At 32.1% G+C, this 120,212-nt stretch overlaps 17 protein-coding genes and 3 long non-coding RNA genes across 51 annotated transcripts; 11 read left to right on the forward strand and 9 right to left on the reverse strand.

Moving 5' to 3' along the window:
- Positions 1 to 2,080: 2,080 nt before the first annotated feature.
- LOC126920209 (mesoderm induction early response protein 1-like) lies at positions 2,081 to 4,746 on the reverse strand. Its single transcript, XM_050730256.1, has 3 exons — positions 3,840 to 4,746; positions 3,378 to 3,458; positions 2,081 to 3,202 (listed from the first exon to the last, which is right to left on the reverse strand). The coding sequence occupies exons 1-3, from the start codon at positions 4,095 to 4,097 to the stop codon at positions 2,570 to 2,572; spliced, it is 972 nt and encodes a 323-aa protein (XP_050586213.1). The 5' UTR covers positions 4,098 to 4,746; the 3' UTR covers positions 2,081 to 2,569.
- An 890-nt stretch (positions 4,747 to 5,636) lies between these two features.
- LOC126920196 (zinc finger CCCH domain-containing protein 14) lies at positions 5,637 to 10,548 on the reverse strand. 2 transcript variants are annotated; one of them, XM_050730208.1, is made up of 7 exons: positions 10,360 to 10,548; positions 8,214 to 9,917; positions 7,962 to 8,115; positions 7,697 to 7,857; positions 7,322 to 7,616; positions 7,112 to 7,241; positions 5,637 to 7,022 (listed from the first exon to the last, which is right to left on the reverse strand). In XM_050730208.1, the coding sequence occupies exons 1-7, from the start codon at positions 10,396 to 10,398 to the stop codon at positions 6,797 to 6,799; spliced, it is 2,709 nt and encodes a 902-aa protein (XP_050586165.1). In that variant the 5' UTR covers positions 10,399 to 10,548; the 3' UTR covers positions 5,637 to 6,796. The 2 variants fall into 2 exon arrangements, with proteins under 2 accessions (XP_050586165.1, XP_050586164.1); XM_050730207.1 differs by having other exon boundaries at positions 7,962 to 8,127.
- On the forward strand, positions 10,182 to 22,614 carry LOC126920208 (retinol dehydrogenase 10-A-like). 8 transcript variants are annotated; one of them, XM_050730248.1, is made up of 8 exons: positions 15,177 to 15,312; positions 16,915 to 17,121; positions 18,693 to 18,885; positions 19,114 to 19,473; positions 19,970 to 20,084; positions 20,183 to 20,267; positions 20,544 to 20,654; positions 20,855 to 22,614. In XM_050730248.1, exons 2-8 carry the CDS (start codon positions 17,108 to 17,110, stop codon positions 20,925 to 20,927), a joined length of 951 nt encoding a protein of 316 aa, XP_050586205.1. In that variant the 5' UTR covers positions 15,177 to 15,312; positions 16,915 to 17,107; the 3' UTR covers positions 20,928 to 22,614. The 8 variants fall into 8 exon arrangements, with proteins under 8 accessions (XP_050586204.1, XP_050586209.1, XP_050586205.1 ...); XM_050730247.1 differs by lacking the exons at positions 15,177 to 15,312; positions 16,915 to 17,121 and adding an exon at positions 10,182 to 10,320; XM_050730252.1 differs by lacking the exon at positions 16,915 to 17,121 and having other exon boundaries at positions 15,157 to 15,312.
- LOC126920216 (estradiol 17-beta-dehydrogenase 11-like) lies at positions 11,134 to 13,795 on the forward strand. The gene is made up of 7 exons (XM_050730265.1): positions 11,134 to 11,307; positions 11,376 to 11,513; positions 11,934 to 12,128; positions 12,251 to 12,380; positions 12,571 to 12,688; positions 12,751 to 12,876; positions 13,454 to 13,795. The coding sequence occupies exons 1-7, from the start codon at positions 11,158 to 11,160 to the stop codon at positions 13,554 to 13,556; spliced, it is 960 nt and encodes a 319-aa protein (XP_050586222.1). The 5' UTR covers positions 11,134 to 11,157; the 3' UTR covers positions 13,557 to 13,795.
- LOC126920215 (uncharacterized) lies at positions 21,303 to 22,214 on the reverse strand. Its single transcript, XM_050730264.1, has 2 exons — positions 22,090 to 22,214; positions 21,303 to 21,614 (listed from the first exon to the last, which is right to left on the reverse strand). The coding sequence occupies exons 1-2, from the start codon at positions 22,153 to 22,155 to the stop codon at positions 21,309 to 21,311; spliced, it is 372 nt and encodes a 123-aa protein (XP_050586221.1). The 5' UTR covers positions 22,156 to 22,214; the 3' UTR covers positions 21,303 to 21,308.
- Positions 22,615 to 25,119: 2,505 nt separating the features above from the next.
- Positions 25,120 to 25,896, reverse strand: LOC126920217 (uncharacterized). The gene is made up of 3 exons (XR_007711907.1): positions 25,767 to 25,896; positions 25,557 to 25,676; positions 25,120 to 25,422 (listed from the first exon to the last, which is right to left on the reverse strand). It is a non-coding gene; the product is annotated as an uncharacterized LOC126920217 (long non-coding RNA).
- An 18-nt stretch (positions 25,897 to 25,914) lies between these two features.
- LOC126920207 (sodium/potassium-transporting ATPase subunit beta-1-interacting protein) lies at positions 25,915 to 35,620 on the forward strand. 3 transcript variants are annotated; one of them, XR_007711906.1, is made up of 7 exons: positions 25,915 to 26,140; positions 26,998 to 27,135; positions 27,229 to 27,309; positions 27,386 to 27,577; positions 27,655 to 27,715; positions 28,448 to 30,640; positions 30,762 to 31,648. XR_007711906.1 is itself a non-coding variant. In XM_050730246.1 (6 exons), the coding sequence occupies exons 1-6, from the start codon at positions 26,087 to 26,089 to the stop codon at positions 29,098 to 29,100; spliced, it is 1,179 nt and encodes a 392-aa protein (XP_050586203.1). In that variant the 5' UTR covers positions 25,915 to 26,086; the 3' UTR covers positions 29,101 to 31,648. The 3 variants fall into 3 exon arrangements, 2 of the variants coding, with proteins under 2 accessions (XP_050586203.1, XP_050586202.1); XM_050730246.1 differs by having other exon boundaries at positions 28,448 to 31,648; XM_050730245.1 differs by lacking the exons at positions 28,448 to 30,640; positions 30,762 to 31,648 and adding an exon at positions 32,530 to 35,620 and having other exon boundaries at positions 25,917 to 26,140.
- A 925-nt stretch (positions 35,621 to 36,545) lies between these two features.
- On the forward strand, positions 36,546 to 49,847 carry LOC126920198 (glutaminase kidney isoform, mitochondrial). 7 transcript variants are annotated; one of them, XM_050730213.1, is made up of 13 exons: positions 36,546 to 36,822; positions 38,983 to 39,080; positions 42,270 to 42,305; positions 43,536 to 43,635; positions 43,705 to 43,847; positions 44,113 to 44,486; positions 44,757 to 45,037; positions 45,135 to 45,311; positions 45,543 to 45,703; positions 46,145 to 46,288; positions 46,604 to 46,744; positions 46,928 to 47,153; positions 47,443 to 49,847. In XM_050730213.1, the coding sequence occupies exons 1-12, from the start codon at positions 36,730 to 36,732 to the stop codon at positions 47,106 to 47,108; spliced, it is 1,929 nt and encodes a 642-aa protein (XP_050586170.1). In that variant the 5' UTR covers positions 36,546 to 36,729; the 3' UTR covers positions 47,109 to 47,153; positions 47,443 to 49,847. The 7 variants fall into 7 exon arrangements, with proteins under 7 accessions (XP_050586170.1, XP_050586169.1, XP_050586171.1 ...); XM_050730212.1 differs by having other exon boundaries at positions 46,928 to 49,847; XM_050730214.1 differs by having other exon boundaries at positions 36,547 to 36,822; positions 46,163 to 46,288; positions 46,928 to 49,847.
- On the reverse strand, positions 49,805 to 50,488 carry LOC126920220 (uncharacterized). The gene is made up of 3 exons (XR_007711910.1): positions 50,378 to 50,488; positions 50,118 to 50,320; positions 49,805 to 49,913 (listed from the first exon to the last, which is right to left on the reverse strand). It is a non-coding gene; the product is annotated as an uncharacterized LOC126920220 (long non-coding RNA).
- A 69-nt stretch (positions 50,489 to 50,557) lies between these two features.
- Positions 50,558 to 52,572, forward strand: LOC126920210 (neuralized-like protein 2). Its single transcript, XM_050730257.1, has 3 exons — positions 50,558 to 51,354; positions 51,428 to 51,751; positions 51,828 to 52,572. Exons 1-3 carry the CDS (start codon positions 51,006 to 51,008, stop codon positions 51,944 to 51,946), a joined length of 792 nt encoding a protein of 263 aa, XP_050586214.1. The 5' UTR covers positions 50,558 to 51,005; the 3' UTR covers positions 51,947 to 52,572.
- Positions 52,573 to 52,640: 68 nt separating this feature from the next.
- Positions 52,641 to 59,512, reverse strand: LOC126920122 (uncharacterized). The gene is made up of 14 exons (XM_050730082.1): positions 59,030 to 59,512; positions 58,292 to 58,473; positions 58,130 to 58,174; positions 57,941 to 58,050; positions 57,383 to 57,596; positions 56,611 to 56,941; positions 56,044 to 56,393; positions 55,005 to 55,448; positions 54,693 to 54,737; positions 54,494 to 54,603; positions 53,874 to 54,087; positions 53,485 to 53,662; positions 53,253 to 53,405; positions 52,641 to 53,088 (listed from the first exon to the last, which is right to left on the reverse strand). Exons 1-14 carry the CDS (start codon positions 59,079 to 59,081, stop codon positions 52,727 to 52,729), a joined length of 2,790 nt encoding a protein of 929 aa, XP_050586039.1. The 5' UTR covers positions 59,082 to 59,512; the 3' UTR covers positions 52,641 to 52,726.
- On the forward strand, positions 58,080 to 66,136 carry LOC126920203 (putative glycerol kinase 5). 2 transcript variants are annotated; one of them, XM_050730236.1, is made up of 12 exons: positions 58,080 to 58,098; positions 62,160 to 62,253; positions 62,329 to 62,432; positions 62,507 to 62,666; positions 63,478 to 63,592; positions 63,882 to 64,075; positions 64,182 to 64,308; positions 64,484 to 64,588; positions 64,714 to 64,808; positions 64,890 to 65,053; positions 65,203 to 65,336; positions 65,820 to 66,136. In XM_050730236.1, the coding sequence occupies exons 3-12, from the start codon at positions 62,410 to 62,412 to the stop codon at positions 65,972 to 65,974; spliced, it is 1,272 nt and encodes a 423-aa protein (XP_050586193.1). In that variant the 5' UTR covers positions 58,080 to 58,098; positions 62,160 to 62,253; positions 62,329 to 62,409; the 3' UTR covers positions 65,975 to 66,136. The 2 variants fall into 2 exon arrangements, with proteins under 2 accessions (XP_050586193.1, XP_050586192.1); XM_050730235.1 differs by lacking the exon at positions 58,080 to 58,098 and adding an exon at positions 59,974 to 60,217 and having other exon boundaries at positions 62,329 to 62,428.
- A 1,626-nt stretch (positions 66,137 to 67,762) lies between these two features.
- On the forward strand, positions 67,763 to 82,942 carry LOC126920200 (aldehyde dehydrogenase, dimeric NADP-preferring). Of its 11 annotated transcripts, XM_050730222.1 has the most exons (14): positions 67,764 to 67,930; positions 70,936 to 71,065; positions 77,352 to 77,387; positions 77,723 to 77,757; positions 77,879 to 78,022; positions 78,092 to 78,187; positions 78,277 to 78,498; positions 78,625 to 78,788; positions 78,929 to 79,159; positions 79,288 to 79,485; positions 80,573 to 80,688; positions 81,582 to 81,717; positions 81,807 to 81,960; positions 82,454 to 82,942. In XM_050730222.1, the coding sequence occupies exons 1-14, from the start codon at positions 67,904 to 67,906 to the stop codon at positions 82,472 to 82,474; spliced, it is 1,710 nt and encodes a 569-aa protein (XP_050586179.1). In that variant the 5' UTR covers positions 67,764 to 67,903; the 3' UTR covers positions 82,475 to 82,942. The 11 variants fall into 11 exon arrangements, with proteins under 11 accessions (XP_050586189.1, XP_050586179.1, XP_050586178.1 ...); XM_050730232.1 differs by lacking the exons at positions 81,807 to 81,960; positions 82,454 to 82,942 and adding an exon at positions 79,694 to 79,809 and having other exon boundaries at positions 67,763 to 67,930; XM_050730221.1 differs by lacking the exons at positions 80,573 to 80,688; positions 82,454 to 82,942 and adding an exon at positions 79,694 to 79,809 and having other exon boundaries at positions 81,807 to 82,396.
- On the reverse strand, positions 74,489 to 76,016 carry LOC126920218 (uncharacterized). The gene is made up of 3 exons (XR_007711908.1): positions 75,711 to 76,016; positions 75,480 to 75,604; positions 74,489 to 74,644 (listed from the first exon to the last, which is right to left on the reverse strand). It is a non-coding gene; the product is annotated as an uncharacterized LOC126920218 (long non-coding RNA).
- Positions 82,943 to 83,229: 287 nt separating the features above from the next.
- LOC126920204 (COP9 signalosome complex subunit 1) lies at positions 83,230 to 86,760 on the reverse strand. Of its 3 annotated transcripts, none has more exons than XM_050730237.1 (7): positions 86,699 to 86,760; positions 85,503 to 85,567; positions 85,155 to 85,247; positions 83,910 to 85,031; positions 83,702 to 83,836; positions 83,558 to 83,621; positions 83,230 to 83,499 (listed from the first exon to the last, which is right to left on the reverse strand). In XM_050730237.1, the coding sequence occupies exons 2-6, from the start codon at positions 85,527 to 85,529 to the stop codon at positions 83,565 to 83,567; spliced, it is 1,434 nt and encodes a 477-aa protein (XP_050586194.1). In that variant the 5' UTR covers positions 85,530 to 85,567; positions 86,699 to 86,760; the 3' UTR covers positions 83,230 to 83,499; positions 83,558 to 83,564. The 3 variants fall into 3 exon arrangements, with proteins under 3 accessions (XP_050586194.1, XP_050586196.1, XP_050586195.1); XM_050730239.1 differs by lacking the exon at positions 86,699 to 86,760 and adding an exon at positions 86,598 to 86,616; XM_050730238.1 differs by lacking the exon at positions 86,699 to 86,760 and adding an exon at positions 85,632 to 85,731.
- Positions 86,631 to 101,286, forward strand: LOC126920193 (uncharacterized). Its single transcript, XM_050730202.1, has 4 exons — positions 86,631 to 86,779; positions 87,645 to 97,717; positions 97,791 to 98,030; positions 98,105 to 101,286. Exons 2-4 carry the CDS (start codon positions 87,731 to 87,733, stop codon positions 98,156 to 98,158), a joined length of 10,281 nt encoding a protein of 3,426 aa, XP_050586159.1. The 5' UTR covers positions 86,631 to 86,779; positions 87,645 to 87,730; the 3' UTR covers positions 98,159 to 101,286.
- A 648-nt stretch (positions 101,287 to 101,934) lies between these two features.
- On the forward strand, positions 101,935 to 105,766 carry LOC126920202 (uncharacterized). The gene is made up of 8 exons (XM_050730234.1): positions 101,935 to 102,260; positions 102,375 to 102,550; positions 102,628 to 102,740; positions 102,809 to 103,225; positions 103,299 to 103,359; positions 103,465 to 103,633; positions 103,700 to 103,859; positions 103,925 to 105,766. Exons 1-8 carry the CDS (start codon positions 101,973 to 101,975, stop codon positions 104,185 to 104,187), a joined length of 1,647 nt encoding a protein of 548 aa, XP_050586191.1. The 5' UTR covers positions 101,935 to 101,972; the 3' UTR covers positions 104,188 to 105,766.
- Positions 105,757 to 108,010, reverse strand: LOC126920212 (multiple coagulation factor deficiency protein 2 homolog). 2 transcript variants are annotated; one of them, XM_050730261.1, is made up of 6 exons: positions 107,865 to 108,010; positions 106,818 to 106,936; positions 106,590 to 106,637; positions 106,260 to 106,417; positions 106,041 to 106,189; positions 105,757 to 105,967 (listed from the first exon to the last, which is right to left on the reverse strand). In XM_050730261.1, the coding sequence occupies exons 2-6, from the start codon at positions 106,923 to 106,925 to the stop codon at positions 105,789 to 105,791; spliced, it is 642 nt and encodes a 213-aa protein (XP_050586218.1). In that variant the 5' UTR covers positions 106,926 to 106,936; positions 107,865 to 108,010; the 3' UTR covers positions 105,757 to 105,788. The 2 variants fall into 2 exon arrangements, with proteins under 2 accessions (XP_050586218.1, XP_050586217.1); XM_050730260.1 differs by lacking the exon at positions 107,865 to 108,010 and adding an exon at positions 107,076 to 107,252.
- LOC126920197 (general transcriptional corepressor trfA-like) lies at positions 107,979 to 111,939 on the forward strand. 2 transcript variants are annotated; one of them, XM_050730211.1, is made up of 11 exons: positions 107,979 to 108,128; positions 108,543 to 108,673; positions 108,760 to 108,902; positions 108,978 to 109,128; positions 109,207 to 109,439; positions 109,518 to 109,587; positions 109,655 to 109,737; positions 109,774 to 109,995; positions 110,071 to 111,227; positions 111,298 to 111,429; positions 111,512 to 111,939. In XM_050730211.1, exons 2-11 carry the CDS (start codon positions 108,565 to 108,567, stop codon positions 111,531 to 111,533), a joined length of 2,322 nt encoding a protein of 773 aa, XP_050586168.1. In that variant the 5' UTR covers positions 107,979 to 108,128; positions 108,543 to 108,564; the 3' UTR covers positions 111,534 to 111,939. The 2 variants fall into 2 exon arrangements, with proteins under 2 accessions (XP_050586168.1, XP_050586166.1); XM_050730209.1 differs by having other exon boundaries at positions 109,655 to 109,995.
- Positions 111,940 to 114,054: 2,115 nt separating this feature from the next.
- LOC126920213 (transcription factor Jun) lies at positions 114,055 to 119,958 on the forward strand. The gene has a single exon (XM_050730262.1). It carries the CDS (start codon positions 114,144 to 114,146, stop codon positions 114,735 to 114,737), a length of 594 nt encoding a protein of 197 aa, XP_050586219.1. The 5' UTR covers positions 114,055 to 114,143; the 3' UTR covers positions 114,738 to 119,958.
- Positions 119,959 to 120,212: the final 254 nt, after the last annotated feature.

Here is a 120,212-nt window from a genome sequence, read left to right on the forward strand (position 1 = left end):
GGAAGAATGCCGGCTTGGTATCTTTGCAATTTTTGTTACACATTTCTTTCGTGAAGATCCTAAATTGCGAATGAATAAAATGGAAATGATACGAATTGTGGCAGAAGAATCCATTGTAAAACGAGAAGGATTTCAAAGTGCCCAAGTTCGATGGAAAGCAAGATTTATATATAAGTAGAAATATAAGTAGAAATCAGTGAAATTCGCAACGATTGCGAATACGTTGTGCATGCAATTCCGACAATTAGAATATAAAACTTGTATTTGAAACCCTTTCTACTCGATTCTTTATATCTTCAGTTTACGGATTTGTTATTTGATTTTTTTAGAAAATTACAACTTCAACATACAATTTTCTACTTTCCACATCTTTGCCTACCAAGAATTATATCATTAATATTGGTAAATAAATAATCATTTATTTTTGACAAAGAGATACTGTGCAAACATGCAATTCTTTACGCGTAAATTTGAATTTTGATTATTCTTATTCGTGCGCAAAAATGTAAGATTGAGGGAGTCGATTACAGATATTTCGAGAACAAAGGTTGAACAGAATCATTAATTCGTACGAACAAAACGTTTTTTGCTTATATTAACGTATTATACACATAAATCTACAAATGCCAACAACAAGCAATCGACGATTATAATAATCTTCAAAAGATCAGCGACCAAATTAATATTCTAAAGTCCAATGAAGTCAAAAAATTAGAAAGATTAAAGTGATGAATTTCCTTATTGAAACAATCGTATATTCTATACAGAAACAACGATACTGCCTGCTACATATTGTGATAGGCATTCTCGAACGATCTAGATCGTCGAAACTGTCCACATCGTAGACATAAATCGAATTATCGTGAATTTTCTATCACGTGCAGATTCGTAATCCATGTCTCGTTCAATTTCTCCTGAAATTCAATCTTTAATTTTTTTTTTTTTTTTTAAGTACAAAGCTTTCAAAAATAAATTGATTATCGTCGTGATAGTTAGCAGCAGGATTTGAAAAATGCAAAAAAAAGAAGGGTCAGGAAAAAGAGCAACACGTTAGAGTAATAGAGTACTCGTAACTAAGCGAATAGAGATGTTCCTCCATTTCCGTAGGACGAAGAACGGCGTTGCGTTGCCGTCGCGTCGAGCTTTCGTTGGCAGCTTGTACGTTGTCTTAACCCCTTGGTCTACACGCTATCTGCCGATCGCGCGAGCTATAGTAAGCAAGATATTCGGTCGCGCACCGTGCCATTCATCTCTTCAGCCGTGTGCCCGAACTGGCGGAAAATGTATACTTCTTATGACACGTATATATAGGAGTTACAAAAGGAATTGTGAAATAATAAACAACGTTTGAGGACAAATAATGTTTTTAAGACGTCCAGGGCGTAATTATGATCAATTGATCAGTTAACAAAAATAATTTATTACTTCAGAGTGGATAATAAACCACTAGCAATTTGAGAAATTACCATGACTCATACTCCTGGGTTCCTTTTATGCCACTAATTCTTTACGACGATCCTGACCAGTGGTTCTCGTTTATGGCATAAATACCTTAGCACTAGTCTCGCACGTGATTATAGGCCAAGAGATTAAATGGTAGCTAACATCTTTGTCTCAAGCCTTTTCTACTGAATGGCACGGTACTGGACCGTTTTATTAAGTTTTAATTTTACCGCATATTCGTGTTTAGTATCTCTTTTTTTTCTTTCATTTTCTAAATATATTTCACTGATTAAAATATATAACTTATCCCACAATTGTAAAATTTTCTGTAAAAGAATTTTTATTTTACATGTATAAGGATAAGGGTGGTAAAAAAGAAATACGAAAATGTTTTATTAATACGTTTTACTGATAGTAAGGATAAAATTGTGGAAATACCCAAGAGGGCGAGTTTCAAAAACGAAGAAGATAATGGATGTGTAATAGAGCGAATGTGCCTAGTACACGACTATTTCGGAAAAGTGAGACTCATGAGTAATGTTTTCGCCACGTCATTGCTGTTTACTCTCTCATACAGAAACACATACACTCATACACCATGTTCACACCATGCAGCGTCTCGTCTCAAGAAAATCTCGCCGTTACATTCTTACAGTGTGCTAGCACCTAATTACGAAGAATTTTATTTAATGACACCGATCGTATGGAATAAAAGTGGAATATTTAAAAATGCAGTAAATTACTTTCGTTCTTTCATCAATTTATTCGCTATCATATACTATATACATGAACAAAAATTCTGACAATATCACATTCCGATGTTGCTTGCAGGTAGCTGTGTATTACACGTCAAGAGAAATATCTAAATGAAAAAGTTTACATACTAAGTTATGAGATCCAAAACATATACAAAATATTGCTTAATTGTGGCAATAATGCGCAGCCATATAAATCGACTACTTGGGAACTACCTTCAACTGACCGCTTCTTCTTCAATTCCCAAAATGTTTGAGTATTTCTCAAAATTCGTGAAAAACATACAATGATATTATGTTCTAATTATTTTGCTCGTTAATTGTGTCTTATAAAATGACACAAAAGTTCATCAAGATCTAATTGGGACTATTTACATTAGGAGTCGCATATCACGCTGATAAATCGCTCGAGTATTATTAAGCAACGTGTTTTTGAATCTTCGTTGCCTTTTCCATTGCGGTATAATGGGTGCTGGGACGCACTTGATTTCCCCGATTTCATCCAGAAACTTTTCTTCGAAGTTAACGGTCTTGCGTGGAATTGACCATTTCCTTTTACATCTTTGTCTTGGACATTTCATAGTGTTATCCGCAATTTGCTCCTTTTTCATCGAAGAATTTTCCGAGGTAGCAGTTTCGGGTAATACATTTTCTCTTTTTTGGACGTATTCTGTCGAAGAATCTGTGGACTCTGCTGTACTCGATGTTTCACCGTTCTTCTCCGATGGACTTGTCGATGTAGACGACTTACTGTCGTCATCACCCTCGCTATTCTGGAGAGCGAGTTTCGCAGCAGCAGTCGCGCTACGCGTCATAATTCTGGTACTTGAAAGATTTGACGAAAGTTCGTTCTTCGACAGATTACTAACAAGTTCGTTATTCCAACGTTTCTCCTGTTCTTCCTTCGTCTTAAATTTTTCGGCTTTAATTTCCATACGTGACTCTCTCCAATCTGCTGCCATACTACTTCGTTTCCATACGTAGTAAAAGTTCGCGAAATCTTCCTGCGAACACAAAGTTGGAGATGTTTTCGTTTATTTTTTGAAATTAATTCTCGGTGACGAAATGAAATGGATTTTACAGAAATGGTATGTTCTTAGTAAGATTCCTCGATGGGTACAGTACGAAAATACGAAAAATACAATACGGAATGCTATCGTAGCAGGAAAATAAACTTACCACTCGTTTATGCGGAAGCATCTTCCTTCTAATGATTGAAAATCTTTTTCCGTATTTCATGATTCCGCTCGTGAAGAGTTTCTGTAACATCAAAACGCAACAACAAAAAGATTAGTATGTTTAATTCTTCCTCAAAAGAAACTACGATGGCGTAAAAGAGTTTTTTATCTTCCAAGAGCGAATTTAATTAATTTTATCTTCCAAGAGCGAATTTATTCTAAAAGAATTTGCACTATTAAATATAAGCACAAGTATAGTATCAAATAAAAGAAGGCAACGCTACGAGTTATATGATACCAATTGAAATTCTTTAAAGAATCTACTTTAAAATATAAAATGTTGTATGCTAATGTAAAAATTGGAAATTTTTATTGTATTGTCATAATCAATTCAATTTGATCACGAAATTATTAATATTCAATTATTCGATATTCGATATAAAATCAACTGTTTGATACTTACCATCTCCTCTGGCTTCCATTTGTCAATAATTTTCTGTGGTATATCTTTCATAAATATCATTCGCAGCGCATCGTGCGGTTCGTAGTTGGACTCGTGAAGAACATCCGAGATGTATTGTTCCGCAACACCAGAACACGAGTTTTCTATTGCTTTTATGTTTGGAATGCCTTCATATTGCTGCTTGAGTGTTAAAACAGCTCGGGCTGCCAGAGAATAGCCGAAGATCCATCCCTCCACATCCACTTTCGGATCCCACATCTTCTCCTCCCGAGTAGTTGTATATTCTTTGTTCGCGTATGATCGATCCTGACATTCGTGGATGACAGCATATTCCTGCAATTTTAACAATTACATTTTTAATTCATGTCAATGAATTCCAAAATAATTATTTTGTGAAGGAATAGTAACGGAGGATTAATGTTAATCGTCGAATGAATTTCACATTGATCAAAATCTTTGAGAGAAAAAGGGGTACGTACCATCCTCCGATCTGTCGTCTTCTTCTTCTGCTTGGAGCACACTTTCCTTTTCCTACGTGCAACAGATTTTCTCGACATCTTTCTATTTAATTTACGCGTTACGATTTTAGGTTCGTCCGCTGACAGCAACGTTATTGCTACAACAGTAAGTGCAAGACTAATTAGTCAGAATTTTTAGTCTGGTACATGTATCCGGGACTGTTACCCTTGCGAAGTGTGGTAGCTATAAGTCTCCCCATCCTTCCTGCTCGAACAAAGGTCCTTTCGGCTGCAGGGTACTAAGCAATAATGTTTTCCTGCCAAATTTCTTCCATTGCTAGCGTTGTTTTACTGTTTGGCGAAATAAAGACATGAAATATCGAGACGCACCGCGTCTTTACCAATGATGAATCTTTGAATATGCTCGTTATTCGTGCTACGAAACTTACCAATTCGTACAAGTAATTGAGCATACCAAAGAGAAATCTATTACGATGAATTTGAAGATATATCAATGTTAATATTAATATGATAATATTGATATTATTTGAAAATATAGTATAATTATAAAATAAAGAAGGATTGATGAATAAATGGAAATTATTTATAATAATATTACTTATGATTTATTGAGAAACAGGCATAACATTGAGAGCTTCAGTCGGACGAACAAACAGTCACGTACTCTTCTTAACGAAAAGTTATCGCGATGATGGAATTCGCGACTATATATTTGGAAATGAAGGCACAAATCGAAACACTGTTTGTGATAGTAATGAATTATTCGAAATTGTAATTTGAAAGCATGTGCACGATTTGACGCGATGCGTTAGGCTGGGCACAAGCCTCGAAAGAAAACTGGACGGAACGGCAGAAAGCTCCGACTAGACACCGTGTCAATTCGTGAGATAAGATAAGGTCTGAGGAAATATTCACAACGACGGGGTATTTTCTGAAATTTTCTCGTGCAACATATTATCGTTCTATTATAATTATTATCTTTATTTTATACGGGACTGGATTAAACAAGTTATATTCATGTATCGAGCAACTATTCGGTGGTAATTTTGAAGACTTCGTAATTGCATTCGTGAATATTTAATACATTAATATTTGATTTCAGATTTTCTTTTTGCACTTACCAAAAATACGTGTGTATTGTAACAAAATTGATCTGAACTTTTACTGAAATAGAAACATTATATTATATTATTTTAATTTTGATTATATCTATACTACATATATATATAGTATATCAAAGCACATTACAGTTCGGTAATTTTAGTATTGATTGGATGATGAAGGTAAAATGTAGGGGTATTTAAGAAAATAGAATTGCTTAAAATTTAGAGATATAACCGTGTATTTATAGTCCTTTATACAAGATTTATATTCTCGTAGTACCTAAACAGGTTGATTAATGAATTTAATTTCATTGATTTAATAAACAGATAATAAAGTGCACAAAGCTGGCTTTCGCTTTCTTTTACGCTACACTCACGTATGATAAAAATTATAAATTACACAAAAAAGTTTATATCATTCGTAATTCTCGAACAAATATTTTCTATTGTTCGAGTGAAATTATGTTATGACAATTACATTGCACAGCCATTGATTAATAAATATAGTTCGTATGAATTTCGAAGATAGGATACTGTCTGATATAACATAAAAAAAGAATTAATTGCCTATGATTAAAATAGACAAGAAGACTGAACAAAAGACTCATTGTTTACTACAATTATATATATTATTTGTTAAAGTCGCATTAATATTGAATTAATATAATGTTTCACTGATGTTTTCTTAAAACTAGGAGAAAAACGAATAGATACTCCACACAATCTGTTTAAACAGATCGGCGAAATGGTAAAAGACAATGCCTATAATTCGTAGACCGGGGAACGAATAAAACTAGAACACTATCAAATGTATTACTGAACAAATGCAAACTGCTGTTCCGTGAATCGATATGATGTATAATACAGATTAAATGGGAGTCGAACGTCGAAATTCCATCCAAAGTTTGCGACCGAAACGTACACTCGTTCATTTGTACAAAGTAGAATGTTACTTTTTTTTCATTGCATCAGCAAGAATACTATCGCTAGTAATATGTGAAAGAACAAGGTACATTGTAATAAAAGATTTTTGACCGTGATCGATAAAAGTTATACTACTGTAACACTATATTCGTAAAGTGCAATACATGTACATTAACTGAAAATATCTACGGATGTACAAGATCTCCGAGTAAAAAGCAAAGATCCTTAATACTTTTCAATCATTAATTAGTCTCTTAGTTATCAATAACGCACCTAACATAATATAATTGGACAACATTGATCTATTGCTACTATTATTGCTACTCTCGTTACATGTATCGAGTTTTGTTACTGAAAATCAAGTAGTCGTGATAGTATCCTTGCTAATATACATGTCAATCTACCACTAGAGGAAAGGAAAATTTGTACATCGTTTGTACAATGGTATGACTCAATCTTGTCTGCGCCACGTGAATTTCGCCCTTTGACTAGACGCCTCCACAGCGACCGGCATCGGGTGAGAATATGGACACGCTGGTTTGGTGCAGAATGGATGATACTTGCACTGCTGGGCGGGATGAGAGAACACGCATCCTAGTTTTGTGCAGGACAAGCCGAATTTACATTTAGGATGTCTGTAAGCACACTTGTCTCCAAACTTACACGCAGGAAATGCACTATAATGTAGGAAAAGATAAGAAGCAGTTAAAAAACACTTGACTAACGTGAATGATAATGAATGGAAAGAATTAAATAAAATAGTAACCTGCACATAATGAGGGGATGAAGATACGCGCACTTATTTCCTAATGTACAATTCGGCCAGTATCTACATTTTTCTTTTGATTTATCTATCACCGTTACCGTGTTTTCTGTTAGTGGTTTTTTATCTAGACCTGGATGCAAAAGACAACGTTATAAAATTTGTATTATAGCATTTATGTAAGAAGTAAATTAGTGAAATTGCATTATTTACGTTTAGCTAATAACGGATTCGTTAATAATGTGCTGGATTTTAAATCTGTAGGACTTGGTAAACGAGACCTATTATAAATAATTGGGCTTAATTTTCTCCTTTTTTTTGGTATCTCTTCGATTTTCTCTACATTCTCCGTATTACAATTTTCATTGTTCTCCTCTGTTCTTTCTTTTACACTTACATCACCTTCAGTTTCAATTTCCGTTACTTGAAAGACGGAAGTTTCTGATTCATTCTGAGTATACATGTCATTTTGAATCGTTGATAGTGCAAGTTCGTCATCCTCATTCACCTATAAGTTAATGTCAATTGATAAAATGAATAAACAGAATCAAAGAAAATCTACAGTTCCGACAATTACAAAGTACATACCTCCATTTCCAGTCGTTCATCATCGTCAGACGTCACTTTATCTTTCATTAAATTAGTGTTATATCCATTGAGTGTAACTAAAAATTTTTGGTTGTCGTCACTCCTTTGGAATAAAGACATTACGACACCCATATGTTCCTCGGTAACTGGTTGCGGTACATCTACAGACCGTATAATACTAAATATATTAGAGAAACAATTTTAAGTATTATATATATCTCCAAAAAAAAAAAAAAATGAAAAAGTAGAGTAAAAATACACTTACAAGGCTTTGATTTCGATTCTGAAACATCTGTATTTAATTCTACTTGTATCTTTTCCATAACCAATCTTTTATTGGAATTCAAATGTACTGATAAATTTTGACCCACGTCTCGTACAGCAGCTGGTTTAAGATGTTTCAATGTTTGCTTCTTCTCCTGTGAAAGTTTCTTAATGAAAAAATATTCATCGATTAAAATATGTATCAAATTGTTTTTAATCAGTAATATTAATATCTACTACATTTTATACGTACCAATAAGGATGGCTCCGGATTTTTTTGCGTAACAACAGATTGATTTGCCTCTGCAACAGCTCTTAATAAAAGTGATTGCGTGGCACGTTTTTGCGTTGGTTGCAGTGGTTTTAGAGGTCTTGGTGTTACAATTACTTTACTAGGTATCTTAGTTTCCTCAACTTCTTCCTCTGCATCGCTGCATTCTTTGTTACTCTTTGCTAACGATTTCAGTCGTTTTCTATCAGTCTTAACTGGTACAGGTTTATTTACAGCTATTATATGGGATTTAATAGGTCCACTTGTACCCACAGATTGTGGGTCATCATCTAATTCCTCTTCTGCACCTAGATTGAGGTAGTCCTCATCCTCGCTACTTTGAGAACGTCTGATTGACGAATTAAAGCCAGACTTAACGCTAACTGGCTTAAAATTATTCTTCAATGGTCCCAATCTATTCTTTATATTTTTATTGTTAGACAAGGTATCGCGATCTTGTTCCAAAGGTTTGCTTTTAAATTCTATAGGTTCTTTATTCCCTAATTGTTTAGGTGATTTATTAACAGACGCGATCCCTAAGCGATCTTTGATCGTACCCGTTGTTTTTTCTGCCGATTTTGACTTTGGATTAGAATTTACTTTCTCCCTTAACTCTAAATTTTTAGATGCTTTTTCGACCTTGGAATTACCCAGTCGAGTTTTTATACTACTAACTTTATCAGATTCATGTTTCGATTCGACATCGCGGTTCCTCTTCGTACGATCCTCCGTATCAAAAGATCTTCCCCTTGGAAAATTATTATTACGATTATCCACCCGACGCTTTTCTGTCTGTCTATATCGACTTTCGATATCCGTTTTCTCTCTGTGAACTTCAAACTTTTTCCTAGGTGATACCATACCTAGACGATTTTTTACAGATACAACAGATGTAACTTTTGGTTTATTAACACAAGACTTCAATTTCTTTGTGTTATCATCTGTTCTACTCTCTCCATCCTCCTCGATTTTTGACCTTTTTACTTCACTTTGCTTTTTCTCCAAACTATCCTTATAACTATTTGTTGTGTCTAGTGGTCTTTTTAAATTTCTAGATGGTGTATCGTCCATTTTTGTCTCAACATGGGAGTCTCTAGATTTATTATTAGATTCAAAAGTTGAAACTTCTTTATTTGTATTCATACTTTGACTATCATTTGTCTGTATTCTTTTTGGTACTGATTGCTGGGGTACAATGTGATTTGTTATTCCATCTGATTTAGTCTCGTTATTGGCAACTTTTACAAGTTTATCTATACTTTTATTTTGTGTTGTCTCCAATTTTTGACTAGATAAGAATGTTTTTGTATTTTGCTTATGGAATGATTTATCATCTTTCACACTTTTATTGGAAGACTTATCAATAGTCTGATTAGCAGCTTGATCTTCCAGAAAAGAAGTTGTTGTTGTCTTCCTCTTTTTCCTTTCTTCTTCTTGTTTTACAACGACTGTAGGCACAAATTCCCTCAATGATTTTTTCTTAGCCACGGTAACCTTCTGCAATTTTTTCAATACTTGGTCATGTAACCAATCGACAAATGGAGTTGTGCAATTTTCCAGAAATAAATATAGATCCTCGTGCATCTGTTGACGAGACTTTTTATTTACAACCATTACTAAAATATAATCTGGTAGCTCCTCATCGTATCTTATTCCTAATTCCAATAATTTAGCACGAATAGCACTCTGAAAAGAAAGAATAATAAGTCATTTTTATTATGAAGTTTCTGATATAGAGATTGATGTGTTTTCCTTTATAATTTATATAATTCCTTATTATTTTTAGCCATTTACAAAATTTTAACAAACTTTATCGTTTTCAAATATTTTACTTTCAATGCTTTTCCAATTTTTCATGACTCTTAGATATATATATATGAAATTTCTATGCAAATTAATCACTAAATTAATCGAGCGTCATATCAAAAGTGTAACTCCCATATAAAACTGCAATAATTGTAATGTGTAAATTGTCAAAACCTAACAACAAAGCTATCATACAACAAGAGACATTAAACGGAGACTTATCGATAATCCTCCAAAGTTCTACATCGGAAATTATTGAACACAACAAGGCGAATAGAACAATGTAAGTATAATCAGGTAAAAGCGTAAATCTTTCACTTACCCGCAATTGATTCGTAACTTCTATCCCGCGTATATCCATGATGTTGATCACATTTAATAAATTGAACGCGCGGAGAAAGAAAACTGTTGTCGAGTCACAAAATCGACGATATTAACACATATATTGAAGAATAAAAACATTCTCCGCCACGAAGGATCAGAATCAGAATGCTTCCTTGTAATAAGTAAGCAACCTAGACAGGAAACTCTGTACGTATTCCAAGTATGTAGACCTATATTGTATAAATAACAATTATTTCTTCTTAATACTTTTATAAATAGGGCGTTTATAAGCCTCTTATTACCAAACCAAAAATAATATTCATACCGAAATTACATCGTTTATAATTTAAAATTATACAAGTGCAATGTGGATACAATAAATGCGCAATTCGCTTTTCACCAATTTTACATATACAGTTTCTCCTCTATTAGAATGAGCATACCGTGGACCGAAATAGTTCTGCCGTCGATACGAGCAGATAAGTCGGTCTATACTTTATTATCTTCATGACGCAGCAAAGGCGGCAATATATGAATTGAACATATATCTAAATGAAAAGAAAAGATGTGATCATGAATTTGACTAACTTCAAAAATATGCCTTTTCTGAATTGTTTTCTTGACAAGTCCAAACAAGGAAAAATATATAGATATTTTAACGTAATTCTCGAGATAAATAGTCCCCAAAGGTTTTGCGTAACAGAAAACAGAAGCATTTCTACAACTGTCATTAACCATCGAATATTAATCAAAGCATTCAACGATTAATCGAGCAACTTTAAAAAGGAAAATCAAGATGTCCCGTATGAAAAGTATCTTCACATTTTCTCATTTACTGTATGATCTTTTTGTCTTTTCTATGAGGATTACTTTCGCCATGACTGTAGCTGCTTTTAAAATGATTGTACCCCCTCGATCAAAGAATTTGCTAGGCGAAACGGTGTTGGTAAATAAATATTATATTTATAGTTTCCACATTCCATTTCTCATCTCCTAAATATATATATTCACTAGATAACCGGTGCTGGTCACGGAATTGGCCGCGAATTGGCTATGCAGTTAGCTTCCTTGGGTTGCATAATCGTTTGTTGGGACGTAGATACCGAAGCAATTCGGTCGACGATGAGTCTGGTATCAAAGAATGGTGGAGAAGTAAGGAAAAAGAAATAAAAGGCAGATTGAAATAAAAGATCGCGTTAAAAGTTTTAAGTATAAGTATTCCACAAATATTACTATACGAATATACTATACGACAATCATAAAGCGATTGTACAGAAACAGTGCAGGTGGTATAATAGCAAGTCGTAAGCTCCATTAAGTACAATTTTATTTCTATAATATATTGTTATTGTACCAGCAAGCCCTATACTTTAACATATCTAGAAGTTTGAAATTGAAAGAAAATATCATTATAAATAGATCTATCTATTAATAAACTTATCATATAGGATAGAAATCATTGAAAACCCTATTTTCTAATATTTCTGAATAAATAAAAATCCTATAATATATTTATTTGATCTTCGATAGGCATTTCCATTGAAAAAGATATATACATATATGTATATTTAGGCTTACGGTTTCGTAGTCGATGTATCGAAAAGATTAGAAGTCCGAGAGGCAGCAAGGTTAATGAGAAAAGTCGGCGTGCCAGAAGTGTCTATCCTGATTAATAACGCCGCTGTATTATATCATTGCCCTTTTTTTAATCAAGACACGGATATCATAGAAAAGACGTTCAACGTTAATGTCTTATCAAACTTTTGGGTTCGTTCGTCAAATGTTCACTAATAATTTATAAAATGAAAAAGTTACTTAAAATTACAAGCAACGTTAAAGATTGTAAATACCAAGGAAACTTTCACTCGAACCTCGAACTTTTTCAACAGACGATAGAAACTTTTTTGCCCACCATGATGCAAAATGGAAAAGGACATGTAGTTTGTGTATGTAGCATGTGTGGTATATATGGTGTGTCCCAAAAAGTAGCCTACTGTTCTTCCAAATTTGCTGTGAGAGGTAGAGGAATTTTTAATCGAAATATAATAATTTTTTAAATAGTTTGCCCATCGTTAAGAATGTGTTCAGCATAACATTAACGCTGTAAATGCATCATAAATGGTATTGACGTATTTTCTTCCTTCTTTCAAATGAAAATGACGCATTTCATGAAAAAAGTATGAAATTACTAATAGTTAAACTTTAATAGGCTTGATGGAGGCTCTTTACGAGGAGCTGCGATTGGACCACAAGTATACTAACATACGATTTACAACCATTTATCCATTTTATGTGGATACTGGGCTAGCCAGAGATCCAAAATATAGGTAACGTGTGGATAAAAAGCGTCTTGATTCAATCTTTCGTTCCAAGTGTATGATTTTTGTAGGTTTCCTTATATATTCGGTGTAGTATCACCTGGATATGCAGCGGGAGAAATAATCAAAGCAGTCAGAAGAAATTATACCGAATACTCTATTCCTAGATGTCTTCTTACCCTAAATTCCATTAACAGGTATTTTATATAGAATGATTCGGCTTTCCCCAGCCAAACGTTGTCAGTATATTCTATAGATCATGATAAGGAAAACACTTCGTATGAATATATGTCATTGGAAGAATTGTTCCTGAAAAGGAGTTTTAAGAACTATATGTGAAATGAACGGTGACGAACGTGCGTTATTATGATACAAAGTATAAGTAGGTGCGGAGTATTTACATAAGGTATCGTAATACTCCTACAATTCTAGCTGCATTTAACAACAATGTTTACGACGTTCGTTACCGCTCATTTGATATACCGTTTTCTTGCTATAACTCTTTTTCTTCCGCTAATATATATTTATCTAACATATTTTTGTATCTTTTCCTGTAAAATATACCGATAACGTTTGGCCGGAAGGAAACTGGGATACAATCGATCTGCATAAATTTGATTACTCTAATTCAGACTCAAATTCAATCAAGATCTGGTTCTACAAATTCTACAAATTCCAACACTTGAACATCAAATACTTACATTCAAACATATTCATTTTCTAATTTATAATCTCGTAAACATAAAATTCTTTTTGGACGTTTATGGCCCACAGATTGGTTCCCGAAAGTGCGATGAGGTTGATCCTTGATTTTTTGGCGAATGTAGATCTCAAACGGCGAGAAAAACTTGCAGTCCGTGAAACTGTCGCTTCGTGAAACATAATAATATTCATACATACATAAATTTATGTTCGTAGAATGCGTCAGAAGATAATGTCGCGTAACGTGTAATTTAATAATTACATTGCATTATATTCAAGTTCGATAACAAAACAATTTTCTGTTAGCAAATATGTCATTAGGTGTCTTACAGAATAATTACAATAATTATTTTAATTTTGTTTGTCTCGTAGTAAAATATTTTAATAAAGGATCAAATATAATAGATAAATCAATTCTATGCAATTAAGCTTGGATGTAGATTACATATTTATCGATGTTAGAAATAATTTGCAATTTAAATCAGTTTCATTATCCAGAAAAAAAGTTTCCCTATAAATATTTAAAACGTAGAAAACAAGCAAAGCAAGTAAGTTCTTTAATTTGTCGTACATACAGAGTAGATATAATTCTACTTTTTTCTTTCTTCTTCTACAAGATTTTTTCAGAATATTTATGACCTTAAATTTTGAATCGGTTGATGAACCATTTGACTTTGTACGTTACAGCCTTTCACTTCTGTAAAAAACTTATAGCACTAGATAAAGATAGTATAATGATCGTACACTTAAGTAAGTACATGTCATTTTGGTTGACAATTTATCGCGACGACGAAAATCGACGACGAACTGTTACCGCATCATTGGCGAAAGAAATAGGAAAGAATCTTGATCAGCTTAAATGACAATTGATATGATCATGATATCAGGCCGAGATAAGACGATGAAAACACAATCATCTTCCTCGACGTATCTGACCCTACTATAATGTGAAGTATCGCAGACTTCGTTAAGAATCGGAAGATTTTTTTTTTTATTTACCTATTGAAAGGAACAATTACTTCATTTTCGCTGTATTAAATCAATGAACAATTTGCTTTATAAAATCCAAGCATCGTATCTGCATCATACATTTCGTGAAATTTAAGAAAACAATTTCAATCGCATTCAATAGGAATCGATGGGTTTTCCCCTTGATCTGCCTGAACCAACGTTATCGCAGGTTAAAAAGATATTTTCCAAATAGAAGGTGAAGGTGAGTCTGCCATCGGTAATATACAGCGAATTCCTACAAGGAGTCCCTTTTCAAGAGACTGGATAAACTATCTTAATTGATCGTACGTACAGTTGTTTTGGCGAAATCTTAGATTTCATTGTGGCAACATAAATTCACCGACTATGATGTGGTTTTCTCATGATGACTGCAAAGTCATTTAAACAGAAATTGAAAATATATATATATAGGAAAAAAATATAAAAATATATATATATATAAAATTGCCATCTATTTTCATAAAACGACAATTTTAGAGCGTAGATGTCTTGAAAAAGTGCATTGTTTATTTAAATCGTTACCGAAAGGAATGACAGCATTCGTAAAATATAAAGAAAACTATACGAACATGACAATATCTTTCGTAAATGTGAGTAGCTTTTCATTTTTCTGCAGACTGCTCTAACATTTTATATTTCTAATCTTGCAAGAAAAAATATTTATTTTCGCTTTATGAGTATACAGCGATGCATTAAAAACTAATTATTAATGAAATATGTTTTTGTATCTTCATTTGTTATTCAATAAAATTCTTCGAATTTATGGTACACGGTATTTTCCTGTACGGGAGTGCAGTACTGCTTAGCCAAGTTAAACCAGTTGCAGGTCTGTCACGTGAAGCCGCATCTTCTGCTAGTGCTTCCATAAAATTCTTCGAAGATCATTCAGTCTTTAAGAAATAACGGCTCAGTGACTTCTGGTAAGTGTCCTATTCCAACTTTCGATATAGTTCCGCTATAATCGTTTTATAAAAATCCTGCTATAAAGTTTGTGAGTTTCAAGCTGAGCGTTCCACTCTATAGTGTCTGTGTTCAATTAAATAAATCTCTTTACAGTGACTTTAGTATGATTGATAAGTGCAATTAAAACGAAATGAAAGAGATCGTGTGATATACGTACGTTTTAATTTAATAACGAAACGTAAAAAGTGATTCATAAGTATCTTTTACTTGGATTCTTTCTCGGTATGCGTCTCGCTGAACAAGTTTACCTTGAAACAAACTGAAAAATCGAAAGGCAAGTTCATGAAAAACCTTTCCAGCAAGGACGTATCGTTAAAAGTCAATACCATTGCCATAGGGTGTCGCGCAGGATCATTCTTTTTTTTTTTTTTTTTTGGAACTCTACCAAATTTAGATTTGTAGGTACAAAAATGGAATTCCCGTTATATTTACTTTTAGAGTCACTCATAAGACAACAATACTCATAAGACAATAAGACCTCGAAAAGTAAAATTTCGATAAATCTAAAAACGTTTATATGTAGAATTGTGGAATTTGAAAGGCTCAGGAATCAAATTTTCTTACATGTTCTCCTTCATACATGTATACAGTATACAGTAACTCGCACAGGCATAGACACCAATGTGTTCGAGAAATTATTGCTCTATACGTATATTTATCTATAATGATTTTATTGCATTGGCAAGAAGATTGGCAGAGATATACATTTTGCTTGTTTAATACACATAGCTTTTTGTATAATATGTATATATTAACGCATCATTGTCAGAAGTCACAAAAAAAATGGTTTTTGTTGATTGCTTGTAAAATGCCGCAGACACATAAATAGGGCGTTCAAATACTGCAGTTATACTCAATCTGTAATCATACTTAACATATAATTTTATTCATAAAAGAACATACGGTTGAAAAAATTAAGGTAATAGGAAAATATGTTCTGCGGTAAACACGATAAACGAGTTACATTTGCTTACATTGTAACCTACGCGGTTGTTCGGAGAGATCTAAAAATATCAAAGAGTAAAAATTTATTAGTATCGAAATGGAATATACGTATTTTGTTTAAAATAAAAAATTCGATCGTTCGATCATTTATTTGTGTAATTGAATTTAAATAAAATCTCGAATAGAGCAAGTATCTCATAAATTAATTGTAAAATAATTACTATGTAAAAAGTCTCGATTTCAAATTTCATAAAAATATGTTCGATGTTTCAAAAGTTACGAACGCAACAGTTTCCTCGCGGATTTATACGCAGAAGATAATACGAGTCACTGTATCTCATATTCTTTTGGTGTCTTGCTCAAGAATACTTTTTAAAGGCTACCAAAATGTTACGACTTCCAAAGTTCAAACATAAAATGTCAAATTAAAGGATTCAACTTCCAATTTAATGGGTTGAGAAGTTTAAACGTTTAAATCTGAAACTGCACGTTCGCGATATAATTGAACGCGTTCTTATTATTTTTTACACGAATATTTCTGATTTCTTTCGCATCCTAACGCGTCCCATTTTTCTTCAAAACGCCGAATTATCTTCTCCGGTCTCTCACTTTAGTTTATCGAACGCAACCAACAAGGATCAAGGATCTGGTTTCTGTTCACCTTAACTACCGCTTCCTTCTTTCTCGTGCGCTCACTTTTAACACAAAAAGAAAAAGGGAAGTAACAATAATTCGTAACGGACTAGCTGTTTCATGAATAAGGAGAGAAAATCAGTCGCGGGACACCCGGAAGAAATTTAACTAGACATGCAATTATTCTGGTACGTGGGCTATGGCCAGTTAAATTCTGTATCTATATGCGATCATTCAGACTCGGTACACTCTTTCACGTAATAGCTGTTACATAATGTGTGCAGACTTTTCCTGTTTTTGATTTATAATTCTATATGTATATCATGATAGGTGTCTACTACGTAGTTTAGCGGTTATCGATGCAGGCTCTTACTATTACTATCAAAAGAGAGGGAGAGGGAACTGTTGTTCTATGCAATACTTTGCACGCCTTATGCGCTTTTATATTTCATAAAAGGCCATTGTTTTCCCTTGTTTAATAAACATGACGATATACGTATATAAATTGTTGGAGAAAATAAAATAAAGAGACGTGGAATTTACTTTAGTAATTTAATTTGTATTTATAAAAATTGATTTACTAATATACAGTATCTAAATTATATTAGTATACAAATCTATTAATAACACTATTTGTTTAAAAATAATAGTACAATTTGTTACGATATTATTAACAATACTACATTATAAAACTATATTGTAAGCAAGTACATGTATGCAAATGTAAAAATGTACGTAAATGATATCTATTTTAATAAAATTGGTAATTTCCTCGATGACGAAACATTGAAGTATTGATAAGCTGGAATAAAATGCATATGGATTTATTACGTAAATCTGCTTGTAAGACGTGATAATATTTGTATTCACTTTTCCTATCTCAATTAACAAGCCAAGATTAATTCCAGAATTAGATGGTAGAATTCTAAAGAAGACGATAAAAGGCAGATTATTGCGACTGGATTCGAGGCTTTCTTTTCCTTCTCAAAGGATTATGCCCATAGGCAAATAAGTACCAGCATTGTAATATCAAACGAAACTACACTATTACGATTTAACACTTCGGCTCGCATGTTCGATTATGCGGATAAAATGATTTGAAAAAGAAAAGTATAGAAGCCGGCACGATAGTGGTCAAGCGATCTACAAGCTCAACAAGGGGGGATAAGAGGTTCATAAGGAGCTCGAGTTGCTAGGCTGGCCAGTGATATTAAGCTGCACATCAAACTTCAACCATAAAATCGGCCATACGGCGATGGGGTTTCGTAGTCATTTCACCAGTTACTAATTGCCCCATTACGCAATGTTGATATACTTTCGCTATATTACTAGATACCGATATTTCCGCATATAATTAGTATACTACGGTACACGAGGCTCCCATACGATAGCGCGTCATTTGTAGAATGTTCTGGAATTGACACGGAGCTCTCTGGCGTTTCCTCTTTCGCCATGAAATTTTCTCGTATACCTATCTTTCTAATTCTTCGATACTGAATCCTCCGACTTTGACATTCTTTTTTTATCCTATCGTATCTTTCGTAATTTATTTCGTTAATTAAATTATCACGCATAAATGTTAAATACTTGTTTGTATCACTAGTTAATGATAGAAGGAGAACAGTTAATCGTTGGAATAAAAAGAAAGTGTTTCTTATGAAATAATTTAGTACACAACCTGCATTAAACGAAATGTATTGGCATTTCCTATTGATTTTCTTGTTGATCGCTACTAATTTTAATTTCTTTTTCCTTTCAGTGTAATGCATCCCATAAAAGACGAGATGGCGATCGCGGGCTCAAGAATACCATACTCTTCGTTCACCATTTGGCTTTTTCTCAGCATTGAATTCGTAATTAGTACGTTGTTATCCATTTTTCTGAGAATCCTTAAGATATTCAAATGTATGCTGCCGGAGCCACCGAGAGATTTAACTGGAGACGTAGTTTTGGTAAGAATGCAAAGCATATATCATGATCCTTCAGAATATACACTTGAAATCAAAAATTTCGAAAGTTAAAGTTTTCAATGAAAAATTCCAAACCTCAAATTATCTTAACGCGAACGCGCTTAACGCGAATCTTAACGCGAAATTCGAAAGTTGAGATTTATCGAACGACCGTTCTGTGATTGAAAATAAACTTTTTAACAATCTTATGTATAACTTTATGCTGTTCAGGTGGCCGGTGCTACTTCCTCTTTAGGAAGATCTCTCGCGGCTGAATTCGTGAAAAGCGGCTGTTCCGTTATTTGCGTGGACAACGATCGCGAGTTAATCGAGGAAACAGCATCGGGATTGAAACAACAGTATCTCACCATCGACGAAGCCAAGCCGAGACACAGAGAGAACGATTCTTCGCGATGCAGCTCGACTATATCTGCTTACGAGTGTGATTTCTCAAATAAAGATGCCATTAAGAGAACGGCCCAAAAAGTGAAAGATGATATCGGAAAGATCAACACTTTAGTGACCTGCATTGGCAATTCGAGCGAGGACGTCTTCGACATGACCAGCAAGACTTTAATGACTCATTTTTGGGTACATAAACTTGTCTTTCTGGTTGTTCCCTTTTGTTTCTCTTTGTTGGAACCTTTTAAAGAATACGATCAATGAACACATTAATCTTCGTTCGCAATTTTCATTTACACCTGACAATTAATTTTTTTCAGGAAATTAAGAATCGTTAAAAGGAAGGATTGAAATCAATTTATAATTTTATCTATTATTGCTGGGTAGAGATATTTATTAATTATTGTTTAATTTGTTAGCGATTATTATAAGAAACGTTAATGGCCTCGTGGATGATGAGTACAATTTTATTTGTAGGATAGAAAGACAGAATTATGTAAGATATCGAAGAAGATGAAGGAATTAGCAGGGTATTATAAATTTATAAATTTTTTTAAATACCTTCTTAGTTTGATTTCGTTAAAAAAATAACATGATCGTTCAAATTGTTAGTAAAAACGTTTATATTCGATTCTAATGCGGATGTAAGGAATATGTTAAGGTATTTCTTCCATTTCATTTACAGACAGTCCTCGCGTTTCTTCCAATGATATTGGATCAAAGACGAGCCTATATAATTGGAGTGACCCCAATCGCATCGAATAACGACGCTTATCATGGTTCCAAAGCAGCTGTAATGAGTAAGCATCCTCGAATATTATTGACATTATTAATTTATTAATAATTAATAATTTAATAATTAATAATTCATTAATAATTAATCTAATGATTGATGCAGGTTTCATGGAATGCATGTGTCAAGAATTGAGCCACCATAATAACGATTTAACATTTTTGGCATTCTCTCCAATTAGAGAATGCAGGTAATGGTACTTCAAACATTTAGATAAAAATAATAATCGGAATATTCAGCGTCTTTCATAGAAAGACTGCTTCTTCGAGTTACTTGGACAAATATTTCTTCAGTTGAAAAAATGTAGATCGTCTACAAGACTTCTCCACGTACAGTGATTCTTATTAATATTCGAACAGCGTTTAGAATGTGCGAATATTAATAAGAGTCACAGTATATAAATTCCCCTTTTTGGGTTTCTTAATTTAATTACGTCAAATTAATTGAATTTCTGTGACTGTCACAGTACATTGAAAGAGAGTGAAGAACGAGTGGCCAAGAACATTGTGAAAGCAGTACAGACCAATCAATATAATATGAGCGTCAGCTGGATATCCAAATCGTTGTACCACATAAGGTATTAAAAGATAAATACAGAGTAAAAAGTAATTTTTATCGTTCTAGAAAAAAGATGAACAATTTTTAAATAATTTCAATCTATTAATTTTCTCAAATCTTTTTTCTGCGGTCTATTTGATAAACAAATATCGACATCGAATTTGAAGATCTCCTACATAAAACAAACTCGGTTCCTTATTTGCCTATTTTATTTTCCAGTTGTATGATCTACAACGGAATAACGTTGCTCACAGGGTGGACCCACATTCATGGATGCGATTATCACGCGTAAATATGAGCCCTCTCTCGCTTTACGCTCAACAGAATCATTAAAAGAAGGATGTCAAGAAATCTAATCTAAAATACCACGATCTACGATATTTCAAAGGACAGCCACAGAAGTTCTCCTAATAATTAAAAGAAAAGCAAAGTGCATCCGTACAAAATGAAATTTTATTTTAATCGCTCACGTATCGTTCGACAATTCAAAAGTCTACACAATTGAAGGCAGAGAACATCCAAATAGTGACGCAAAGTTTAAAGAATAATCAACAATAATTACAAAGTTTCCATATACGAGAGATATAGTACAAATTATATATGCATTAGAAAAGAAAAAATAACGTGTATGTTATTATTAAGTATTCGGCTGTTTTTGCTTGAAAAACGTTCGTCAATCAGGAACTAGCACGTCGTAATGACCGCTGTCCGAATTACCGGTGAATAACAGTCTAGCTGTAGCGTATTGCGAGCTCACATGATTGTGAAATACTCGTTTAAGTTCGGGTCTGTCTTTAATCTCGCGATAGATCGACAGATTCATGTTATACATCTTGGTGGCGACCGTGCATTCGAGTTCACTGGCGAACGTGCCCACCATGTCCATATAATTTTCATAAGTTTGTCGATCCGATATGTTCCATTCGGCCATCACGAAAGGCCCATACTCGTGCCAATTTTCCTTGATGTGTTGCACAACCTGTCGAACAAGATTTCTATCGTTCGTAGAAATAAAAGGCGCGAAGATCATGCGATGAAAAGACTTAATTCTTCCTTGAAATCGAACGAAAAATTCTTTTACTTAATTGCAATTTTTCTTTTAAGATGAAAAGGAAGCATTAAAACGACTTAAAGATTCATAAGATTCCATGGGATAGTTTCTAAATTAGAAATTTTGTTAAGATAAGAAGTATATAGACACTGATAGATATTAGATATTGATCGCTTGAAATAAATGGAGGATCTTTTGTTCATCAAATCAAATCGGATCGAATTTAGTCTTCCTTCGATGTGTTAAATATTCAATGTTAGTTCCTCTATAGAACATTTTTATACATTTTGTAATATTCTTTCTATAGAGTCTTCTCGATTATTTCAAGCAATTTATTTTGCTGTACTATAGATCTTTCTGGTAGTTTGCCTGAAAGGATCACATAAACGAAAACGAAGCACACCATTGATCGCAGATACCGATGTTCGTCCTCGTTTTGCCATAAAATGTAGCTAATCGCCCGAAACATGCAATTACCATCGCCGTAAATGTTTTGCACGCGAAACGTGCCTTCAGCGCACCTTAAACGAGCCGTATCTGTAACATAAAGATCATCATTTATATTTTATTATCAATAAGTAAAACATTAAATCTTACACGCACATCGATTTACGTTTTAAATCCTCATAAAATAATAATAAATTCTATTACGAGTATAAATCGGACGAAGGTGTACCTCTTTTAAAAAAGATAGAACACCTGTTTTTATCTCTTTTAACACGTGTATGTGAACAAAATTGTTCACAGGGGATCCAATTAGTTTGTCGATTCCAAACAGAGCTCGTTTGTCGAATATCGGAAGCGTGGATGTAGAAGTCTCCGCGGTCCAGGTGCTGTTCGTGTCCGAATCGATTATGTCTTTTCGCATTCTTAAGCAGCGACGAGCGATGTACGCACTTGTCTATTAATAAAACGTGCAAACAGATAATCGATGGCTGTTTTTATAAATAGAGTATTAAGAGTATCAAACAAAAATATAGGCTTTTTATAGCTTTTGAATATAGCTTATATAAAGTTGATTGTTTCCATAATTATTTTTAAATATTAAAAATGTCGCATAAATTATCTATTATTATTTGGGAAAGGTTACTCTGCGCGTTTTCTCTTCTTCTTCGAGTTTCATCGATACTATAAAATTGCGATCGTGTAAGGATCGAATTTTTCCACTTTTTTTTTTTTTACGAGATAAAAAGAATTCTTCGTTTGGAAAAAATTGTAAAGATCGGAGCGTGCTGTTAAAGGCAGAATTATTATCAGTATTTTACCCTTCTTCTACTTTTACCTTCTTCAAAGATGTGGCTACAGAAAAGGAAACACCAGAGGCAAGGTAAGAGGAACGCCTTTAAAAATTTTAATAGGTGGACTTTAGCGATGTCCAGTTTAAATATCCTGCGACAACGACAGTATTCGTAAGTGGCATTTTTAAATAATGTATTAGTTTAAGTCAGAAACAGGTCTGATATTTCTCCTTTTTTCCCTTCTTTTCTGTCCTTTCTTTTTCTTTTTTTTTTTTTTTTCTTTACTTAATATCGAATTTATTTATACGCAGATTAATTTATACAGACATAATTTCGTTCATCGACATTAGCATTCTGAAAGATTTGACGGGAAGTTCGATCTTCTGATGTCTTTTTTATTTTGTAATGGAATTACGTTCACTCGTTGTGTTTTATACATTGGAAAATCAATTTCTAATATATATAAATCAAGAGTGCAATAATATCAAGTGCTGTAAAGGTATCTTCATTTTAATTATTTCTATAAATTAATGATTTAGAATTTTTATTTTCCTGTTTTCTTTATTACTACAGTTCTTTTTCTATTATTTCGCGATCAACAAGATTACTTAATTAAAATTGATATCGTAAATGTGAAAGAATTATATAAAATATTATATGATATTTAAGATTGTAAATTAAAGATTATGTCTTTTGAAATAATTTGTGATGATCGTTGAACAGATTATTTCAATAGTTTATTAAATATTACAAATTTTTAAAATTCCCTCGTTTCATGGGTCACAAAAAACTACCGCCACATAGCGGCGGAAAGGTGGAATTAATTATCAGGTGGCAAAATTAAAAAATTTAAATTTCTCGGCTACTCGGTTGAATGCTTTAATTTTTGAGAGAATAAATGTAGATTTAGAGCCTAACGATGTAATTGAAATCAGTTTCTTCTAAATATTCCCCCTGGTTTCATTTAGGCAATTTAAAAAAATCGTCTATTTTATGGACCATGGAACACTATAATCATTTAGCCTCGAAATCGAGAAGTTTGAATTTCTTAATTTTACCTCCTGTCGATTAGTTTCATCTATTCGCCATCTAGATGGCGATAGTGTTACATTGTCTATCGACTAAATGATTTTCTAAAATTGCTTATAATTGGGAAACTAGGCATACTTAAAAAAACTAATTTTAGTTAATTATTTAGGTTCTAAATATTCGTTTGAAACGTTAAAAGTTAAAAATTTCTGTCTCGGAACTGAGAAGTTGGATTTCTTAATTTTACCTCCTGTCGGTTAGTTTCACCTATTCACCGCTAGATGGATGTAATGTTTCGGTGTTCATGAAACGAGCAAATTTCAAAAATTTTTAACGTTTTTACGTTTTTATGCTTTTTCTCTAATAGCTTCACGATTTATGTATGTATGTTCTTAATAAAAAAAATCTTTTAATATCGGATACGTATGATAAAATTGATATTAAATTTTTCTTGTATATTATATTTCCTTTCATTCCTCCCAGTGGCCATTCAATTATGATTCTGTGCTCCTGTTATCTTGGAAGCTTTCTAATAAAAATTTATAATCTAAGCTAAGTAAACAAGAAACTATTCAGAAATAATATATAAATATGTGAAGTTATTTAATATTTGTTAAAAAACTTTATTTATTCATTTGGTACAAAATAAATTGTGTTACAATTTATAATAATACATTTTAATATTATTTATGAACATAGTGAATATTATTTACGTTTATAAAAATAATTATGAGAATTTTACAAGACTTTTACATATCTAAAACTTTCCATTGCCCTTATTCAGCTATGTGTTTAAAGAAGATATACATATAAGATAGGAAATGCATGTAAAAAGGGGATCAAAAACTGACCCAGAACGCAATGTATGTAAAGGAGCGGTAGGCAGAGAGGAATACAAAGAGCGGAAAACAGGGGAAATAAAGGAGAATGACCTGACAAGACGAAAAAGGATCGAACCCGTTGCAGGCAACAAAAATGTGGCACTAAACTTTTAAATAAGCAAGTAAATGCAACACTACTTCGCTGCTTAACCGTTTCAAATAGAATTTCATCCTCTAAAAATTATTAATTGTAAAACTATATAAATTATAACTATATAAATATCTACTTATAGGGATAAAAATCCCGCTTGCTGGAAATATTTTATTAAAATTAAAAATGCGTCATTTTTATTTCACCTATCGGTATAATGTATACTATATAAACACGTAATACATATTGCGCGTGTCACCATTCACAAACACCGAAATTCACAATGCATTCCGTACATGGTAGAACAAAAGCACGATACGCTCTTCTATACGCTATAGTCTACTCAATTAAATCGTTCCATTCTAAGGAAAACTTTTAAATACATATATACATAGCTTCCTCCGCCTTTAATGCGTAACACTTCCGCAATTAGAATTCTTGATTAACCCGTGAACTATGTAAAAAGAAAACTCATGTTCGCTAACTTCGAATAACATCTAAAAATAAGTGAATTAATTCTTTATTAATTCCTCTATTAATTTCTATCAAGCAGGTTTCCGGTTAAACTCTTTCATAGAGCGTAGGAGTCCCGCTAATTATAATCGGCGCGTATTTGCAATGTAATACATACATATTTACAATTTGTTGCTTTAGAAGAACCGTTCGACAGAGATTTTGCGTGCCATCTCCTTACACATCATATTCTCCTAATACAAATCCCCAATTTGGGGCCAAAAATTCCTGTCGATTCCTAAAGAACGATTCATAATTTGTAAAGAATTGCTTAGTTCTACATAACAGCTTAAAGTTAAACAACAAAACTGTATGTATTTGTACTTACGTACTGCCACTACCAATTGTACTGACAGAGAGTAACAAAGTAGGAAAGGCGTAGCGATATCATCGTTCCAATAGAACGGAACTAGCTCGAGTAGACCGTAGTCAAGTTGCTTGGCTACAAAATCGTGTTCGTATATACGTCGGTGCATGTCACTTGCACCAGTCGGTCGCAAGAAAGGGACGGAACAAGTGCCAAGGAAACATGGCGACGCATTGGAACGTGCCACAGTGATGCAGCTAACGTGCAACGAGATCGTTTCTATCGAGTGATCAAAGATACCCGTGGCCTCGCACGCGAAAACATCTATCTGGCCAAATGACATGGGAATTTGTAATCGAAGGCACTTTCTGCTGACAATATGCACCTTGCAACTCGTGAGTTTCTTCGATGGAAAAATGTTTTTGTCCTCTCATAGAGAAAATTATCGTCATCCTGTGACACACGTAATTCGTATTTCTCTAGCACTGAGTCACTGCGTGGTATTCTTATGAGAAGACTGATTATTGAATAGATATTAATCATCGAGTATTTTTTAAATAAAAATAAACAGTTTAAAGAGTTTGGTCTATGGATTGTTGCATTGATATAAACTGTAAACGATTCGAAATGTTTTATCGACGATATCATGGCTCGATGAAACGTACGCACTTGCTTGATTATCGCATCGCTTTATCGATCTATAGATCGCATGGTTTATCTCCGCGGAATAAAGATCTCCGTGTAGAAACTGACCGATCCATTTAACACCGCTTTTACTACTTTCTAAGCGCTTTCTTGTCGACTCGCATCGATACCGATACAGAGTTCTACATTGCACTACAGAGATGTTTTTGCTAATTGAAAAATGCAGTAAGTGCATATGAAATAGGATAACTTTAAAAAATCGGTTAATTCAATATCGTGTTAATTGATGCAATATCAATTAATTGAGCTTTAAAGAATTTAAAATGGAATATGATAAAAGTAGAAATACAATGGGATGTTATTTAAAGCAAGTATCTTAGCTGAAAGCAAAAAATATGTTAAATGGTTCATGAACACTGGCTCACATTTGATCCATCAGATTAATTGGGTATTTAGAACACAGAGCAATTGGTGCAAATTAAGATTGTAGACAAAAAGAAGTTGGTAGGAATGAAAGAAATTAATCTTTTAAGATTCAGACATATTCTATTCAGACTCTTTGTTGATTTATTGAATTTAATTGGAATTATTTCATTTTTGCTTGTAGATCACTACGGTAGAGCGCCAGGTCTTCGACTTTCTGGGCTTTATGTGGGCCCCGATACTGGTCAATTTTTTCAACATTATATTTGTAATCTTAGGGTTTTTCGGAGCTTTTCAATATAGACCTAAATATATCATATCAGTAAGTACAATCCCTTCATTTTATTTTAATATATTTTTATATACATACTTGTTATAAACAGAAATAATTGTTTGTATACTAAATTTATTTTAGTATTGTATATGGAATACACTATGGTTAGGGTGGAATATATTCATGATATGTTTCTACCTCGATGTTGGTATACTTGACAAAGTAAGTATTCATTTTTTTAAGTAATTTTTTTTTTTCATAATTTTAATTGATTTTTAATTACGATTAATTTTTTTAGAATAGTGATATTTTAAATCTTGGTACTGGTAGCTTCTCCTGGTGGCATGTCAATGGACCAGGTTGTAAAGCTATTTATGATGTTACTGAACCAGAATTATTCAGACCTGCCCGACCTACAAACGTGACAGATTGTGTGCTAGATTATGAAGTAGTTGAAATTTTACATGCATCTACTCAATGCATCTTAGGTGTAAGTACCATTAAGTTTCACTATTTAGTAAAAGTGTACTAATTACAATATTTAAAATAATATTTCTTTTGTTTTAGTTTATTGCAATAGTAGGTGGTATTTGCCTAAGTAAAGTTTTTCTGGAGGAAGATGATAGCTGTAAGTATAAAACTCAAGAATTTATGTTTTGATTAATGCCAGTGTCAGATTAGCATAAGAATTAGTTTGCAGAGTGAAATTATTTTCTATTTTATCCTGGGATATTATTTGGTGGTAAATTTAGGTAATATTTTTGCCTGTTATCGGCAAACGAGATCTAGGAAAAATTTTCAAAATTTAATTTTTTATTTTTATACAGTTAAAAAACTAAAACGTGCAATGATAAATCTTTTTATAATACAGAATAACATGTTTCGCTACAGAAAAAGATTGTGCCAGCCATTCTGGATATTTCTTTTTTAATTACATAAATTTAAGATTTATTATTGCTTGAAAAGAGGGTTGTCGGTTACAGTTGATTTCATTGGTGGATTTGATCCTCCACTTTGGTAAGTGCTTTGCCTGATTCATGGTTTGCACGCATTTGCTCCTTTTGTAAAGCACGAAGTAAAATGGTTTCTCTCATGCACATCATTACTCATCGATTCTCTTGCGAATGTTCAATGTACTGTGAAATAACATCTTTGAAGCTTGAATATTACGCGAATTTATTTTTCGATCTTTAATACAACATGTATTGTTTGCAAACGTATAAACTGTTGTGAAATTGGCTATATTCGAATGAGACTCATATACCATCTAATTTAATTTTAAACAAAAAGAATCACTACTTTCACGTCACAAACACAATAAAATTCGATCTAATGCAATCGATTCTACGTCATATTTCAGTTGACTTTGTGGGCGGTGATGACTTTGGGTTGGCAGGCCACACGCCGTTACATCCTATGTACGTTAGCTACTCGGCTCTTCCATCACCTGCCCACCCTCACAAAAATTCCGCTCAAAATTACCCCGCAGGCACAGCTAGCTCTCATCAATCAGTTTGTCACGATACCAGCTTCCCAAAACATAACGATAAAACATTTAACAGCTCCGGACGAAGTAAATGTAGCTTCAGAAATGACACGATCAGAACTGAACGAAGCAATCTATCCAGTCGCGAATTAAAGTATGTTGATTATTCTAACGACTATTCAAATCCGTTGGATCATTTACAGAGGCCTGTATCCCCATACGACGAATACGATTCATTGGACAGTGCAGCTAAATTGAAGTATCAAAAGAACAAATTGTACCATCCGCACTCGTCCAAATATAGTCCCGTTGCATCTCCGCGTGTCAAATGTCGACCTGTTGTAGCAAAGCAAAATAAAGTCCCCAACAAGCCTAGAGTCTTTACCGATCACGTTCGCGAACAGTCAATGCGGTCGTTTTACTCAGATCCAAGATTGGCAATTGAGAATCAACAGAATGTGACTGACCAAGAGAAACAGAATAGGTCTAAAAGAGATAGTAGACCTCTGTCGTTGTATTGCCAGTAATTTTTAAATTGTTAGAAATTAGAAAAATATATATAGAGTTTATTTCTAACTTAATCCATTCGAGGTCGGGGTCTCATTTGAAGACGATCCTGAGAAACCTGATACTATTTTTAATATTTCAGCAGAACCGTGAACCACCTTTTTATTTCAACCGATAATAATGTAAATGTTTCACCCATTTCTTTTTATACTATTCGACTTTTGTATAGTGTTTCCTGAAGATTTCTAAATTATTGATTTGCTTAAAATTCTTTTCAAGAGAGATTGCGTTGGATTAATAGTATAGGGTGCATACAGTGCATCGTCGACCTCGAATTGATTAAAACAGTATATGGACTGAAGTGAAATGTATTTTAATGCTATTTTGTAGAGAATTCGAAGGTGTTACATAGAATTCCTATCCTTGCCAAATAGATAGAACGATTAGAGAGTAGCTAGCTTAGGGTGCCTTCTTCGATTGATTTCTTCTTGTTAGTCTAGAAAGAATATCTTTTTCTTTCCTAAATTAGTTTTTTAACATCACAGTAACAGGTTAATAATTTCTACTACGTCTTTAAAGTATTTCGACTGACAACGCGGAATAAACAATGTGTGTTCAGTAGCATCGTTTGCTTTTTCGTGTTTATATTAATTCTTTTTTTATGAAGATTTTTATTTACATTTGCTCATAGATATTTTCATATATACGATTCATGTTGGATTAGACAACATGCATTTTTATATTAATACATACACTGTGATACGTATAGAACTATGAATCATGTTGGTTGAAAATGTTTATTCGATCTTTTTATTATCGAACTTGTAACTTTAAGAAGCTATGCTTGATAGATGAGCTTTCATAATATAGGAGACAAAATAACGTTGCATCTGAAAGGGAACAAAGAGTACAGCATGAATGGAAGAAACGCTATATGTAAACGTTCACTAATGTATAGGATTATTTATATTTTTTTTTCCTTTTTGTTATATGAATAGTACTTATTAAGAATTCCCTTAATGACACGCGTGGCCTGGCTTACGACATAGCATTATGATAGAGACCTTTAGACTGCATTGAAATTAGCTTATTGTATCATGATGGTGAAGAACTTGTGTTTATAAGGTGCTGCGAAACACTTTGAAACGTGTATGAGTATTTGGTAGTGCATGCTAATACTTGTTTACGGTTCTTAAGTTCGATAGAATATTTTATTTTATATTCTTCTTTTTTAAACAACGATGAAGCTACATTTTGCATATCTATGTAGATGAAAGTATACAAATAATCGAAATTTGTAAGATACCATATACACAGACTCCCTCATAAATTTTTATTAAATTAGTACTTTTGACATTCCATGGATCAATTAATCAAAAAATGTCTAATAATATGTCGAAACTAAAAAGAAAAATCTGAAGTGACGAAGAAGCTGTTCTTATTATAGACTTCTGTGTGTCTTAATTACACAAAATGTTCTGTGAGTTGCAGATCAAGGCTCGTTGAAATATTAGTCCAATCATAAGTGTGATGAGTAAACAACATTCAAAGAATCATCAGGTATTTAACAACTAAGCTTATATTCTAAAGTCGAAGATTGATTTAATTAAGATATAAAATTTCATTAAAAAAAAAAGAAAGATATACAAATTGCTTACTCACCAAGAATTGGTTTCTTCAGGTGGTACGAATATAAATCATGAATAAGCACGAAGATATCACTGTTTCCACTGTTCTGATAGACAGTTGGTTAATTTGCCAACAATCAAAATCGCACAATAATCGTTCAATGAACATTTAATGCAATCCGATAATAGACAATACTTATAACGCAATGCTTATTGAGCTGTGCATATACAGATGCACTGAAGAAACGATAGAGTTACGTTTTGCAGTGATTAATTGATGCTGATAGTTACATAATTTTCAATGTTAAGTATCTACATTCAGGTATACATCTATTCTAAACATCTATCACAATCACAATGAAATAGCTCTATACAATAATGAGTTGTTTTTCTCATCACATCTCATTGGACCTAAAGCTGACCTTGTTCGCGACTCACGATACTGCCTGTGCGTTACTTAAGATATATTACTTTAAGTTTAATTCTTATTGAATAACTTTGCAAACATTGCATACAATATTATTCGCACAATTATATGATTAATCATTTATTATATTTTAAGTCAGATATACTTGACTTAATGGATTTTGCAAGTAAATTGCTCACTAAATGTATACTGTACATATATATAATTACGTTTACGTATTTTACATAATTTATTTATAAGAGTAATAAAACGTTTCACATTATGTACTAGAGGATTTAGCCGAATATTTAATATTAACGAGTCACTTCAGATTCAACGTTGAAACGTTTGTTCGTAGTACAATCGAAGATTCTTTTATCTTTTCCCTCTTTTGTCGAAAGCTTGTACAGTAGTGTCGTTGTGTACTTCGTTAAGGCCGTAGATTTTAATTTTATAGTATAATTTATTTTACTGTATCATATAATTTACTTTTGGTGCAGTTTACTGGCGACAATAAACGTGCAATGCCTACTACTTGCTTGCTTTTTTATTTATTAACCCCCATTCTTTTCTTTCACTCCTTCTCTAACATTCTCCTATTCTTCTGTGGGTTTTCGGGGAACTATTTTATTTTATTGTATTTTTTTTTCATTCTCGATGTTTTCGTCTCTCAGTCAGTACTTTCCTACTGGATTACTGCAATCTAAAATCTTTACACGATAATTTACCATTTGGTTAAACGAATAAATGACGACTTTAGACTAGGTCTGACTGATCCTTTAAAAAAGAGTCTAACTAATTCAATTACTCAAGATCACGTGAAAGTCGCATCGTCGTTTGAAAATTTAGAAAAGAAACGAACATTGATCAGCCATCGAATCGCGTTGGGAGCGTGTTTCTCGCTGTGCATGTAATAATTCAACCACTTCGATTGTTTTTCTCATTCATACAGTTGAAGATTTGTATTGATACTTCGATAACACGCAACTACATTTGTCACTTGACTCAAAAGTGTGTGTTTAACTTTGCAGTTTGTGCTTGGTATACAAATCCAAATATAAAAATCTTCGAAAATATTACTATAATAATATTACTACTCTCTAATCTTCGTTCCAAAAGTGAAGATCCGACGTGATCTGTAAGAAACTTCGTTAAAACGTGGAGTAAGAATCGTTAAAAATGCAATACCTAAACTTTATAATAATTTTTAATCGCTTATTACTTCGAGATTCACCTATCTATTTAATATTCCATTTTTAGATTTCAAATTTCATCCAAAGTCACCGCAACTATCTGCATTCAGAATTATTGCAGAACCAATCTGCGATATTAACTCGTCAGTATCCAAGCGCAAACTGAATGATTACCTTAACACAACACCTACTGACAAGATTCTTTGTTTGTTTCCAACGCAGCCCAAGCTAAACGGAAGAAAAAGCAACCGCGGCCTCTGTACAGCATCGAGTACTCTCAGCCAGAGCCCACGGTTCACGACGACAGCGTGTCTCCAAAGCCAATGACTCCACGCAGAGTGAAAAGAAGATCGGTGATCTCTCGTGACGGGACAAGAAGATCCAGCAGAAGGAGTTCTGTAAGGCAGTCACGCAGAAAGAACCCCGTGAACAGAATCATGGACCATCAGGAAAGTCTATACGCTAATACAACACCCAGCAATCTTACCAATCAAAATGTGAATTCATTGTCCCAAGGCACGCTCAACTATGATAGAATCTCAATGAGTTGGGACAGAGATAGGAACTCCAACTGGCAGCCGGAAGCTGTGAATATGGCTGTGTCTTCTCCTACCTTATGGAACCAAGATTCTTCTAACAATTACTCTAACACTAGCAATTATACGAATCAGAGTTACCCTAATTGGGATGCTAGCAACTCTACCAGAAATCTTACTGATAATTGGCAACCAAACGAATTGAGTCCAATGCAGTGGCAAGGTCAGAGTAATCCAACTTTTCAACAAACTAGTACGCAAAGCTTAAACGGGGAAGATTTGGATGAGATCTATAATAATCGACCAGCTAGTGCTAGATCGAGTTATAGCAATTATCATGGAGTGAGAGCTACACCTCAGGTTCCCAACAGAACGGATATTGTTAGGCAGAGTCAGAGGCAATTTGTTCTCAGTGGACCCCCTGCTTATCAGGATACGGTAATCTGAGAAGTCTGGGGGGAGGTGGTTGGAAACCTGCGTTTGGTGGATGTTTAGTTGTTTAAGGGAATAGTTTGATGGTAATATCGTTTAATGTGTAATCTTTCGAATTGTGATAGTTTTAATGTAATTATGGAATTCTGTAATTCTCTATTGAGAAACTAAAGTATTTTGAATCGTATAGATCTGTTTAGGGGATCTTGTAGAGGATCGAGATCTAGAATCGTTGTACTTAATTTTATTAATTTTTATTTTAATTTCAATTTTAAAGGGAATTCATACTAAACGTCCAATACGAACATAGGTTTACTTTTTGATAAGTTATAGTTACTATATTCTTACATTGTAATTGTTACTATTAAGGAACAGGAAGTATTTGTTACTTCTCTGATCGATCAAGCTTTACTCGATAACAATGGATGCAATTGTCTGCATCTTGTTATACTTTGCGATAGATATCTTTAAAGTTTATTAACTTTCAGAAAGATTTCGCGATACTTCGATCTCGTAGCGATCTTCTATGATTTCTAAGCTCCGCCTTTTTATCTCAGGACAGTAACTCGCGTTTTTAACAAATATTTAAAAGTCACGTTTCATACAATTCGCGATATATACGTATACTCGTACATATCAGCCCTTGATAAGACTTTATCACAGTTGCAATGTGAGACGATAAAAAATTATATCCTTTATACGAGAAATAGAATTCACGCGTTAGATGAAAGTATACGAATTCGCTGTTGTACAATTTTTAGAAATCTCTTTGCTCCACGACATTTTCAATTATCTATCCATTATTAACACGATTATTTATAACATCGAATTGTTTTTCATCGGAGAAGTCATCTGTAAATATCGATCTATGATCACACAATCATCCTTATTTATACCCTTTTTCACCTCGAGCCTTCGAAATGAAACGTTTACGCGATATTTTAGAGAAACATTAATTTTTCTACGCTCTATTTTCTGAAAACGAGATTTTACAATGTATATTGGACGCCATTCGTGTCATAGTCTTCCAGGTATCGAGAAAAGATTGCTATAAAATCGTGAATTTCACGGTGACCAATCTAATGAAAAATTTGGAAAACGAAAAAAAAAAATGATTACCTGTTGTAATTATATATATGATAAAATATAATAAAAAAATAAAAAATGGTCACTGGTTGAATTCATAAACGTGTTTAAACGCTCTATGCATGATAAGTGCAATAAGAGATATTTTTTCATGCGAAAAATCAAAATAGACTACGTCGATGATGATGATAGGACGTGTGAAATGAAAACCAAAGTATTAAACATCGATGTAAGTTAATGATAATACTTGTAATATTCTGTATGAATGTAAAACTGCCTCAACTCTTTCGCTGACTATCGTACAACATAGGTTTAATTAATTAGGCGGTCAACTTACACGATCCAAGTACTTAATTTTTATTATTCTTCGAGAATCTCTAGACGCTTGGTTCATCGATCACGTAGTTATATGTTACTTAAAAATATTATTATACTCTTATTCAACGAATATGTTGTCTTATTCTTTTTTTTTATTACACGTTCAAATACTGCGTCGATGAACAGGGTGTTGATTTTTAGAAATTTTAACGTTAAGTTTTTAATAGGTTTCTATTGCCACACGATTGTCTTTTAATTGAATTTTTTAATCGAGGCAATATTAAATAGAAATATTCGTTATTTTTGTAAATCTTTTCGGTAGGTCGATCTACTGTGATACTGTGCAGTGGGAAATATAAAACAATAAGAGATTTTTATCATAGAAGGAATGAATGGACCAAGTGTAATAGGTCAAAATAAATTTTGAAAAATCGAAGTTTAGACCTCGATTTTATTTTAATGCTTAATTCGTATATACAAATTTTACTTTTTATATATAGAATTTTTTATGAATACGATTTGAATAATAATTTCGTTTTAAGGTCGAAAAAAGTAATGTATTAGTGCCGTGTTCCATAAGTATTAAATATTAGAGATGTAAGATTAATTCTCAAAATTATTTGTAATTTCTGCATATGCGAATCACTTTTTCGTTTTTCCTTCGCACGGTATTGCAATTGTATAATTGTACTCTCTGTATTTTATAGAATGTATCGTATAGGTATGTTAAGTTTATTTAAAGGGCAGCTACCTTTAATTAATTAGGAAATCACGTAAAACTCAACCGTCACCAGCTTGTACTTATTATATTGTTTCTGATTCTTCACGCTCAGGATTGTACACGATTTGTCATCGTTTACTATTACCATTCACCAATGTACAATTATAACACGAAGCAATAATAGCAAGACAATAATAAACGAAGAATGATTTTGATTCAATGAATAGGAGTTTTATTTTCAAACATAAATTTAATAGCCGAATTCTTTCAAAGATCTTGTTTTATTTTTATCGAGTCTGCGTGGTATGATTTTTGAGGTGATAAATGAAAGAGCGATATACAAGTGCTATACATACACATAAATGATTTTTAAATGGATTTAAAGCTTTATCTAGATAAAATATTAACAAAGTTGTCGATAACAAATAAAGGATTAAATTTAATAAACATTAAAATAGGTGTTAATACAAAAGCAAACATTTTGTCGTGTATAACGTAATCGAAGAATAAAAATTGGCGAATTAAATGAAAATTCTAGCTTACAATAAGGAAAAGGTTGCGTTGTCTGGTACTTCGTGCAACTGTTAATTGTACAGACAACTTTCGAATTAGAGAAAAACGTTCGTTAAGATGTAGAATCAAGATTGTAGATGCTCGCATAAGTACCATTCTTTGAACTCTTCATTTTAACGGAATAATTAATAATATTTAATTTAATACATAACGTAAAAACACAAAAACATACTTAGTAGTACCTAAAAAAACACCCTCGTTACGTAAACGTAAACGTTAATATATAAATCTACAAAATGTACTAAAAATTTCAAACCTTCACTATGCTTATCTGACCAACACATTTTATATCACAGACGAATCAATGACCATCCAACATTTACCAAGCACCATTCTCATATTCCACGAACCTTCCTATGCAAATCAGCTTTCACAGAGGGAAGGGATTCGAACCCTCCACGTCGAACCCACGAAAAGATCCAATTCGCATCAACCCGTTCAGCAATCACTTCCATTCACTCACCAGCCAGCAGATGAACGTTTTTACTCCGGTGAATTTCACAATGCCGCGTCGAAGTCGCGCATGTGCCCTATTCGCCGGCTTCTTTCCCTCCTGGCAAAAGACCCTTTCTTGCCTCAGTACCACGTTATTGTCGGGACGTCGAGGGTCTCTCGTGTCATCGTTTCTGAGAACCTACGTGTGTCTAGAAGAGGAAGATCGAAGGAGGAAGTGTCAGCCAACGTAAATCTTCGTGCCAGTTAATCCACGTCGAGTTACTTCTTCGCAGTCGCGCTTTGCTTTGGCGAACAGCTCGAATGAACTGCGAGGCGATCGTCAGGGGCGTGAGAATGCTGAAGATCGTCAAGGTCGGCTCGAACGGACTCAGAAGGCTGCACACAAGCAATAAGGTGCGAAGAATTGCAAGGTCAAGTAGATTCCGAGAGATTCTACTTCGTGGATTTATTGATTGGAGGATTGCCAAGTGCTCGGGCTTTTTGGCACGGCGTGAGAATGTCTCATCGATTGCTTCGTCGGCTTGGTATTCGACAGAGAGTTAGACTAGAGAACATTTAATAATTTATTCCGAATGATTCCGCTGACTTTAGAATTAAGAGGTGTTGTAGAATTTTATATTTATTAAATAGAGAACGAAAGAATGTTCAGTCGCTGATAATTGAATTTGGAGAACAAGAGCAGTATTAAAGGCTGATTATTTTCTATTTAAAGATTTATGGACAGCTGGACTGAGAAATATTTAAAGGATTATAAACTTTGCAGATGATTATGAAATATGTGTTGGATAGAGGATGAAAGAACGTTCAATTGCTGATAATTGATTTTGGAGAACAACAGCAGCATTCAACATTGATTATTTTCTGATTATTTTGTGGCGAGTTAGACTAGATAAACTTTATAACTAATTGTCTTCGAAGATACTAAAGGATGTTGGAATATTTGGTTACGCTAATTGAATTTGGAAAGTACAAGTATTCAGAAGACACGAGCAGAATCTTCTAGAGGATTAGAGGATTCGTTGATTAGACAGTGTTGAGGTGCTTCTGACCTCGAGGGAGAATCATCGTTGATTGATCAATCACTAAGAGAACTCAGACGTTGTTAAATAAGACGAAAGTCTAAATGAAAGAGCGTAATAAATTGAATATTCTTTTATCGAAATATTCGACATATACCCAAGAAAATATATTTACTTTTATTTTAATCTTAACATTCTGTGAATATTTGCATGAAAAATAATACTATTGTATAAATGTGTACAGAAATCATACAATGTATACAGTTCGAGGGGGAAAAGGTGTCGAACATAACGGAGGACATGTGTTAAAATTGTTCGTTCGCGGTGTGTCCACGTGGGCGACAGCAATAGCCCATTTCAGCGACAGAAATACGCGGCTACTTGGAGTACACGCGTTTAAATTAGACCGTGTTAACATTTCTGCGCGATAAATTGATGTCAATGTTCGTCAACGAGCTATCATACGCCTCACGTTATTTATCATTTATAGTATTTGATCTAGTATGACTAAAAGTCACGTGGAATTTATAGAGTTGGTTTTCCAATATCATGGAAAAAATGAGGGGTCTCAGAGGGGTTGAAAACAGAAGAATAATTATTCTTCCACAATTCAAATTCGAAATTTGTTCTTGTATTTGTATTTAAACTTTTCCTTAGAAATGAACATCCTGCAAGATTAAAAAACTTAACTTTCGATTCGACTTAGAGAAGATTTAAGATTTAATAATATATTTAATAAAATCCACTGTGACTTGTAAACTCTATGAAACTGTGTATGAAATTTTGGAGACGAGGTACATTTCAGTGCAAGAGGAACCACTTCCCAATTATTTGAATCGTCTTTCGGTCATTCAACTAAAAGTTGGATTAAAAGTTACAGAGAATAGATCAAAATTCAGATGAAAATATGGGTGAAGCATCTGTAGAAACAATTGTACGTTTCCTTTATTGTTTTCGTTCTCGCTCACGCAGATCCTGCTGATCTGAATTAAGGATACACGTGGCAGGTTTCGGCTTAGGGCTGTGGTAGTTGATTCATCGAAGAATCAATACAGAATTGCTTGGCAACCAGTACTTTTCACCCCTCGTACGTTTTACCGACCCGAAATTTGTTTATCGATCGCTGGACCGGTTTCTAGAAAGCGGAATTGTGCATCTTTCTCTTTTTATTTCCACCGCTTTTATAATGAAAAATCGGATTTGACTTTGAAATGGAAAAATGGACACAGAATAGAATGAATAGCAAACGCACAGAATAGAATTTTATATATTTAATTTTACTATTCTGAAATAATGAATGGATGGAATATATTACGTTAAATGAATTGAAATGCAGTTTACAATATATTTTTCTAAAGACACTTAAATATCGATAGATGATAATTTGAACTATATAATGAAAACATTCAACAAAAAGAACAAGTTTCAAATAAAATCGAAGCGTTCTCCAACAAATCGTAACAAATTAGAAAATAAAATAAAGCGAAATATTCTTCGAACATGCTTGTTCTAACTAGTTTCTACATTATTTCAGAGACGAGCGGCGGTACCAGCGTCGAAGAAACTAGGAAGTGCAAAGTACTTGGATGCCGCTTTTGGAAGTGCCTTAGAATTGGAACGAGCACAGACACGGTAATTAATTCATTATCTTACTTCTACCTCTGTTTTATTCTAAATTTTTGCAACAAGTCACTTGAATATCTTTAAATTTGTAATTATAGCGTAATCTAAAAAATATCTAATTATAAAGTCAATTTTAAACAACTCGATTATGCTTTTTCGTTATACTTTCGTTTCAAAGAACGCGCGTTCTCGTTATTTATTCTCTGCCACGAAGCTACTAATATTAACAATAAGCGATACGACTCGAACGGTGTTACATTTAATCGCGCAAAATGATCCGTAATTACGCGACATTCTCGAATTTCGCATAGCTCCGACCGTGAGAGGAAAACTACGACGTTAGATTAAATTCTCCAGAGAATATGAGATTTCGCAAGGTATAACGATGAAAATCTATGCAAAATCTATACGAGATATGTACATTATGGAACATCGCTTCATACAGGCTAAATGTTAAATCTCAAAAGTTGATTCCTCTTTTTAATTCGCAATTTTATCACTTTTGCGATTGGACAATTTCACGAAGAGAGTATCTAAATTTAGGTAAAGAAGAAATGCAGAGAGTCTTGACGAAAAGGAAGCAACTATTCTTAATATGTATTGTTCATTCCGAGTTCTTTGATTTTTTTTTTCACTGTCAAAGGGTTAATCACTGGTTTCTTTTTATCAATCATTAGTTTCGAAATCATCGCTTGTGATACGTAAGAGAGAATATCTCTGCAAATAGTGTAATGAAACTGTTTCGATTGCATAATTCAAACAACGAACGAAGTCAGAGCAGTTGAACCACGCCAACGAGTACAATAGTCTTCGCAGATGTTTAATCATTTCGTTCATTTAGATGAAAAAAGGAGAATCGTTTCTCGTAACAATGAAGAAATAGATCCGTACTACTAAGTGGAACACAATGGAGTATCAATAAATCCGAAGTAATCGATACTGGTGGTTCTCAATCGCTTCTATTTGTAGAGTTGTTAATTATCATGATACAAAAAGGAAAAAAATGCAATTATTCCTCCATTGATTCTGTCGTTTCTATTTAAATCTCCCTGTAACACTAATAATTTGTGTATTCTTATCTTTCAAGCAATTGCAACATCTTTTTTAAATTAATTTTTTTAATGTCACCTTTCAGTTATCTGTCCGTTCTTCCTTTTGTAATTAATTCGATTATAGATCTTCCTTCAAAATTCCTTCTCCTTCAATTCGTAAGTTGATGACATCGAAAAGATGATATCGATTATTAATTGAGAACCATTGAACCACAGAGAACTCGACCCCATAGGTTGTAATTTATTGTCTGAACGTCATTGCAGGCCATTTAAATACTCCAAAGGATGTCCCTTCGTTGTGTCTCAGAACTTTGCTCGACTTTCGAGAAACTCGATCCTTCGCAAAAGAGTGTCTTGTGTTTGAAATAGACGTATTTAGATAATAGAGCTTCTCATTCAGCAATGGACGATTAGTATTCGATCGATTGCTTTTCGCGTTAAAGGAAGAAGATAATGGACAGTTCCGACTTCTGTGAACCATTTCTAGACGATTTCCCTCATTTTCGTAAAACGTACTTACGGTAAGAATTGTTACAAAAATCAATACCATACGCATAATATTTCCATATCGTATCATTTTCATTAGTTACAAAAATTGTCCCGATGTGATTTATTTTTAAATGATTTCTGCGATTTGTGGTTGATTTATACTATAATATACACTGTATAAATACGAAGATATGGTTTTTCCTTCGAAGGAAATTAGGATATAATGTATCCAATAACGTAAAAAGGGATCTGAGATTTATGAAAATCTCAGCGAATTTGTTGAAGTTGGAAGCATATTTTATTTACCTTCAATTTTGCATAGGATTTTTCGCATTGTCGGTTTTAAATTGAACTAAACGTTCTTTGTCACTATTGACCACACGATCGTCACTGTCGATGACGATCCAGTGGTTCTAATTAAGCCTAATCAACTGTTCACCGCAGGTGTGATTCGTTGTGTAGCATTCAACGTTTGCTTGCGTAAATCACATGTTCATATCGTGCTATAATGCAACCAATGCGTCGAACATAAAATTCGAACAAGCTCTTCGATATAAAATATTCCCTTAAGAAATACCCTTGCACAATTTCTTCGGATATTTATCTCAAATTCTGTTTTTCTTCATTTAAATTCCATTTATTATTATATATATTATAATTACTCTATACGTTATAAATCCATGTTTAATTACTTAATTTATTATCATTTCATTCAATATATTATTCTGTTGGAGAAAATAAATAAATAGAATATGTAGGAATTGAAATTAAAATGGAAGGATCTTATCAAATTTGGTTAATAGATGTGGAAATGGTGTGGAAAATATTGAGATACTGCGCAAATATGAAAACATGAAGTACAGTAGCAGATGAGTAAAGAGACGAAGCAGAACAACTAAATAGTAGGCAATCTTTGTTTGCAGTTATGCAATTCTTCGGAATCTCAATGTACCGAACCTATTTACTCCAGAATATACATACTCGAACCACTCTCATGGAGATTGCTACCTGTTAGCACCTTCCGCTATTTTCGGATCGTGTTTTCCTTTGTTCGAGTGGGGTCGCTTTTCCCAGCTGATATAAGACCGCGTTTCCGGTTATCTCGTACAAACCAACCTGATAAGAATTGTGGAGGAATTGTTCGTGACTCTTCTGAAAGATCTTCCGTTTGGAGAACGTCCATCAAGATCGTAGAATTGGACATTATCGATCAAAACTGTGACTTTCGTGCGGAACGATGTGCCAATTAATTCGAAATATCTATTTTTTAAATTAATACTTGAATCGTTTATTGATCAGTGCTTAAACAAAAATTGCTGGATAATTCTCCAATTAAGTATTTTGGATTGCAAGAAATAGTAAATTAATTTCAAGTTACATACAGTCTTTTTAATTTTGATATTAAAACATGAAGAATACGGATCAGAGCATCGTTATGCCTTGCATAGAATTGAACGATAAATGTTCAATGGAAAATTCGGAGTTAGTGCCGATAAGTAGCTTCGTCGACCCTGAATACTATTCAATGAGAACGAAAATTACGTGTTCAATGTGGTTAGAAAAGAAGAGTGAAAATTCGAGGAGGATGCTGGCGCGTTTTCTTAGGTAAAATACACGATTCTCTTTTTAATCTCTTGTCCTTATTCTGTTTTTGCAGCGAATACAGCTTCATTCATGACAGTCATTACATGTAGTGAGTACTGTGCAACTATGTTGCTGTCAACTATTGCATGGTGCAACATGTGGAATGTTTCAAATCATTTTTTGTAAATTGTAGCTGTTGGATTCTCCTTTGGTGAAGTGATAATAGGTCTTCCCGTTTCTTGAATACTATGACTATGTATACAAACCGTTGTCAAGCTTCTTCGAATTGCTAAAATTTGTCATAAACTTCGGGATTTGTAGTTTTAATATGATTGAAATTGCAGGGTGAATTTAAGTTTTCTGAGAAACTTTATAACAAATCTCTCGAATTTTTGTATTATATAACAATATTCTCCCTAAAAGCAATTAACTTACTTACAATGAACATTTACCATAGAGAACATTTATATACAGGTATGTATACGTTGTGTGTTATTTAAAACATTTTAAGATTTCACCATCACTGTCACTCATTACAGTATTGATGCAATTTTAAAATGTTTTGTGTAATATATTCGTAGAAGATTTCTATAAGTGTTCAAATATTTTTGTGGGTCACTATATAAGTTCTATCATCTATCATAAATATCGTCTAGTAAATGTACTATGTAAATGTCTAGTAAATCTTATTTTTCTAACTTTGTTTTTTTTTATAAATAGTGTCATTGATCTAATCAATTTCTAATAAAAACTAGTGTTAACAAATTACGTCATTCAATAAACGTCAACAACGTTAGTCAAGATATCGACGATGATGCAGCCACAACTAAATTTAGCTTCCCTCGCTAAAAACTTTTCAGACAGAGATTCAAGTTTCAAATGTCTCTGTGGTGTATGTTTTGTTACGTTTACGAACAACCAATATTGGCATAGATCCTAGCTTATGCGTACAATCCCCACTATACTGTATCAACTATATGATTAGTAATAGTTATGCATGACAGTGGTGAAGTATGTCTTCGCAAAACTTTATATTAATGTATATCGATAAAAGCAAAGATATATGTTATAAAGTCAAGTAAATTCGTCACTTTGCCAAGATAATAAGTTGCATGCCACGTGGCAAGAATATAAGTAGAATGATGCACAATAGTAGGTGTGTTATATCCTCCCTCTGGTAAATTGCACCAACGTAGATTGAGAAGATGGTAGTTTGAATTTTTATTGCTATTTTCCGCATTTTTACTCCTATTTTACAAATTCCATCCATACACAGCGATCTAATTAAAATTACACAAATATGAAATGAATAATCGTGCAATTTCTCTACTTATTTCAGCACTAGAGACCAAGATCAAGCGACGAACGCGGAAGATGTCCTCTTCGACATGTTTAAAAACGAGGATACCGGCCTCCTAGCGGTGGGAAAATTTTTGGCTGTAAGTATATCGATCAATTTCATCTTCGTGTAATTGGTCGTTTATTATTTCATTCTCATATAATTGTAGGCTCTGAGGACCACCGGTTTGCGAAACGAAGACCCTAGACTTCAAGAATTCACGGATAATTTACGAAAGGAACACTTGAAGTGCGGAGGTCACGAGGGTGTATCTCACGAGACTCAAAAATTGAATAGAGAACAATTTAGACGGTAATTTCCTCGCGGCGAATTAACGTAACTCTCGTTTAATGTTATTTAAAAAATAAAAATTCGCGATACATAAATTGCTAAAAAGAATTCTACCAATTTCTTTTGTTTCTGCTAACAACTGTACATGATTTAAAAAAGATCTACCGAAACGGAAGATTTAGATTTCTTAGATTCGTTCGTAAATTCATAGATTTAGATCGGTTCAAGATCAAATAATTCGAAATGAGTAGCTTTAATTAATATCAACATTTCAACTGTATTTCAGAATTATAAATCCGAACATAGTGCTGATCTCACGGGCGTTTAGGCATCAATTCATTATCCCCGACTGGTCGGGCTTCACCAAGCACATAGAGGACTTCTACTGGAAATGCAAATCGAACTCGGAGGGCAAGGTCGCCTCGTACATACCGCAATTAGCGAGGATGAATCCAGATTACTGGGGCGTTTCCGTTTGCACGATCGATGGGCAGAGATTCAGCATCGGCGACACCTCGATTCCGTTTACTTTGCAAAGTTGCAGCAAGCCCTTGACTTATGCGATCGCTTTAGATAGGCTGGGACAGGAAGTGGTCCATCAATACGTCGGCCAGGAACCATCCGGACGAAACTTCAACGAGTTGGTGTTAGATTACAACAGTAAGTTTTAGATTATTATTCGTAGATTGCAGATTTTATATTTTTATGAACGCAATTAAAGAACAAAGTCTAAATAAAAAATTAGTTTTACCTATTAAAAATAATAACGAGTACTATAGTTTGAATATCTTCTTCTTAGCTTTATAAATACTCTTTATTGCTTTTATTAAGATTTCTTTGCTATCGTTTTACGTATTTGATATTTTTATATTTTATTATTTTTATGTTATAAGATGTCACACATGTGTATAAATATTGAATTCCTTACAGAGAAACCTCATAATCCTATGATCAACGCTGGGGCAATCCTAGTCTGTTCTCTCCTAAAGTCTCTAATCAAGCCTGAAATGACTTTAGCTGAAAAATTCGATTTTACAATGAACTACTTCAAGAGGCTAGCTGGTGAAGAGAATCTAGGCTTCAACAACGCTGTGTTTTTATCAGAACGGGAAGCTGCTGACAGAAATTACGCACTCGGATTCTACATGAGGGAGCACAATTGTTATCCCGATAAATCGAATCTAAAAGAAATCTTGGATTTCTATTTCCAGGTAAATTCTCTTGGTTTGTCTTTCGTCATAACTTGCTACAGAAAATACGAGGAAAATAAAGTTGAGAAAATATTTAAATAATATTTTTGTTGCAAAGTGTTGCTCCATGGAGGCGAATTGTGACACAATGTCAGTGATGGCAGCTACTTTGGCCAACGGTGGTATTTGTCCCATCACCGAAGAAAAGGTTTTAAAGCCTGACAGTGTTCGAGATGTTCTGAGTTTAATGCACAGCTGTGGAATGTACGACTACAGTGGCCAATTTGCGTTCAAGGTAATTTTTTACCTTTTTAAGGACGGATATTAAGCTAGAAAGAAATATTCTCGTCATCAAAAGTAACTTAATAAAGATAAGTCGCGAGAAGAAATCAAGTCAAAATGAAAATCTTGCGAAAATGCAATTTTTTATTGAAATGCTTATCTTTCCTCTGAATTTTTCTATCAATTTATCCTTCGCAACTTATTATCGATAGACATTGAAAATAAATTATGTAACTGAGTATAGGTTGGCATACCAGCCAAGTCCGGGGTGTCAGGATGTCTCTTGGTAGTGATACCAAACGTGATGGGTATTTGCACGTGGTCTCCACCATTGGATCCTCTTGGGAACTCCTGCAGAGGGGTCCAATTCTGTCAGGAACTCGTCTCTGAGTTCAACTTTCATAGGTACGCATGTTACTGACTTTCGTTTAGCGTGCTTGCATAGATTTCAACTTATGTTTAGTTACATTTTGCACACTAACGATCACAATAGAAACAACGTATTAGCCTTTGTAAAAATAAAAAAGAAGTGAAAGAAAAAGAGAAACAATAGTAGCTGCAAACACACGAAACATAGGAAAGATCTAAACGATTAGATGTCCACTTTTAGATGTAAAAAATTTCTTGATTGTATATGCTATAAAAAGACCACCGAGATCAGTGATAACACACATTAATCAAATTGTTTGTTCTCCTTCCTTTGCTTTTCTCACAACCCTTGCTACACGCAAACCCTGCACGAACATACCAAACCCGAACAAACACGTTCTGCCTATTACTCTCTTCTTTACATCGTCTGTGTTCATTGATGTCCCGTCGTTTTCCATCCCGTCCCGATTAGTGTAGCACCTACTATGATCACAGGTACGACAATCTGAAGCACGCGACTAATAAGAAAGACCCGAGGAGGCACAAATACGAAACCAAAGGGCTGTCGATCGTTAATCTTCTGTTCAGCGCAGCCAGTGGCGATGTTACGGCGATGAGAAGGTTATTATCATTAATTATTTGATTATTAATATGCTTCAGCTTTGCTATTATTGAGACGTATTTTATTTAACTCTGCCGCGCTCATTGAGACATTTTCGGTGCAATCATATTTTTCTATCATTAAAATTATTGATCATTTATAACGGTTATTTGCGATCAGAACACTTACAAATTAAGAATTTTTAAATATTCAATTGCCTAAAAAATTTCTTTGAAATTTAGCGATTGCAGATTTAGTGTTCCATAAACAGTTGTAGTCTTAGAGCCATAGAGATACGGATATAAATTATAATCTATATTTATATTTAATTTCAGGCATCGATTGAGCGGAATGGACATGACCCTGTCGGATTATGATGGTCGAACAGCTCTGCATTTAGCTGCTAGCGAAGGGCATCTGGATTGTGTCGAATTTTTAATCGAACAATGTGGAGTTCCTCACAATCCTAAGGACAGGTAAGTGCCATCTTAGTCTTTCTATCTTTTAGCTTTGTATCCTCTAATTTCCATAAAGAAGATAAATTTTACAATGAATTCCCAGTCAACTAATTCATCTCTCGATTAAAGTCCTTCGATTAATTTGCAAATCTATACCAAAATAGAAAATAACAATTTCTCATGAAAATATCGTGTTTTAAGATGGGGAAAAAGGCCGATCGATGAGGCAGAAACATTCGGACACATGCAGGTGGTGGAATACTTAAACAACTACGCTATGGCCTTAAAGACGGAACAGGAAAACGAAGAAAAGGAGAATAATACGGAGGAAGGGGATCAAAGAAAAGTAGCTGAATCAACGGCGCAAACACCGATACCATAAGATCATAGCAGCTTTAGATAGGATATTTTTCATGGAAAGTGCGCGGTATGATTGACTTACAATAAGAAAATGACGGAAGGATCTCGAGATCACAGTGAATCAATTATTTTCCTACAAAAACACACCTTACGGCTGATTTAGTTTATTTTTACGATTAATTGAATTTTTAGCCTAGAGTTATTATAATCCTGTTCTTATCACCGAATAGTTTCTTTTTTTCTATCTTAACTATTTGATCTTTTTTTGTATGAATGTGTGCGTATGTGTATAGATTTTAAGAAATGTATGAGTGCTTTTTTTAACTATGTTAATTATTTTTGTTTCTTTTTAACAGGATACGATTCGTACGGCATTTTTAGTATTAAAGATTTATCGTTTCATGAAATAGCAGCAGTTTGGATGATAGAAGGCTAGCACGTTCATGGTAATTTTACAGTATTATTCACGTGATTTAGTTCTTACTTATGATAAGGAATAATTCGTCTCTTTTTTTTTGTAATATACTTATACGTAAATGTCGTCTGTTTAAGTATTAATTTAAATTTCGAATGATTGTGCAAGAGAAGTGACGTATACCGATGATAATTTCTATATTAGTATAAAGAGCATTTCGTTCATTTACTACGATACTCGTTCCTACGTGTTCATCGGTATATGTTTTAAATATCGAGAAGGAAAAGTTCCAAATTTAGGTACAACTAAGAATCATTTTCTATCAATTTGCAATTGACATTTTACTAATTTTAATATTTCCTGTTCCATTTCGTTTAACCTTCCATTTTATTGTTATGTTATATTATATTTCATCAGCGTAGTATTATATTGGAATAAAAGGATTTATTTATGATAATTGTTAATAATGATATTTTAAATTGAAAAAACCAGAACTGTGATTGTCTGTGTCCTATATATAAAATTATTAGTCAAAGCGATAAGGATCGTGGATCTCTATATTAGTAGAGGAAGAGAACAACAAAAAGTAGCTACCGGAAGCGTCTTCTGCTTCCTGTACGGGTGATACATTTTACCACTGTCTGTTTATTCAATCAGATGTTCAACCCTTTATTTGGCAAAATGGAAGTCCAGAAAATTGATATTGTTTAACTTTCAAAGAAACTTACTTTTCTGTGAATTATTTGCTTTATAAAATTATCGAAATCCGGATTGCCGAATAAGGGGTTCGTGTTAGTGTCACGTTTCGTCAATTACCTCGAAATCTGCCTTAAAGTCGACGAAAGAATGGTAATTATACAAAGGGGAGTAAAAAACTTATCAAATTTCGCTTTGTACGATTCTTCATTGTCTCGTGAGCAAGAATATGTAAAAATCGAAGACGCGAAGTGGAATGAACTGCATGGATAACAGGGATATTGTCTGTTTGGAATCTTTTACCTGAAAAGAGAATTTTCATGTCATGAAAGATTCCCCAGATGAGAAACATATCGTTCTGAATACATGTTTAAATTGGAAATTTCTTTGTGATTCTTGTAAAATGCATTTAAATCTAATTTTTTATTTAAACAAAAATTTCAGTTTATGTAGCATTCTATTGTTTCGCATCTAACTTGAAATAAAAGTAATTAAAGGCACGAATGTTAACACTTCTCGTACTTGTTTTGTATAATGCTACCTAAACTTGGAAATTTCTAAACGATTGTATCTAAAAACTGCTGAAAGAGAAAGATCTATACATATACGAAAACGAAGAAGTTTGCTTCTTAAATTCATTCAGGAGATTTGTTAGAAATTCGAACAGTTATCGTTGCTTAAGAAGTGAAAAGAAAAATCACGTTCAACGGGTAGATTAGCAAAGACACGTACAATGAGCGTCAATTATCTCCTCTTAAGTTAACCAGGACTGTCGAAAAAACGAAATAAGCTTGATTAATGTAAAAAGCAAAACAAAAAAAATGAATACTTAAAAACATTGTGTCAAATAAATCTTGCAAAAATTTTACCTTCGCAAATATGTAACTTTTCAAGGTCTGAATTCTCCGTCATTTGAATGTTTCGAAATGTCTAATTAATGCTATTTCGAATATATACATAATGTATAACAAAATATTCTTCCAATGGACGAAAGACAATACCGATATCTAACGTTGGGAAAGGTATCTATGCAAAAGCAACTTTTACTTTCAATTGAACGATATTATAATTTTACTACGCTAAAGCAAAAATATTTTATATAAATTATAACTGATTTTTCCAAAAATCAATTCTTTTTTTATCTATGATGAAATACATAATGTTATCGAATATTTTATTTTAATTTCATTCGCGTGAATATCATGAATCAGATTTACGAATACTATTATTTTATTCCAAAAGTTGAAAATTGAATTAGAAGATATTTTGAATCTTTAATGTAACATTAACGATATATACGGATAATAATATTGTCGGTTGAAAGTAAAAACAGCAAAAATAAAATACCTTTTTCTGCCTACATATTATACGATCCTCCAACTGATTTAAATTCAGATTTTCACTTACAAGTGGACAATAACTTTCATCGATACGATCATTATTCCGTTCATTAACACTCGATCCGATCATGTTTTATTCTCTTCTCTTATTGCTACAATAATAGAATGGGTTATTTGTATTAATATTTTGTAAGAATGTTTTAAATTGCGTTTAAAGAAGAAGAGTTGGAGAAATTATTTTAGAAATATGTAACTCGTACATCTCCATGATTGTACTTAAATTGCTTGTGAAATAAATATTTCAAGTACACATCTTTTGTTTCCATTCTTTGACCATTCGGACGAATCTAAATAAGTTTGTAGCTCTATAGCGAATCTAAATTATAAAATATATATAAATTAAAAATTATAAAAGAAACTAAACCTAATTATATAAATTTACTAAAATATTTCCACAATTTTATTTATATGCATCAAATTAATTACAAGAGAAAAATTCTTGACGAAATCTTAATAAAAATAAAAATATGACAAATATAATTAATACAAATATAAAATATAACATAAATAAGAAACTCACTCGGTAAATTTCATAAATTAATGTTTCATTCATCACGATCACGATACCAATCGTAAAACGATATGAAAATTCGAAACATCGAATCTTTCATCTTTATAGATCGATATCGCAAATCGATTTTTGATTTGCTACGATCACTCGCAATTAAATCTTGAGCGATATTAAAATGTGTTTAAAACATGTATTCGAAATACACAAAACACCTATTTTCAAAACAAAGAATTATATGTAGTCGATTTTTTTATGTAACAAGAGCATACCTTATGCAAAAACTTGTTTCACTTTCTGAAATAATAAAACTTCTTTTCCTAGATAGCACGTGGTAAACTATTCGATATATGTCATTCGTATAAAGTTTAATAAACTCCGTTCCATAACATCGAGGCATTTAAGATTGACAGTACAGTACTGTCATGCACATATCCAATCAGCTGTTTCTGTTTCGTTTCTCGTAGTTATCCGTCAGATCGTTGTTGATCTTGTGCCTGCTTTCGTTCTCGTTCAAAAATTAATTTCGACATAAAAATTGATTCGAACAACGAATTTTAATCAACATACATATGACGATAGTGCTGAAACATAGTTAATAAAAAAATCGTTTCAATGGAAGGATCGCCGAGATGAACAACTAACCTCACTTTTCAACCGCTAGGTTCCTCGAGCAACCATGTAAATCATTGAAAACATTCCAATGTATCATTTACGTCGATCGTACGGCGCGGAAAGTTCATCCACGTTCTTTTCTGCGAAATATCGGAACGGTTTGAATTGTTCTCCTCAAAGTATTATCCTCAATGAGATTTCTCGTGGAATCAAGTTGCTGCAGTGCTCTCGAAAACTTGTAGTACGGGTGCTCGGTGTCGACGTTTGCACTAATTATAATATACTATGATGACAGAGAAATCCAGGAAAATAGTGACTAGATTTCACCCGACTCACGGGGAAAATATTATGTTGAGAGAGGACAACACTGTGGCATATCGTACTGCTAGTTTTGCAAACTCTTTGGCCTTCAGCGAAAAGCCACTACAACCAGGTGAAATATTCTTGGTGGAAATTGAAAAGACTGAAAGAGGATGGAGTGGTCACATGAGACTGGGGCTGACTCTTATAGATCCTGCTTCTATAAACAATAGTCTACCACAGTTTGCTATGCCTAATCTTGCTAAGCTTGGTAATACATGGATATTTGCCATTACTAAAAGTCATACTATATGGGATAGTATTGAAGGATATGGTAGGGATTTGTAACTTGGTTTTATGTAGTTTAAATCTTTATTAACTAAGTTTTATGTTTATACATATTTAAGGTGAAGGAATACCATCTGGAGAGAAGAAATTAATCACAGATGGAGTAAATGTGCAAACTTCTCGAGGAGTTATCCCATTTAATTCTCTTAGACCAAATACAATTGATTCTTCTCAATATATTCTACCTACAGATGCTGGTAGTCGTATTGGAATTATGTATGTGCCACAAGCTGGTTCAGATAAAGCAGAAATGCATTTTATAATTAATGGTGAAGACCAAGGTGTATGTGGAAAAGACATACCATATAAGGCAGGTCCTTTGCGTGCTGTAGTAGATGTATATGGTACCACAAAACAAGTCAGAATAGTTCAGCTATATGGTGGTATGTTCTTTTTGTTTCTTAGGTATATTATCTTTAGAGGAATTTCGTTTTCCTTAATAATTATATGTTTCAGCAGTATCTACTCTACAAAGTGCCTGCCGTGATGCTATACTACAGTATACTAAAAGGAATGCAGTTGATTTGCTTCCACTTCCACGAGTTCTAAAAGACTATCTGTTGTACCAATCACAATGAAATTTCATCTTATCTCTTGACTGTATTTTCTCAACTTGTTTGTATAGCCATTTCAATACCCGTATAATTTCTTTGACAATTCATTTTTACTACAACTTGCAATGCATTTATCGCATAAATCATACTTTCATTTATTCTAATGACTTTATCCTAGGATGGATGAATGAAACTTTGTAAAACAAATCTAGAATTGCTTTTATTCTTCCAATTAGCTATTCTTTCACTTTTTTAACGTGTATAATTTAACATCTATGTAATACGTGTACTTTACGTAAATGCTAGGATGTAATATGTACATAATGTAAGAAGTTGTTGACAGAACACTAAATAAGTTCTGATAAGCGACGGAGTATCGCCTTTTCTAATTCTTGCATTTAGCACTTATTAGCGATTACACTTTTACAAGTTTATGGCTCTGCCTCTCTGAATTTACACATTTCATGCCGCATGTAAATCTATATAAAATATCATCTAAAGCAAATTTCACTCAGATCCATCGAGGTATATCATTCTTTTTCTATTGTAAAATGAATTTGGTCGCACTGTTAAGATTCGCAAAAATGGATCCGATGTTTTTCAAAATAAATGTATTTATTAAAAAAAAAAAAAAAAAAAGAAAAGAAAAATCAGAGATTTTTTGAAACATCCAACCTTCTTCAATCTAGGGACTTGTGATCAAATAATTCAACGAACATTGTAATTGTATCAAGAATGTTTTACATTTTTTAAATTGCTTTTAATGTACGTTATAATAAAAACGACTGTTCACAAATTAAATTTTTAAAAGGAACTTGCGAATCTGCTTGTTGGCAAGAAAATAATTAGCAATACCACATAAGTGAATAAAACGGTCAAGAAAGCGAGCCATCCAATCACAACCGAAGTGTACCTCCATGTCGACTTTTTTTTATTGGGAGATACTAAATTCGTATTGTCATCCACATTCATTTCGATTGTAGCCGATACTTTCGGATCCAAAATGCTTAATAAAAATATCTGGCCTATTCTGCTTTTTAAAACCTTAACGGTGGTGACGGATATCCACGCAGGTGCTTCAGCGTTTATTTCATGCATATATCGCAGAATGCTGGTCAATATGAGTGAAAACGTGGCAAGAGCAAGAGATTTCTCATAGAATAGAACTAAAAAAAGAAAAAAAAATGCAATGATAATCTCCATCGATCAGAAGGATTCGTAAAATAAACAAATTTAAACTTTCTCTCATTTAAGACTTTTTCATCCTCCATCATCCCATCTATATTTCATTCATTAGTTTACAAACAAGACAAAATAATTAAAAACTTACTTAATCGTGGAGGATGGGTTCCATTGAAAGGAAGCTTCCACTGAAGATCCAACAAGCAGAATAAATGCAAAATGAAATTCAAATTTGCTATTATCATACGTTCCGTGGACCTTGGCTCTAGCCACAGTACCATTAGTGTCATCGTCATCAAGACTACACGTGAATGTAAAATAATTCTTTTTATCATATTGCATAACCATTTATCATAAAACGTTTATTACATTTTACAAACCTATAGCCGACGTCATATACGCTGTAGTATTCATAGAGGAATGTCTTCTTAAAAGAATATGGTAAGATAATTGATCGGTGGTAAAACCTAAACCGTACTTGGATACTATTACTCGTTCACTTTTAAAAAGATCCACCACTTCCCATTCCAAATTATCCTCGGTCGAATTCTCTGAAAACTGAGAATAATATAGAGCGCAAGAATTCTTCAATTTTCTTTAAAAAATTTCAATAATTGATCCATTAAATTACCAATGACATTAATATTTCATATTATCAATAAATTAAACAATCTAAAATTGGTCATCTATAGTTTATAAGGAATTAGATAGTTAACGAGAATTAACGATAATTAACGGGATCTTCAAGACATTGAAGTTTCATACATACATCGTTTAATGTGAAGGAACGTAAACTAATCTCGTTGCTTCCATGAGACCACGAAGCAATATGAATAGTACAATTCATCATATCATAAGGCCACCAAGTGTGATCAGATTCGCAAAATGTTGCGTATGTTGTCATTGGTACACAAAGTATCACACCATCGTGTTGTACTATGCACTCAGCTTGTGGCATCTCAACATCAACGCCCGTATCTGTTCTAAATGACAAGATTAATAATAATAATTAAATACTTAAATCTTATAAGCAAAAGTTTGAAAAAATGCGATCGAAATGGATTTAACAGATCTAAAAATGATCGTTACAAAGATTGTTAATAAACGTTGAATCATACGACACGTATTTTTATTAATAATTAGACTGTAGATATTTGCATTTACATCTTTATCAATAACTAGACTGCGGGATGTTTTAACAACAATTAGACTGCGGATATGAATGTAATTAAAAAGATGACACTTAAGTAGAACATTGCATTAGTTATTAATTGTAACAAGGGGTGCATACCTTGGATATTTTGCCACATTACCTACATTCTGTGCATCTCTGCATCTTGAAATTTCGTATAATTATGTATAAAAATTCGCGGTCTATTGATAACTTACGTGCTGTGCGTTACGATATCCGGAACCCAGATCTCGTAGCTTTTCACGTGAAGAGCAGTGATAGAATCAAATTGCGATTTGTCCCAAGTGAAATGAGGGTCTTTCCAAACCTATTATTTATTAGAAATATGAAACATTTAAATTCCTTATATCTGTTATCTAATAAAAATAAAAAATACATCAGAATAATGTTACTCACCAATTTTAGCCAAACATCGAATATAACGCTGTTGCTTATATCATTCTAACAAATAAAAATAAAGAAGGTAATATATCTAAATCTATAAATGTATTATAAGTTGTTATTATAGTTATAAAAACTAAAATCCTTTCAGTTTTATTTATCCATAATTATGTAATTAATGTACATCGTATAAAAAATAAGTGTATAAGAAGAGTTGCTGTAACAATTAGAAGAAATATTCAAGGAAATATGTACAAAGAACCTTATTATGAAATTTTCCAGAGAAATAGGAAATCTCTTTATCTTCACATCATAAAAATTACTTACAACTTGAAATTGTTGTATGTTCAATCCCAAGTTAATAATAGTGGCGTTGTTATAATGTTTTGTGGGCCTGATTTCCCTATCATAATCGCAAAATAAATAATCTTTCAGCCGCGTTAACGCAGAAGTGGTGGTGATGTCTTTGCACTGCATCGCGCAAGTTCCCCGTTTATATAACAGAATGTTGAAGATCACAAATAAAACAGAAAACAAATTCTTCATGTTTAAACCGTGAGGGCACGAAACGAAATGACAGATCCACAACTGTACATCGATAGATCGAGAAGAGCAGTCGCACGCCCAGTGAAACGTTAAACCGAGAAGGTTGAAAACCGCCCCCTTTTCTTCGTTATCGTTTAAACCTTTATCAATTTTAGAATTTTCAGTTGTACTATCAAATAAAATAGAAGTAGACGATTTTTTATTCGAGAGATCGTTTCGATGAAACAATCGAGACCGAATATAAAATTGTTAGAAAAATCGTGACGTCTTACTGGCAGTCTGAAAAATATTGATCTTGAATCATACTTTTTGAAGTCTAAGGTGAAATTAGATTCGTCTACAGTATGATCATAAACAGTTTGTCTTTTATAGTTATACTTAATTATAAAATCTCGTTCGTATTCTATAATTATGCTTATGCTACTTATCACGGTGATAAATTTAAAGATCTATATTTATACATTTCTATCAAAAGGCAATAAAAAGTATCAGTATCATTTATTATAAGAGCATCTATTAATAGAATCAGTCTATCATGGTATCGATAAACAAAAATAAATTTATTAGAGGCTACACAGATTAAAATTCAAACATCTATGTACATAATTTATTTGATAGCTCTACAAATCATCAATCGATTGTTGGAAAACACCATCCGTCTATAATTTAACATACCGAATAGAATGTGCACAAGGAGTAACTGAAACTCCCACAAATATAATAAGAAAAGAAAGGCATATCCATAAATGATCGTTTATTGACAATGAGAATCTACAATTGACTTTTGATGAAATGTAGAACAAGAAACGATTTTTCATGTGGATGGTACAAGAGTGATCAGAATGATAATGTAGGTGAAAATGATCACGAAGAAAGACAGCCATTCAATGATGGCAGCGAAATGTCTCCACGACGATTCCTTCGGTTCGCTTCCAGATTTTGGTAAGTCTGAATTATCCTCGCCTTCTCCGCCCAATATTCCCGTGGTAGACAATTTGGAATCGTCGTCAGTAAGAATAAGAAAACGCCCAGCTCTGTTACTCAAGATGAACGATGTGGTCGTAGAGATCCAATAGGGCACCTCGATGCTCATTTCTTGCATTTTACGGAGTGCAGCGGTTAAAACTAAGGCGAACACGGCTAAAGCTAATGAATCTCGGTAGTACAGTACTGAAAGAACAAGTATTTGAACTGTAGAGAATATATCTGTTACGATTATTGCGTTGATTACAAGATGAGTTGCCGGCAAGTAAAGAGCAGGATATCTACTTTGATAGTCTAATAGAATATTTCAATGTGACAGATGTGGTAGAATGGTTGGATAAGATATTTGCGTGAGTTATGCGAATGTATTATATTTAGCTAGCATTATGTAATAAATACTTACATATATTTGGAGGATTGATACCATTGTGAGGTAGCTGCCAGTGCAAATCGAACATACAAAGTATATGGCAGATTAAATTCACACCAGCAACAGCCATTCTTTCCGTTGATCTCGAATCCAACCAAAGTACAGTTAACGTAAGTAACATCATCGCTATAGCAGGTGTGATATACGTAGTATGCATTACACCATAATGCCGACTTATAGCGAACTCATAAACGATCATCGGATAAGTATCGTTTGGACAGCATTTATATTTCCTTAATACTTTGTACGCGTTTAGTACTTTGAAATCCCACTCGGTATTATTCGCGAACCCATCCATTTGGAACTATCAAATCACGTAAGATTAAATATTATATTACGATATTAACTCTTCATGGGCAAGTACATATATTTCTGCATCTCTATTTTCGTGGACAAACTGGGACGTTTGTGTCCCACGTTCAATTCTTTTATTATTCTAAGCTTTTAAAAATTCTGGAATATTTATTGAAGCTCGTACTGTGTCACGCAATCGGCTTTCGAATAAAATAATTAAAATGTTTCCCGGGACAATTAAAGATTCGCTTGAAGGAATTCACAAATGAAATTTTACTCGGTGTACAAGCGACTTAGGTTGCCTAAGAAGAATTAATATCAATTATTTAAGATATCATAAATTTTCTCGAATTTCACTCAAGGAGTCTATCAAAATTCTATTGTCTTATTTCGCTAGCTTTGGAATTTCGAAAATATTTATGAAAATTGGAACCATTTCAATACCAATTACCGCTTTCTTGTCTAGATTAAAATTCACTTCCTCCCCCGAATGAGACCACGAACCAAAATTAATTCGACACCGATGCGTGTCGTAGGGCCATGAAGCAAAGTCTGTAGCGCATTTAGCAACGTGCATCACCGATGGTACACAGCTAACCGATCCTGTGTTGAAGACCAAACATGTCGTCGGTGGTATACCGGTCTGGTCGAACATCATATCACCACTAGACAAAAGAAATGAGATATTTAATGATTAACAGACGATACTTACAAACGAACGATAAACTTACATATATTTATATCTTTTATTTCGGTCAAAAGGAAATTAAATTCAAGAAAAATTAATATCCTAGCGCTTCTAATGCTTATAATTGAAATATCGATGATTTTTCAAAATCGCAGAGCACAAGATGAATGCAAGATTCTATTTTAATAAAAGGACCAATCTTGATTTTGTGTTCCAATTAAAATTCATATTTTCGATTTCAATTCCTATTATTCTAAGATTTTTGAGAATGCTTGAGAATATTTTTTTGAGGAATGTAATGACGATCATTCTGCTGCTTACGAATTATAGACGGAAATATCAGGAATCCAAATGCTATCGCTTCGTACGTGAATAAAATTGATTCCATCAAAGTCGCTGGGCTTCCAAGACAGATGGGCGTCGTTCCAAACCTACAAATAAAAGTGCTTGAACTCTTCCATGAGAAATACAATAAATAAGTAAGTAAATTAAAGAATAAACGTCACTTACGAGCGTCATCCAACTGTGCAGTGTCATTCTGCCATTCCAATCATCCTAGAGGCCGATTCCAGCAAATAATAACACAGACGTACAATAAGATCGAGATCTTTAGATCGTGGACAATTTAAATAATTTCGAAAAAATATATTTTGTTTTTTAATTGACGCTTACGAAATCCAGGATTTTTGGTAGTAGTTGCATGGTGACGTTGTTGGCAACTTGATGAGACAGAGTCGGTCGAATGCTGCTATCATATTCACAGAATAGGAATCTCTTCAACCTCAACATTGGCGGGACGGTGTCATGACTTTTGCAATTGTATGCAAGTTCGACATCCTCGAGAAAAGCAATTGCTGAGACAGTATTTGGAATCGAAATGAAACTTTTTGAATGGCAGAACTTCGAAGTAATAGAATTGCAATAATAAGATCCTCATAAAGCTCACGAACAATAAAAAAAGTAACAAGAAGTAACTATAATATTAAAATAATAATTTAACGAATTTTGTTAAGATTAACAGGAAGCGAAAATTAAATTTACAAATTACATAATAGTGAATCTTTCAACAATTTAGTTACCACTAAAAACATCGATACATTATGTGAAACTGAATTTTTAAAATGATCGTGGCTGTTATTATCAAAGCACGAAGCTTATTATCATCTTAAGCGATGGGCTTTTGCATCTTTTTGAAAGGTTCAGAACTCGAACTAAATATAATACGTTCGTTCATACCACCAAAATTATTAATATTTATTTTTAAACAGAATGATAGTAAAGCACCGGATAGAAAAATTCTGACGATACAATATCAAGAAAAATCACAGACAGAACACAATTTTTATAATTTTTTATTTCCTGTCTTAAGTTAAAAGAGAGAGATGACAGCGATGATCGATGACACTTTACCCGAATTATAGCCAAGAAGAAGGAAACATCCAAGCACCGTTTGTATTCTCATTTTGATTGAAATGAGCCAACAGCCATCAGTCGACTGAACGATTTCTCGTTCGTGGCAGAACGATTATCAGACGCCCCGTGAAATTCGAAGCTACAGATACGCGAGACGCCCCCAGGGTGGTTCAATACTTTTCAAATATTTTCAGATAGAGTAATAATAACGAGAGGATTCGCTATACATAAGCAATCTGACTAGCCGACGGAATTTTCGATGAGTTTATTCAACCGTGTTCCAGAAGAGTTATCGTTTTCATTGTACAATGATTTGAAGCATAATTTCTAAAATACTTTCGCGATCAATCACATCATACTCGGATTGTATAGGATTAAATTCACTTCTCCTGATCATATTATCCATTAAACAAATAATAATCCCTCTTATCAAATCAAAATAAATACGTCGAAAGTCTTCATATTTCAGAAAGAGAAAATTCCATTTAACAAACGTATAAAGTAACACATTCTATTAAAACAAAAGATTCAAACACTCGGTCCGTCAATGTACGTGTAGTCTGTTAACTATGCATCATATCCATTCAATGTATAAAATTGTTCCGCAACAACATATAATATAACTTTACTTGAAAGATAAAGAGAAAAACACGAGCAACTTCGTGTATTTCGATATATTTTAAAGAGTAAAGATGTACTATATAGAGAACATTTTAACCATGGAAAACAGTATAACAAACATATTAATACTACGGTAGAAATCTTTAGAATTATAGCTTTCGTAACAAAAGGGTTAATATCTTAGTCGCGATATCCGGCGGAACAAGTTCTCTCATTGTTGAAATGAGTTCATCGCTACAGTTTCTCCCGTACGTGCTTACAATACCGATAAAGTAGCTATTTGGACATGCGTAGTACTACGTTTTCCTTCATATACAATCTACACGCGCTGAATACCAGTCTGCCGCGCGTCTTCGTGCGACCGGATAGCAGTTGGGTAAATTTGTTCTTCCTCTGGGCGCCGAAATTAATTGGAATAATACGTGAACGAATCGAGTGAAGGATCAGAATCGAATTGCTAGGAAAAATATGAAATACATCGGGGCACTCGATGTGGGCACTACTACCGTGCGTTTTTATATAATCGACGAAGAAGCGAACACGATTGCTTCCTCGGCGGAGAAGGTTCGTTATGTTTATTACCAGCTTTCGCAAATATCGCTTAAAATCAACGAAGAGATATAAGTCTGCTGACAACGTTCATAGTTTTTGATTTCTATCAAGTGAAATTTATGACAGTTTGTTAGAAGATTTATTTTAGAGTGTGATAAATTATCAAGCGAGTATGATAAATTTTAAAGATTGGAAGAATTATTCGGAGGATCTTAGACTTTTTTGAACCTTTTCGTTTGATAGCGATCACGTAATTAAGTGTCGTTGCTTATCTTGTATTCCATTTCTTATTTTCTAACTGGGAGAGGTATTGTAGAGCGAGCCTTAAGTCTTAAATTACAAATTCAAGTTGGAAATATTGAACTAACTTTCAGGTCAATGTGCAACTATGGATGAATCGATAGCGGTAGATTATACAGGAGTTTCTTATCTTCACACATATAAGAAACTGTTTAAAATATTAATAATTCTATGATTTATCTCAGCAATAAATTTTTATTTCCGAATAATGATTGTATATATTTTCTCATGCACGTGTACACGTATATATGCTTGTAATAAGCATTCATACATTGATAGTATGTGCACGGATAAAGTATACATTTTTTACTGTTGGTGTTACCAAGTGTTATCACGTAACAGTTTCTTTTAAATGAGATAAAGTATTTTATATCTAAAGACTATTTCTCGACTTTCTTAGCTAATAGAAAAAGTATTACCTTATCAATCTCCCGACTGACAAAAAAATAAAGCTGTTGAATGATATAACCGAATCGATTAATTAAAATTTTAAAATATTTCCAGAATACACAATATATTAGTTACACGCAACAGCGAATCGGAAAAACAATATCTCAATCATAGCAACAACTGTATAATTACATCCTCTGTTGGAAAGAAACACTTGTTATAATAATAGGAATAATTCTATTTATATCATAGTATGTTATAATTACTTGTCTATCATTTTTAAGTCGCTATCATCAATACGAAAGAAAATATTCAACTAAAAGTAGTCTGTCGCATTTAAATAGCAGATAGAATATTATAACCGATAGCTTTTTTTAAATAAATAAATAAAGAAAAAAACTGTAAAAAAATATATAAAAGTAATATGTCACGAATAGAGAAACTCTCCTAGCTTAGAAAATTACAAATCGGAAAATGTTACGTAAATAATACAAAGAATTATTACTGACCTTCTCACTTTGATCTCTGATTACGTAGTAATGTAAATCAAAAAAAATTTGCCGTGTTATTTTTCTATTCAGAATTTATCATGACGGTAATTCTCTTTTATTTCTAACGAAATTGTAGTTCATACGTTTAAACGTATGAAGCTGTTTTGACAATATTACATTCTGTCGCAGAATTGGTTTAAAATTTGTTTCCTTGTCGCAGATCGGTCGTGATAATATGATATCAACAATGGAAGATCCTGATGATTTAATGATATCACACGTCTTTAGACGCATTGTTAATTACATTAAGTCAATATTGTATTTGTCGATGGCAACTGCTTTTTGAAAAGATAACGTGCCAGTAAATGTGTGTTGGCATTACTTTGTCGTTATTTACTAGCTTTTACCTGCGACAAAATATATTGAATTGTAGAAAGGTTCGATTTCAGAACAAACACGACATAGACAATAACCATCGTCGCTTGATATCTACAAATATAATATTTTTATTCAAAATATTCAAATTTCTATTATCCGAGATAGTATAGAGTACAATTTCAGTTATACAAACACATATTCTTATAAGGGACATATTGATATACGAAAACCACAGGTGAAAAATATACTAATTCACTCGTGAACAAAATTTACAAGATACTGAATTCATTATAATGGCATAGAATTCATAATAAGTAACATAAAAAGGCGAACGAACTTATTGCGCAGTTTAATGTACCTAAAACGTCTAATTCCTTCATTCTTTTAAATGCCAGGTTCAACTTTTATATCCAAAGGCAGGCTTCGTAGAAATAGATCCGGACAAGCTATGGACGATCATCGTAGACGTAATAAAGAACACCTTAAAAGGTAAGCTCTAGTAATCGAATAGAACATCGTAGTATCGAAGAATCGAAATTATTTTGTTTTCTTTTATTACTCTAGAAGCCAAAGTGGACCCGGAATCGATCGTTGGTATCGGTATTTCCACACAACGAGGTAGCTTTACGACATGGAACTCGAAAGATGGAAAATATTATCACAAGCCAGTATAACCAATCATTCATTATACATTTCTGTAGTGTTTTTTATAAATGTTCGAACGTTTTATTTTATGTTTCAGCTTTATCACGTGGAAAGATCTACGTGCTGACGGCATAGTGAAGCAATGGAACTCGTCGTTGATGTTAAAAGCATTCCGAGTAGGATCGTACATTTTGCACAAGATTCTCGGCGAAGAACGATTCTTGTTGATGAGTGCTTTTAAATTCCTGAATACACAGGTTCTTGTCTCCTTTAAATTTTCACAAAATTACGTGCCTTCTTTGCATCTTGACATTATTCTTTTCATAATAGTTTAGAAAATTTTGTTTGCTTTCGAATTCTGAATGAAAGATGGAAAATGAAAATTGTAATCACTTCGTTTTCAACGATTGATTTACTATTTTCATTTTCGGTAATTATGCTCAAAAGAGAGCCTCATCTCCGATGATCTTGACCTTCAGGTATATTGTAAAGGGAAAGATTCTGAGCAACGTGCACTTCGTCTTTTGGAGCCCCCCACCTCCCATGAAATTAATTCAACTTACCACTATTATCACAATACTACACAAATGCAATTTCATCTTTAACCATATAATTTGGAGTAAATTTAATCTAACAATATAATTTTCTTTTTATCATAATTTTTAAAACAAGATCATCCTACACCTAGGACAAAGTGCACGTTGCTCAAGACCCTCCCCTTTACAATATATTCAAAATTCAACAGAATGCATAATTTTTATGCATAATTGTCTCATTTTCAATCGATTTTGAATCCTGCTGATTTCTTAAATCTGAGTTAGTCTTCTGTAATCGAAATTTTGTTTGCTTATTAAAAAGAAATATTATAACTGTGTATGTAGATTGCTATTTTTCACTCTGTTATGAACGAAAGATGTTCTTAATATAATGATAGAATACAGTAGTATAGAGTGATAGTATAGAGTAGTATAGAGTGAAATAAAATAATATTCAGAACACGTAGACGGTTATAAAATTTTGATTTACATATCGTTTATTTTTTGCTACTTGTTTTGCGATGCAACTTAGATAACTCTAAGGTTATTGTGGGCTCTGCAAAACGTGCCAGGTTTGCAGGAGGCGGCGAACAACGGAAACGCCTTATTTGGAAGCATTGATTGTTGGCTTTTGTATAAACTTACGGGTATTCATTTCAACATTATATTTTAAAAGCATATATTTATTTTAAACGAGTAAAGACAGTTCATATACCCAATCTTTTTCATTTTATTATTTATTTAGAACGTTCAAGACAATTCAGTTTACCAAGACTTTGTTTCAATTTAATTATTAACTATACTTGTTTTAATTGTAATATCGTCACACCAAGACGTATTATCTTAAAATGATGAAATAAGAAGAGAATCGATGAGAATAAGTAATTTTCTTATTTACATATAGTAGGATCTTTGAAATAAATCTTTTTTCTATAGGAAAACACGTGACAGACGTTTCGAGCGCAGCAGCAACAGGACTTTTCGACCCATTTCTTATGACTTGGTCTGATCTAATGATGAATCTTCTGGGAATTCCACGTAATATGTTTCCGGAAGTAGTTGATACCAGTAGGAATTTTGGCGTTATCCCAAAGGACATATTTGGTGTTGAAATTCCAATATTTTGCTCAGTAAGTTGTACAACTTTATTTTAGAACTTGAAACGACCGAACAATTCTCAATATCAGATATTTTGTTTATAATAATGTAATTCTTTAACAATGTAATTTGAAATAGATGGCAGATCAATCGGCCTCGCTGTTTGGTTCCGGATGCATGCAGCCTGGAGATTTGAAAATTACTCTGGGAACTGGGACCTTTATGAATGTGAACTCAGGAAGAAAATTACATGCTTCGGTCGCAGGTGATTTTTCTATTAGAATAAATAATTGTTTTATTTATTTCTAGCAGAATAATATTTTTAAAAGTCGCAGAACACATACAGAGATTATTCTGCAGTGATGTTTCTAGAAAAAGAATAGACAATCTAAGTATTAGTAAATTTCAAAGATAAATATAATTAATCTTTTTCTCAATAGGTTTGTATCCTGTAATCGGATGGCAGATAGGCGATGAATTAGTATACATGATAGAAGGTGCATGGAACGACACTGGAACTATCGTCGAATGGGCCAAAAATATAGGTAATTGCTCTTAACGAAATTTTCGAGCACATCTACACTGTCATTCACAAGTAATATAATTTGAAGTAATACGATCTACGTTGGTTAACAAATCGTTGGAATTTTAAAGACTTAGTTCGTTTTAGGTATAATCGATAATCTTGCTAAAACAGCGAACATTGCAAACTCAGTAAACGACTCTGATGGAGTATATTTTATTCCCGCATTTAGCGGATTACACGTGAGTTTTCATAAAAAATTAAGTAGTTTTAATTCGATGAAATCGATTGGATTAAGAAGATTCCTTACAATTTATTTACAGATTCCAATAAATGATTACACAGCAGCAGCAGGTTTTATAGGCATAAAACCTACTACAAATAAAAGTCACATTATTCGATCGTTGTTAGAAAGCATCGTTTTCGGAATAATGCAACTTTTCTACGTACTAGGCGAAGAAACTAACTTCACTCACCAAAAGATACGGTTAGCAAAGAATTCCTTTGAATTCCTATGAAAAGAATTCCTATGAAAATCACGTTAGACATAAAAAGAATATCCAAACAATTTGAAATACTGACAGTCATTCCTATTGTTGTGTTAATTTTAATCGTGCTTTGTAATTCCTGTTATAGGATCGATGGTGGAGTGTCAGCAAACGATTTTGTGTTGCAATTATTAGCCGACTTAACAGGTCTTGACGTAGAACGTGCGACAACCACAGAGATGTCTATTTTAGGAGTGGCATTTCTCGCTGGTTTACAATGCGGTATGTAAATTGCTAGACCGCATTGAACTCTCTACAACTAGAATCCTTGTATCATAAATAGCCACAACAATAACTTGAAATGGTCTACCACGTTCGACTTATATTTTTCATTATTCTGTTCCTCATTCTTACACAAATTTAGTCCAAACTATTGCGATCACCTATGTTAGTATCGTGGTCACATCGGTTAGAAGCAGAGCCATAAATTAAATTAAAATTATTATCTGTTTGAAAGGAACATTATAAATGTGGTATTATATGATGCAAAATCTAGAATAACATGCCTTTTATTCTACTTTCGTACCGTACAATAATGGAGAAAGTTCGAAACAGTGCGCTTATTTAATCGCACTTTCTAGCGTAATACAAAATGTGGAGAGGCTAATAACGTGAAACTATATTATTTATTTTCTCTGATAACCCTTCTGCTTTCCATTTTAATTATATTAACTTTAATTATATTTTAATTATTTGCTTATTTAGGTGTATGGAAGAACAGAGAGGACGTAGAAAAACTTCGAAAAACAGCAAGGATATTCCATCCAAATAAGGAGAACATGATTCATTATCAACCGATAATTGCTCAATGGAAACAAGCTCTCGAAAGATTCGGTCGATGGTATTCTCAAGATTCGTAATTGATATGAAATACAGAACAAACGAAAAAGAAAAAGAAAAAAATACATTAAGAAATGCGATATCCTGTGATAGCAAAAATTGATTAATAATATACTTGCATATTGATATTTATGTATTGTTATAATAACACTTGTATCTTTATTAAAAAAAGCAATAGAATATTCTTTTAAATCCACAAGAAAATAGTCACGGTTCTAAAAAATAAATATATCCCTGTTCAATTATACATTCTATTTACAACTAATATTTTAGTGAAATTTATTATTATTCAATTTTTATTAAAATTATTATTCAAAAAAATTAAAGATTTCTTATATGTCTATACCTAATTGGAAATAGTATTGAATTGTCATATCTACATATATACTTAACAAACATTGCAGTTACACGCTTGATGACAATGGTACGAAAATTCTCGGCATACTTCTATATTTTACTTCTGTGCGCCTTTATTTTAAAATTAGTAGATACACGTCCGACAAAAGTTGCTCGTATCGTATTAACAAAAAAGAGAGGGGAAACGTTTAAATCGTTAATTTGGTTCGAGAAAAGTCGAGGCGATCGAACGAAGGTTAAAGGTAATATGCCTGACATTGAGGATGGGTGGTCCTGAACGCATAAGAAAATTATACATTAGTCTACGAAGTGAAGACATTTTGTACTGATATTTGTGCGATTTTTCATGGAAACTTCACCTGTGATATTAAAGATTTCCATTGCGTTAAATGGACTTTCACATTCTGGTTAAATTTTTATTTTTCCGACGTGACCCACTTGTCCATATGTTTCATGAAAATACGAAATTACCAAATTGAAGATTCGTAAGAGTTTCAAACAAGAAATAACTTCATCTGGAAATTAATGCTGATTCAAAATCTAATTCGAGTAGTCGAGGAATAAGAATTTATCTTACAGAGATATGCCCGAATCATTTTTAAAGATATACGTTTTCCTCTACATGTTGATCGATTCAATAGTTTTTAACGTAAAGCAGCTTGAAATAAATCAACATTGATTTTTTTAGAAAGTTGCGTAAACCAGTTTTCTGATATTGTTATACAATTATGGCGGAGATTGCGTGATAGACTTTCTCGATTACGTTTGCTTCATGCAGGTTTACCCGCACAGGATACATCTGTATCCGTAGAGAAAGCGCCAAAGAAAGTGAATTGAGAAGCCACATTTCACAAACGATCTAGGAAAGTAGGAAACAAAAGCGTGCAACTCACTGGAAGAAAGACAATCTCTAATTTAAAAATCGAATTAGGAAAATTACGTCGTATTGATTTATTTACATTCCTTCTTTTTTTTTCTTTTTTTTGTGCGAGTGTTATAATCCAACGCAAATTTTATGTAATTTTGCAGCTAAAGTATCGAGAATAGCATATTAAAGTATTTTCTTATTCGAGTGATGACAAATAACTCACACCTGAATAGTATTAATGAAAATTCATTTGCATATTATTTAGTTTAAATATTATTCTACTCGAAGAATTTACAAATTTTACTTCATTGTTATTATAAACATTGCTATGGATTAAAAAATTCTTGCTTTCAAAAACTCTATTCAATTCTACGTTTCGAAATTTCTTCGCGTAACTTAATTGAACTGAATGGAGCTCGTTTAACGTTGAAAATATCGATTCAGATACTCGGACGATAATCCCCGGTACGGCGTTTGTATGCAAATAGGCACGACCTCAGCTTTTTAAATTCAGCGTAATGTTTCTAATGAAGTTTCAACTCCCGCCAGTCGTCCTATCATTATAGCGATCGACATTCAGTCCTTGATTTTCATCGATTACGTATGAACGACCGATCGCGCGACGATTTTCCCTACAGTATCTCAGCAATAATCGCCGCGTGTTAGAAAAGTGTACTGGAAAATTACTTAGAACGCGCAAGTTTCCCATAATAAAACGTGAAATATGACTGATCAACAAAAATCAACTATGGTGAGTACAATATTCGTATGGTATGGATTCAAATCTTATGATATGTTCTTCTCTCGTTCAGGAATTCGCTAATAATCCAGCTTATTAGTTATTTTTCAATAAATATGATAAGGTCGATTGATCACGCTACCCTTTCCTTCATAAAACAAATCTGAATAATTGAAAACGACGATTTATCATTGTCGTCGCGTTACATAAACAATTAAAAAAAAATGTGGTGATATTAGTAAACAAGGAAAAAAATCAAAGAATGCAAAAACTCGTTTATTGATCAAAAGTAAAATATTGTGAGTGCAAATATAATCTATGTTTACAATTAAGAAAGAGAAGCTTCTTGAATTTTTATGAAGAACCTGGTAATAAAATTTGTTCAGGATCAAATCGAAGAGACAATTAATAACAAGATGTTATGATTTAATGAAACCGGCAAGTCATTGCTTTCGAAAAAATAAGCTTAGAATAGAATGAGTTGCTCTGATCATTAAATTCTTCAAAACTCGTTTAGATCACATGAGGTCACCATGTCCTCGAAGAAAATGATCTTTGTTCATCGATACTTACTTAGATAGTTTGCATATGTTAATTCGTTTCTCTACCAATGAATCTCATATACCTAATAAAATTAGCAACACACATTGTCTATTGCATTTTCTCTTCGCATAATGTCGTATAACTTCGATTTAGACGAGAGAGGCAATTATAAATAACAAAATTGAAAATAGTTGATAATCGGAGAATACAAGGAAATAATAAAATGTTTAAATTGAACTGGAGTGACAACGAAAGAAAATTTTTCAAGAAAGCAGAAATAACTTGGAGTGCGATAAACATATCGAAGGAAATAATTTAAAGAGGAAGCAGTGATGAACTGCGGAAGATAAAAGAGTGTGAAAATACATATTAAGAGAAATTCTTATGAAGATGAGAGAAAAATCTGAAATGAAACGGAAACGTTTCAGATTCTTTCAAATTTAAGAATAAAACATCTTCGTGAGTTCAATTATTTTCACTACAAAATTACAAACAATGTTTAAATACGAGCGTTTAAGTCAGAGGAATATAAATTATAAATGATCGTGGAAATAATTATGGAAGCCTAATAATCATAAAGTGCAGATACAGTTCTAACCCTGATGAATATTAAATTTTGACTGTATTAATAAATTATGTTATTTCAGAAATAATGTGATTAGCGAAATAATATGATTGTTGTAAATTGACATCGGGAAGTCACTAAGCTTGAGTGAAATATTACAGATAGAATATTATTAAAATAAAATATTAAAATAACATGTACTTCAATTCCCGTCTACTATTTATTATAATTAAATACATGTATATACAATATATTGAAATGTATGGAATTTGTATTTTAACAGCACTGTTTCATTTGTGCTTGAATTTCTACGATACGGCAAATCAATGTATCTGCTTTTGAGCAAAGCATTCTTTTCGGAGAAAGGAAAAGTAAAAGTAGGCTAGTTACGTGGACATTTCTTAGCACTTTTGTACAAATTATTTATATTGATGATCTCAGGACATTTCGTATCTGGAACTATTTACATTTTTTCGTTTCCTTTCTCGTTGTCCATATATCTTCAGCTTTTTAATACAAAATTAAAAAAAAAAATAAATTACTCTTAAAACTATCTTTAATCGCATGCTTAACAAATATTCTAATATCTTAAAAATATTCCGAAACTTTGAGAAGAAGAAGAAACACTCAAAGCGATACAAGACGATCAGAAATTATCATAAATTCATATCATATCAGCGATTATCATAAATTTCTCAGCTTATACCTCTAATGTTCCGAACGTCGTCCGAATTTCGTTGCAAAATTTCACAGTTAAAGCCACTAATACTTCTAGGTTATTTTGCATCGCGGTAACTATTTGAAAAGAATATTTCTGCGTTCAGTCGTGACGTAGCTGTGTGAAAGGCAGCGTCGTCTTTCCAACATTAGTAACATGACTTGTTAAATATTGATAATATCTTAGAAGCGCGATTATTTCGTAAATGATTTTACAATTAATTACGTCTGTGTTACGCCTTAAAAAATATTTCCTGCTACTGATAACCGCTTGATTCCATCGTTGGAAAGATTTTGCATTAATGGTGAACTATGTATGATGTAATTTAACTGACTAGAAAGATTAATTACATAAACTTGAATTTAGTTTAAAGCAATTAATGTTTCGTATAATTATTGAGTCGTTCGTGTGTCGTTGTTTCGAGTGTGTTCATGTACATATGAACAAAAATCATATATGTATACATAGTGATTTATGAAAGTATTTGAACGTTTACGGAAACCTTTTATGTGAATATATCATGCGTGTTAATACGAAACATTTTTCGATTTCATTAACGCTGTAATAACTATTACCATCAGATTGATACGATCGAAAATAAAACTGAAAATTTACAACTTCAAAAAATTCGTTCGCGAAATAAAAGAAAACGACTGTTAAAATGATCAAAATTACCGTGCGTATTAATTACATTAAAATTACATGAAAATTACATCAAAATTACCGATGGATTAACTACATTTACTATTACTACACCAGACTACGAAATTCTAATACTTCGTTCCGTTCTTAATGCTTCAGATCAAAATATTTTACTTCTACGAAATATCAATCACTTGGAGTTATCTCGAATGACTACATAACTTGAATACTCTAATTCAGCAAATTTAATGTTCTTACGATTAGAACAAAGATCAAATAAAAAATACGCAATTAATTAGAATCAATAACTTGATGTGATTGAATTTCGTCGTAAGGAACATTCAGACGATCAATTTTATCATCAATATTCACAGCTCTCAACCATTATTAACAACAATATTTGTCGATCGTTTAGTCTTGAGGGACTCTTATCTACGATAATGTTATGAACCATGAATATCGCAAAAATATGAAAACTTATCAATATAAATAATAGGATCTGTGATATGCAAACTTCGCTGATATGCTAATTGCTACGGTTATTTCCAGAGAGAAGTGGTGCTCGAAATGAGCGATACGAACGGAGAACCAATTCCTGCCAAGCCACAGAATATAACGCCAGTCGTAGAAGAGCACCGGATCGATATAGAGTCAGAATTACCAGACGACAACAAGTCCAGTGAGTGATCTCGACATTATTATTATTAATCTTTCATTCCTCGTTCTTCGTGTCTTCATTCATCTAATATATAATAATATATAGTAATAAATATATATAATAATCGAGATGATTAATGATATAAAAAAGAGAAAGGTTTTACGATGACTTTAAGAAGATCCAACGATGATAAATCGATAAACTTGAAAGTGATTATTTTTGAAGCCACAAAGTGACATTTAAAAAATGTGAATTTAGTGCCTTTGGTTCCTCGTTGCATTAAATTAAACAATTAATTTCTTACGCAGAGCAATTTAATCGTAGTTATAATTTATCATATACTAGAGACCAGTATAAAATTACTTCTTATATTTACTGTACGAAACAACGTAGAATTTAAGCAATCACGGAATGAGAATTCCCATTGTTTTATCTCTTTTATTTAATGGGGCCCTAGGGAAAAATGGTGTAAGTAACAAAATCTTTAATTTTGCATTAGACAAAACTGTGAATAAAGCTAAATTTCAATATGTCTACAAGGAAGAACAATCGGTATGCTTCCAACATTGAAACATTTACTTTTCTATAATTATTATTTCTTTTAGTATAAGAAAGAGAGATCTCAAAGAAATATTAATTCCAATTTTTATTCTATTATAATTTCGATTCATACCTTTAAAAGTTAAAAATAAATTCGCAACAGAATTGTCAAAATAATATAAATAAACTTAGAATAAATAGGAATCTTCATGCATCGCTTTTCTTTCTACTTTCTTCGATGATTTTTGCTTTCATTTCTTTCTTAAGTTTAATTTGATAAAATCGAATTATCTGTATTACGTCAATCCAATACGTTTGCACAGCAGAGGACAGGAGTGATCTCATTTCTATAAAACACGGTGCTGAGTTTCAACAGTTTTCACTTCAAGGACGTATAAATTATTCTATAAATCACTGATCCACGCTAAATACATATCTACCTTTAAACTTTCTTGGCTGTCCATCTGTATGATTTTCGAACAAACTGAGACTCTCTTATTAAGCAACGCATCATTACGTAGTAACGTAAAACCGTAATACGCGAAGCTATGCAATGCAGAGTTTGTTTCGATTTTTATAATATACTGTACTAAATTATGCTAGTGGTGTTAGACATCGGTAATGGAATAAATTTTGCAGAAAAGAGCTTCACAGAACTAAAAAAAAACGAAACCTAAATAAAAGTTTATTTCGTCTACTAAATATTATAACAAATACTCTGCTATGGATGTCTTATAAATTTTTTAATATTCTACGCATTCTATGCATCTTTTTAACTTTCTCATAAGTGCATAAAAATTCGTAATCTCTTATCGAATTCCCAAAATTATGCCAAGAGTCCTATACCATTCATTAAGATCCTAACATATTAAATGCAGTAGATAAGGAGGGAAATTTAAGTAAGGATAACGTAATTAAAAAATATAACATCGATCTCAGAAATTTGTTTACTTCATCTCTAAGCAGCCAAGCTTTGTTATTATTAACTACAAACTCTAGATCTTTGATCGAATTTTTATCATAAATCCTTTCTATTATATATCTTTTAACAATTTCCACGCTAAAAAAATTCCACTTTAAAAATTCGATGAAAAATCCAGTCTTATCGAAAGTTGAGAATTACCATTTCCACGAATTTCCTTATATTAGAATAACCTTCTATTAGATATTTTGCTGAAAATCTTTATGTTTTAAAATTTCTATAGGCATTCTGAATTTTCAGAATCGACGAGTATATATTTAGAATATTTTATCTCCGAATACTTTCGGGCTTCTTCGCAGGCGCGAATATCAACGCGCTATAAGAAGGTATAAAAGCGCTTGAAAACTTGTTGTAGTAGATTTGTTGTACAATTGCGCTCACAGATCTGTCAGCGATCGAATCTAATCATTTGTACGCGGTCATTTCAGTGATTATCTAGACATTGCAGAAAATATATAAGATAAAAGTAATATATGTAAGTTTAGTTCTATTGAAGTGCGTATACCTAGCGATAGTACACAAGTAACAGTGTTTTATAAATATATTTACAATTGAAAGGTGAGTGACAGAGAGCCATTTTTTAAATTTTAGAACAGTAGGAATTCTATCATAGATGTAAAATGATTAAGCAATGAATAAATATTGCAAATCTGTTTGTTCGAATTCCTTGTTCAAATGATTGAACGTTGAAAATAATCACCTTCTTCAATCACAATAATTTTTATGCTATTTAAAAGATTGTCTGCCTTACCTGTATTCATACTAAATGTGTATTATACGTTTTTAAAGACTAGTTAACTTGCATGAGTTGGAAATACGTTGACGTTTTATTTATTTTCTTCCTGTACGTAGTGTATTACGCAAGAACTTTTAACAAATTAAACACTTGTAGCATTGCTTTATTATCTTAATATATGAACATGCTACTAAGCCAGACATATCTGCTTATTTATGTATACAGTACCGAACATAAGTATTGACACACCCACAGATGGAATAATTTTTTTTAAATTCTACCAGACGACATTGAAAAGTTAGGCGTAAAAGCATTAATTTATTAAATGATATGTAACGAAAAATGAGTAGAAAAAATTACAATTTGTTGAAACCATGATGGAAATAATAAAGATCCTCTTCTATAATTTTTTTATCTGAACTTGTAACGAACATTTGTAAAATACTATATTTATATAATTGCTATAAATTACAAATGGTTTTCATCAATGGAAAATCTCAGTTTCCCACGATTTTCTGCCTATAACTATAATAAGTCTAAAGATTTGTACATCTTTTGATGCCTGTAGCTCGTTACTGCATCAACCGAATTCAATAATATTTTCATTATAGGTTCAGATAAAAAAATTGTAAAAAGCAACCTTTAGGTATTATTTTTACAATTAATTGTAATTAATTAATTGTAATTTAATTACAATTGTCTTAAAATTTAAGAATAAAACTTTTTCTTCTCTCTCTTTTTTCTCAACTCTTTAATAAACTAATTTTTCTAATTTCTCAAAAAGATTCAAATCGTTCAGTCCAATCTTTAAAAAGTTTTAAAAGTTGTACCAACACTTATGCTTGGTATTATATATGCAAAAGTCGTATTAAATGATAATTGTATTAAAATTTCATATTCCTGCGTAATTATCGGACTTTTTGTATCTTCAAGGAAAAAAGCGGTACAGGTCGTTAGAAATCGAAGAATAGGATAGCGATAAAATATGAGCTGTGTAAAAATTACGGTGGAACCATCAGTAAAGTTTTACAATAATGTTAATGGTATGAATTTTATGAAAAAATATGATGCACTGTAGTATGTTCTGCCGCACATCTTTCATTTTGTTATGTTTTATGTTTCTTTACTGATCTATTACACAATTTGAATTTCGAGCGCGAGCGATCGCAAGAAAACGCACTTATAATTCTGTTCAGCTATATATTTCGATAATTCTGTCGTAACTGCTTAAATTTATTGTACAATAGCATAAAATAATATATTTGCTATATTCATCACTCACGTATATTGAAAACAAATTGGCGATGACTAAAATTAAGATCTGCCTTCGATTAACAGAAATCTGAAAGCAAAGTTAGGAAATTCTTATTTATTCATTCATTCAAAGAGTGAGAATTACATTTTTAGTCAGCTTAATAATAAAGTCAAATTCTTAAGTTTTCAATAAAACAAATATCAATTTGAACACACACTTTATAAAACTGATACATATAGAAATTGGTATAATACATTTATGAGATATTACCTGTTTGATTTATCATTGTAAACATTTGACAATTTCGTACAACGTAAACTAATAATGCTGATTATCATTAGTAGTATTATACATATCTATAACAAGATTAAAATACCTAACTATTCCTTCATTAATTACTTGAAACATCTCGCATATAACATATCTGAACATAAAATCATAAAAATAAAAAGCGCGCTGCGAAAACACTAATATTTACCATCATGAACTAATAATAGACTAATCTTATGTGGGAATTTATCATTTCTTTTTAAACGACTATAGTACTGACATCTATAAAGAAATATCAAACCTTTTCTTTATCGATTCAGTACCACATACAGAATAAGTTACTATGATAAATTATTCTTCTATGGAATTACTCTTTTTGAGGTTGGGTTAATAAACATACTGCAAAATTAACCTTTACTCAGAATTTCAAGATTAAATTTGTTTACATCATATTATATTTATCACAATGTCCAAGCTTATGAAAGTAATCATAAATCTCAATTAAACCGTTCTTTTAAGACATGATGCTGATATTTCATTGACTCTTAGATTGACTTTATTTATAACGTAAAAAATAGAAAATTATTTTTTACATGAAATACAAGACAAAGCATCTAGCTTCATAATCTCAAATTACTCGAAAATTACTTACTGTGGACACGGAAAATTATTCTTCGAAATATAATTTCATTTAAAAGACAACCTCGCTTTGACACCATTTAACTTTTGAAAGATTTCCTCATACAGTAAGTAATGTTTTAGTTACTTTTTATCTGACTGCAAAGTGTAGATTAATTTTTATTTGTATTCTATTGTAAATTAAATCACTACAAAAGATAATAATTAGTTTTTAAAAGAACTGTTCAATAGTAATCATTATTACCTTGACAAGTTTAGTCTTCATGACTTAATAAACAGATGTCTTTCCTTAATAAACAGAACATTTCTCCAAGCAAAATTTATCTTTTCTGAATCGGTAAAACAGTAACAATAATGTGATAAAAGTGCGACAAATATGATTGCATTCCTAGAATGCATTCTGACAACTATGTACCTTTCTCGGAAAATCTCAAATCTACTTCCGTTAACTTCTTTTGCGTTTATCATTCCACGCAATAACAAAGACGATCACATTACACATTCATTAATGCTTTATAATTTATACTAAAGAAACGTTAAAAGACTTTACTCTTAATTATTACTCTTTAAAATGTAAAAATAAAAATAATTTTAATAATATCGTATTTAAACAAACTTTTATCAAAAAGAACATAAATTGATAATATGTCCATTATATTATACTAATAGATAGGAGTATAATTTTACTTAATAAAATCTCATATTATAAAATGTTCTAAAACGTAATGTAGTATGTAAATGGATATTTATATGGGAATGTAATAAAAGAGGTAGATATTTTTATTTCTGATGACTACCAATTTCGGTGATTGGATCGAATTTCTGCATTCACTGCTATAAACTGTAGAGGGCATATCAAAGCAATCCCAGAACCTCTGTTTCACACGATCGGTATTTCAGAATATATAACATAAAGTGAGATAAGCACCCATACGGTATTAAATCTATCCTGTATTTTGTCTGTGATTATTCTTCCCTCATTGTTTCGCACCAAAACAAACGTGCTTGTTCAAAATTAAGATTATTTTTATTTTTCAGAGGACAAGTATATATGTACGTATATCTACATATATGATAAAAATAATTTTAAATTCTTTCAATTTTAATTTTTTACTATTTTTATTGTTTTTTAGACATACTACTGTATTTTAATTTTATTGCTTATAATTAGATAGTAAAAATATCTTCAGTTCTACTTATATTAGTAATTTTTTATTGTATTAATTTTTAATGAATAATAAGTATTTGTACGGAGATTCGGCACAATCAAATAACATTAATTATATTAGAAATATTTGTTCTGTACTTTATTATTGAAGATTTTTATCTATGCAATATGACGTTTTATTATAAATTCACGTGTCTAAAATGTGTACAGGAAGATAGATATCATTACTCCCAAGAATTGATTCATGGTTTCATTTGCATAATTTCACGTTTTATGATTCAATAAACTACGAATATTGAAGCATAAACATACTTTCATCCTCACCTTCTATGTAGTAATATACAATAAATATTTTTGATAATATTGAAATTTGTTATAATTGTTTGTCATAGATATTAAATAGCATAAGAACTAAAAATATTATACACAAGTTAAGAATATTAAGTAAATCTATTAACGTACATGACGAATATTTTTTATTTCCGTACAAGTGTGTAATGCGCTATACGTATCTAAGCTTTATTTGTCGACGCTGATATCTTAATATGTATTTATTCAAAGATTGAATTGCTTCTATCCTGTATTATTATAATACAGACATATCTGATTTATAGTCGAACTATAATCTCGAACCACTTATTATTCGAACGTTCTGTTTCACGCATTTTAAACTTTTTTAATCATATATATGTACATATGTAATTGGTTTTTTTTCAGTTGCTTCACGTGATCCTATTTTTAAGCTGGTTTTGTGTACATCAAATTTTGAATGTTATAAATATTAATAATAATATGGAATTATGTTGCAGTATATATGAGAAATATTCAAATAATAATTCTTTTAATATATTACTGTACTATAATGTACTTACAGAAATAAAGTAATTTAAATGTATCCTTCATTATTTACATTTATAAAAATATAAAAGTTTACTTCATATTTATTCATCATAGTTTCTGTTATATTATAAATAATACTATGTCATATGTATTATAATATTTATTATTATATTATAATAAGAGATGTTCGTAGTAACTATTATATGGTCATTTATTTCTCCTTTTATAGTCAGTTATTTATTTTCTAGCACAAACTGAGGGGAAAATGACAGATTATGCAAATGTAAGTACACTGATTTGTTATTCTATTTTACAGAATAAAAAATTGATGTATCAAATTTTCCAGAAAAATATAAAAACAAACAATTTCTTATTATGTACTTAAATCTACAATTTTTCTCTAGCTTGTTGAGCGCACACGAAATGTATTTCTTAGTGGTAAAACAAGACCACTAGAATGGAGATTGAAACAACTAAAGCAAGCACAACTTATGATAAAAGAATGCGAACAAGAAATTATATCTGCTCTTGCTAGTGATCTGCACAAAGTTTGTATAATAACTATCCATTATATTTCATATTATAGGTTCATAAATAATGGATTTCTTTCTTTGTAGTCTAAATTTGAATCTCTTACAACAGAAGTAGTATTTACAGAAGGAGAAATCAAAGATTTGCTTATATATCTCAAGGAATGGTCAGCTGATGAAAAAGTATCTTTGATATTTTGTAACTTTTTATGCGTATTTAACTATCTTATTTAAATAGATAAATATATAATTCAATTATTTGTATCTTTTAGCCTCCAAAGTCAATAATCAACATATTGGACAAGGTTGAAATTAAAAAAGATCCATTTGGTGTGGTTCTTGTCATAGGACCATGGAATTATCCTTTCCAGCTATGTGTAGTTCCTCTAATGGGTGCAATAGCTGCTGGTAACTGTGTTATTCTTAAACCATCAGAAATATCTTCTGCCACATCAAAAGTTCTTGCAAAAATTATTCCAAAATATTTAGATCAAGTATGTACTCCAAATTCTACTAGGAAACTCTAAACTCCGAATTCTAATAGGAAAATGATTCTGAAATAATCAAAAAAAGATATAAGCATTTCTCACTATGTCGTAAAATAATATTGCACGTTCTAGGAATGTATACATGTAATACTAGGAGGTGTTCCTGAAACAACAGAACTACTTAAACAGAGATTCGATTACATCTTTTATACAGGTTCAACTACAGTTGGAAAAATTATTCGCGATGCGGCGAATAAATTCTTAACGCCAGTGACATTAGAACTAGGTGGTAAAAGGTAAAAAAAATGTATATTCATTAATATACTCTCAGTATACTATATTATAGTACAGTATATAATTAATTAATGTATATTTATTACTTTTATTTTCTACACTTCATAATATAAAAACGATAAATAAATGCATTAATTTACAGCCCTGTATATATAGATAATACGGCGAATTTAGAAGTAAGCGTGAAAAGAATACTTTGGGGCAAATGCGTTAATGCTGGACAAACATGTATTGCACCTGATTACGTACTTTGTACTGAGGAAATTCAAAATAAATTCATAAAAAGGGCAAAGGAGGTTCTCAAAGAATGGTATGGTGATAATCCCAAAGAAAGTCCAGATTTAACACGTATAATTAACGAACAACATTATAAGTAAGATTTTTATTATTATTATTATTATTATTATTATTATTATTATTATTATTATTATTATTATATATATATACGTATCCTATAATTTTACATTATATTGCATTCTATGAAATCTTATATTTTTACAGACGCCTTGTAAAATACTTAAATAATGGCAAAGTAGCACTAGGAGGTGATTGTGATTCTAACGAAAAATATATCTCGCCAACTATACTCGTTGATGTCAAGCCTACGGATCCCGTTATGCAAGATGAAATATTCGGTCCAATATTACCATTTGTAAACATAAATAACGCTTATGAAGCAATTAACTTCATAAATAGTCGGTGAGTTCTTTATATATAAATTTTTTCAATAATAAACATGTACAAAAATGTTCTACTAATAAAAATGCACAGAAATATTTTTTAATGATTATAATCTTCCAAAATTATATGCACACTGAAGATTTATCCAATATCATAAATTTCGTTAAAATATTTTATATAGCAAATAACAAGAAATAATATATGGCAATTAATTCTTTACGTTTAGAGAAACCCCACTCGTACTATATATTTTTTCCAAGGACAGGAGTGTTCAAAATTTATTAATAAATCAAACTCGTAGTGGAAATGTAGGAGTAAATGACACGATGATGCAATATTGTGGTGAGTTAGGATATTAAGCGAAGAATGGTAGACTTTTTGGTAGATTTTAAATGGTGGACTGTTAATGTATGGAATGAAGCAGTAAAATTTGCTTTAGTTCTTATAAGCTGTATAAATCTTTATTTTATCTAATATGTATTTATATTGAGGTGTTGGTTTTCTGTTGTGATAGTCGTATAATGCGCACATTGGTAGTAGTCAAATATTAGGGATGGTATAGCTATATTTTTACACATATTGGGGCCTTTTTAGATATTAATAGAATAACTATATATTTTTTGATACATGCATATTGTATATATTGCCCATCATACATGTTCCATCATACTGGTTTTCAAAATGGTAAACTCTCAAGATCCATAATCACACATCAATATTTCATATTACCTAGTAAACCAAGGTGAAAGTTTCTTTGTCTTAGTTTTATAAATATTAATTGCATTAAAAACGAGTATCCACTCATATATTTCTCCTATGCTACAATTTGTCAGATTCTAATTAAATTACACTTAGATTCTCTGTATATTTGAAATTTTTTGCAAATAACATCTTTGAAATTGCATTCCATGATAGTACACATATAAATATTGGTAATAGTAATTGTAAACTCTTTACTATACTTTAATCTTTATAATTCTTTGTAATTCGCTACAACCACTTGTAGTGAACTTGCACTTGCAAATGTAATACAAGGATTCAAATAGTTTGAATTCCCTACAGGTCTTCAATTGCTAATTCATAAATTGTGACATATTCTATACAGGGAGAAGCCATTATCATTATACATATTTAGTACTGAAGAGAAGACTATATCGATATTTCTTGAAAATACAAGCAGTGGTAGTGTTTGTGTTAATGATGTAATAATGCATGTCGCAGGTATCTTGATACAAATATACATCTAGATATCTTTGTATAATGTTTAAACTTATGCATGTTTGCATGTATTGTTGTATGTTTGCGTATATTCGATAATTCCAAAAAAATCGGGACTCAGGTATTGCAATTATGCATTGGTAGAAACGACTCCAATTGAAAGCTTAAATATGTCCGATATAAAAAAGGACAATACGAGTGAAAGAGAAAGAGGGACTGAGGGTCAAAACGTTCGGCAATATATAAAACATAAAAGGTCCGTGACAAGCTAAGACCTTTTTTAACCAAAAAAAATCAAACTTTCTTATTTTTGATTTGTGATAAATGTAACCAACATGTTTGTTACATATTACCGATTGAAGTGACATCAAGTACGGTATAATTCGGAGCATATTTGCTTATTTGATAAATGATACCTAGATACATATCAATAAGTAAATATAATTCAAATTATATCGTTTTGGCTTTATTTTAAACAGAAAGATCTGGAAAATATGATAATAAATGTTTAATTTAAAAAAGATTAAAAATAAAAAAGTTTTATTTCTGGATTGGTATCTAAATATGTTGTCTCAGTGATATTTGACATTCATTCATTACACTACTCGACCGCCACGGGCCGTCGACTTCTCAGTGCGTCAGGAAACCTCGCTCCCGTAATAGGAATGACGACTGTGCAATTATATAAAAGATCTTTTTATGCAATTATCGAATATTTCCTGTATATATATATATATATATATATATATATATATATATACACACAAATATACATACACACACAATAATTTTATATTGTACATATGTTTGTACTTTGTGTATATAATATCATAATATATCATGATATATTTTATATTTAATATTTAATGTATGAACATTAAATATCTGTCTTTCAGTTGACACTTTACCGTTTGGTGGTGTTGGTAATTCTGGTATGGGAGCCTACCATGGAAGATATACATATGATACTTTCGTGCATAAAAAAGGCTGCCTTATTAAAGATTTTAATAAGTTAGGAGAAACATTAGCATCGTAAGAAGCCTTCTATAAAATTATATTGTACACATCTAGCATAGGAATAAATTTATAGAGAAATAACTATCGTTTGTAATTTGCTGCAGATGCCGTTATCCGCCATATTCCGACAAGAAGTTGTCTTACATAGAATTTTTATTGGCAAAACGGCCTGATATACCAGGAATTAAATACATTCCACATCTTTTAGCATTCGGTTTGGGAATTCTTGTCACATATGGTATTTCAACTGTTTTAAAGGTATATAAACCGAAGCGTATTTAGTGCACATATTAATCTATATTCGTAACAATTTGAACTATTATACATCATTGCACAAAATATTCGCCGCACAATGTATGCAAACTTTATAGTCATAGAATTAATTTGTGAAAACTTAAATGTTGTAAATAACTGAATGTTCCATTTTCATTCTAATTCAAATGATTTACTATTGAAAACTTATGACCTTAAAGAATACTTCATGCTTGAAATGGTTTATAATAGTTAAATTTCAAAATCACATTTCATTAAATTTTTATACATGTTTTTTTAATATGCTTCCATATAAAAATGTTTATTATGATCTATAGTTAAAACGCCGCGAAACAACACGCACATTTAACGAATATTATCATTTATTATGTTAACACAACTACTAACGGCTCAATAAAGGCAATAAGTGTTGCTATATAAATCACCATTATTTTGTTCTTCCCTAATACTTAACTAACATACGAAAATACTTTTTCAGGTTCAAGAAGAAAATTGTTAATGGACTCCTCACAATACTGTTACAAAAGCTTGTTATCAATTACAAATTTCAGAACGTTATTTATGTATAATTTTTACCTATTTGTATTCTAGATTCGTACGTGTTTGCAACGAGTAAGAGAACTTTTAAATATTAAAATAAAAATCAAATACATTTCTGCAAAAATTTAGCTTTAGAGCTTATATACTTACACATATAAAATTTTAATAATCGCTATTTTAATATTATTAATACCGTACAAGTTACTAGAAGATAAATTAGCACAAAAATTGTTCCTAAAAAAATCGTGTTTTTATGACATAATTCTTTTTTAGATATTTTATAGCTAACTTCAGCTTCCACAATATTGTATTTTTTAAAGATTACAGTAAGATTTATCAGTATATAAATTTGCCATAGTGTATATAGAATGTATAATGTGCAAAATTGTTGCCATAATGTTAAATAAATATATAAAAAACCCTGCCATTTCACTATTTTTATTAGAATTATATATAGTCCGATGAATAATAAATGTACTGTTTATAACATAACAGTACATATGAATATATATTGCAAATAAAGTACATATAAAATAGTTAGCATGTAATAAGTACTTAATACGTATTGAGATAATATAAAAAATTTAATCTTTTTTTTAAGAAAAAGTACTTTTTACTAATTTCTTTGAATTACTTTTTTATGTGACAGTTAATATAAAAAAATAAATATGTATACTATATAAGACAAACGCGGATAATACAGAAAATAAAACGTTTGTGCATGAAAAAAGGTATTCATATATTTATTGATAATAAAGTCTTTAGTGTACATTATATATTATCAAAGATTTGTTCATACGTGTAATTAACACATTTTTGAAAATACTAGCTTTGTTTTTACTTATAGTGTAATGCATTATATACATATTCCATAACATCTATCGAAGATTCAAATTCAGTATCAGCATCTCAAATATTTATTAATAATATGTCCAATACGGTATCGAAGTACTTTTTCAAATCTTACTGACCATGGCAGTTCATCTGCATAAATATATTTATCAACCAAAAGGTTAACATAAATCACAGTTCAAATTCTTACCACTGAACTATTGCTTCCAAGTAACTGACATTTCTCCCCCTTGAGTATTATCACGCTGTGGACTCTGTAACAGTATTAAAAAAAATATTAACACTTTTTAACTTTTATCCTATCATAAAATTTAATCACAATGAATACAATTACTTTAACTTGAATCTGTTGCTTCAACATTGCGGCCCTTAAGATTAACATGCGCGTACGTCTCTGATATTCTTTTCCAACGCTCATAGATTTCTCGAAAGTTGTACTACGTTGATCGACATCCTTTGCATATAGAATCTAAGTATACATAACAAATCAAATGAAAAAATTATTTTTCATAAAAATATTAACTAGTGATAGCAATAATTACCTTATTATGAGAATCTATACGAGCTTGTATCTGACCATCGAGAATTAATTGCATAAGCTCATCTTCCAATTCTGAAACTGTTCTGTTAAAAGCAGTTGCCATACGTCTCATATCTGCACTTAAATATGGACTAAAATATTGTATCAATGCCCTATTCCGAATTTGTGTATATAAAACATTCACGTGTGGTGCTATGTACATATCCAGAAGTATATTATCCTTAATTTCATCTAGCAATTTTAAGCAGGATGCATATTTTGACTCGTAAAATTTGAAAATGATATCTCTTAACTGTGGTTCCAATTCTAGAAACAACTTAAAGGAGCTGCTAAAAATGACTTGTTTTTGTAATTCATGCCTGTCAAATGTTGCCAAAGCACAGAGTCCTCCATACAAAGCAACATTTCCAGGAGACAACAATTCAAGGCAATCACAATGATCCAATGAAGCTTGTAAAAAGTGTCTTGCAGCCATTTTGTATTTTCTGGTTGCTAGTTCTGCTAGACCAGCTGCAACTTTTAATTTTGTAACTATAGACTGATTGTTATCTTTGCCATGAACATCGGAAAAGTCTGGTGTACTTTCCGCCTTTGTTACATAGCTCAGTACATGAGCCCAATTTTGCAAATAAACGGAAACTTTAATAACATTTAGACACATATTAACAATGTGTTTCCCACTAGTGCAATAATCCCTTGCTCTAGAATAACATTTTAAGGCATGGACGAGGTCTCCACAATCTAGATAATGATCCCCTAAATCATCGTGACCTCTTCTGATACTTTCTTTAATTGAATTACTTCTATAATTTTTAAGGTCTGTATCAAATTTCTCTAATTTTAAAGCAGCCTTTTTTGAACGTGTTTCAACCCAAGCCTGGTCTAAAGTTAACATATCTTGAGATGTTGACTGTGCTGCAACATCTGGCAGTCCAGGTGTGCCTACAGCTTGCACTAATTTTTTGTGTAATATGATATACAAAGAAACATTATATGTTGTCATCACATACGATATAGCCATCTTAAGTGCTTCTATTCTTAACATTGGACAATGGTCAGCTATGTATATAAGCCTGTATAGTTTAGCAAGTCCATTGTAGCTATTGGCATAAACTTCCAAGTCCTGAAAAGAAGTAAAACCAAAAATTCTCATATTTACTTTGTAATATCAAAACTATATGTACAAATTTCTAAAGGACATTGACAACTATCAAAGACAAGAGATTCAAAAGAGAATTATATTTACCAATGTTGGATTTTCCACAATATATGGTTCTTCTTCTGCATTATCATTATCTTCTGCAGGAGCATCAACTTGCATAGGCTCCACAACATTTTGCTACATATAAAAAAACATCAACATATATTTTGTACAGAAATAAGTTCCTAGTTCGCAGTACCCCAAACAATAGAAATATAAAATACAAAGATAATAAAATTAAAAATAGATTTTACCGAACTGACATAATAATTATAATATAGAAAAAAACATAATACGAAAACGAACAACATTTGAATTTGTCACGATTTTGCTACTCCTGAAATATTCTATTTACATGAACATTTACACTGTACATTGTTCTGAAATAATTACCTGAACATCGTGAACTTGTAACGGCATGACAAACGTTTTCTTTTATGTAAAATAGCCGAGAAACTCTGAAGCAAAACAAAACTTTATAACAGTAATGTAATGTGCAATAGAGAACCAAGTTATACACACATGTATCATGTATAGTTGGAGCAGTGCAGGCAACTTAGAGCGATTAAACATTTTCCACTGTCATAATTTTATTTCGACAGATTTTGATTTGCATAAAATTCTGAAATTCGCTAAGGTATGTTACTTTAAATAAATCAGTAACAGCTAATTATTCTCTTATTTAAAATTGATATATTTTAATAAATTTTAATTAACTTAAATACTTTGCTCTGATTTTGAAACAGTGAAATAGTTATTTAAAATAGTTACTATTATTTTACATCGCATTAATAATTCTTTACAACTGCCATAACTCATTTTTTGACATGACTGTGCAACGAACGAGCAACAAAAAATTATGTTCATTAGAACAAATTTTTTTAGAGTATAGATGAAATGTTTTCGTATAACGAAATACCTATTCGCGGTCTAAACTTTTAAATACTTATTACGAATTGATTAATAGTAACACGAAACTCTATCTTTTACTGGATCAGATCGAATACTGTATAGATAGAAAATATAAAATAACGAAAGAAGATTCTTGATAACTCGTCGGGAGCACATACATAATTAGTTTTATGAAGTATTTCCAGTGATAATAATAACGTTTTAATGTTTCATTAAAATATATAATATAATATTTTTGTATACTAAATACATTAATTGATGCTATACATTATAAAATTTATGTATATTTGCTTATATATTTAGTATTGTAATTTATATATTTTACATTAAATTAAATAATATACATTATTTTTTGTATGATTGTTCATTTCCTCCTATTGCATGGAACGTATCTTTCATCGACAAAAACAAAGCTTGTATTGCGTTTACGCAACGCTAATCGCGCGTATTATTTTCCGTGTCGATTATATATGAGCCCGTGAAAAATAACCGTTGCTGATAAATACATTATTTCCATTCAGTATGGAAAATGCACGTTCACGTGTGTCCAATATTTTGGTAATGGTGAAAATATACCTTTGAACGTTTCAAATATTTTACAGGGAATGCAAAAAGTATGGTGTGTGTGGTCGATACGATCGAACGGTAACGATTAAAATGAAACGTAGCTAAGCTACCTGGTTTCAGAAGACGCGTGATGTCTGTCTAGTAGTCGTGTCCAATATGGCGTATATACTGTGAATTGCATTAACGTGCAGGTAAGATTTAATTGAATTTTTCTTGATTTACATCAGACAAATAAATTAAAAAGTGAAAATTCGCACATTTTACAATGTTAATTTTTCAAGTTTCTGCATATTTTCATTAATACACAATCAAACAGAGTATTAACGAAACATTTTTCTTAAAATATGTGAACCTTGTCAACCTTTGCACGTTCAAGGTCCGTTCGCTGAAGTATATTTATGATGACAGGTGTTTTATATGGAAAATGTGTCCTTTCTATTAAATCGCTTTGCGAGAAAGTACGATTTTAAAACAGAAAATTGATTTACTGCGCGATAACGTCCGCCGTTGGCAACTGCCAGTCGGATCTGAATAGATCACTTCTATAATTGAGAAAATTGGAGCAAAAGTTACCAAAACGAATTTATAAATCGTATCGCCCGATTTTTCTTACCGATTATTTTCGTTAGTTATAAAACTTGAGATTTTAAATAACATTCAAACTGTTTTTGTAATAGCGCATGACAAATATTTTGACATATTGGTGTACATATCACGAAAATGGAGCAAGTCCGATAAAACTTTTATTTTCAACAGAAATAGAAATATGATTTTACTTATCTTTTAATAAGGATAAAATAGATTTAGAAAGTTATATAGATGTATATAAATATAACAAATAAACACAGCACTGTATCAAAACATGTGAGTGTCCTTAATTGATTGATAATTTAATCATTTTTGAAAGTGCATCTTTGTTATTATTACCTTATATAAATATCTTTTTAATTTTTTTAACAAACAATGTTTAAAGTAACTTACATTAAATTGATATAATTCTATAAATAAATAGATATAACTACAAAAAATTAAAGAAGTATAATTTTGTTTCTATAGGTTCTGCTCCTGCCTCTAGTGCAATTATTTTTTGTGGATAAAGGGAATGAGATAAATACTATAAATTTGTAGTAAAACAATGTACAATGAACTACGGTGGGAATATGCCAGATTGGCACCAATATAATGTCTCGCAGACAAATGAAGTCACACCTTCTACACAAAATGTGAATTCTGGCCACCTTTCATACATTCCTGGTGCCAGTCCACCAACACTAAATGCAATTAGCCTTAGTTCAGAAGGTCTGAACAAGCATCAGAACGATGCAAGTTACAATCCAAGAAACTATCAATCTTTTAACAATGTTTCAAATGGCTCAACCATTCCAAATAACAGCCCTCTTGTATCTATGGTGCAAATGCAGAATTGCATTGGTCATTATGGTTCTCCAAATACAAGGAATCCTATGTTAGATAACATAAATGCTTCTGTGGATCCTAGAAACACTAATATCGGAAATATAAATGATGACATAGGATATAGAAGCAACCAAGGACCTTTTAATGGACCTATTGGTCATCTAAATGGAGCAAGCTGCAATTTAAATACATCATCTGGACCTAGAACAGGGCCTGGACCTATCCCTGGACCTAGGACAGGACCTGGACCTGTCCATGGACCTCGAACCAATTCTGGACCAGGAATTGGAACCAATCCTAATACTGGAACTAGTCCTATGTTTGGACCTGGTTCTAGGCATGGACCTGCATCAGTATCTGGTTCAAGCTCTGGAGCTGGAAATATGGGACCAAGAAACACTAATGTTGGTCCACTACCACCTTCTGGAAAATCTGTACCACCTTCTTCATTTATCCCTTGCAAAGGAATGTGTTGCAATTCAGATCCAAACATTAATTACCAGCAGTGGGAAAAATATGGATCATATCAAAATAATGGTTCATACAGAGATAATGTACATCCATCGAATTATCAGATTGAAAATAGGCAGTTTGGAAATAATTGTAATTTTAGAAAAGATAATCTAGAAAGTAAAGAAGTAATGAGCCCTGTGTTGCCCAATGCGCCCACTGTAGATCATAGAAGAAACTTTGCAGATTATAAGTATCACAAGGATCACATAATGCATAGAAATTATTCATCTTCGGGAATATTTCACAATTACTCCATGCAAGGTTACAATTATTCTACAGAGCAACAGAAATACCCTTATCCTGTGAAAGAACATATGAAAACAAATAGCATGAATATACCAAATTCAGGAATGCTTAAGCAGCAAGAACAAAATTTCATAGCCCAACAAAAATTCAACAATAAACAATGCCAATATCAAAATGGCAATATGATACCCAAAGGAATGCCTACTGTAAATGTAAACGCGAATATGGTATCCTCTTCTCAAAACTCATACTTCAATTCGCAATATCCAAGAAACATTCCCGCAGAAATCTCTCACGAATGCCAAGAAACCACCAATAATACTGCAATGATGAATAAAATGCAGAATACCTTTATGCATAACTCTCCTCCACAGCATCAAGTGTATCAACATAAAATAGCAATGCAAAAATTTTCAATAGAAAATCATCTTAGGGAACTGAGTAGGATACCTGGCTATCAGTCTCATCCCAAATACAAAGAATGTATTCTTAGATATAGAGAAGTATTAAAATTGCAACAATCGTCTGGCTATCAAAATCCAGTTCAACAAACTCCACGCGTAACAACACCAGTAAATACTGCAGTGCCGCCTATTAATTTGCAGTTCGATCAAAATGGTATGTTAATAAATTCCAGTTATTTACCGGATAATTTCTCTAAAGTGCAGCATGCACCACCAACTGTAGAGCAAGCACCAGAAAATATGGATAAACAAAATAAAGACCAAGATATTGCCATGGCTAACGAGAAGTGCCAGCAATCGCAGCAACCAGAGCAGTTAATAATTCCCCAACAAAATGAACATGTTCCTTCCTCTTGTGCAGAAACGTTTCAGAAACAGAATCAATTCTCTATACACAAGGACTTTAATCAAAATCAACTAAAAGTACAAACAAGCGAGAGTCACACCTTTAATACTTTAAGTACTAATACTAGCAACGAAACGATGATACAGCAAAAAGCCTCGAAAGAATTCGCTAATAAACCGGATCTGGATGTAAGACAATTTTTGGCTAATTGGGACGAAACTGATGACGAAGAGGGACCGACCAACATACCGGACACAATTTTAAGTGAAACAACCCCTGTTGTTGTAGTAAGCTATGAAAATATAGATCTTTCATCGAAAACACCACAGGGCTCGGAAGTTCCAAGAAAAAATGGTTTTTGCTCGAACGAAACCTTAGAAAGTAATAAACAAAGTGAAACGAATGTAATAGCAGCCCAAGACTGTTTGACAATATCGTATTCCGCAGCTGACAATTCTGAGATCGCTAAAACTTCCAAAAGAACAATTGGAGAAGGTGTGGTGAAACCTGGGAGTATCATACATTGTATTAGCAATGGTCCTGACGAAATACCCACAATTCACATAGTAGACAATTTAGAAATAGCAAACATTCTGGGAGCACCTAATAGTCAAGTTATACAAGCTTTGGAGAAGCAAAAGGCAATACCTTTTTTTAGGGGGCCGAGTAATAATGAAATTGAGGCCATGGCTGTCGAAAATACTGAGCAGCAGAATAAGAGTAATACCCATATACTGTCTGTTGATTATCCCACATCTTTGGGTGACATGGATAAGAATACAAATATGGAAAATTCTAGTATTTCTGAAACGACTACAATTCCAATAAATAACCAAGGATTAAGAGTTTTATCGACATCAGAAAAAGATAATCTGGATGTTAGTGATAACATTGAACTAAAGAAACAGCATAGTTTTGAAGAATCCCACAATCCTGATGATATTAGTTTACCAGATTTACCAACCTCAGAGTGCACACCAATATCTACTACTCTGAACACTCCTATTCATTCTGACACTGAAGAATCTTCGCAGAACATGGAAGACTTATCAATATCCACAAATATGATAGAAGTAATGCAGAACAGCCCAGTAATTAGTTTTACACAGCTAAATAGCGAGGATAAAGTAAAGAATAGATCCCTTGGTACTTTGGAGTTGGAATTTCAAAAAGAGAACCGTTACAAAAATAATGAAACCAAGACTGGACATGCGCAAGAGGAAACTTTGAATAATTTTGAGTTGTCTAACAACTCTAAAGTGAAATCAAATGAAATAATTAAAAATAAACAGATGAAAAATCTCGGGACCACTACTGTGAAAAAGAAAGTATGCTTAGTAGATAGCAAGGAAAATGATGCTAGAGTTTCTGATACATGTGGTGTTTTAACATCCATGGAGTATGAACTGGAGGAAGTTGTTGAAGGGGAGAAGAGATTAGATCTCGACTCTCCCGATTATTCGTACGAAAGGAGACACAAAAACATTAGAAGATCGACGGAAACGGTAAAACCGGGAATAGAGAAAAGTAAGTTGAACGATAACATTGATCCTAATGCAAATTTAAGTCCAACAATATCTGATGATGAGTCGCAAGCATTGAAAAATGATAAAGAGCTTAGGAGGAAGAAGATAAAGACTTCGATTGTATCTACAAATGCTAGCTGCTCAACGCTTTCTGAACTTGATCTAGATGTCAGAAAAAGAGCAAGAGAAGCAATAACCTGGGAAGAAAAATGCATAGATAAATACTTAGATAGAAATCTAGGTCAAAAGAGGGATGCTGATCATTTGAAACAATCAAAGGTTTCTGATACGAGGAAGTTAGAAGATTCAAGCTCGTCCCAAGGCGGAGAGCATTCTGTGTGCCATACGATTTCTCAATACAAACACTATTCCGCTGCTGTGATAAAGGATAATGTTACTTTAAATAATAAGAGGACGCACGGCACCACAGACAAGATCATGAGTGAGAAATCATCCGAGTTCCCAACCAAGATAAACAATACAAATACCAAAGAACTTTCTGAAGAGGCAGAAATGAGGAAACGTGTATCAAGTAAAATAGTTTCAACATTGCAGGAAAACATTCAATCTCAAACTTCTAAGTTACTGCAAAAAGATTTGAAAAGTGTTGATGGAGACGTTACATACACTGCGGAGGAGATGCGTTTGCTAAAAGAGTATAGAAAGAAGAAAGAAAAGTCGTATCAGGCTCACGATACATATAATGATAATAATAAAGATGAAAAATCAAAATCTAAAAGTTATAAACTGGGACACAAGGTATGTTTGGAACAAAATTCTGTATCTCCAATTAGTTTAAATTCAGAGAATCTGATGACACAGGAAGAATCAAAAAGCCACTCATGTTCGAAAAATTTAATAAAAAATGCTGACTTTGATATTCAAGTTGCTAATGTAAACTTGAAAATTAAAGACAGTGATATTGGTAAAGAGTTACTTCTTGGAGACAAAAGCCAAGAACACACAAAAGACCCTCTGGAGGGAATTAAAATTGAAATCAACGTGTCATGTACAGATAGAAACTCGAAGGGACAGGAGCAGAACAAGCGAATATTTTACGACGATCGCAGCCTGTATGAAATTGACGATTCACTTTCCTTTTCGAATACGTTGGACTGTCAACGCAGATTACACGCTACGGATCAAGAAGGCAACTCAAAATTACCCGAAAGAGCTCACAGAGTGTTTGAGAAATCCGATACGGTTGTAGATATTACAGAAACGAATCAGGGTAAAAGCGAAACGGAGAAAAATTTAAGAATAACGCTTAAAAAAGATAGGAGAGCTTCGCTAGAGACAAGCGAGGAAATTAATTCTAAGGAAACATGCAATTTAATTTCAGATAATCAGTCTTTTAGCAAATCTTCGCGCAACAATGTATTCTGTAAAGATATATCGAAGGCCGAGATAATCGGGAATACTAGTTACGCTATTGATCACGTGGATATAATTAAGTCAAAAAGTGCAATATCAAATACTGCCACAATCGATGCAAATAATAAAGTTAAGGGAAAGAATAAGTTCGAAGACGATAAGGAAGATAATTTTATATGTGAAGATGATGATCAATTGGCAAGGATACAAAAGCAAGGTTCCACGAATTTCGTGAATATTTCAAATATAATAGAAAACGAGATAGCGAGTGTATCTCACTCAAAAACTTCTATAAAACTGCCAGAAAGCAACTTTATCGAACTCAAAGCTAAGTCATTAAATAATTTGAGTAATTTGGATTTCAAATTTGGCAAATATTCTGGGATAGAGTTAGATCGCGGTAAACGCATGGATGAGGAATTGGATGAAGAAGAAGATTATACGGGCAAATGGAAGAAGCCAAAGATAGATGATATTTTTGAAGACTGCGACATGTTCCAAAGTAGCAGCGGGTATGTAAATCCGATATTCTCGAGCATAGATAAACTAGAGGACCTCCATACTGTTCCTGTATACACTACCAAAGACGGAAAGATATCCTATAGTCCTAATCGAAGATTCACTTATCACGAATTAATGATGGAGGCTCGTAAACGAGAATCTTACTCCTCTGTGAAAAAGTCCCACTACACGGATACCTGGAACAACTATTACAACTCAAAATTTCGTAAAATGTACAAGAAAAAGCGGCATTATAGTCTTAATGACAAGAAAAAGTATGAATATAAGAATACCAAGTATCTTTATGATAGAAAAAGAAATTATTCAGATGAATTCTATGGTAAAAATCATGTTAAATATAAAGATTATGTTCACAGCATTAGAAACAATAATGCTATTTGGACTGATCATTATAAAATGGATAAAATGTATAGCAGCAGCGATTCTGATGAACAGATCATGGATCGCAGTAAAAATCGCGTTGCTGAGGGGAATAATTGTAAGAAAGATCAGATTACAGAGAATAAAAGCATAGCTATCCCTAAACCACAAAAAGAGGAGGTGTCTATTGATGAATTAGATCTGGAATGTAAAAGTAAAGAGAACGTAACTGATGATCTTTCACATAAAGATAATGGTATGGATTTAGAGGAGGCGCAAATGGTTCAATTTCGAATCCTTGATATTTATAGAAAGAGTGAAAATTGTGTAAGCGCTAATAATAATTGTATAGATAATTGCATATCTCATATAGATTCGGATATTCTGTTAACTTCTTTACAGTCGAAACAGAAAAAACAAAATGTTGAAAATAATGTAAATGAATCTTTAATGCTAGATAATTCGGAAATCACATCAGAAAACTTTCAGACAAATAAAGATAAAAATTCGAGCAATGAATGTATGGATCAAATTATTGATAAAGTTGAAATTATAACTACTCTTGAAAATGAAGAGAAGAATGTAGTTCCAAAAAATGAATCACCGATTTCAAAATTGCTTATCAAAGAATCTTTATTGGATAAAGATAAGCAAGTTAGTTTACACGATCTTGAAAAGAAAAGGAATGATGAAAAAATTACTTTAGATGGAACAGATGCTAAAGAGCAGAAAGAAGAAATTGACGTAAACTTGCCTGATAGTCAAATTTCCCTAGAATCAAAAAATAATCTTGAAAATATAGAAAATACAGAAAGTAATAATAAATCAGAAACTAATCACGTTGGAGTACCAATGTTTGAAACAGACATAATAAAAGAAGTTTCTGAGCTTCAAATAGATTCTAATAATGCATCTAATCAGGTTTCACAAGAATTTTCGTTTTCAAAATGTCCAAAAGTCGCGTTTAATGAAATAATTGAAGAATCTGAGCAGAACATTAGTCAAGAAAATATCTCAAAATGTGAAGAAGAAACTGTGCAATTTAATAAAGAAGTTGAAATTTCAAGTGAAGATCAAGAGCACGAAAAAGATATAAACAAAGTAAAAAAAGGAAATAATAAGGATTTAGAAGATCCAAACAATGATACTCTGTTGAAAGACACTTCTGCAATTAATCAAAAGGAATCTGAATCTCAGGCAGTACTGACAAACAAAACAATTGATCAAGAAGATAATACAAAACACATTTCTATTGAATGTATTGAACATGAAGACAATGTTGATGTGAATTCTGACCAAATAAATAACGTAATTACTGAAAAAACAAGTTCTATTGGTTCCTCAAAAGATGAAATTCATACTGAAGATGAAAATATTACAGAAATTGGATTAAACAGAAGTGGAATAGAAATTATTTTATCAAATGACCATATAGAAGAAACTTCAGTGAAGCAAGATGTAATAACTGATGATTTAAAGGATGAAGGTGGATCAGATGATCTGCCAGTTGTCTCTAAACATGAAACAGATTCCGATCAAGATACTTTGGAAGATAAAGGAATAACTGTTCTTAATACATGTTGCTTTATTAAAAACTCTCCAACTGATGCTGAAAACAGCAAAGATAAAGCTGAAATAGATGGACAGAAAGAAGAGCAAATTCTTGTCAAACAAGCCTTTTCCAAAAGCTCGACTCATTCTTCAGATATAGACATGATAGCAATACCCAAGCTGGTTATAAAGAAAACTGATGCTTCAAATTCGAAACCAGTATGCTCACTAGATTACATAGATTCCTCTGAAACCTGCAGTAGATACGATGCAAAATTATTGTCCGAAGTACGTCCAAAAATACCAAAAGTGATCATAATGAAAAATAGATCACGCTCTGTAACTCCAACGGTTGAAATTTTAGAGAAAACTAAGCCTGATAAAACGCAATCTTTTCTTCCAGAACAAAATGAAGAAAGTATGGATATGGATAACAGTGATTTTGAATCATACACTTTAAAATATGATAATTATGAAAATAAGGTACCTAAGGTGAGGATAAAGTTGGAGGATATATCATCTAAGGACTTAAAGGTATACTTGAAACGTAAGACTATTAAGAAGAGCATTCCAAAAATGAAGATTAAAAAGCTTAAAATGCAAGAAAGTAAAAGAATCAAAATGAAGGAGAGTTCAGAATCAGAAGGTACTGATTCTGATGAAGATACAAATTTTCATGAGTCGATGTCCAGCGACATAGAAATTGAAAAAACATCAAAATCAAAGGTAAAAAAACAAGAAGAAAGTAGAACTTTGTCACCAGAAAAAGATAGAGGGAACAATTCGAATATTCCTAGAGTTTCTTCAAAAAAATCAAAAAGAATAAAGGAGGAGGATTCAAAACACACTGCCAAGTATGATAACAACATAACAATTAATGATGAGTTAAAGAAGAAATTTCCTCAGTGCATTATGGAAAAGATTCCTAAGGTTATAATAAAAAGAACTCAAATTGGCACAGAATTTAAATGCGAAATTAGCAAAAGTAAAAAGACTTCAATCACTGAAACGTCCAAATGGCAACCAAAAGTAAAATTACAAAGATTAGATGTTTTGGACCATATGGTGAAAGATTGGAAGCAATCAAAAATCACATTAAGTGATAAGTTTGATTTGTCTGCACAAATAAAGGATATTAGCAATGAAGATGTGATTGATGACAATAAAGTAAAATTACCTAGATCTAATTCAGTGTCTAGTTTGTCTCCTGTTAAATGCAAACAGAGAAGATTATCAGATTCTGATTACATGAAAATTAACTCAAAATCAATTACTGAGTTTGATGCTAATTTAAGTAAAACTGATAATGTGACTATTTTAAAATCTGATGATAGTGAAAGCAGGAATATTAAGAGGAAAGGAAAGAAAAAATTATTTTCCCAGAGTAGACAAATACATCATAATCAGAACGATGAAAGTGAGAGTGAAATGGAAGAAACTGCAACAAAACATTCCTTTAAAGACATTCTGACAAATGAAGACAATGATATGATGGTTGTGAAGAAGGAATACTCAACTTTTGGGACCAAAGAGAATACGCCCCTTATAGAAGGCAAATTTCTAGACTCTGTTACTCGTTCAGATAATTATAATGATAACGATAGTTCGATAATTAAAGTCGATTCCTCAGATGAAAGTCAAACTACGATAGAAATTTTGCCAGCGTCACCAGATAATAGCGATGATGAAGTGAAGAACTCTGAATTTGAGAACATTAGTAGAATAGATATGGTGGATGCAATTCCAACTCAATTGGAATTAGAATTGGAACTTATTGACAATAAAAATATATGTTCTGAGGTATTTACATCGAAAATCGACTATGCATCGCATTCCAAGAGTAAGTACATTGAAGGTTCGACGAAGGCATTCCTCAATGAATTTCAACATGCTTCACAAAATAGTTCTGATCAAAATGAATATACCTTCTTAATGAATAAACAGCAATTACAAAATCTAGAGAGAAGATCAAATGATAATTTTTATTGTAATGACTTGTTAATTAAAGAAGTACTAGCTGCTAAAGAAACACTGAAGAAATGTTTGACAAAATCTGAAAATGAAGATGTAGAAAGAAAAAAATCACGACATAGGACTGTAGCTGAAAAGAAGCAAGGCTCAAGTTTCACTTTCAAGGATATTGGAAAATCATTAGACAAGTCTGAAAAAGCATGTTCTAATAGTCAGAATGATAGAGTAAAAGTAAGTGGAAAATCTAGAAGTTCAGAAAAAAAAGCATGCATATCTTCTAGTAACATGGATATAAAGGAAGTTAAAGAAAGCTGTTCAAAACAAAATGAAATTTATTCCATGGATTACCCTACAGCTTCTACATATGAAGATAGCAATGTACTAGAGCCAACTACCATTTCTTTGAAAGCTTCTAAGAAATTTGATGAAATAACAGCAAACACAATAGTAAGAAACTCTGGTCTATCAAACAGATATAACAATACCAAGGACTTGGAGAAGGTGGAGAAGGAAAAATCTGTGAAGAAAACTAGCAGTAGCAATGAGAATCAGAAAGATAATGATAATTCAAATGACACAAAAATAAAGGAAGACAACATGCCATTATTAGTGCCAGAGTTTGTTTTAAATTTTGATTCCAGCTCAGATAGAGATAGTTCCAGATCTCCACCTGTTATAACAAATCAAGAAGAGGTTGAACATGTAGTAGAAGATGCAAAATTGATGGAGAACAAAGCGATGAATCAAATGGAGAAAATAGAAGAGAATAAAAAACATTCCTATAAAGACTGTGGAATGACTATTGCTGATATTATAATGCAATTAGCTTATCATGAAAAGGTGAAAATATTTGCCTTGATTACAAAGTTTTTATATAAGCACAAATGAAGCTAATTTTAATAGTTTATTACAGGCAACAATAAAGCATAAAAGATATTGTAATTTATGCGAAAGATGGTTTCCTACAACTTCACGACATCGTCGACATTTAGCCGGATACCAACATCGTTATATGGAATCAACACAGCGTAAAAGCATCCATACACTTTTTATTCTGTTCACTGGCAAACCTTGTCCAAGACTTTTGCCAGCAAATGTGATTCGTAATGACTGTTCCATTGGGGAATTGACGCCTTTACAAATTGCCGTTCAGGTACAATTATTCTTTATGTACTATTTGTCTACTGTGAATTTCATATACTTAATCTTGTCAATTACGTTTCATAGGATGTTGCAAAATGTGTTGAATATATACAACAGGATCATAAAACGAAAGAATGATAGCAACAAGTTACTATAAATTACTTTGGCTGCATAGATGCATTTCCTGTGATTAACTATACTGGAACAAATAATGTGAGTACCTTTAAAAAACGTACTATAATGCTAAACACAAAGTTTATTCTGTAATTCTTTTAATCTTAATGGAATTGTACATCTTTAGTATGATTACTACTGTTGGTAATCATACTATGTACTATTATAAATAAATGTATACAAAGACAATGAAATTAACATCTATGAACTTTGCAACAAAAGAGAGCTTTGTTGATTGATGTTAATTGTTAAGAGTTACTTGAGAAAAAAAATTATTTTAAGTAGATATTTAGCCAAAGATCATAGTAAAAAAAAAGATACATGTGTACGTTAGATTATTTATAGTTTTTGAGGACTACACAGTCTCTTATTTGTACAAATGAAAATATGAGTAATATGATAAGTGAATGTGCTCGTTATAAATCTTTATTTATATCGTGAAAAGACTTATATATACAATGTATAAATACATATATATATATATATACACAGACACATATATATATATTTATTATTCTTGTTTAAAAAAGAATATGGATCCTTGCAATGTTACACAGACCTAAATCTATATATAGTTACATTTATATAAAATTATATATTTGAAACAGGGGCAGTCAAAGTAAAATATGTCTATACTATATGTTACAAGATAAAATGAACTATGAAATGTTAAAGTATCCACAATTCGTACATTTCGTACATTCGTAAACAATGTTAGTGAATGTTAAACAATTTAATTTAAAAAAGAAAGTTAAACAATATGTAAATTTCCCAAAATATTAATTATACTTATTACTGTGATTCTAAATCAAATTTTTCTATTCTATTTATTTTTAATAAGTATAAATTAAGTCTTTATACAACAATTCTTTTAAAAAAATTATTTATTTAATTGACATAAGCAGTAACATCTCATAGTTCAGTAGAAAATCTACATATAATATAAATAATGTTCACTCCCCCATCACGTGTTTATGTTTGATTCAAACCATTTAGGTGTGCCTAATGAGTTATTGTTTATACAAATAACAAAGCTTTTAATTGTTTTTAAATGTTACAAATGTTTTTCTTATTATTCTATTGATATATGTATATTGGAAGTGGGAAAGATCCTTAAAGAATAAGTTCCTGGTTATAAAGTGGGATGGAATAAATATATTCCTTGTTAAGAGGCTAAAAAACAGCTATTATGCTAATACAGGGTTAACAGACTATATCTACAATTGTCTTATAATTTTATTCTTTCTGGTTTACATTCCAAAGAATGAAAATACGTTAAAAGTCACTTTATTGAAAAATCTAGTTTAATCATTGAATGCAACCAAATAAAAGAAATATATAATATATATATATATATATATATAAGTCTATCGATTGTTATTCGACTTAATGTTTTGTTTCTCATAGGTTTGTTTTAACTGTTTCATATTTTATTTGCACGAGTGCCTTAAAATACACCTAACAGTATTTGTCGTATCGTGTTATGTATATTATGTAAGATTAAATGAAGCTATATATTTCTAATATTCTTGTATAAAATATGCATTATATATGCTGCAATTATGAGAACATTAAAATAAATATACCACTGCATAATAACTATAAATGACATTTCTATAAATATGTACATCATATTTGTTTTATAACTCTTTTACTGTAATTGTAATAAAAAAGTATCTAAACAGTGGTATCCCTTGAATATCTTCACAGGTATATAAAATACGTATAATATAGTGGTATAAATTAAGAAAAATGTTCTCATGATTGAAGTTTTGTTATGCAAATATTTTATGATATCATTGTGTGTTCTATGTGCCTAAATTTTAAGAAATTTATATCCATCTAAAGTTCAAATATGCATAATATTACTTATACATATACATTTAATATAATATAAATATGCATCACTTGTATATTATATGAAGAGAAAAGGTTTCAAAGTTTTTATAAATAAAAAAAATTGTATCAGTTTGATGTATGTTGTACTTCACAAAAATTGTTTTGAGTATTTAATTGTGGCTACAAAATATCCAAGTAAATTATGTACATCCAAAATATAAATATGTATAACAACTTGTATCGTACGATATCATAATTCATTAGATTTGAATCTTATAATTTCTCCATTTAAATTTGACTATGTTGTATTAATTAAAGAAACAGGATATTCTTAAAAAGTAAAATTGCATCTAGTATATGCTTCATTTAGATGAGCAATGGTTTTTTAGAAAAATTCTATTATTGACTTCCAATAATGTAAATTATTATAAGATTGCACCGACCCAAATATTTTCAGTTAGAGAAATTTATATTATAAAAAACCTTTTTATTTTCTAATTTAGGTTATTCAATTTAAGAATAGAAAATTTTTATGTAAACACACAAGTTAAGAATCAGTTTGTAAATCAAATTAATTAATAGAGATGGGTCCATACAAACATTTATTAACTAATAAAAAATATTTTCGTAAGTCAATATTATTAACACCCATCTACTTATGATTTATAATTCTTTTATATTTTTAAACATTTAAATCATCACATATAATGACATAATTCAAATAGGGCAGATCTATATAGAAAAATAAGTGCAATTGTATATTTTTACAAAGCTTACAACTGATAATTCCATACAAAAATACTAACTTTTAAAATGGTTGTTAGCTGTGCAATTCTAAATCAGATAAATCATTTATACAGTTCTGCTAATTTTATACACAATGTGTGATTAACGTAGAATAATTGTGTGGCATAAATTACAATAATTGTAAGCGTGTTTTAGATTTGTAGCACTTTTCTCAATTTTAATATTTCAAAAAAGTGATAATTTAATATTTCTATAAATTTTGAAGACATCTGAAGAGATAAAATTTATTGAAAAGTTTTAAATATTACGTAAATATTTTGAAAAGTACTATAAAAATGTTACATATCTAAACACTAAAACCATTCCATAGTTAAGAGGTTTAGTTAATAGAAATAAGAACTGTATGAATCAATAGATTATTTTCTGTTAATGTACTTAGGCTACAGAAGTGTATGCAAAACTCTAGTTAATATATTAAAGAAACAATAAATAATAAGAATTACCATGTATGGTGTTTGTTTCTTAATCATGTGCATATCCTTTAACTTCTCTTTATCCTTATATATGTATACATATATCTATTTTTCACATATATAGATGGTACAACTGTACGATTATCGCAATGTATTATTTATAAAAATTAAAATTTATAAGTTTACGCTATTCACAATTCTTTTTCTCACATTTAAACTGTTTTGATTATACTTACAAAAAATTCAAAAATGAATTCAGTAAATTTATATAGTAGGGACATCTATAATTTTTTACTAAATTTATAATATAAATTATTGTCTATAGTTGGTATCGTAGGAATTGTTGGTGAATTTAATTTTGTCATTTAATGTAAATAAATAAAACGAATAAAATTTATATATATATTTGACTGATCGAATTCATTTATTTTTTCAATGAGCAATCTAGTTGTTTATTGTAGATTAAAATGTTTGATTCTTACAGTTTGAAAAATGATTTTAAATTTTATAAAAAGATATTAATACAGTTCATAATATCTAAATTATATTTTAAACTTGTATTAGATATTTTTAAATATTTCTATTGCGTATTTAATTAATAATTTCGATGTTATCCTTGGATAGTTGACTAGTTTAATTGGATAATATATGAAGTTATTGATCAAATTCGAAAGGCGAATAAGCATGCGCGTTTTTCTTACTATGTAAATGGCAAGAGGATGATGTTTTACAAAGATTTGCAAGTGCTTTTTCATTTTTTTACGGTTTTGTTATACGTTTCCGGTGAAACATTAATGAAGAAAAATGAAAAACGTACCAGCCTCAGAAATAATTATCAGATGTGCCTCGACACTTTTAAGATTCAAGAAGATAAAATTATTCGAACGCAGGAATCCTTAGATATGGGTGCTAAATATTTGAAGGAATTGGAGTTTAATTCTAGAGAAGAATGTTTAAAATTCTGCTGTGATACAGAAAGTTGTGACGTGTTTATTTTTGAAGAGAAGGTATAGATAATTTCATACAAAATAAATAAGCAAATAATAAAAATATTTCTTTTTATTTCAACAAATAAATGATTTATTTTCCACTAATAATAAAATAAATTGAATACCATACAGAATCCTGGAAGTTGTTATCTTTTTCAATGTGGCCCATTGCATGACTTCAAATGTAAATTTACAAGTCATGCTAATTATAGTAGTGCAGTTCGTAGTAGCTATAATACACAAAGCAATTCACAATTGGAGAAAGAAAGTACGATTTCTCAACAAGAACATGAATTGAAATCTCTTAGGTATGAAACCATAATTTTGATATTCATAATATTTTGATGATAAAACAATAATATACATATTTTTTATTTATATGAAGGAAATTAGCAGACCCAGCACCAATAGAATATTCTTTCACAGAATCCCCCATGAAATTAATTGTAACATTGGCACCAAAATTATCATTAACAACATCCCCACCTATCAAACAAGGTATATACAAATTAAAGTTTTGTGTTTCTAATTCAACAAGACAAATGTATAATAATATATGTTTGTAGTTTGTACTAAAAACCAATATGAATGCAGCTTATCTGGAGATTGTATAGCAATATATAATGTATGCGATGGTATACCACAATGTACTGATGGATCTGATGAAGCAACAGATGTATGTCCCATAGAAAAACCAACAAGTTTTCCTTCTATAGCCCAAGGAGTTCAACCTCCACTACCATATCAACAAATGGTTGATCGACATAAACCCTATGCTCCACTGTATCCTCATGTTTCAGAAGTTAATTCTTGGAAATTGCCTAATTTAGCTCAGCAAATGATTCCACCTCAGCTACTTTTATATCCAGCTCGTCAAATGGAAGGTGCTCCAGGGTATCAATGGGATTATCAACCCATATATGATCGAAATAAAGCCATTTATAATTCTTATCCTGAACAAAGCAATCTAAATCCTTCTGAACGTAAGTAGTATAATTGTAAAAGATTATTTTATGAGTGAAGTGGAAGTGCATTAAACTGTTTCATTTTTAGAAGATCAGTCACATATTTTCAATCATAAGGGATTGGGTGTAATAGGAGAAAAAGAATCAGATGGGTAAGGCATCAAATTCTAATTTTAAAGAAGACATTAAGCAATACAAATATTAAAGTAGTTATATTTAATCTTGAATTTTAAATTGTTTTATTTATAATTGTTTAGTGGTACATACATGGATGCAAAACATCCATACAAAACATCGTATTTCCTATCATCAAATAGACAAAACAATCAGGTTTATCTGTCTCCATCTCCAATATCGAATGTGCAACAGAAGCAAATAATGGAAACAGAAAAGGATGTTATTATTACAACAACACCTGCTTGTGATGTATGTGTATTCTATGATTTCTAATTTCATTGCAATATTAACATTATATTATTTTTTATCTTTCAGACATCACATGAACAAAAAGATGTCTCATTAAAAAGTCAAGAAATCAGAAAAATTGATCAAAAAGGGGAGAAACATATAGTACATGGAAAAGAAATTAGTCAGAATATATTAAAAAATGAAACTCTGAAATTTAGTCATATTCAAACAAAAGAAACAAAAGGTGCGTTATTAAATAATGTTATTTTTGTCCAATGCTTTGTTATAATTTAAATATATTCATTTTAGAACATAAAAGTGTAATAGTTATAAAACATCATAGCAGAGAGCATGGAAGAAATACCTTAATGGCAGAGCACTTGAAACAAGTAAATGAAAATGAAGTTTTGAGACCCAGGGGAGCAGTCATATCGTTGGCTTTAGGACTTACAATAACAGCTATTACAGCTACATTGATTGCTTGTCGATTACGAGTTGTCCGAAGACGTGGAAGACGGCACGGACTATATGCTCATGATGCAGATTATTTAGTAAATGGAATGTATCTCTAAGTGAGTATACGAATTTCTTTAGTCAAAGGAATGTAGTGATTTTCATACTATTTTAAGTAACAAAACAAAAGTGTTTTGTCTTAGTAGTCTGATTTTAAAACTAATTAAAAAACGAAAATGTTTTGATTCATATTCATTTTATATTTGTGAAATTTGTTTCACCATCTTATGTGCGACAGATATTGTATGAAAGTAATTGTATTAAATTTGTGAAAATTTGCTATAAAATTATATTTTTTACAACGAATATTTAAAGTATTTTATAAAATAAATTTTTGCTCGAGTAACTTACATTTATCAAATTAGTATTTTAATTTGTACAATAATATTTGATTTTTAAAAAATATTGACAATATAAAAAGAAATTAAGAATTTTCGAATAGAATGAATTCTACGATAAAGCGCAACACGAAAATTTACTGTATAATTTGAAAAGGCTTTAATAGATTTAACGGTGAAACTGTACACAAGCGAATGTAATACACATGTATCTTTAATTCAGTGCAGCTGTGTTTGAAAAAAGAGAAAACTACCAGCTTATAACAAAATTATATTTATATATAACTTTTACAATCATACAATACAAAGGTATATACGATTCTTAATAATAGAATCACTGTTTTCAAGATTATAGTAACTAGCTATTCTAAAAAAATTGTTACTATGTCATTTTTATACCTCAATTGTATCAAAAAGAAGCTAGGTACCAAAGTATTTCTTCAAAGTACTTACATATCTCTAAAAAGGATTGTTCTTATTTCACATGAATGTTTCTACATAAAGAATACATGTAGTATATACATAAATTCGATTAATTTGTGCTGTTGAATACAATGGAAATATATAAAAATTGCTATGTCATTACGATTGTGTTATATGTGTAGAATTTTTCATACTTAGTAATTTTATTTGTATAAATACTATAACATTATTAGTTTAACCAAACCCAACAATTTATATAAAATATGAACAAAATAATGGAAGCATTTAAATTATCAATACTTCTGCTACTTAACTAACTATAAGATAGCTAGAAATTTGAAAAAGAATCTATATTAAAGAAAATTGTTCTTATATCTTTTTACATTAAAATTTTATGGATTAGAATTAATCTGTAATATAATTTTCATGTAAAAAAATAATTACATGTTATTAAAAAACCAATTTCTAATGTATAACAAGGACATATACTAAATTCTGTTACAGCAAATAGAATTGTATTTGATTAAATTATACATAATGTTTCTCTCCAATATATATTTCATCAGTTGTATTTCTAATACTCCAATCACTTTGTATATAAAAAGAGACGGTATTATTTGTTCAAATATGAATATTATATAATCGAAACAAATTTATATTTTCGTTAAAATAAAAAATCCGTATATATTTATTAAAAAAAATTATTTTAGTTATTTTTTATTCAAAAAAAATATTAACAGAATAGAAATAATTTCAATTATATGCAAAGTAGTGGTCTGTATCATTATTGCAATGATAACAAGTGAAAATTATGATGATATTTATAAATGGGACTGTACGTATGTTCAAAATGAAATAAAAATACCATTTAATAACATTGAACATTGTATTGTATGCAACTATTGTCTGCCAGTAGCTGCTGCATATTGCTGTGCTCGTATAAATTCAGGGTAATCGATATACCCGTCATTATTACTGTCATCTAAAGAAAGTATTGGATCTATTAAAGTTACCAATTCCTCATCCTTAAATAATTTCTGTCCAGTGTTGACTCCAGCTACCTCTTTATTCTCTTGTTCTGAATATAAAGAGTTTATTATATTCTTCATGTTGAAAGTTAGTAACTTAGTAATTTACTGATTCATACATACCATGCCAATGAATTAAGGACTTTATAAGCTCACAACCATCTAACTTGTTATTATTGTCTGCATCATGCATTTTGAAATAATGAAATTGCAATTCTTGCTCTGACATTTTACTAGTATCTATTGGAACTTCCATGTGCTCTGCAATATGACTGCAAAAAATTTGTTAATAACTATAAGCTTAAGATTATAAGTTGATGATTTTACATCTTTGTAACATACGCTTTTTCATTAACTATGTTGGCAGCATTAAGTATTTGTTGTGAATGATCATGCCCATGCCCATGCCCATGTCCTTGTTGAACCGGTACTTGATGAGTTGGCATATGTTGCTGTACAGGTACTTGTTGAACTGGAACTTGTACAGGTACTTGCTGGAACTTTATAAAAATTTTATTTATAACAGTGCATGATTTCTTTCTAAATTATTTAAACTTGATTCAAATGTGCATTACACATAATACGACAAAATACATTAAATGTGTTTTAAATTATATTTATAATTATGATTATAAGAGGTACTAGATCTTTGGTATTTTTATGTAAACCTACCTGTTGTTGAGGAATTTGTTGTGGTACTTGATGTACTTGTTGAACAGGCTAAAACAAATTGAATATAAACTGATCTATGAATGAAACAATGATTAAAAATGCTATCCATGCAATTTATGGGTACTGTTTTAATATTCCCTAGTAATAAGAAATAATAGAATTGAATTTTGACTTAGACTTCAACATAAAAGCAACCATATGTTTGATTATCTTAGGAGGAAAACTTACTTGTTGATAATGTTGAGGTGATACACCTGGTGGAACTCTTTGTTGTTGAGCGTGTGTATATTTACAAGCTAAAGATCCGATTATAAAAAGCCACAAAGTCCAATTCATATTGTAATGTTCTGCAACAAATGCATGCGTTTAATTACATATTTACTATATATCACAGAAATAATACGCACATATTATTACACCTAATAATACTGCGTTAAACCTTCAATTACGAAAATAGTAGGAAATGAACAAAATTTTTGGAAATACCTTATGTTATTCAATGTATACAAAAATTGACATGAACGCAAATATCTTGTTCATTGGCAAGACTGTATACCGGATTACGAATTTCGAGGTTATGTTACAGAAGTCATAGACTGACGTGGACAGATACCGCAAGTGTTACTTTATGATATACATACATATTTGGAAACTAGAGGCTCAAAGTATAATAAAAGCAGAGATAAAGGATATCAACAAGATAATTTGTTATTAAACATTTTTTATTAATATAACTATTCTAATTTGCAATAAACATCATAATAGAAATGAATGGAATAGTTTTAATTTTTAATTCTATAATATTTTTACATGGATTAAAATAGAATTGATAAATAAAATTTTATAAACAAAATTCTTCTGTTAAAATAATAAAATAATAAAAGGCATCACTTAATTTTAATTTGGAGAAATTAGTTAAATAATTATAATATGAGAATCATTGCATTACTAGACATTATTTTACAGTCAATAAGAATGAAGTAAGAATGAAATCTTTAAGTTATAACTTCGAAATCTGTTGATTAATCATTTCATGTTAAATGTTGATGTATTTGTGATTTAAAATTTATTTCATCTTTAAAATAGCAACATTTGGTAAAAAAAAAAAATATGGTTTTAGTGCTTAGGTAGTGAATATCTGGGGAATATTTAAATATCTACAAATGGGCGTTGAAATATTTTTTTATTTATGACGTATCAACTTAAATTTGAATGGACGTGAGCAATAATTATTCAAATACATACGAAAAATTGAAATCGATCTTTATAACATACCCTTTATTTTTGTTCAAAATTTAAAATGAGTTACATTCTGCTTCTAATCAATGAGTTTATCCCGCCGTTTTGAGATCCGTGAGTACTTTCACAATGGCGGAAAAGTATTGCTCTACACGATATCAAATTTGTGATGTGACTGTAATACCTCTGGTAATACATTAAAAAATAACTAAATAATTTATGATTGTTGAGAAGAAATCATATTACTACACAAACTATCCATAAATTGGAAAATTTAAAAAGATTTAATCGGATCAGCAGGTATGTACCAAAACTACGCGGTTTCGTTAATTTTAGCACTAATTTTTGTTTTATACAATTTCAGAATTCAGAACTTTATTCCCCCCATATTTTTAATTTGTTATTACTTGTATTGAAATAAATATATTAGTATATAAAATATTGTGTGTTTAATAACCCATAATTTAAGATACACATTTAATATCTTTCTTTTATTTTAAATCCTTATCTTTAAAATATTTTGTACGCATTTAATTTTAAGTAATTAGAACATATATATTGTGATGTTTTTACATTCTTTAGTAATTGAATTTAATAAATAAACTGCAAAGAATGTGTACGATAGCTTGATAGTTTCATAATGTAAAATTTCTGTTAGTTATCATTGCTTTTTTGTGTGTTTTGTATTTTTTCGGTATTTTTGTCATATTTTAGAAGCTCAAATAATAAATGGAAAATGCCCCAGATACTAAACCATAGGAAGGTTAAAAAATCACAGAAGAGGGTATTGGTTAAAAGAAAACATTTTTTAACGAATTACCATGAAGCTAAGTCTTACAAACCATGTGAGTTTCAAAAAGAATATATGTTTATTCAGTTATACAATATTTTTAATATATTTAAGACTAATATCAAAATTTGATTGTTGCAGTATGTAAACAGTTACAAAGTAACAACAATTCATTAGCAAGAGCATTATCTAAAGAAAAGCATGAAGGTCAGTTATTATTTTCCCAAAATGTTGCTTTAATTGCTGAAGTACAAGATTTAGGTTTAGCTTGTAATAAACGTGATGTAAGTAAAGTATGTTAAATACAATAATATTTTGTCAATTTACTAAAATCAGATTTATAAAAATATATTTTTTAGGCCATTATATCAAATATCTTAAAGAATGCTAAAGAAATGCTTAAAATGTTAGTGACATTGACTGGTTACTTGACAAATACAATTTCATCTTGTCAAGAATTTGTAGAATCTGTTGCCACGAATATGCAGATGTCTTATAATTCTGCTGGAAGTAAGCTCTTTTACATATTATTTCTTTTTATATTATGTAAATTTAAAGATAGGTTTCCAGAAAAAAAAATTCTTCCAGAAAGGGAATCACTGAAAGGACTGTCAATAAAATCTCCAACTAGAGGAGTAGTGAAGCCTATGGTGAGCGGTTACACCATTACAAAACCCACCATTAATTTAAGTAGATTAAATATGCAGCATATTAATAATTCGTCAAACTTAAGTATAATACCAGAAGTAAGAACACCCCCCAGAAATCAAGAGTTAAACAATTCAATGTCTCCTAATGGAGTCTCTGTAAGACGTACATGTGTAAGTATTTTGTAGAATGTTTTAAGTTTAACAAAGTTGTTTGAAAAATTAAGTTATCGAACGAATTAAATATTGCAGAAAAATGGTCGCACATACAGAATGCCTGAAAGATTGTCTCCTTTAACAGTTGCTTCACAAAGAGATAGTGGTATGTTCTGTTAATGACTCATATTGGCATATTTTGAAGTTAATATAATTTCAGTATTCATTTTTAGATGAGAGCGAACAAAGATTAAGCGAGAGAAGTAGCAGAAATTCTACTGAACGGATGTCAGGAAGAATATCGGAAAGAATGTCAGGAAGAATATCGGAAAGAATGTCAGGAAGAATATCGGGAAGAATATCGGAAAGAATGTCAGGAAGGATATCAGAAAGAATATCAGGAAGGATGTCGCAAAGAATATCGGAAAGGATTCCAAAGTCGAAGTCAAGATCGCCGAAGAATCGCAGTTCTCGATGTAATATTGAAAATTTGGAACGTATAGGAAGTCCCAGAGTGAAGCTTAACGACGTATCGAAATTATTGCAAAATTCTCATACTATAAACATTCGAATGGTTTGTGTTACCAGTAAACATATTTTTGCATAAAGTTAGTTTCCACGTTAATTAATCTTTAATTGCTATCTACAGTTAACAGAGAATCGAAATAGTCAAGAAACTGATAGGTCAAGATGTAGTAATGAAGAAGATGAAGATTCTCAGACTAAGATTATAGCAGAGACATCAACTCCCGATGATTCTGGAAATAATAATGATGGAGCCACTGGGGATGAAAATGAAGAAAGCAACAATGAATTAGATACTACAGATGAACAAAAGAAAGAAAAAGTAAATGAAACAAGAAGTATTACATCAAACTGGGAGGATCCTCTTGAAGGACCAAGTTGGTTATTTGATAATTCCCAAGCCGTGCCTTCTTTTACAAATAACGACAAAAAGACTGATGATGTAGATGTTTCTAATGATGATAGTATAAGTTTCATATTAACAGAAAAAGAATCGAAGAATCTATTCGAAGAAACTATGCAAGAAATGTCGCCACTATCAATGTCAAGTAGATGTGCAAATCATGTGAATAATTCCAAGAATAGTATACAAACAAATAATGAAGATGAATCTAATATACCTCAACAAAATGAAAACTATTATAACGGAGCTATAATGAGAGATGCAAATGAAAACGAATGTAAAACAGAGAATGCCTCTACAACGAATTTGCAAAATTACATTACACAAAGACGGGGCTATTTTGAAAGTGACGATGAAGATGATTTCACGCTGATATACACACGACAACCACGTAATGTGCATTTTGACATAAATGATTTAAAGTTGCCAGTACTAGAAGAGTCAGCTTTGAAACCAATAATTCCAGCTGAACCAGAACCAGAAATAACGACTACCCTTCGAAAGATATCCCAAATTTGTCCAATCCCATCTGTTTCGCATGACACTTTGAACGAATCAACGTTTAACCAGTCTACCGTAAATCTACCACTGCTTGTGAATAATGATGATGAGACTATAGAGTTGGCGCCAGTAAAAAAAGAATCAAAACTATCGCAGCAGAAGAATAAAAGGCAGAAGGTAACTACGACGCACTTCAGTGATTTTATTGATAATACACCACCACTCAAGAAAAATAATTCTTACAAAAAGAAGAAAGGCAAACCCATGAAAGACCCAAGTGCTGTTAAAGTAGTGCTGCAAAAATTGAACGAATCCGATGTTAAATCTAGGACACCTTCTCCGAACGAAACAATTTCTCGTGATTGTAATCAATCTTTGTAAGTATATTCAGATAAATATTGATATATATTAACTATATATGATTATAACTTAAGTACTTATATACAGAAGTCCTGTATCTTCACGTGCGGACAATTCAAGCGATTCAGAAAGTAGCACGAGTACCAATAGCACATTTACTTGTAATCGTCCTAGACGAAAACGTGCTCAGATTTCATATCATGAACCTAATTTGATAAAGTAAGTAATTCATACTAAATTGTTTACATATTTTTTTATTTATATTAAGTTATCATGATTTCTTATTATCTTATTGTCTCAGGAAATTACGGAGGAATCAATAATTACAATGAAATATTTGTTGATATTGGAGAAGCGATTGATAAAATACTGTGTTTGTAAGACACATTGATATTCCCTTTGATGTAAATAAGTTACTAATGCGTGTGGTGAATTTCATTGGACGGACTTCTAAAAAAAGGGAAGAAAATGAAGGCAAAAATAGAAACTAAATTAATTTCTTCAAACATCTATAACATACTATACAGCAAGTTCACACTTCGAACTGTTCTGCTTCCATAGCTGCGCACATTTTTATTAAATCAGCAATTGTTAATTATTTACAGGAAATCGGCTTGCTTTGACGTAGTCATAGCTTCGATGATTTTGGCTTCCTCTTGTAGTAGTGTTCGTATGATGTACTTTTTGTATCCTTAACTATGTTTCAATGAATAAACCAACATTTTAGAACATTGCGTTTTTCATTGTTTTATCAATATGACTTGAAACTAGCAGATTTTTGTAATATTTCCAATCTGTTGTGGAATTATGACAAACGTAAATGATCCAATCACGCATAATTACGAAAAATAAAAAAAATGCTTATTGAAGTATTCGACGATGGATGAAGCAATTTTAAAAGACCGATTTTATTGGCAGTGTTCAAAGAGACATCGGTGCATAAATAAAAAAGAAGTATTACGTATAATGGATTTAACTATTTATTCCTTATCCTATGCTGACAGGTTTATAGAGGCATAGAGGCGAAAATTAAACATGTTTGTTTAATTTCAAGATGAAACAAGCAACCAGTGTTACCTTCTCCATATAAACTTTTTTATTAAATAAATATTTTTTAAATATCATTAGCACTTTGACTTTACTAAAATCTAATTTAATAATTGATATAGTAAATTATCACGATGAGAACTAAAAGTTTACAACTTGAAAAACTGTATAATTCGTTATGACATAATTGTCACTAACATAATTGATTTGCAACCTAGCAGCAATCGTGGGTGTACGCACGCGGAACTTTCTGTTGCTAAAAGTCTAAGCTTGAGGTCAACGCTTAATTTGCATAGCCGATATAGCAATGTGTTATAAAGCTGTTTTCATATTCATAGTTTCGTGTTTGTGATATCGCAAAGTGCCAAGAAAAATAGAAAGAAAATAGCTAGATATTCATACGATAAAATTTATCATGCGTATTAAACAAAATAATTATATTGTACAATGCAATAATATTTTATATTTTACTGAAACATTTATTTTGTCTACAAAATAAATAATTGAGGTCAATAAATAACAAACAGACTATATTGAAATATTCTTGGATTTCAGCCAATTTGTTAATTGGTAAACAGATTATATTTGAGAATCAATGGATAATCAAGCTTTATGGGATTAAACAATTTATCTACTCTGATGCTAGGACAACTGAGATAATCAGACAGATGCGGTTGTTTCCACGTTTTCGTAAACAAATGATTTTGAAGGGTTTAAAACGATAGGAATACCTTTCTCAGGTAAGTTAAAACGGTAGTTTCTAGCGATGAGTAAATTATTCAGGCTGAAAGTATATTTAATGCAATATGTCGTTCAATCTAGGATCTTGTTTAAGAGGATAGATGTTATATGTCGCGTATATTATTTTGCAAAAATAACAATATATATATTTGAGGGTTACATATTTGCAAAAGAAAGCGTATGAAAATCGAACTCGAGTTCGAATGTTCTGTAAGAGTTATAGAATTCTAATGAATTACATATGTAGTATCAATTGATTGCGGAACATTTTGCTCAATATACGAATAGTCGGTTACAAGCGTTATGTGGTGAATGCAAGATAGCGTGAAACAATCGTGATTGGTGTATTGACTTGTAGCTCGCTTGATACGGGTTTATGCAATGGATGCATTAACGCGATTCCATGTAAGTGTAATTATGTGCAGCTGACACATTAAAGAGTAGAACAACAAGGTTACCAATTTTCTCATGAATCTTGACCCAGTAATCCTTTTTAAATCTTTCTGCCTTTGTTCTAAATAAATGTTCATCGTTTAAAAAACAAGGAGACATTAAATATGCGAGTATAACGCTTGGACGTTCTCGGAGTCGAAACATGAAACAAGTTGGTCTCACAACACGCGCAGCGAGAATGTGAAAAACACCCACTCGGGTAAGAGTGGAATAGTAAAGTTCAAAAAAAGAAACAAAACATGTACTAGCGTAACAGCGCGAGATTCAGTACGCTCAGTAAATTCTCTCGTGAAGTACATAAGTGCGATATTTTTGCAGTTCAATAGTGCTCGCATTATTTATGCACCATCATAGAGCACCGCTATTATCGAGCCTCGAAAATAACGCGAATTCGCAACGAGTAAAAGTCGCGTCTTTAACGCGCGTACCGGCGTTCAAACTCTCCCTCCACAGGAATAACAATGCACGATTGCGCATGCGCTAGCCATTTCTTAGTAGCGCCGATTGTTCAGCCAATGGCAAACGGCGAATGATGTCAGAAGTAGCCAATCACCACTCGTTTTAGTGACGATCGAGCTATTTTTAGTGGACGTGAGTCACGGGATATAAGGCTGTACGTTTAGTTGGGTGTTCACAAGTTGTCGAGACATCGTGTTGTGCACCTGAGTGACATCCGCATTCTATCACCGACCATGTTAAAACTAGGCTCTCCGGAGTTGGAAAAGTTAATCATCGGTCAGCAGGATAGTTTAGTGACGAATCTACCAACACCTACGCAGATTCTGTTTCCAAAGGCAGTGACCGAGGCCCAAGAATTGTACGCTCGAGGTTTCATCGACGCTCTGAACGAGTTGCATCATTCGGACAGCTCGCAGGAACCTGGTAGCATTTATGGAGCTACGTATACGACGTTGGAACCACCTAACAGCGTGCAGAGTACAGAATCTTCGGTGAGTCAAGGTCTGCTACAGATCAAAGATGAGCCTCAAACGGTACCTAGCGTGTCCAGTTCACCCCCGATGTCTCCTATCGATATGGAGAATCAGGAAAGAATCAAGCTGGAGAGGAAACGTCAGAGGAACCGCGTGGCTGCGTCTAAATGCCGCAGGCGCAAGCTCGAGCGCATCTCCAGGCTGGAGGACAAGGTTAAGCTGTTGAAGGGCGAGAACAGTGAATTGAGCGCGGTGGTGCACAGGCTGAAAGAGCACGTGTGCCGGTTGAAGGAGCAGGTGATGGACCACGTGCACTCTGGCTGCCAGATTATGGCGGTCTCGGGTCAATTCTGAGCCGATTATATCGGACGGGACTCTCCGACGTGTATTGTTTCGTCTGACGGTGGCTCTTGCTACTTTTACAAACGTGGCAATGTTGTTCCCCTTTGTTGGAGTCGGAAGCTTCTACCATGGAACATCGATGTCGTCGTTGATACTTGTTTACATTTGACTACGATCTCTCGTTTGCTTTGTTGTTTTCGGGAAAAGGGGACACGGTGATGATCGTGCGCGACGGCGTGAGAAGAGCTAAGCAAGATGGAGAAAAAGAAGAAGAAGGGAGTGCCTTGGTGTGCTGGGCGTGAAATAGAGACTCTTTTTTTTTTTAAAAAAGGAGAGCGAAACGAAAAGAATAAGGAGATAATAATCACCCCTATACGCGTGTCTCTTCTTTGTGTGTGCCTGTTTTTCATGCATACATGTGCACGAGAAACGCATTACGTGCATGTGTATAGGAGAATGGTGCGGAGGGGAAAGACGGATGGAGAAAGAGAGAGATAAACAGCTTCGAGAAATACGTCGATGGGAAGCAGAAGTGGGGAGTGAAGAGGGAAGGAAAGGATGGAGAAAAAGGAGAGTGGGTGGGACTTCGCGGAGAAGAGTGGGACCTTGCAATGCGGCCATTTTGGAGAACTTGGCGAGTACTGGCGGGAGATTCGAATCTCTCAGCTGTTCTTTCTACAAATTTACCGATCGTATTATGTACATTCGTCCGGGGGAAAACAATCAAATCGATGGTAATAATCGATCGAAGATCTTTCGAGATTCTCATTTGTCGGGTTTTTTTTTACGCTCATTCATCATCTTCCTATCGATTTTTTAACGTTGTACTATCCTCGAGTTTTCCCCCTGTCGGAGGATAATAATACTTCTTTGCATTCTTTGTAATCAATCCACGGGACATTTTTCTTTTTGCGATCGCCTGCGTCCTTTCTGCCCTTTTTCTTCTTCTTTTTTCGTTTTGTAATGAATGCGTGAAAGTCTGGTGAGCTAATATCGGCGTTACATTATTCAATACAGGTGGTAAAGGTCCAAGTTGCGGCCTTTTCGCCTAAGGTGCCCGTCGCTGACATCCGTTTAACGTAAGGTTACGCTTCAACTGGCTCACGTTGTTCTCGCGATTCACGGCGTCGTAGACGCTCTAGTATCCTTGTAGAACGTTTGCTTTATCATCGAAAACTTCGCACCATCGATGCCGAATTAGGGGCTTTGTCTCCGTGTCAATCGAAAGTTCATAGCTCTGGGGACGAACCGTGCACATTGGAACACACTCACCGACGCTTGGAAAAGTGCGATCGATCACCTATTCGTCTTACCTGCTCGTTTCTGTTTTATTCATTAACCCTTTGCCCTATAATTTAAATCCCAACAGCGCGTGCCGTAACCATCGGCAGGGTCGCGTCATTTCACGGCTAAGCGTTCGTAGTTGTGCAAGGTACAACTAATTTTATGTTTTCAGATGTTTGATAAATAATTATTACCGATTGATAATTGGACAAGATTTTTAAAGGTATCTTGCTAATATTTTTGAAGAAAATATATTTGCACGTCCAAATGTGGCCAAGAAAAAAAAATGTTTGTCGCATGTACTACGAGTCTAATTCGACATTGTAGGTTAAAGGGCTAAACGCGGTGATTTCAACGCCAACAATTGGTTCCAGGCGCTACTCTATTTTATACAGCCTTTAGAAACAATGGTGGTACTTGGTCACAAAGCGAGATTGAACAAAGTCGATCGCAGTCGAAAAGATGAAATTATCGTAGAATTCCATAAGCTCGCATTTAATGAAAAAGAGAAAGAAAGAAATATGAACTCGATGTAGCTCGAGACATTTCTCTACAGTATCTTTAAACGACAAAATTTCGTCGATTCCCGTGAATACGCACCAGAAACGATTAACATTACTAGAAAGCTCTTGTTTCTTAATTTTTCGCCTCTTGTTAGACGCATTCGACACATTTGTCCCTTCCAAACGATGAGTTTTTCTTAATCTTCTTGCATTTTATTGTCTCAGATGTTACAATGCGCGTGAATACGTGTGTAATAGTTTCTTTTCATCTTTTATATACACCTTACGAGTTCTTCAAACAAACCGCGCTTTTTATTATCATTCGAATAAAAGAAAAAGCAAAAGAAAAAATTATTCTGCGTCGAAGGCTGGACGTAGGTTCTGTTATCACGAAGCGATAATTCGCGACCGCAACGATTGCCACGAAATCCCGGGCCACGCGAGAATTCCCTAGATTCTCGATAAATCAGGGGAAAACTGTTGACAAAAAGAAAGAAGGAGAAAAAAGAACGCGATTTCTTGGAAAGATTTCGTGGTAACGATAAATTCTTATTATACAATAGCACACGCATTCGTACTATTTGCAGCCTGTTCTAGAGGTGCACACGCGCAGAACATCACGTGTAGTGAGTCATTGTTGTGTTGACAGTCGAACCAAATCGTGTCGCCGTCCGCATCCGAAACCGAGACGGACAAATACAAGTTTCAACTGTACGCGACGCATTAGCCACTGCACGGAACACACGCACTTTTTGCGTCCCAGCCTCGACTTGATTATGTAACGACGAGTAAAAAACCAGGCACACTAGAAAGGAGTGCTCGGTTAAAAAACGCGTTAGCGACGCATTGACCTTTTAACCTATAACATCGAGTTAGACTCGTGGTACGTCCTTCGAGACAAACATAAAAAACACGAATTAGACTCGTGGTACGTTCTTCGGGCCAAACATAAGAAACACGAGTATATAGTAACATAAAATTAGTTGTATCTTGCACAACTTCGAATGCTCAGCCAGAGCGTGAATTCAGCGCGACTGTTGGAACTTAAATCGTAGGGCAAGGGGTTAACATTAGAACTACCGAACTCATTAAAATAAAATGAACTTCGTATTATTTGTATAATTAAGGTAAAATTACCTTAACTGACAAAATTATTATCGGTTGTCATTGAGACAGAATATATAATTATATTTATTTTTTTATTTTACCGTTTGAATTCTAATTACTTTTTAATGATTAGTAGTTCTATCGTTAAAAGCATTCGTTTCTCGCGTATCGATACGATTCAGCCACGTGTTTTTCGTTGAAAAATTCGCTCGAATTTCCTTTCGCCTCTGTGTACGTGGCGCAATCGTGTCCACGATACTCTCCGTGAAAAAGCTCTGGATCTTTCTCTCTGTTTCATTTATTTTCCCGTAGCTTTAAGCCGATACTGCGTGTTCCCCCTCGGTTTCAAAGACATTGATACTTTCGCCACTGCTCACGTGATTTCACTATATTCTTTGCATCATCCTATCAAGCCATGTAATATCGGAAATTTTTGATTTCTCAGTTTAACGTAACATAACGATCCCAAGGGTCAAACAGAATCGAGTATATGCAGTGGAAGTGACGAGAGTATTAATTTTTGTGTCTATGGAACTGTCGTTTCGTCATATGTGCATCTAGTCTTGTCCAGTATGCCCTCGTAACTTATCGTACGCTGCGTGATACACTCGCAGATTCGTATAAAACACGAGCAACAGACACATGTAACACGTTCGTAGGTTTCGATTGTGTTACCACGTGCGACGACGACTTGCATTTAGAAGAAACGCGCCTGGGAAGAAGTTTCTTTTTTATTTCTGTACGTCAGATGGATATTGAAAAGTTAGACTCGCATCTTTCCTTCCTTCTTTCTTTCTTTCTTTTTTATTTTTCGAATCGAAGAAGCAAGTGGTAACAGAATCGTACGGCGTTACCGTTGTGCCATTACGCAAGGAATCGCTGTAAAGAAGTTTTCTCCCGGAGTGTCGCAACACTTTTGCGAATAGTACAAGGATGATCATGATTGATGAGTTACGGAGATTTTTGAACGGCTTTTCGAGCAATATAATCGAGCAATCGTGCGTTGATTCGTTCTTTATACGAGGAAGCGTATTCTGTTAAGTTTTTTTGCTAATTGATTATGCGTTACCGTTTATATTCTGCATTACGAAAAATTCTGGAAATTTGGAAAATTAAGACATCTAGATGTATTGAAAATTGCAGATTCGAAGATTTGAACGTTCAGATATTTAGAAATTCAATTCTTAGGTTATTGATGACTTAAACATCGTATCTTAATAGCGTAACTTTTATGAATTTGTTTTCTGATCCAGTATGAACGTATTCTGCACAATTGTTTGTTTTTAAGTCGTAGATTGAAAGATATAGAAATGATTAAAAGAGGAGAAGAAGAAACGTGTTGTGATTCTCCGTGGTTGCGAGCTCGTTTAATTACGAGACGTAGGCTTAATCATAGTGTAAAGGACGAACTCGAAGCGATTCGTCGTTGGGAGATTGCAATTCGATGAAAGAGCAGAAATTTATCCGATATTTTTAGATACACGTACATTGTAATAATATATATATACACGTGGGATAATTGGAGCAATCGATTCAAACGAAGGGAAGGAATTCTTCATTCATTGTAGATAATCATTGTTTTAATTTCAATTTCAAACATATCTTTCGTACGACTAATTATTTTTTAAATCATTCATTTGTGACCTTTCTTTCGTCTTCTTCTTCTTCTTTTTTTTTTTTTTTTTTTTTTTATATAAATCGAAGAAAATTCCAAAAGAGCTTGTGTGCGCCGATACTTTTCGCACTTTTCTTCCCCTCCTTTGACGCGCGACTTTCGGCACATAACTTGACAATTTTTTTAACGCATATTATATTTATTTCTCTCTTAAAATACATTAGAATAAGCGTGCTCTGTTTTCTCTTCGCTTGAAAATCTCGTTCGTTTCTTTCTTTTTTCCCCGTACTTTTTTTTTTTTCTCCTTTTCGATTTATTTCACGAGAGATCAGCCTCGCTCTGAAAACTCCCGGCGTTGTTTCCTCAATTAAAAAAATGATCTTTCTCATTAAGCACATAAGGAAAACGCAATATGGTAAAGGCGAGTGTTTAGAAGCCTTCGTTTCTGTCCTCTTTTTCTTTCTTTCACGAGCCATGCAATTAAAATTAGTCGGCCATCACTTACGGCGTGCCTTTTTCTCCAAGTGATTTATAAATAGAGAAGAGAAACAAAAAGGAGGACATAATTATGACAACGACCATCAAGGATTCCAAAGATACTTTTTATCATGCGATGTTTTCATTCTTTCTTCGCGTACACAATTTCTTCTTTTACTTTCTCTTCGCATATGAACAATGTAAATTGGATTAAAAAAAAAAAAAAAAAAAAAAAAAAAAAAAAGAATCATGTGATACGTAAGATGATCTGAAAGGTATATGATATTTGTCTTGTTGGAAATTTTCGATCTGTTTTAGCATGGCCAAACAGAGAATAAAAGGACAATTGGTACGATGGTACTGTTCGTAGTGAGATAAAGAGGAAAAGAAAAGAGAAAAGGAATGTTTGGAAAATGAGTAATGTTAGGCTGATATAATGTCGGAATCTTTTTAGAGTTTAAAGAGTATAGGCGAGCGGAGAAAAAAGCGGTGGCACAAAGA

This window comes from Bombus affinis, chromosome 9, assembly GCF_024516045.1.
Source record: "Bombus affinis isolate iyBomAffi1 chromosome 9, iyBomAffi1.2, whole genome shotgun sequence".
NCBI classification, from domain to species: Eukaryota; Metazoa; Arthropoda; class Insecta; order Hymenoptera; family Apidae; genus Bombus; species Bombus affinis.

Coding starts and splice junctions, on each gene's coding strand:
- LOC126920209 (XM_050730256.1), bottom strand. CDS start 4,097: ATGTGGGATCCGAAAGTGGATGTGGAGGGATGGATCTTCGGCTATTCT. Junction 3,459..3,839: donor AATGGAAGCCAGAGGAGATG/GTAAGTATCAAA, acceptor TTGATGTTACAG/AAACTCTTCACGAGCGGAAT. Junction 3,203..3,377: donor TGCTTCCGCATAAACGAGTG/GTAAGTTTATTT, acceptor TTGTGTTCGCAG/GAAGATTTCGCGAACTTTTA.
- LOC126920208 (XM_050730247.1), top strand. CDS start 10,193: ATGTGTAAATTGTCAAAACCTAACAACAAAGCTATCATACAACAAGAG. Junction 20,268..20,543: donor TCTCCAATTAGAGAATGCAG/GTAATGGTACTT, acceptor TGACTGTCACAG/TACATTGAAAGAGAGTGAAG. Junction 20,655..20,854: donor AAATCGTTGTACCACATAAG/GTATTAAAAGAT, acceptor TTTATTTTCCAG/TTGTATGATCTACAACGGAA.
- LOC126920196 (XM_050730207.1), bottom strand. CDS start 10,398: ATGGATATACGCGGGATAGAAGTTACGAATCAATTGCGG. Junction 8,128..8,213: donor ATCCGGAGCCATCCTTATTG/GTACGTATAAAA, acceptor TTTTTCATTAAG/AAACTTTCACAGGAGAAGAA. Junction 7,617..7,696: donor ATGAACGACTGGAAATGGAG/GTATGTACTTTG, acceptor ATTAACTTATAG/GTGAATGAGGATGACGAACT.
- LOC126920216 (XM_050730265.1), top strand. CDS start 11,158: ATGTCCCGTATGAAAAGTATCTTCACATTTTCTCATTTACTGTATGAT. Junction 11,514..11,933: donor TATCAAAGAATGGTGGAGAA/GTAAGGAAAAAG, acceptor ATGTATATTTAG/GCTTACGGTTTCGTAGTCGA. Junction 12,877..13,453: donor ACCCTAAATTCCATTAACAG/GTATTTTATATA, acceptor TATGGCCCACAG/ATTGGTTCCCGAAAGTGCGA.
- LOC126920215 (XM_050730264.1), bottom strand. CDS start 22,155: ATGTTTCGGGCGATTAGCTACATTTTATGGCAAAACGAGGACGAACAT. Junction 21,615..22,089: donor ATCGGTATCTGCGATCAATG/GTGTGCTTCGTT, acceptor CTTGTTCGACAG/GTTGTGCAACACATCAAGGA.
- LOC126920207 (XM_050730245.1), top strand. CDS start 26,087: ATGGGAATTTGTAATCGAAGGCACTTTCTGCTGACAATATGCACCTTG. Junction 27,136..27,228: donor GACCTAAATATATCATATCA/GTAAGTACAATC, acceptor AATTTATTTTAG/TATTGTATATGGAATACACT. Junction 27,716..32,529: donor TCTGGAGGAAGATGATAGCT/GTAAGTATAAAA, acceptor TTTCCAACGCAG/CCCAAGCTAAACGGAAGAAA.
- LOC126920198 (XM_050730212.1), top strand. CDS start 36,730: ATGAACTGCGAGGCGATCGTCAGGGGCGTGAGAATGCTGAAGATCGTC. Junction 42,306..43,535: donor CATGACAGTCATTACATGTA/GTGAGTACTGTG, acceptor TACTTATTTCAG/CACTAGAGACCAAGATCAAG. Junction 46,745..46,927: donor CCTCACAATCCTAAGGACAG/GTAAGTGCCATC, acceptor TCGTGTTTTAAG/ATGGGGAAAAAGGCCGATCG.
- LOC126920210 (XM_050730257.1), top strand. CDS start 51,006: ATGATGACAGAGAAATCCAGGAAAATAGTGACTAGATTTCACCCGACT. Junction 51,355..51,427: donor GGATAGTATTGAAGGATATG/GTAGGGATTTGT, acceptor TACATATTTAAG/GTGAAGGAATACCATCTGGA. Junction 51,752..51,827: donor AATAGTTCAGCTATATGGTG/GTATGTTCTTTT, acceptor ATGTTTCAGCAG/TATCTACTCTACAAAGTGCC.
- LOC126920122 (XM_050730082.1), bottom strand. CDS start 59,081: ATGAGAATACAAACGGTGCTTGGATGTTTCCTTCTTCTTGGCTATAAT. Junction 56,942..57,382: donor TTAATCTAGACAAGAAAGCG/GTAATTGGTATT, acceptor GTGATTTGATAG/TTCCAAATGGATGGGTTCGC. Junction 53,663..53,873: donor GTTCCTTCACATTAAACGAT/GTATGTATGAAA, acceptor TATTATTCTCAG/TTTTCAGAGAATTCGACCGA.
- LOC126920203 (XM_050730235.1), top strand. CDS start 60,122: ATGAAATACATCGGGGCACTCGATGTGGGCACTACTACCGTGCGTTTT. Junction 62,667..63,477: donor TTAAATTCCTGAATACACAG/GTTCTTGTCTCC, acceptor GATGCAACTTAG/ATAACTCTAAGGTTATTGTG. Junction 64,809..64,889: donor CCGCATTTAGCGGATTACAC/GTGAGTTTTCAT, acceptor ATTTATTTACAG/ATTCCAATAAATGATTACAC.
- LOC126920200 (XM_050730221.1), top strand. CDS start 67,904: ATGACTGATCAACAAAAATCAACTATG. Junction 67,931..70,935: donor ATCAACAAAAATCAACTATG/GTGAGTACAATA, acceptor GGTTATTTCCAG/AGAGAAGTGGTGCTCGAAAT. Junction 79,160..79,287: donor ATTAACGAACAACATTATAA/GTAAGATTTTTA, acceptor ATATTTTTACAG/ACGCCTTGTAAAATACTTAA.
- LOC126920204 (XM_050730237.1), bottom strand. CDS start 85,529: ATGCCGTTACAAGTTCACGATGTTCAG. Junction 85,032..85,154: donor TTGTGGAAAATCCAACATTG/GTAAATATAATT, acceptor ACTTCTTTTCAG/GACTTGGAAGTTTATGCCAA. Junction 83,622..83,701: donor AGCAACAGATTCAAGTTAAA/GTAATTGTATTC, acceptor ATACTGTTACAG/AGTCCACAGCGTGATAATAC.
- LOC126920193 (XM_050730202.1), top strand. CDS start 87,731: ATGAACTACGGTGGGAATATGCCAGATTGGCACCAATATAATGTCTCG. Junction 97,718..97,790: donor AATTAGCTTATCATGAAAAG/GTGAAAATATTT, acceptor AGTTTATTACAG/GCAACAATAAAGCATAAAAG. Junction 98,031..98,104: donor CTTTACAAATTGCCGTTCAG/GTACAATTATTC, acceptor TACGTTTCATAG/GATGTTGCAAAATGTGTTGA.
- LOC126920202 (XM_050730234.1), top strand. CDS start 101,973: ATGATGTTTTACAAAGATTTGCAAGTGCTTTTTCATTTTTTTACGGTT. Junction 102,261..102,374: donor TGTTTATTTTTGAAGAGAAG/GTATAGATAATT, acceptor AATACCATACAG/AATCCTGGAAGTTGTTATCT. Junction 103,226..103,298: donor CAATCTAAATCCTTCTGAAC/GTAAGTAGTATA, acceptor CATTTTTAGAAG/ATCAGTCACATATTTTCAAT.
- LOC126920212 (XM_050730261.1), bottom strand. CDS start 106,925: ATGAATTGGACTTTGTGGCTTTTTATAATCGGATCTTTAGCTTGTAAA. Junction 106,418..106,589: donor AACAAATTCCTCAACAACAG/GTAGGTTTACAT, acceptor ATTTTTATAAAG/TTCCAGCAAGTACCTGTACA. Junction 105,968..106,040: donor GTCCTTAATTCATTGGCATG/GTATGTATGAAT, acceptor CTTTATATTCAG/AACAAGAGAATAAAGAGGTA.
- LOC126920197 (XM_050730209.1), top strand. CDS start 108,565: ATGCCCCAGATACTAAACCATAGGAAGGTTAAAAAATCACAGAAGAGG. Junction 109,129..109,206: donor GTCTTATAATTCTGCTGGAA/GTAAGCTCTTTT, acceptor AAATTCTTCCAG/AAAGGGAATCACTGAAAGGA. Junction 109,588..109,654: donor TGCTTCACAAAGAGATAGTG/GTATGTTCTGTT, acceptor ATTCATTTTTAG/ATGAGAGCGAACAAAGATTA.
- LOC126920213 (XM_050730262.1), top strand. CDS start 114,144: ATGTTAAAACTAGGCTCTCCGGAGTTGGAAAAGTTAATCATCGGTCAG.